This window comes from Pelecanus crispus, chromosome 3 (assembly GCF_030463565.1).
Source record: "Pelecanus crispus isolate bPelCri1 chromosome 3, bPelCri1.pri, whole genome shotgun sequence".
NCBI classification, from domain to species: domain Eukaryota; kingdom Metazoa; phylum Chordata; class Aves; order Pelecaniformes; family Pelecanidae; genus Pelecanus; species Pelecanus crispus.
The window spans coordinates 69,014,863-69,159,041 of NC_134645.1; the positions used below are offsets into that span (position 1 = coordinate 69,014,863).

At 40.9% G+C, this 144,179-nt stretch overlaps 1 protein-coding gene across 1 annotated transcript; it reads left to right on the forward strand.

The window, feature by feature from the left end:
* The first annotated feature begins 20,581 nt into the window (after positions 1–20,581).
* On the forward strand, positions 20,582–71,341 carry MOXD1 (monooxygenase DBH like 1). Its single transcript, XM_075708339.1, has 12 exons — positions 20,582–20,848; positions 32,637–32,783; positions 34,220–34,387; positions 34,513–34,596; positions 53,699–53,878; positions 56,174–56,276; positions 58,031–58,197; positions 59,641–59,832; positions 62,609–62,668; positions 64,626–64,768; positions 68,274–68,442; positions 71,177–71,341. Exons 1-12 carry the CDS (start codon positions 20,582–20,584, stop codon positions 71,339–71,341), a joined length of 1,845 nt encoding a protein of 614 aa, XP_075564454.1.
* The last annotated feature ends 72,838 nt before the right edge of the window (positions 71,342–144,179 follow it).

Sequence of the window (144,179 nt, forward strand, 5' to 3'; positions counted from 1 at the left end):
ATGTTTTTAGAACAAAGATTTTGGCTGTTCCAAATTATCCATCGATATCTGTCAGATTAGCAAGGCCAAAAACTGCAATCAAAGCACCCTTCATTTTACTGAAGGAACCTGGTAAGAATAGTTCCTTTGTAGTTATCTTAACCACACACCGGGGGTGCTTTTCTGTTCTTTCTTGTTTTTTCAAAGAACTGCAAATCACAGAGGCAGACAGCTTTTTAAAAGGCCCTTTTTTTCCCCCTGCACCTCCCCCCTTGGAAATTGTTTGTGATAATCAGCAGGGTATACAATATCCCCAAACTAACTTCATACCTAAGAGCCTTCTTAAGTCACCCACATGCACACTGTGTGCATATAGTTGGCAATATGTTTGATGTCAGAGGTGTGGGCTAGATTTTGGGCACCAAAAGTAGTTTGAAACCATGAAAAAAAAATTAATCTTGGGAAGTAGGAGGCCAAAAGGTGTGGGAGAAGGAGATAATGACATAATCTGTTAGTAAAGTTCGAAAGATCATATAGCCTTGTAGCTGATCACTGTTTTGGGATGTTTCAAGGACTGTTTGTGTTACCGGGTATAACACTTGGAAGAGGTGACTTGCTTTGCTTTTGTTTAGTTCTGGTCGAACCTGCTTGATGCTTTCAGGAACAGAAAGGTTAGTGAGAGAGGAAAGATCTCCTTGCTGCTGGATATCAACATGTGATGAATTTCTTTCTGTTTCTTATGAAACCTACGGTGCAAAGTGGTGCTTAAGTGCATAGCATGCAGCTTTCCTTTTCAGTTTGCAATTAAGTCCAAATCTCTCACCCAGAGCTGTTGAGTGAGGAGTAATTATTCTCTGATGAGGTACCCACCTGCAGAGCCATTCTAGATGCTACTGCAACATAGAGTTGCAAGAAGAAATATCTGAAAGCAATTGGCTTTCAGACATCTTTGTCCTTGTACATGTCTCTGATGGTGCCCCTGATGCTGCAGAAGTTTCTGTAGCTTAAGCATGTAAATAGTAAGACATTTGTTTAGTTTTCTGTGTGTCCTAAATGCGTTTGGTGATAAAGGAAGCCAAGTGTTTGCACAACAGTAAGGAACTCTACAAACCCAGAAATAACCAGAAAAAGTAACAAAATGTTCATTTTTGAAAGGCATGCTGTATTCCCTCTAGTAGAACATCATAAGAGCACCAAACAATGTTGTAATCTGCTATTTATACAATTGATTCTCTACTTTCCCTGTTGGCTATTTTGAATGTCTAGGCTTCAATGCAGCTGCAATGATTCTTTTTGCTCCTGTTCCAAATATCAGAAACTATTCTAAATACCGGTAAGGGAATGTATCACACTTGTTGATATCCGCAAGAATATTCTGAAGAAGAAATACTCACTATACGTGTCTGCTTGTTAATAGTCATCCGTCAGTCCACAACACAGCACTTTTCTGCTACTGCTGAGAAAATAGATTTTTCTAAGACAAAAAATAACCCAGATTAAAAGGCTTGTTAGCACAAGAAAAGTAATTATATTGCAGCTTTGATTTTATTAATGTAACATTTTAAAATATGTCTTGTAAAAAGTGGGGGGGGGAAAGTAAAAATAACAAAAAATTTGGAGGTTACTAGCAGCATTATTCACACACACACACACACACACACCCCCCAACAGAGTTCTTCAAGATTCATCCTGGACTGAGTTATGATCATGTTTTTCCTTTATTTAATGTTTATGCAGAAAATGTTTGGTCTTTGGCAGTGCAGATTGAAGTCTGAAGAGGTAATAAGGGTGGGAAGGAGCAGGCAAACTGCATAATCCAGGCAGTATAAATGATAATATACCTTCCCACCTTTACTCAAAAAAGGAAAAGCTGCTGGAACTATTGCTGTCACTGCCAAGCCTGCGGTTTAGGAGGGAGGACTTGACTATGCTCAAGACCCACAGCGAGTGCATCAGCAACAGCTCCAGCTGCTCACTGGGTGGACCTTTATGTAAAGGAGGTAAGCGGGGACAAGGGGAGGATCTTTTCTTCTCTAAAGGAGAACACCAGCCAGCAATTTGCAGAGAGGGTAGATAAATATATTCCCTGCCATCTGTGCCATGTTTGCTCCCTCACACCCACCCTCACATATGCCTGGATGTTCTCTCTGCAGAGGGAACTGAAAACCCAATACTGGGTTCCCAAGGCCCAGCACAAGGGAAGAATTAGACCTTCGTGTTTCGTGCTCTTCAAGAACTTCTCTGCCACAGAGTGTCACTGAAAGAGCGAGAAACCTCATTGTCTGATAGGCTGTTCCCTGACAGCTCTTCTTCAACCAGATAAAGAATAAATAAAACCTCGAAGACTAGCCACTGTGTTGCCAGGGAGAATTAGGCTGAAGAAGCTTGGAGGATTAGAAATGCTTATTAAAAAGTAGATTTAAACTGTCTTTGTAAGATGACAAAACAAGTTGAGGCTTTCTCATCCTGTGTCAGCCTCAGTTTTGATGTCTTCGGCAAATCATTGTTTAAAATAAGAAGAAGAGAACTTTAAATGGAGAAGGAAACTACAGCATTTGTCCCTGATCTGCATTGTTTCTATTAGTTTATAAACTAGTTTGTAAATTCCCGAGCAGGGAATTGCAAACCTTGAAGCTGTAGGGGGAGAGGGGCTGTCTCTGCAGCAGTGAGCCACTCTCCTTCCACTGCAGACCCACGGTGGTGCCCCTGGAAGAGGGCAGTCTGGCACCTGAGCGGCCAGACAAAAGCACAGGCCATCATTAATTTTCAAGTCTGGAGGCAAAAGCAGGCTTTTCGTTTAAAGGATGAAATACCAGCTGCCACAAGAGGAATAGATGCGTGCCTCTCTCCCTGATGCCTGACTTGAGTTGGGGAAAGGGCTCTTCTGCAGCCTGGTCCGCTGTCACCTGCTGGGGCGGGATGTGGTAGTTACTCAAGCTCATCCGGTTGCAAATAGGAATAGAGTCAGGTGTTTGAACACCTGAAGAATCTGAAATTACAGTGAGAAAATGCAGCTGGGTTATTGGTGAGAGCCACTTGGTTATCTCTTAACAGCTGCTTTGCAGATGAGTGTTGGACTGGCTCTTGTTAAAGTCTGTGGTGCCTTGAGATGAGTGAAGAATTTCTTTGTTATTCTTTTTGTGGAAGTTTCTTTCACAGTTTTGGTATCTGGATGTTTCAATAAAGGGTAGAAATTACCTGCTCCTAATCTGTTTTGGGGAGGAAGGGTTTTGTTAAATATATTCAGAATATAAAATATATTTTGAAATATACAGATTTGCTTTCAGTGCTGTATAAACTAAGGGCAGTGGTTTGTATGATATTTGAGATTTTTCAGGAAAAATATCAGTATGATACTGTAAGATGTGTAAGACATTTTCTTGGTTGCTCATTATGCTAAACTAAACGAGCGGCTACCTGGAAAGATGGGCTGTTTCAACAGGATTTCCTTAACCCTTGGTTTGCGGCAGGTCGTGACTGTCTGCGTGGACTGAGACCCTGCCAGCCTAACCACATAGCGTCCCTGTCCTTTGAAACTGTCTCTGTGAGGCACTGCTTACCGTTCGTCCTTGCAGAAACTTAACAGGAGAAGCAAACGCTGTTTTTTGCAAGGGGGGGGGGAGTTGTATCTGATTCACAGAGTGTGGGAGGTGCACAAACCAGCACAGAGAAGGCAACCAGCGCTACACTTCACCTCTCGGGATTTGCCACCCTGGGAGTGGTGCCTTCAGAAACTGAGGTCCTTCTCCAGGACTCAGACTCACCTCCTTCAGCATCTTCCCTATGCTCCCCATGCCAGCTCACCCAGACAGGAGGCAATTTTTTTTAAAAAGCAACTCTTTGCACAATTTCTCCCGGTCTTGCCTTTCCTACCGGCAGCTTTTCCCCTGTTCCAGCCTTCACCTGGCAGCCCCTGTGGGCAGAACCAGCTCTGCTTTAAGGTTCTGCCTACCCCATTGTGCTGACTTTCTTTTTGCAAATAAGGTCATGTAGGTTGGCTACATGATTGCTGTGGAAGTCAGTAGTTCTAGGCTGGGAACAAACATTTTATTCACTTGGTGTCAAAGGCATTCAGTGATGGAGCAATTTGACATCATCAATTCAGTAACTTCCATGAACTTCTCAACCAGTTGTAGCGTTGATCTCACTGCAGCTCCTCCCAGTGAAGAGGAAAATTCAGTTTGTTTCTTCTGTCAGACACTGGAGAGAGATTTTTTTTTTTTTTTTAATCCCTACAGTTCTAATTTTATGATGGAACTGTGCCTGAAAACAGGCAAGTACACAGTAAGCCAAGCATTTCCTTGCAAGTCAACCCTCCTGTCATCTCCTCTGCCCCTCTCCCAATTTACATGTGAACATTGCTAGGACAGTGAAAGTTTGACCTCAAGTTTCTCTTTTCCCCCAGACCGGAGATAACCATAAACTCTCTAGCTAAACTGCAACTCTTCTGGATTTTCAGTAGAATCTATTTCTCAAAAAAAAAAAAAAAAAAAAAAAAAAAAAAAAAAAAAAAGTATGAGGTTTGTGATTCATCCATTTGCAAACACAGCTCTGCATAAAAAGGCTGAAGGGAAATTTTGTAAACCATGCACATAGACTAGAAGAGCTCTGAAACCCCAGAAATATTACATAAAGACCACAAGACTAAATGAAAGTAGGAAAAATATTTGAGGGGAGAGGATGAGGTAGGGGAGACAGAAATGGATCTTTCTATAGCTTGTGCTACAGAGAAGGGCAGAAACAAATATAACAACCGTAGGTCTGAGAAACTGGACATGACTGTGGAGGGTTGTACTGAATAACACTATGCAACATTGTTCTGGGCAATAAATGGTGGCTGACTGTCACCCAGTACAGATGACTCAAATTTTGGAAATTGCTCTTCTATGAATAGCCTTCTAAAGCTGACCTTTTCTACAGCCAGAAAATCCATCTTTGCTGTTGCTGTTTTACAGCTTTGGGAGGGGAAAAACCCAGGAGCTTTTCTGCATGTTGTGTTTCATTTGTATCCTAAGGCTTCAATAGTCTGGTGGAGTCATTTTTGTTACAAGTCTAGGGAAGCACTCAGATCCCTGAACTTTTCTTGACTTCCTGTTATGTTCTTGTTTTCTGGGTGGGGTGTGTGCAGAGCAAAAAAACGTAAGGAGGCCTGGAGCAGAGGCAGAATGTTTTAGGAAGGCTCGTAAAAGTATTAAGAAGGCCAAAGTAATGGCATCATAGTAACATCAAGAAATTGAGATATACGGGCATAATTCAGTTCGGCTATGCATGAGTTGTTATAAGACAAAATATATACCAGTCTCAAAAACTTAGACACTTAGCAAGTCAGACATTTTATTAAATCCTATTTGAAATTTCAGGAAGGCATAAATATATTTGCCTTGACAGCATCCTCAAGGTTGCAAAGGGTCCAAGGGTGTTGGTGTGTTAATTACTTTTGGTTTCTAATTGCTTTTGTGCCTCTTCATCACTGCTGTTCTATCGGGAAGGTGCTGGTGAAGGAAATGGGCCGTTCCCAATGCATGTTTGTTCATTTGTGCTTTTCACCATGATTCCCCTGCGCGAAAATCATATCTGCAATACTCCTATGCTATCCTGTTGGGATGTTTCTAGCAAGAGCCCTGCCCCAAGCTGTGTTCTCCACTTGGATGCAACAACTCCAATCCCCAAAGGAACACAAGGGCAAGACTGATCAAGACTGGTTTTTTTGAAAGGTGTGTTTGAAATACCACTTCAGGTACTGAAGATGTAGTAAAATCTTATGTTTATCTGACATGGTGTTCTTTGATGCCAAGGATACCTTGAATATTTTAGTCTGGCAACTAAACTTTTTTTCTGGGAGTCCCAAATTTGGGCTGGCCTTCAGTAGTCATTCCTAAAGGGAGAAGGGAGGAGTTTCCTCAGTTTGATTCCTCAGTTTTTCCTGATTAGGCTTTGCCATGTAGATACACAGAGGATCTTTTGATGAGGTCCTTAACAAAATCAGCCCAGAAGCATTTAAGGAAGTCAAAAAGTACAATATTATCAAATGCATTATCAGGAAACCATTTGTCTGATCAAAAATTCCTGAGCGCTAAAGAAAAAAACATATGGGGTTTGTAAATCAAAATGTGAAAGGAGAATGCAAATTTAACAAGGTTTAACCCAGCCTCTAACACAAGCCCTTTTTAGGAGCTGTTTGTTGTTTTGTTTTTTCTATTTATCCAGGCTTGTAAAATTTTCCGTGGATATGCATTACAGAATACTTCCCACTGTGCTGAGTAGTGCTTAATGACTATTAGTCATTATGGTGCTAATAGTACTGATTGGCTTTTAATGGGTGCCAAAGCACCTTGAGTGTTAGCTTTGTTAAAGATGCTGTCGGCAAGGGGATGAAGTAGACTTAAGAGGATGGCATAAGACTGGGGCTGGTCTGGGCTGTGCACACGTGTCATCTCAGATGAGAACAAGTAGGTGACAACTGCACCTCAGAACCGTGCTGTTTCTGAGGTAGTGACAGGGAAATAATTTATTAAAAAAAAAAAAAAAAAAAGCAAGCCAAACCAACAAGCCCTAACTGTCTGCTTCAAACTCAGGCAACAGCCTAGTGGTACAGTCTGAAGCCTGAGATGCTGTGGCATACCTACCTAGGCTGTATTTTCCCTTGGAGAGGATCAGAGCAACCTGGACAACCTGCACACCAGTCACCCTATTGGTGACATTTTTCCACCAGCTGTAGGAGCCCAGATTGGTTATACACAGGGCAAGATCTGCCCCAAGATCTGCACCCCAAGATCTGCAGATGCTGTCTGGAAAACCCTTGAGGGTGTTGTCATGGTTTAGCCCCAGCCAGCAACTAAGCACCACGCAGCCGCTCACTCACTCCCCCTACCCCGGTGGGATGGGGGAGAGAATCGGAGGAGTAAGAGTGAGGAAAACTCCTGGGTTGAGATAAGAACAGTTTAATAATTGAAATAAAGTAAAATAGTAATGCTAATAGTAACAGTATAATAATGATAATAATGATAATGATACACGAAGCAAGTGATGCACAATGCAATTGCTCACCACACGCTGACCGATACCCAGCCAGTTCCCAAGCAGCGATCGCTGCCCCCCGGCCAACCCCCCTCCCCCAGTTTATATACTGAGCATGATGTCATATGGTATGGAACAGCCCTTTAGTCAGTTTGGATCAACTATCTTGGCTGTGTCCCCTCCCAGTTTTCTTGTTTACCTGGCGGAGCATGGGAAGCTGAAAAGTCCTTGACTAGCATAAACACTACCTAGCAACAACTAAAACATCAGTGTGTTATCAGCATTATTCTCATGCTAAATCCAAAACACAGCACTATGCCTGCTACTAGGAAGAAAATTAACTCTATTCAGCTGAAACCAGGACAGGTGTTTTTTAGATCATTAGTCCAGATGAAGATTTGCTAGAAGAATAAACAGGTGGCTGTGGATGTCTCGAACTAGCGGTGATGTACTTCACAGAGAAATCTCTGACAAGAGGCTGTGAGCACGTAAACTAGCAATTTGCAGGGAAGTCTGGGTTTGGACTGTAACCTCTCATCCTACCAGGGATAACAAGAGTATGGTGTTAAAATAATACAGAAGCTCCTGAAAAATGCTGAGGAGTCAGAATCTGATCTATACTTAGCACTGTGAAATTACAGTACAGCACTAACAAAACGAAGTTCATTATTTGTAGACCATCTTTTTAATGGAAAACTCAAGAGTTTTGGCTGTTGCAATGTCAGGCTTGTAGGAACAGAGAGAGATGAATGAAACAAAACAAAAAAAGACGTTATGATTTAAAGTCCATGAAATGCCACTACTTACTGAAAATGACGCATTGTGCAACTAGGTTGGAAAGAAGTGGTCCACAACAGCATTGGTATCACATGGGTCTTCTGAGGTTGTGACCACAGATAGATGTCTACTGTGAGCTCTTTCTCCAGCTGCCACAGAGGGTTTGGGAGAGCACACTGAATTCACTGCTTCCTCAAGGACCTCTGCTTCAGAAGCAGAGCTATTATGGGCCCAGATGTACGAGCTCCAGAGTGTTATGCTGCCAGAACACATCATTGTCTGCTGGCAATAGCGGTATTAGTACTTTAAAGCAGATCTGTAAAACACTAACGGGGCAAGAGGCCATCAGAAAGCAAACACTGTTGGCAAGTTGTGCTGATAAGTGCTAGTAGTGTGTTGGCTGGGAAAGCAAGATGTGGTGTTGGGAACTGGTGTCTTTAAAGGCCTTAGCTTCAGAGATGGGAAGTCTGCAAAGTGGTGATGGAAGTGCAAGTTCCCCAGGCAGAGCCGCTGGGACTGGTCCCTGAAGAAGGAGAGCTTCTCTGTGCCCAGAGCGATTCCCCAACGCTGCCATGTCGGTGGCCTGTCTTACTTTGTTGTATATCCCTTTCCAAAAGAGAAATGGAGATCCTCTCTAATGGAATTGCCCCTCCCAGCAGGGACTGTAATTCCCTGTAGATTTCCCTGCTGAGAAATTTCTGTATCCGGTTGGCCTCAGTAAGGTGATTTTTCTCTTACTGGAGGAAGGAAAAGGGGCGGGGGGGGGGGGGGGGGGGGGGGGCGGAAAGCTGCTTTTCCTGCTCTGAGCCACAGTAGAGTATGAAAACATTACTTGTCTTCAAAATGCTGTAGCATAAAGAAATCATGGACTGTGGAAGAATTTTCTGTTTGCAAGGTGCTTCACAGGCCATATCATCACACAGCATTACCCAAGTCAGCTGCTTGAAATCTTGGCACCAGCATGGGGCATTTAAGGCAAAAAAGCCCAATCCTTTACAAAAATGCAGTTTGGGGATGCCTCTGACCTCCACTGGGAGGGAGGTTTGAGAAGATTGTTTTGTACACACGTATTCCCATATCCAGATTGCACAAAAGCCACTGCTTTTTTATTTGCGCTGTCGATAGTTTCCTTGTGCAATTGCTGCAGAATTCTTGCTTGCCCAGCCCCCAACGCAGCCCCAGAGCCCCTGGCTTTGCAAAAGGAGCACTCCTGTTGATTTACAGCTTGTAGACTGTCCAACTCTAACCCCTGAGCCTGCAGGAAGGGGGATCAGAGCAGTTTTCCTATCTTTATGTCATTTTCTCATTGAAATTTTTTTTCTTTGGGTGCGTGGAAAGGAGAGCCCTTGCTTTGGTGCTCCTCTGGGAGACTAAGAGCTGGGGTGGGGGGCTCCCTGTCTTCTTGTGCATCCTCTTCGTCCACCCCAACCATGAGGTGACCACACAACCTGACCTGAAGCAAATTCAGGAATCAAGCAATCAGTCTTGATCCTTATATTTAAAAGTAATTGTTTTCCTAAATTAAAATAAATATTTAAGGTACTTTTTTACACTTGTCAGCTTTTCATATTAAAGAACTGCTGCTTCTGGAAGTTCAAAGCAAGCTCAGCTTTGGGAAGAGGTAGTTTCTTTTTCCCACAGTCCAGCAATGTTTTGTCAAAATGGGATTACCTATGTATTTTGTTAATATCATGACTTGTGACTAATACAAAAAGAATTAAAGCCTTGGTTAAAATGAAAGCCAGCAAATAGGCAGTCGCATCCGCATGATCTTTGTTCTCCCCTCACACCCATGCAACTTAGCACACCTGGAGCAATCTCATGGCTTACAAAGCAAACAAGGACCCAAATTCATATCATCAGCAGACAGTGTTAAATACCGCTGCAGCCAGAGTCCCCACAAATAGCCTGTGGCTATTGAGCTCAGCTGGTACAGTCACATGTAGAAAGGTTGCTTATATAGGTATGGGTTTCAGGCTTCAGCCTTGTGGGTATATCAACAAACCTGTCATTGCCAAAAATTGAAATAACATGTACTCATGCTTTGGATTGGTATTGTGTGCTCCAAGCAATGATTTGTTTAGTTTTGTTTGGAAGACTCCAGCTTTGGTGAAGTAAGCCCTAATTTGAAAATGTTTGTGTCTATGAACGTTAAGACAGCTGCAAATCTGTACAGCAGTGCCCATATGGGAACATCTGACAGCTGGTTTTCTCCTGATGTTTACAAGAAATGTCTGTGATCTGCTGTGGTCTGGACTTAAACTTTCTCAAAAAGTCTAGAAATGATTCCATCATACTTACTGTTTCTTCTGCAACACTTGCATAATGTCTTTGAAAAAATGTCAGTGATTTATAACATAATATGTACTGATGACACCGTATCCTCAACATAGCTGTATTATAAAAGAATAAGAAAGCAAAAGTGTAAACAGTTCTATTAGAGCAACTCTTAAATGACCAAACTGAGCATGGGAGAATATTTTATCAGATATGGCATTCTCATATGGTCATAAACCATCCGTGCAGACCCCTCTCTACACAGCCAGCTACTGAGAAGGTGAATGGCATTGTTGCACAGAGATTACAAGACTTCCTTGTACAAATACGGGGCAGGGCTGTATAACAAACCTGAGAAAAAAGTGGTTTATTGTCAAAACTATAATGAGCTAGGCTAGTTTAAAAGCTTTAAAAGCATGATTTTGGGTCCTCTCATTTGGAAAACACTGGGTTAGGGAGTGGTTAGGGCAGTAAATGGAGGAGCAGAAGCAGTGTAGTGAAGGAAGGGAGAAATGGGGGAGAAGTAGTAACTCCCGACTGGGAAAGCGATGGTGAATATCTGGGACTTGGCTGCGACAGCAATCTGTTTACCCAGTTCAGATGCAGTAAGAACAGGGCATGTATGGCAGTGCAAACACACTTCAGATTGCATTACATCAATTAAAATCTCTTACAATGGTAACTTGCCATTAGCATTGGAATTTAGCTTTCCCATGATGATTATTTTTATTTAAAATTTATGTCCTGCTATCCCCTGCCTATGTAAGGGCCAGAACAGCTACTGTGACTCTGATGTCTGATCACCATGGAGTATTGTCCAGAAATTTCTCCACCCAGTTCACAGCTCTGGGTTGAGCTGGCACGTACCTGCATATAGGACCACAGGTCCTGCCTTGAAGACTGCAGGGCCTGAGTACTCACCACATCTTTTGGGAAGCAGCTCAGGCATTTATGGTTATCATTTAACTTTTCTGTACAGTTGTCCTTCTTGTTTTGAATTTGAATGGCATTTGTTTTCAGTGTTGCAGCTGGGTAATATCTTTATTTACAGATTATCTTTTTTACTGTAATTTTATCTATTGGTGTTTACAGGCCATGATCAACTCATGTCTTACCTTTGACTCAGAGCTAAGAAATGGAAGCAGGTTTTCGAGGCCTTCAGTGACTCTTTCAGTCATTTTCTGTATATTTTCAGTTTCTTAGCTATCTTTTCAGTGTGTGGACCCTGGAACAGGGGAAATAGCACAGCAACGCTTGCCTCCTTCCCTGGAGACACAGCCAGCTCTCCACTCTCTCATTGTTTCACACTGGGGGTTCCTGCTCAGTAGATTATTTAGCATGAAGCCTTGGTCTCTTTCAGCATCACTGCTTCCAGGGCACTTTTTCTATCACATACCTGTGACTTTATTTTTTTTCTACACTTGATGTTATGGTCTTGCATTTTTGTGTTCCTTCTTCAGGTCTGCTTTGTGTACCCTGAAGTTAGCGATCATTGCTGACATCACAGATGTCAAGAGATTATGTCATTTGTTGATACGAAGGATTTTAATTTCATTGCTTTCTGTCATATTCCTTTTGACTTCATACTAACAGTGTTTGTTATTCTAAGTTTGAAACTTGATAAAAGCATCTATGACCATGATAAGGAGCTCAACATATCCAGGAGAAAAATACAGACCTTTTAATGATGACCATGTTAAACACCATGTTTTGGAAATCTTGTAGTAAACTTGCCTTCAAATCAGCAGGCAAGAATCTCGTTCCTCAACCTGTGTACACTTTATACGCATACACCTTATATATAAATTCTACATTTCAACAAAACTTTTTTCTTTGCTTAAATACAAGCCATCTTGTGTGTGCGTTAAGTGTTTGGGGGTGTGTGTTATATATATAGGAGCAAAATGTATTGCATCAGTTCTGAGTAAAAAAACTCACCTCGAAAGTTTGAGAGATGGTTTTTTTTTTCCACCAGGGAATGTTTTCCTTCTCAAAAGCAAGGTTACTTCTCCTGTTTGCATTGGGAATTTACCACTGACTTCTGTGGAAAAAGCACTAGGTTCAATAGTTTGCTGTGTTGAAAAATTCTGGAAACTTTAATGTGATGGTGTAATTGCGAGCTAATCTTCATAATTTGTTGGGAAGACAGATGCTACTGTTGTTGTCCAAAGGACGCAGTACATTTGGCACCCTCTTTCTGCTACATTTTTGTTTCTTGTGTGTATTTATAGCTGTGACTGGCTATGCAGGCTGTTTGCACAGGGGGTAGGGCATGGGGATGCTCTCCACTTCTGCAGAACAACACATTGCCCCAAAGGCATCAAGTCACACCTTCTGCTCTCCTTCTGTTTTGTGTTTGTTCTGCTAATTTTGACATAAATAAGAGAGGGAAATTAAACTCAGATGTAAGTTATGCTCTCTGAATCCATCTGTCCAATTAGGAAAAAAGTAGAAATTGTTCATTTAGATTTAGAAAACTGGGTGCCTATTGAGCTTCGTGAAGGCTGCACAGCTTCTTATGAAAGTTATACAGGTTGAAAACCTATATCCACCAGTTGGTTTCTGAACTATACGAAGACAGAGAACAAGGTAGCGAGGGGTAGGGACCAGGAAGTGCCTTCCTCCCCTCCAAGAGCAGATGTGTTGTCTTCCGGTCAGTCAAATCAATCTGTAAGGTGCAGAACAGCAGTTACGGGCTTAAACTGCTGCTACAAAGATTAGCCACCTAACAGCTTTCTATTGGGAAGAAAATTGATGGATGGGAGTTGATTTTATGCAAAGGGAGAAGGAAAGAGGAGAAGAGAAAAAAATCCACACTGATGGACATCCTAACGGGGAGGCTGGACGGACATCTCCTGGGTCTGACACAGGTAAAAGCGATGGAGTCAGCGCTTAGCTTAGATTGTGTCAGGAAGTTAATTCTCACCTGGGAACTGCATTACTCTGATGAAGACTCTAATTTTGATTTTAGACAGTCTGTCTTAAGAAAAAAAAAAAATCCACAGGTCTACTCTCAATCTGACAACTATTTGGCAACCTGCATTATTCATTTTTTTAGTAAAAGAGATATTAATATTAAATCGTTATCAACCCATTAGCGTATACTCTGTCTCTCAGAAATGTAGTATTATGTGGAGATAACAACAGACAATATTTAATTAACCAATAAAATCCTAGATAATCTCTCTACAATCTTGTCACAACCAGTAAAAAAATGAGTTGACTAACCTTGGTTTTCTAGATTTCTACTCATGTTTGAAATTACAAAGACACAGCAGGGGGAAGCAGTTTGATTCCATTTTTTCACTGGTGTCATTGTGGTGAAAGTCCACCTGGGACCAGTTTGTTGTTCTTCCTGGGGCTGGCTGGCTTCCTGCACTCTGCCTTTGCTCCAAATAAACAGATTTATCTGGCCATATGAGAGGAGGAGTATAGGAGGTACTTTTTAGGTGAAGAAATATTAGAAAAGAGGAACTATTTTATAGTGTTTAATCCTTCCAGATGTTTTGTGTAATCACCAAAATCTTTGAAATATTACTGAAAAATATGGATGGAATTTTTAATGGGACTATGAGAAACCAATTTAGCTGCATACCATAAACCACCCAAAACCAGAAGCCTCAGACTCCTCATTTGTTTTGAAAAATTAATGTATGCAACTCTCAGTTTTGTTGTTTTAATTTTTCAGCTATAGTTTTTGTGCACTTAAAGTTAGAAAGACTTCCCTCCAAAATATACTCTGTTTTCGAATTCATTATACGTAATGAATTACTCATTAATTCAGGCCTACATGTTACTTCTGTAACACCTGTACATAAACTAAATGTGGCATGTTTTAGTGCTGTGTGGAATACCCAGGTTTAGCAGCTGGTAGCGAGTTCTGGGAAATAAGAGGTGCACTTTGCCTCCTGCTGCTACCCTGCTGAGGATGCTCCTAGGTGTTGATAGGAGCTGGGGAGCAAAGGGCAAAGAGATGATGCCTCTCTATTGTTCCTAATGGGCCAATTAATTATGAAGATTTAGCCTGATGATGGGTAGTGACCTAACACCTAATTTACCCTTGCTGGTGTGCAGTGGCATTGAGGCGTTCTTGCTAGAGAGCAGCCCAGCAGAGCTGTCTGTTCTATTTGCAGGCAACAGGATATCCCAGAGACATAAAAAAGGTTTGGTTTCAGCCTGTTTTTAATGTATCCTATGCTCTGTGGCACACTTTGGGTTAGACAGCTGCTGACTGTTCTCTTATGCAATTCAGCTTACATGCAGGAAATCTGTGAAGACTGAACATTGATTATACAGTACTAACTAATGCAAAGTCTTTTATAAACATTTTATAGACTACCTAGCCAATAGCAGCACCATCTTGCTAACAGGGGGCAAGAAGAAGTCTGTTCTCACCCGTGAAAATGAAATTAAGCACCTTTTATTTACCCTTTTAATTTAATTATTTCTATCCCTGTTGGAATGACCTACATAAATCCAGATTTTGACATCAACGTGATGCAAGAGGGTTGGAGAAGTAACCTGCAGATCCAGCTGGAAGCTTTTTACAGTGGGAGAATTCCTACGCAGAATGAACCCAACTTCACTGACAATCCTGTTTGTGGTCAACGTAGGTGAGGGACTGGGAGAGGGAAGGTTCATGGGTTGAACTTGATGTTGTCTCCGAAATGCTGAGCCAGCAGGATGGGCTCCTAGGGAACATTGCTACCAGCACAAGTAAGAGGAGCTGAAAAACTCTTCTGTCTTGATCCAAGGCCAAGATTACTTCAAGAAGAGGAAGGTGGAAATGTTCCACCTGTGCCTCCGCCAGCGCCAAACATTTCCTCAGGCACACGCAATGATCTGGCTGCTCTTAAACATTTGTTTAAACTATTTAACTTACAGAAAAAAACCCTTCAAGTTGAGAACAACTGTTCTGTCTTAACCTAGCATCGTGCTTATTGATGTTTATTGAAGCTGCACTTAGGTGAACAGCAAGATGGCCATCTAAATACACCAGAAGTTGTGTATCTATTGTTTCTGTGCACTCCTGTGTTTTTCTGAAAAGATATCAAAGGCATTGACTATCTCTGAGAGGGGAAGTGTATGGCTCCATTATGTCTTCTGAAAATGGAAGCCCTCTGAAAGCAAGATATCAAAGTAGGGTTACAAGCTCTCCAGCATTTCAGTTTATATTTTTTTCTGGAATTTGCTCTATTACTTCATCTTTTGTAGAAAGTCTTTAAAGTTTTATTTTGCCTCTTCTCCTTTGTCCACCCCATTTCCCAAATACTTGAAAATAATTTTTACATTGTAAAGTGGAAAATGCCTACAGTTTAATTGATTACTGCAAACAGAGTAACTGCATGAAGGCTTTCATAAGTCTTTTTAATTCTCTTTCTATGCATTTTATGTACTTGTTTTGCATTTCTCTTTTGCTGGGGGTAGTAGAGAAGAAGACAGTTGGTTTTGCTTTCAGGTTGGCATTCCGAGGAGATACAAATTCTTCTTATGAAGGAACATATATTAGTCACTGGAACTGGAAGCAATGTTTGGCACCAGTGGGTACAGAGGTGAAGCATTTGTACCTTTCTGTTTTTGAAGCAGCCTGGCCTTGGCTCAAGTTAGCATAGTTTTGGAGCTCTCCTGTGTTAGCTACAACCTATATTTAAACGCTCGGTTAATCTCAAACTAGTATAAATAAAGACTAGTATACTTTCAGCTATTCTTATGATGAGTTTGGACTCATGTCGGTTGATGTTTTAAATTACTTGCCTGAGGACAGAAAACTAAAATCAATGTTAGAAAAAAATTATTTTCCCGATCCTGTGCTCGGGGCACTAGCAGAATGATTTAGCTTTCTTTTCCACACTGGCAGGCTGGTTTCTGCAGACATTGCCAAATTTCCAAATACCTTGACTCAAGTTCATAAAAACTTCTTACTTCTCTTGGGAGAGAAAATTGGAGGGCAAGAGTTTTATTAGACCAGTTGGAAAAGCCGACAGGCTTTACAGTAAAGTGTCTCTCATTTCTCTTGGTTGTGGTTGTTGTCTTTTCCCTTCTTTTACGAGTACCTCTGCAAAAGGAGGCACTTAGCTGCAGTCAGTCTTGCAGTGTAAAGCTGGGAGCTGATTCACAGCAAGTGCCTCAAGGGGATACCTCAGCAATGGCATTTCTACACGGGCGGTTGTATCTCCTCAGGTGTGGGGAAGAATTCATTCCCTTTCATCTGAATTTAACCCAGTCTCAATTTTTTTACTTTTTACTGAGAGTATCTGTTCTGGTGCTGATATTCTCTAAAGAGGAACACCTTTGAACATATGTACCTTTAAGTATAAGTGCCATTTTAAAATGGTTATTTATGCTTCATATATACTTTACTAAGTTAACACACATGTAATTACAGTTCTACCTGTCTGTCCATCTATCTGTCACACAGGGCATACACAGTTTAAATGCTTTTTGCATAGGTTTCATAGCGGATTTTTTTTACAGTAATTGCTATGTACTCTTCTTCACAGCATTACTCACAGGTACTTGGTGCCACGCTTGCATGTAATGCATTTGCATGCATTTCTTGCAGGACTGAGAAGGTCCTTACACAGACGGTTTCAAATGTTTCTATACTAATTAGATGAGGCGCATCTGTCTGGCGCAGGAGTGGGTTTTAGGTTTTTGAGTAAGCTAAGTTATTCATGTTGTTGTTGTTCTGGATGAAACCCAGTGTCACTGCCAGCTCCAAGTGATTTTTAAGATTTTTCTGACACAGCTAGGTCAGCTCACTGGCTGAGGGCCAGCTTTCTTCTGGATAGTCACAGGTTGTTGTTTCAGCTCTGCCATGTTCTTTCTTTCCTTACAGTTTTGGGAATTGATGCGTAGAGCGTCGCCTACAGCAAAGTGCACTAGTTTGCATCAAAAGATATCTACGTTTTTAGTAAGTTTTTAATGCTTTATAGATCTTGTGCTTTGTTTCTCAAGTATTTGTGATATGAACAAAAAAGGGCCATTTTAAAATCAGTACTTTAGTATATGGACGATGCTGTGTAATGGTGCGAGGGAGCAATTGGCAAGATCATCTTCAGCAATGGTAGTAAGAGATTTTAAAAAGAAAGCCACTCACTTAATCTTTCTGTGCTTGGTTAAGTGACTGTCTTCCTCTAGAAGAGAAGCGGTGCGACTGAATTCAGCCAGGAGAAGGTGGTAATGTGATGTCGCCCTGTGCTCCTGCCAGCAGCATTACTTCTAGGCCAGGGCTCAGATTTAGACTGTGTTTTCTTCATATGAGTTTGGTCTCTTAATGATGCAAAACATTTTCGGTGAAGTCACCAAAGTCTCTTAATGTGAGTTTTGGGAATTGTACTACTCTGCCCACAAAGTGCCTCTTTTAACTCTACTAGGAAAGTTTTATTACATGGGTATTGTTCTTAGGATTATAAATAGCAGCAAGTTGAAAAAGGTTGGTTTCATCACAGTATTTGTAGATCAAGTGTGCAGCTCTACAAAACCATTTGGATGGTTTATTTTAATGGAAAAATATCTGCTGGAGATTGGAAAGCAATAGGACTGCTATTCCTGTGCTTCTACTAGTCTAAACATAGCCAGCATGACGGGGTGAGCAGGGCTGCTGAGCACGGTTCCATTGCTGGAAAACAGGTTACCAGCAACTCCAGGTAAAGGGTCACAAGGGCTTTGGGAATAAAGGTTTCAGAGCTGCTGAGAAGCAGCAGAGTGACCCTCGAGCTGCGCGGAGAGAAGATCATTCGATCCCATGGAAGATTTCAAGAACTCAAGTATTGTTTCCATTCCAGCTCTCAGCCTCCAAAATGTCATTTTTCTCCACAAAAGAAAATAAATGCTGGGAACAATCTGGGGTTAGTTCCAGAGCCATGGAACAGGGACATCCTGGCCACAGGCTTTGCCAGCACAAGACACTCGCATGCCGGGCTGCGCAGGGGTTGTCCACCCTCCAAGGCCCCTGCAGCTCCCCAGAAACACCAGGCTGTTTCCTCTGAGTGTTACCACTTTTACCAGACCCACTACAGCAAACCTCTGGCTTTTCTGAGATACTGCAGTTTGTCCAAGTCACTAGATGATCCTGCTGTCTTGGCTTTTGGCTGAATTGCTGGAATGATCTCAGCCGACCCCAAGTTTGAGTTCATTAGAGCCTGTTTTTCAGTTTTCTGTCTGTGCCTGTTTGCTGTAAGAGGGGCAGGGAGTTGGCCGGAGGGGCAGGGAGTGGAGGCCAGGCTTTCGGTACGGGGAGGTGTGTGGCTGTTACTGACAGCGGTCTCTGTGGTGCACACCTGCCTCCGGCTCTGCTTCCCTCACGGCACCCGCATCCAGGCTGGCTGGGGAACCCTATTTCTGCTTGCTGTGCTGTACAGCATAGTGCGCTGTAGGGGATGTTCCGTCATCCTTCCCTATGTAACAACATCCCGTGTTGTGTACGGGCTTCTAAAATGTCGTCAGTACCATCCTTACCAAACTGAGACATCACGGAGTACTTTGAAGTGAGTATTTTCCATTATTTTGTACAAACACTTATACAACACATGCTATAGAAAGCACTAGTTAGACTTTGGTGCCCACTGTTGTGGTTGAAAGGCAGCGATCTCCTACCAGATGTGTAATTCAATTGTTCTTTCTGAGAGTAAAGTTGCTGTATGAGCTTGTCATGTCCACATGACTGAAGCTTTATCTCAGGGTTTCTGTTATGTAAGAACATAATACACAGTCTTATAAGAAAATGAAGAAAAAAGCTAATTTTAAGAAACATCCTTCACTCCTTTGCCCCTGCCCCCAGAAAACATAAGCATACTTTTTTTGTAACTGTCCTAAGGATCCCTTCTTTAACACACAGCTTTAAAATGGGTGCATCTCCCCATTTGAGTGCTGAGGTCACACCTTTGGCCTTGAGAGGTACCGTGCACTTGCAATTTCTTCTTAAATTAATCCACATCCACTTGTAGGTGTTAGCAATTTTTTAGAAGAGAATCTGAATACTCACCATTTTCTATTTTGTCAGTCATCCAGGTCTGTACCTTTGAAGTTACTGCTGCCATTGGAAGAAAGGTCACACCAGTTCTATTCCTTTAACTGTTATTTTCATTTCAAGTTATTTTCATTTCACCAGTATCTAATTATTTTTTTCTCTCATTTCTTACAGTGTTTTAGGTAAAAGTAATTTTTGGTGCTTGTCATTTTTTAAGCATTATCTTTTTTAGCAATTGTTTTGTAGTTTGAGGTATTCCTCACATCACAGTAGGTGGTGATATTCTGGAAGCCCCAGTGATATTTGTGAAATATTTTCATGCAAAAGCCTAAAAAGGAAGCATTGCTAATTTCCCTCACGTTCTAGTTTGATTGGTTTTCATAGAATTAATGTTTAATTACTGTTGAGTGCCAGGCTCTTTCTCTTCAGTTTAAACATGAACAAAACACGATTCAAACAGCGTAACTTCATCTTAAAACTGATTTCATATTGCTCGGAGCTTTCAAGGGCCAATATGACTTCTTGTGGACCATGACCTTCCCTTTTTGGGTGCTATGCTACTTTTTCTTTCCATCCAGGTTTGCAGGGGGCCTGGGGAGCATTCCTGCAAAAGCATCTTTCTGATCTTTACTTTCCTACCGAAATGGCGGTGGCGGGGCGCGGAGGGAAAGCGGATGCAGCTTCTCTTACTGCTGCGTCGGGGACGGCCTGGCCGGGCTGGCCGAGTGATGGTGGCACCGGGGACGGGTGCGGGGGAGTCAAGAGACACGGGTGGGGTTTTGAGCTGTGCTTTTGGAGCCGTCTCGGTATAAATCACTCTGCGGATCCTCGTTCTCCACTTACGGAGCAAAAAATAACTCTCCCGACGGGGGATCTCCTCCTTAGCCATCCATCCGCGGCACCGTGCTCCGCTCACACTGAGTGAAGAAGGGGCTGAGAGCTGGAAAGCGCTCGTTTGATCCCAGGCTTCCTCCCGCGGACTTCTTCCACTGGAATTAAAGCTCCCGTGGGGCCGGGGGGGGTGGTGGTGGTGGTCCCCAGCGAGCAGCGGGGGGCCGGGGGGGGGGGTCCCCAGCGAGCAGCGGGGGGCCGCGGGTGTCCCCAGCGAGCAGCGGGGGGCCGGGGGGGGGCTCCAGCGAGCAGCGGGGGGCCGGGGGGGGGTCCCCAGCGAGCAGCGGGAGAGCCCCGTCCGCCGCCTCCTCTCCGCTGCCCCCGTCGGGAGGAGGATTTTCCCTCGCCAAGGCGAACTGCGGGCGCCTCCCCGCGAAGCCCCCGCCGGAGCCCGGCAGCCGCGGCGAGCGCACGGCAGGTGCTGCCGGCGCGGCGGGGGCTCGGCCCTGCCCCGACGGGCGGTGCGGGGGAAGCGGGGGCGGCCGGCAGCGCCGGGCCGGGGCGGGGAGCGAACAAAGCGGCTGCCGAGGGCGCGCTGCCCCGACGGGGCCGGCCGGCACGGTGCCGCCCGCAGCGGGGGCGGGGTGACCGGGCCACCCCCCCCCCCCCCCCTTCTCCGCACACGCACCCACGCAGAGGCACAGGCGGCCGCCGGTGCGCGGCGGGAGGATGCGGCGGCTGCGGCCCTGGGCGCTGGTGCTGGGCGGGCTGCTGTGCGCCGCGGCCGCCGGGCCGCCGCGGAGCTACCCGCACAGCGCGGTGCTGGACGGCGCGGCCGCCTACCGCCTGCGCTGGGGCCGGCGCGGCAGCGGCCTCGCCTTCCGCCTGGAGGTGCGCACCCGCGGCTACGTGGGCTTCGGGCTCTCGGCCGGCGGCGGCATGGCCTCGGCCGACATCGTGGTGGGGGGCGTGGAGAGGGGCCAGCCCTACCTGCAGGTAAGGCCCGGCTCCTTCCCCTGCCCGCCGGCCGCCCGCGGCTGCCGGGGGAGAGCGCTCCCGGCACCCCGCTCCCCGCCCCGCACCCTTTTGTCCGGGACCTTCCCCTGCTGCTTCTCTCTCGGGACGCCCCTCTTTCCCTGCCCCGCTTTCTTTTGCACCCTCCTCGCCCTCCCCCCCCCCCCATCTCCGTACCTCTTTGCCTCTTCCTTCCAGCTTTTTGGTTATTCCTATTGTTCTGCCTTCCTCTCCCCCCGGAGCGGCTCTTCCTTCTCGGTCCGCTCCCTGCCAACCTTCCCTCTAAACTTCTACATGGGTTTCGCCAAAGGTGTCAGGTTTCCTCCCTCTTTATCCAGAAAATGCAACAGCCCTTTTCTCTCTCCTTGGGTACCGTCTCCCTGCCGGCCCCCCGAGCCGAGACGCGGGGAGGAGAGGGGAGGGATGGCAGGGTCTCTCCCAGCGAGGTGCGGCACCTCGCCCCTCACCCTGCCAACGAGCCTGGATGTCCTGGTGCCGCCTGAGCTCCCTCTTTGGAAGCCCACTGGCATGAGGGCACGATCCCACCAGCTTCCCAGCCTGCTGATGTACTCGTCGGCTGGGGCACAGCCGGTGCTGCTCCTGTCCTTGGTCTTCCTCCTCTCCTCACTTGGAGGTGTTTTGACCCAGATATTGAGAAGGACTTACAGAGCAACCACTGAGGCTCCTGGTACTTGTCCTTGGTCTGCTAAAACAACTTCAGAGGAGCCCAACGGTATTGGCGTAAATCTCTAGGTGTGTTTCTGTAGTTGTCTAGATACTGCCAGGGCTACGGCTGGGAACAGGAATGCGGGACATAGGCTCCACTGGTGCTTCCAGCAATGCATCCCTTCCAACAGGCACCGGTGGCTGGTGGGGCAGGAGCCTTGAGAGGGGAAGGAACCCACACCTTCCGTCCCCTCTCAGCAACCTGGGATCCAGCCTGGAGGAGTTGCTCTGGGGCTGGGGGAGCAGGGACACCTCGTCCCACGGGTGACTGAAAAGGGGACTCAGGCTCGGCGTGACAACTTGGCACCCCCAGTTGCCTGAATAACAACTTTTAGAGAGGCAATTCAAGAGCAGAGCAACACCCAGTTGCTAGAGCAGGGTCTAGGAGAAGTTATCTGTCTTTTCTTCATCGTGTTAGAACTAGTTGATCTTTGAAGCTGCTGCTTAAATTTTGTGAGATTTTGCTTTAAGAGTATGGATTTTTACCAACATTTCATCATAAGAAAACTAAATGCTTACTGTGCCCCCCCTACTATTTGTCAAGATTTTATAAAATCAAACCTTTTCCAGAAAAAGGACTCCAGGGAGTTTTTAGCATAAATATTTCCTTTTTTTTTTTTTTTTTTTTTTTTCCCCTATTAGTTCACTATGTAAAGTTTAGGCAAATATTTGTTTTATCTAATTTCAGACTGATGATTTTTAGAATATTTTTTTCTCCGTATTTCAAAATGAAGATATTTTTTCCAAAAACCTCAGTCTCAATAAATCACTGATAATAATTAAAAAAACCCCTTATTCTGGTTATCAAGCAATGAGCTCTTAGCTCGCAGAATGTAAGGCTTGCTGGAGCCTTACATTTCAGGAGATACACCTATCAACCATTAAAAGAAACACAAGCTTTGTGCTTGGTTACTTCATAGATCCTGTTAGGGGAAAGCAAGCCTTTTAGAAAGGTATCAAAGCTTGTGTAAGGACATCCAGTGATAGAGGATCCATCACTTCCCTTGGTAGTTTGTGGCAATGGTGAGTCTTTCCTACACCTGATTTCCAGTATTAGTTTGTCTGGGTTCAGAGTCCAGCTATATAAATTTTCTACATACAGTCTACATAAGTCTACTCCCCCCTCATCCCGCCTCCATAAAGTTATTTATATGCTGTAATCAAGTCACTCCTCAATTCTCTTTTGCACAAAATAAATAGATCGAGCTCTTTAAGCATCCCACTGCAGGACATTTTCCCCAGCACTCAAAGCACTTTTGTGGCTCTTTTCAGCACCTCTCACAGGTTTTCAGCATCATTTAAAAATGGCTCCATACGAATTCCATTCTTCTTCCAAAGATTTTATTCACTGGTATCCCATGACAAATACAGCTGAGATAGAAAAGGGAAGGACCGTAGCAAGTGCCTCCTGTTACAGAGCACCTGATATTTTTCCTGAAACACTAATTTAGCATGTGAACATCTGCTGCACTAAGTGCTATGAGTTATTTTGTTGCACTTTTGAGTAGGTAAGGCGAGGAAGAAACACTTCTGTCAAGCTTGTTTGAGGTTTTCTTCATTTTTTTCTTCAGTTCTAGGCAGCAAGGTTTCTTTTTAAACTTGAATGACGTCTTTTAGAAGAGTTGCTCTGTTTAAATATTTCTGTATTTGCACCAACAAGGAAAGGCTAGAAACAAAGATGATGGAGAAACAAAATTTGTGCAAAAGCTTCTTCCGGCCAGTCAGCAGGGATTGCTATAAAGTGAATAACTTGTTCTAGAATGCTATGTCAAAAAAATCTAATTCTTCCCTTTACTGGACACACAAATACAGTTAATATTTTAAAAACACGTTCTGTGTTAAGTATATATCATCATCATTTACATTATTCACTACTAAAAAAGAATTTTTCATAGATAGTACCCTTGAAAGTATGTGGTTTTATGCCTAGCTGCACTCTATAAAATATGTACACCCTATAATGAAAGAACTTACTTTTCTTTTTGGTTTTGGAAATATGTTTTTATTCCATGATCATCAGTCGGAAAATGTGCATCGTGGTCTAAACTCTTAGAAGGGTCATTTTTTGGTTTCTTTGAAAGTTTTGAGATGCTTGTTCATGGCCTGATTTTCAGAAGATGTTCTGAAACACCTTTATAGCCTTTCAAGTGGGCATTGAAATTGCTAGTCTCTTGGGAGAATTTAGCCCTCCCCCCTCCCCTTAAATTCTCTCTCCTTTAAAAATAGAAAATGTTCTCAGAGGAAGGAGTCCTCTTCTGGGAGCAAACATGTAAATGTAGTTAGACTACAGCCATCAGTAAAGGTAAAAGTGGATACTCCTTAGTCTGTGGAAGAAGATGGGTGTATTGAGGTAGAGGAAAACTTCCAGATAGTTTTCAGAGAAGAGAGAAAACATTTCCTCTGGCATTTATTCTTCATCGTCTCAGGGCAAGTAGATGCTATTCCCACCATCAGCAGGCAGTGCTTTCCTTGAAAAAATCTGGTGACTCAAGGTTCTGGATATCCAAGATTGGGTTTTACTTTCTCAGCTTGTAGGTGTATCCTGAACTTGGGTGTAATGAATTATTTGTTTTGGCTTGCTTTTCCATGTTTGAGCTGTATTTAAGCTAAAGGGGTGCCTGGCATAATAAGTAAAGGCTAAAATGATTTGAAAGTCTGAGGTTTAGTTCTCTCTAAATATATCAAGGTGAAAAATGTTTCAGTGTCATGAGAGAAGAAGAACAAACCTTCATGGTGTACTAGGGTAGTTTTTTGGAGAGCACTGAACGATCAGAGAATTACACATTTACTATCCTAATGTTTTGGAAGTTTGGTATTTGGAATGGGAACCTAGACATATTTTGGGAGCATGTAGAGGACATAGCATGAATACATGTATACATACATGCATAGCTTTACTGTATTGTTGTGAGGGACACACCTCTACCAAGCAGAAGGAGGAAAAGAGGGCGATCAGTGAACAAATTATTCTAGCATGTTACTGAGAGCCCTGTGGTGGTGACAGAGGGGCAGATTATGTGAGGTTTGGGTGAGCGTGTTTGAGAACAAGTAGAAGATACCAATGGGGGCTGGTGTTGGAAAGATGGGAGCTGCCTTTGTCTCTATAGGGATGGGGTGGACTTGGAAGGCGAGATCATGCTTAGCAAAATGTTACCTTGAAATATTGCCATGGCCACTTGCAGCATGTGGTACTCTTCATAAAAGTTCTTGGGGCAGCCTTAATTTTTGCACCTAGTTTTCTTTCCTCCTTTTTTCTTTCTTTTTCTTTCTTTCTTTCTTTCTTTCTTTCTTTTTTTTTTTTTTAAATGCATCTCTTTTGTGCTTATGAATTGACACAGCATGCATTTTCATGCTAGACCCATGCCTTTTCCTTGGTCTCCACCCCTGTCTGGAATTGTGCATCCCCACCCACAGCACGTAGCTGCTGAGAGCCCCATTTTGGGGAGAGTAATCCTCCTTGATGAATGCCTATTTTGTGCAAGTTATACAAGAGGGTTGCATTGTTGGAATCTTCTGTTGAACTTGCACAAAAATAGTCCCTACTCAGGGTGAATAGGGACTGTGTGTCACTAAAAAGTACTTTATTATTCATTACAGCCTTGCTTGTTAACTGTCACCCAAACTAAAGAATATCTGTTATCAAATGTATCCCATAGAGTTAGCTTAATTGCTCATAGGGAAGTACTCGGAAGAGATTTTAAAGGACAGAAAACAGTGAGCATTCTCTGTACTTAATGATATGCTGCTTTTAAGTGCACTCATGCCAACAGCAACAAAAGAAGTGTTTAGAAAACAACTTGAAAGGCACCGAGAGAGATGCAAAGTGAGTGCCACAGTGACATTTCTCGGTGCTTTGTTGGAGGTATTTCATGCCTTTGGGCATTGGGGCAAAATCTCCAGATGAGTAATGAGTCCCTCTTGGCTTCTATGTGGGGCATAAAGAGACACTCCAGTGTACATCTCCACTGGCTGGGTGCTTTGTAGTTCCCTTTCAGAAGTACAATAGTTAGGACAAGGAAGCAACAGTTGGTGAACAAAAGGTGAGAAGAATTCTGTAGCTCTTGTATTTTGCAGGCTTTAGAGTGCTGTTTTGCAAGGGGTTTTTTTTGTTCTTTATGATATCTTTTCTTGTCCTTTGGATATTGGGAACACCACGAAAATGAAATTTTCTTACCACTCCCCGAAAATGAGTACCTGGGGCAGGATGGAAATGTAGCCACCATGAGTGACATAAAGGCTTAAAATAACGGGGGAATGATTTAATTCTCAATATAAACAAGTATCTTAGAAGTAGGAGGGGGAGGAGGGGAGATTTTTGAAGGCACATACAGATATTTTGGGAACAAGTATCACTAATAGTTGTGCTCAAAAATCCCTTAAGTGTTTTTAAAACTTCCTCATAATTGAAGTAATTAAAGTAATTAAACCAAGAAAACTTGTACTGGTTAAATGTGGCTTCTGTGTAAGGAACGTTCCTTGTGATAAAGTATAGTTGTGATATTGGATCATGCAGTATCTCCTACTTAGGGGTATTCTTCACCTTAAAACACATTGCTACATGTTTTGTCTAGTCTGTTTGTGTTAGGACAGCCTTTAATCTAGCTTTATAGCTTCTGATAATACTGGAATATAACCTCTTAAATCAACATTTACTCCTGACGTAAAGACTCGGATAGGTCCTTGGGACTCTGCTGCAAAGTCAAATTATCCATGCCAATATGCAATGTCGTATTTCAACTTCTAACCGCTTGTGCTTCTTACACCTTTGTGTGGTAAGTTAGAGACCTCTCCACATTTCAGTGTTTTCCATTTGCGTGTGGAGAAAGCGATATTTTTATATCTCCCAGGAATGCCACAGAAACCAAGGGGTGTCACTGCCGGCTGTAGGCTACTGGGAAGCCGCCCCGTGCAGCATTAAACTAGATACAAGAAATATACTGAAGTGTATTCAAATGACTTACAGTTTGAATGAGGAAAGATGTGTCTCTAAATAAATTATGTTTCATGTGTAAAAAATACACACCCTCTTCTTGCAAAGAAAATATATGTACATGTACACACACATTACATGCATTATCTGTTTCTGTAAATACACAAGTGGAAAATGTGTGTCTCTATATATGTGTATGTCTGCATTTAAAATACAGACACACCCACAATTATTTGTTATAGATAAAAATTTTCTGTCCTTGCTAAAGTTGGTAGTACACCTGAAATAAGTCACATCTACTCCAGTGTAATTCAGTTTAATTGGAATTGTACCGGGAATTTTGTACAGCTTCTCAGAGCTGCCTGCGCATGAATGAGATCCAGGCTTCCTAGCAAGAAGTGAATCACTCTTCATACCAATCTGCTGTGTAGGTAAAAATAAATAAATCAGTCAATTAATTGCAAACAGACTGCTCGCAGGGCAGTGGCTGAACTTACTGATCCCAGTTACTTTAGAAACTTCTTGCAACTGCTTGATTGCTGTTGCTGTACCCTTTCTGTGGATATTTTTTCATTTGGGGCCAATCCCAAAATTGGATCAGTCAACTGGAATGCTCACAAGGTATTCTTATACGGAGCAGCGATGCTTTCAGACTCCTGCTTCGTGTTAGTGTTCTGTGGGTGGGCTCTGTTTTTCTCTAACATAAGAGCATAGTAAGATCTTTGCCTGAAACTCAAGTTGAAATTTATTTGAGGTTGCAAAGAGGTTTGGTTTGCTTGTTTGTAAACTCATGCTCTGTTTGCTTCTTGCCAAATACAATGTAAAAACAGCTTCTTTTTGGTGGTAACATCCAGTGTGTGCTGGAACCATGACCAGCAGGATTCCATCGAAGTTGAATGCGACAATAAAAAAGAGAAATGTTAACCACAGTTATTTTTTTGGAAACCCAGAAAGGCATAGCTTGGTGCTTATTTCAAACAAACATTTTGGTCAGTTCTTTTGTGTACTGTAGCAATTTATCCATCCTATTTATACTCAGATAGGTCTCCTCCTGCGCCAACTTTCGTCTTGGTTACAGCTTCCCGATTCCTTTTGCCAAACTTGTCTTCAGCCCTGGTCTTAGACATCAGTTTGGTAGTTTGGGGATGTTCAAAACTCCATGGGTTGCCTATAGACCATAGGTGCGGACTAGTTGCAACACAGCTTGGTTTTCCCTCATTTCTTATTCCTGGCTTGTCCCTTACTCGCTTGTAAGTGTTAAATTGCTGCTGAAATGGAAGCGATCGCCTGGTTAGAGAGGGGCAGAGTGTATAAATCCCGGCGGCAGAGCTGCTCGCAAGCTGAGCCCGCAAGGCGATTGCTGGACGGGGCCACAGTTTGAGAGTTATTTTATGCTTCTTGAGGTTGAAAGGTGCTGTGTATAATTTAGGATGGGAAATGGATATCATAAACAAAACAATCTTGTACATTGTAAAGGTCTGGGGAGGGAGTCCCATAAACACCTGTTCAAGTCTGTGATGACAGCTGGTGGTGCTTTCAGGGTCAGGCTTCCCTCTGCAGCTGTGCTTACATTCTCGAAGGAGAAACCAGCCTCTTTTCACATCCTTAAGAAATTATTCTCCCTGACTGTTTGTGTAGCAGCAATCAGAAACCATATATGCCACAAACCATTTTTTTTTTAAGAAAGAGAGAGGTCGATGGGATCTGAAAAACAGTATAACACAATCAGCTTCACATCTGGAAAAGAACATAAAATAACTTGTACTGTCAGGAAGATTTTTCATTTTCCATATGTTGTTTCAACTTCTAGGTAATGCGAGGAAGGAAATACCTAATTATTTGACTGACTGCACAGCTTAGTCCAGAGTTTAAAATGCCATTTTATGCAATATTATCAAAAGGAGTACAGAAACTTCAAATGTTTCACATGTAAACAGTTTACGTAAGCAAAATCTGAAATAAAAATAATATCTTTGTCACCATGTAGCTTGACAAATAACACTTCTGAAACTTTGTTTTAAACACTTACTATTTAAATAACCAAAATAAGACATTCATACTAGAAAAATACAGTTGTTCCACCCTTATCTTCTCTTTCTGTAATGCTTAACACTTCTGTAAAGTTGATGTGAAACTTGAAAACTTTATCTTCATTTAACATATGATACATATTTTTGTGTGTATAAGAAACTGAAGAATCTGGATGCAAGTGCTGAGTTAGCACATAAATCCATGTTGTCAGGTTTGTGCTGTGAATATTTCAGAAATTCAATTTTAAGGACTTGATAATTATTGTAGATCTCTGCTGGGACTCCATGAAATTTGGGGGGACTTGTATCAGTATAAACCGTCCTACAAAAGACACAGGTTTTCTAGCTAACTGTATGGGGTGGCAAAACCAAATCTGTGTGAAAGAGGTCACCACATTAGAGTCTTTTCCTACGCAGTAGGAAGAATAAAGTGTTCCAACACGAGGCACGTTTCAGACCATCTGTGATAAATACCGAAGCACTGTAATTCTGTTCATGAAAATGTCACACTCCTTTCTCTACAGAATTAAATGAGTGAAACTTGTGAATTTAGATGAGATCTGTGTTACAGTAGTCTGGCCCTGAGAGACTTTCGAAGTGTGTTTAGACGTCCTCTGTTCAGGTGAAGCCCAGATGACTAACGTCCCCGCTCTGGCCTCTGGTGGATCCATCCTCTGTGCTGTCCTTTGGTCTTATAAGTCACTTTTCAAAGGCCTTCAGAGGTACCCAGCTTTCTCCTTTGACTAGACACAAGGACTTAAATGCAGTGTAGGCTGTCCAAATGTGGTGGGTTTGACTGCTTTTGTACCATAGGGGCAGGACTTTCATTTATTCTTATTTTTCTACCCTGAAAGGAAGCAGAGGAGATGTATAAAGATACAGACACGTATCCATATAGATATATCCACAACTAACTTTTTCTTACTTTTCCAAGTTGCTGCTGAAAAAGATGTGGCATTACAGTTTGTCAGTGTGACTTCATTTTTGATAACCTCCTTTTATTCATTATGTTTTGTACACAAACATGTGTCTTAAAGGCTTTTAACCTCTGATAAGTAAATTGAGCAAATTCTGTGTAGTTTGACTTGAAATCTTCTCAGTGAACAGAAAGAGATCAGTATGTTTCCTTGGCAATGTGGCCTTATTTTATTTCAAAACTGGTAAACAAACCATTATCATGTGAGAGGTTGAGCAATCGAATTCTGACCTGTTCAGAATTTTTTTTGTTACATTATTTGATTTTGGTTTTGTGATGAACATCTGGATAATTTTCCACAAAGAAAATAAAAATAGTAATTGAGGCAGTTCACTAACTTTTAAATAGCTCCTGGCAAGCATAGTCACACTTGATTGCTCTAGGGCAGTCCCACTGCCCTCAGTGGAGTTGTAGGATTTGGGGAATAAATAGACATCTCTGTCTTCCTGGGCACTACATAAATTTGCTTCCCAGGTATTCTCAGCACCCTGCTATTCACGGGCTGTTTCAAGGTGGTGTGTATCAGGCAGAGAAAGTAAGTAGAGGCAAGGAATTCATTACTTCACAGAAATTTTCACATGGGAAAGATTAACGTTAGTTGGTCAGATTAGCATCTACCCGCAAAATAATTTAAGGTGAGTCACTGAGAGAGGTGCTGTTCAGCGTTGACAGCAGGGGTAGGCAGCGAGCGCCCGGGCAGGCAGTGCTGCGAGCGCCCAGCACAGCTCTCCTCCCGCGGGGAGCAGCGTGGTCCTTGGGTCCCGGGGCTTTGGGACCACCTTCCCCAAAGCATTCACTGGCAGCCACAAAGTGAGCCAGAGCTGTGACCTGTCTTTGACTGTCAACCAGGCGAGGGAAATAATAACACAGACAATCATGTTATCAAGGCACATCTGAGCTAATACCTTAATTACACAACTTCTTTGAGTTATTTTTGCATTCTCCCCGCAGGCTCATTGAAGTCAGGGCTATGTTACAAGAGGTTTTTTTTGGTTACGGCTGTGTCCTCTAGACTTGTTAAGAAACGGTGAAGTTTCTAAACCACGACAAGTTTACCAGCAAAACATTTGAGTGTGCACACCTAACTTTGCTTCGCATTTCTGAGCTTTCCTTCACAGTGGTTTCAGGCAAAGGCTTTCAACCTGTCCACATAAGGAAAAGCTATTCTTGAATTTGTATTCCTCAATAATTCCATGTATGGGTGGTCATTCTAATACAAGGGTGCCTTCCTCCAATTTCGTGTAACATTTCAGCAAAGATACCACACTTTAATAAAAGCTGATGTTCACAAGGTTACATTTCTCGTCCAGACAAGCCCTTACTATTTTTAAGATGGAAGCGGAGATTTCACAGAGCAGTGTTTTCAGAGCAGGGATGGTATTGCGTATAGATGTACACTGCCTCTTTCCAAGCTCTGATGCAGGGTTAAAGTGGAACGTTTTCATCCCATAAAGTACCCAACTTCAAGTACCATCCCAGCACAAGCCCATTATTTCCCTCTGGAAAAGCAAACCCAAAATTCTTTCTCTAAACAAACACACTCATCAGTTTCCTTTCTTTCAGCATACAACTTCAGGTCCCAGACCCCTCTTTTGCTCTTTTTGGTGATTATTTTTCCATGTGTTTATTCTTTCACATGTGTACTTATTCATTTGTAGTCATGAGGAGTGCTGACAGGACAAGAAAGACTCTTTTTGGTAGCTTTCAAAATTTTTGAAATTTAGATTTGTTCCAGAACTGAAAAAACCCAAACTGTTTCAGTAGTTTTGGCAAGACAGAATTAGATCTGAGTATTTTCATACTGATAAAAAACGACCAGCTTTTTACCCTCTTTTTCCTTGAAACTGCATCGTGACTGAGATGATTTTATACAAATTTTCATCTAAATTAATATATGTTAATGAAATGTTTGGGCATGTGGTTATTTTTACATCTATAAAAGGCAGACCAGCTTGTGAACTCTGACTGGTGTGCGTGTCATCTCTTGCACACACACAGCTTTGTAGGGTGGGGTTAAGCTTAAGATTACAGCTCCTAAATGATCCTTTAGTTAGTTAGTAAGTATTAGTACAGATGAAGTATCAGCTACTGTCACCAGTATCAAAATACTTGGGCATAACATTTTACAATTTTTCAGCTTGGTTACCTCTGCTTTAACAAAGGGGAAAAGCTAGAAATCTCTCGAAAAGTGAATGGAGGGCCAAATAGCTACAGAAGTGAACGCCTTCCAGGAACAGCTGGCGCTGCATTATTCTGCAAGGATGCCGCACAATTAATGGTGTCTGCCTGTAGCTTGTTCGGCCTGAGAAATATATCTATTAGTTAAAAGCCCCCCTCCCCAACCCAAACCGGGCAGAAACAGCCAAAACCTCAAAGGAGGGTGACCGGAGGAGGTGCCTCCGAGGTGGTGGTGAGCCCTTTCCAGGTGGCTGGGGTGGGAGGCGAGGGAGGGCTGTGTCCCAGCTGCGTGGGGCCACAGGAATTCGGGGTGAGGAGGTTAATGGCCCAGCATCGCTGCAGCCGCTCCTCCATTGTACTGTGCCTCTGCTGAACCCCAGACGGGGAGCGTCTTTCTTACAAACAGCTCCCCCTGACCCCAAAACCCCAACCCAACCCCAACCCAGCACCTTTTGTATGAACTGAGCACTTCCCGTGCTGGTTAAGCCGTAGGGTTTCTGGTTCTAGTCGACGTTCATTCAAGAGGTTTGCTTTTTGTGGGGAAGAAAAAAGAAAGAAAAAGTTGTGTGGATGTGACTATTAAGTGAAATTCGTTCTCTCTGTAATTTGCCCCAAAGTTCATGACAGCCCAGCCATGATAAATTAGGCTTCTTAGTTGTTGGGTACAGCCTTTATTTCTGCAGTTACGTGCAGGCAGCATATTGTTAAAGTTGCTCAAGACATTCTTTAAGCTTCTTATCAAGGAGACTTGCTTTCTTGAAGATTTTTAATCAAAAAAATGTTCAGTGCTACCTCCAATTTATCATTTGATACAAAACTATGATATTTCAACATTTTACACAAAGATGTGTTTTAAGGTGCTTCAGTATTAGACATAAAGTTTAATTTAATATTAGATTTCAATAATGGCTCACCTTTTATTTTTGACAGGATTATTTTACAGATGAAAACAGAGTACTTAAAAAGGACCCTCAACAGGATTACCATCTGGAATATGCCATGGAAAACAGCACACACACAATATTGGCTTTTAGCAGAGAACTGCACACTTGTGATACAAATGACAAAAGCATAACGGTAAGAGGCTCTGCCTATATGTAGCAAGATGAAGTAATTAATACAGGCCAAATGTATATGTGGGTATGAAGCTGGTCATTAAAATCTCATCCTAGTAAAAGGACAGAATTAGAGAAATTCACTTTCTGAAACATCTGTTTGGCAAACTTAAATTAACCATGTAAAATACAGGTGTTAGTTTTATTAAACTCTTATAATTTCAGCTTTCTTTGTCCTTCTACTTTAATGCATTATGTTCTCTAATTTCTAACACACCAAGTGAACACAGGATTGAAACAGGTACCTCTGGGCCATCAAGTCCCATATCCCACACTTACAATCATTCAAGAGATGCCAACTTGAGAAAAAAATTTTAGGTCTTACACTGACTTGTAATTGATCTTAAAGATAGACTTTTTTAAAAGTTTGGAGCAAATATATTTAAAGTATATATTTGTTTTATTTCTTTATTCAAAATTAAGAAGTTGAAGAGCTTTATGATAAAACTCCTTCCATGGTAAAATACTTTTCATGGTAAATTCTTCTGTTGCCCTGGGGATTGTTGTACTGTTTCCTAAGCATAATTTTAAATTATATGAAGTCGATGACTTCTGTATTGGAAATGACAGATAGGTAAGAGAGTTTTGCAAGATTTTCTGTGCTTTGGCTTGTTTACTACTAATTTTGGAAGCATTGCTATAGTAGTTCAACACTATTTTCATTATCTGTATTTTCACAATATACACAATAATAACAACATGAGGTGCTGAAAGATGCAGGAAGCAAACCACAGCTGTATAAACTGCCAGATTTCCAGGCAGCCAATAGATCTATGGTTTTCGCACCTGCTCCAAATTCTCAGTGTAATTTAACATTCTGGGACACTTCAGGATTTATTAGAGTTCTTTGTCTCAAGGGTGATTATTGCAATCTGAGAATGGTTTACAGGGAATTGATCTGTCCTGTGGCTGTAGATTGATTTTTAAGATGTAAATCTGTTCTGTAATTGAATGTCTATCTTCCCTAGTATGTAAGGACAGCAGTTCACAGAAGGTATTCACATCTTTACAGAGCTGAGCCTGGAAAATGTTTTTTGGGGAAACCTTCTGATTGCTGGCCAAATAAGTGACCTCTCCAGAAAAACCTTTTCCATGCATTTAGTTGGTTACCTCTTTATGAGTCTGTTCTGGGTTTTGCAGATATGATTTAAATTTGCAACATTAATGAAGGAATCTATCAGAGAGAGATTTAACTTCTGTCTATCTCCAATGAACCCTATGAGTATAAAACATTATTAATTTTAAAGGCAAAATTGCATCAGTAGGTGACTGCTCCGCTGGTATACATTGTCATTGCTCAAATACAGCAACGCCTACATGTGAACTATGTAAGGAAGATATTGTTCCTATTCCTTATGGACTTTTTGCGTATGGTGGTGTTTTTGGTTTTTTTTTCAGGAGAGCACAGTGCGGGTAATATGGGCCTACCACCACAAAGACATGGGAGAAGCAGGTCAAAATTACCACGGGTCTAATCGTGGTACAAAGAGTCTACGTCTACTGAATCCTGAGAAAGAAGAAGTCTCATCTGCCTCTTTGCCATACTTTGACTTGACAAACAAAGACGTAAGTTACTCCGGGTTTTGGGTTTATGTGGAGAAGGGGATAAGGTGGCAGCCAAAGCTTAGGCTTATGCAAGAGGGTAATGTGACTTTTATAATATTGTGTTCTTGCCCTTTTTATTAAGACAGGTGCCTGTACCAGACAAGGATACAACATATTGGTGCCAAATGTTTAAGATTCCTGTACAACATGAAAAGCATCATGTGACAAAGGTGAGTGATTCTGACTGAGCAAATTTAGAGGAGCTCAGATAACGATTACTCTTCAAATCAATTATTGCACTTTCAAAATTTGTTTCACTACTTACTGGAGTGAAAACAAGACCTCTTGTCTGTCTTCACAAACATGGGGCAAGTGTATGTGTGTGTGTGCCCAGGATCTGATTCTGGTGTGCCCTGACAACTGGCGTGCGCAGCGACAGAGCCCCTTTCTTCCTCTTCTCCTGCGGCCTCTCTCCCTTAGGAAAACAAGGTTGAAAATTATTTCTGTTTGTAAACATTTTTGGCAAAGACTACGTAAAATTGTCTAAAAGCTTGTTCCATCAAATTTCTGCTTTTATATAAGAATGTAATGAATTTCTTTTAACGGAGAGTAACTTTAGATTAAAAAATAAGTAAGTGGTGAAGTTTGTTTAAATAAAGGGCCAGGTTCTTATTTGATTCCAGTCGCCTCTCTTGCAATGACCACAGTGGAGTTATGCCACGTTACATCACGTGAGCACAGACTTCATTATCTTCAGGTGTGTAAAAGCCAAATATTACAAGAAAAGAGATAGATGTTGTAGATTATTTAAAAATTAATGAAAGCGTGTAAACATCTACACAAGGTTCAGCAGGATCCAAGGTGATTTCAAAACCCACACGCATAAACGTGTTTTCCTATAACACATTTTCTAACTTTTCTTTCAGTTTGGAACTGAAAGCTTAAGAGTGCTGGGGGAAAGATGGTTCTCACATTCCTTCCCAGAAGCAATATACTGAAGACCTCCTAAAAGAGCAACTTCTTATTGTTCTAGACTGCTTAAGAGAGCAGAGTGAGATAGCTCTGGCCCTCATTTTTATCTTTCTTTGAACCCATCAATTCTTTTAAGTATACAATTCTATCCCATTTTTTGGATTATTGTCAGTCATATTTCTCCAATGCATTCAGTAAGACTGAAATTCTAAATTAACTCAAATAACATAATGTGATCTCCAGTGTATGTCTGAGAAATACCTATAGTTATTCTGAAATATTGTGGGTTTCCACACTTTATCAGAATGAAGAATTGTAAGGTCCAAATTTCTTCCCTCAGGTACTTGATCTTTAATCACATTTGAAATTTCTGACAGCTACTTTCACAGATCTGTATGTAAAGCAGAATTTGCTTGTAATACAGTATATATGTCAGGATTCCTAGCTTTCTGCTTTCAGCTGAGAAAGCTTCAAAATGGTAGTATCAGAATCATGTTTTCCATGTTAAGTTTGGTGGAAGTTGTAGATACATGCTATTCTGCTAAAAAGTTCTCTGGAACTATTTGTTATTTACATTTTCTGAATTTATTTTTTAAATGTTTTGCTTGACTGCACATATGGTTACTCATTTTTTAAAAAAAATTGTAGTTGGTTGAAGCTAAAATATGATTTTAGCTCAGAAATACGTTGACTAATTCTTCAGAATAGTTTTATATTCTTTATTTTTACCATGATGTATAAAGAATATTATAATTTTAGAAATCATATTTTAAAATCAGCAAATTGTTTTTTAATACAATTAAAAATTAAAAGTAGAATCCTCAGCGATTTTCTACCTTCAGAGAAGCAAACAAATTTCATCTTGCTGCTTAAAAAATGTTTAGAGAGAGAAAAATGATTACAGAAAGAGAGAAGAATTATGTAGAAACACTTCCTTAGCATTTCTTTTCAGGGGCACAATTTATATTTTCATGTACTTGACTTTTGTAGATGACACACAGAGGGCTGTTGTGGAATTGTATCTATGCACTCTTGCAGACTGATTAAACATTTCCTAAAGCCTACTGATACACAAAGGATGGGGCTTATGGCTACTCAGGAGGATATTAGCTATGCAAACAAAGATTGAATTTCACAAAGGGGAGGACAGATGAATTATTGGCCTGATTAAACTGTCTGTGTTAGTTAAATACTTACATAGGTGTTGATTCTGGATTTCTTCTGTAGCACCATTTCCATACAAACCTGTACACCTCATTTTAACAGACAAAAAAAAAAGTACAAATTCGTCTCAGGTATAATTCAGTCTACTTAAGTAGTGTACATGTGAGCTGACTTTGGCCATTTCTGTCCGCCTGTATGGTTTTGTGGAGCACTGAAGTGCAGTTCAGCTCTTGTTGGACAATGTGTGCCATCAGCACAGTGGTGGAAGTGTGCACTTAGCTGTGCGTATGTGTAAATCTGCTGGTGATCTGGGTCTCAAGTAGGTGCAACAGCAACAATAAGAATATTTTTTGTACTGTTCAGCTGTTCTCTGTCATTCCTTTCTTCTTGAAAATTGCTCTGAGCCTTTTATAATAATGTATTTTTAAAAATATCAGTTTCATCAGGAAAGCATAATATTTTAATGAAGGAAACTGAGAAAAAATTAGACCTATGATTAAAACTGGAGGCCAAGACATTTAATCATCTCTGGTTAATGAATGCCAGATTCTGAATGCAGATTCTGAATTCAAACAGATTTTTTAACTTCTACTGACCATCCATTATTTTTAAAGAGTACCTATATCTGTCAGGCAGAACATATTCAAAGCATTTACAAATATATTTCGTAAATACAATCTATTAGTGCAACAGCTGGGTAAGTGAAAACACTTGCTTTTAGGCTGTGCTGGGTAAGTGGTAACACTTGGTCTTAGGGTGCATCTACAGTAGTGTTTTAGTTTGGATGAGAAGCACGCTGTTGAAGTGAATCTTCAAGGTATTCTTGCTTACTTTGGCATGGTTACTGCCTTGGAGCAGTCGTGCAGCTTGTGAACTGAATCCCTTTGCGTGAAACTCAACAGGAGGGTGTGCACCAGGAGCACAACAAAAGTCCCCCAAATAGAAATGGGCCATCGGTCCGTGGCACCAGACCAGCGCTTGTACAAGTAAACCATTTCTAATGCTGGATAGTGTGGATGTCAGGACCACATCCTTTTCCTCTTTTGTGCTTTTTTTTCTTGTGGAAAAAATGTCCCCCAAACTGAATGACTCCCTGGACGATGAGAAGCTGTTTTGCAGATGTCCCAATATGCTGCCTTTGCCTTCCGGGTAGCTCAGGCACAGTCCTCAACATAATTGTGTGAACAAGCTGTTGATTTTAAGTGAATCAAAGGGCTTGTTTGGGTAACTACTGGAAGGTCTGGGTTCTTCTGTTAGCACAAGGTAAAGAAATAACTAGCATAAGAGATCTCAAAATCAGTTGAAGGTAAATTATGTAAGATCTTGTCTTTTCTTTCTCTTTACATAATATTCACGCTACTTTCCAAGAACCTCAGGTAATGAGAAACAGCATGTTTTCATTGACTGTACTTGACCAAGCTGCACTACATGACTTGTGAAATTGTGCAAGAGATAAGACTGTAATCTTGCATTTATCCCATAGGTAGAATAAGGACACGGATAACTAATTTCTCCTTATGCTGCATTTACCAGTTGAGAACAGAGCTTCACTGCAACAACGGGGCACCCAGCCAGGGTTAGGACTTCTCTGCTTAATCTTCCTTTGTTTCATATCTCTTGCAACTACTTCCTTAGGGAAGAGATTGTGTCTTCCTACATGTCTCTACAATGCCTTCTCTTACAGTATCTTCTCTGATGCCTCCGGGAACTCCCGGAGAAATAACTCAGAATAACTTTATGCCTGCTAAGAAATAAACCAAAATAAGATGATTTCTCAATAGCTGGGCATAACAGTGATAGGAGTTACCTAGATTACAATCAACACCAGGCACTGAGCTGGTTTTGTGACTCTGAGAGGGTACGTCACTCCTCAACTTCAAGCTGCCTACCTGGCTGAGTGGTGGCTGCTTGAAAATTTGATATACTTCTACAGATATTCCTTCCCATGTGCTTTTTGTTAGCAGAACCAGTTATCAGGGTAATAGGTCAATTTTGAAAATAACAATACAGGGAAGAGATGAAGGAGATTGCTTGGAGGTAATCTCAGGCAACCGTCTGCCTTCAAGTCAGCTGTTTGCAGGATGGCTCCGCAGCGGTCCTGGAGCAGCGGACCCTGCCTGCTCTTTGCGTGGGAGAGTGCACATTGCCGCCTGGCTGCAAAATCCTCCTGCAGCTACATGTGCATTGGCCTGTTTTGCTGCTTTGAGCTTCAGGCTGTGGTATGTGCCTCGGGCTTAGTACCCTACAGGGATTTTTACTTTTCTCACATACGGAAGTTAGCCGGGAGCTTTCTCAGAAGTAGCTTTCTTAGGAAAAAAGCATTCCGCTTATTAGCCCAGACTTTCTGGAGATGGGTTTAAGGTTATTTCTTGCTAGCATTTTTGCAGTTCTCTGTAAATATCGTTATTCTGACTGCTCCTGAATGTGCCTTTTAATCGTGTCCCTAAAGAAAGTTCTCTGGTTTCACAGACTGCACCTGGGGAAGGACCTCCACTCTGGCAGGACCTCTCAGAGGGAGGGAGGGACCCACCGGTAGAGCAGACACACAGGCATGTCCATGCACCAACATCTGCATGAAAAGGTTTCTGTCTCCCTGCTGAAGCCACGCTGAGGGCAGCTCTTGGTGTGTGGAGAGCCCTTGCAGGCAGAGTCACTGCCCTGCCAGGGCGGGGAGCCGGGGCTTGCAGAGCAGGAGGCGCTTGCCCACAGGAGAACGCACAGAAAAGGGGAGTCTCTGCAGCACCCTGCCTCTTATAAATTGCCCACTTTAAAAGCCTCTTTCTTATTGCTCTTTCTATTTTAAAAAAAACATTGTTCAGTGACAGCACACTGGAGCTTCTGAGATTCTTTAATTTTGGTACCATCGAGATGTCTGGTTTTCATGATTTTCAATGTGCTCAGATATGTGTGCTGACACGTCCCTCTCTACTTTGAAAGTCTGTCATTTTTTATGATTTTTTTTTTCTGCCTATTTGCTGAATTTATTTTTTTCTTACCATGAGCTGGCATCATGCAGATGTTTACCAGCAGTATGAAAGTGAAAATTTGTTTCACATCCATGAGAAATACTTCCCAGTATTTTGGTAAACACCGCTTTTGCTGTATGTTCGAAGCTTGTTTTTACCGCTCTTTCTACTTGTGGTTCTGCGGATACAGCTTTTTTTTTTATTACTGTCTTTAGCTTGAGTTTCAATACTCCACATCTTCCATCTGTTTAATTTAATTGTATTGCTTATTATTGTAACTGCATCTGCTAAAGATTCATTACTTTGGCTTTCATTAACCATAGGTCTCCCATGGGCTCCACTGTTTTTTCCACTGCAATTAAAAAACCTTAAGATACAGTATTTCCTCTACTGTCTCTAGAATTTCTGTGAGTTCTCTATACCTGTTGTCTCCCACTACACCTGACAAATTGTTTAATGCAGTGTGTAAACTTCTGAAAATTTACAGTATTTACTGGTGAAGGAATAGTATGTATATTCTACATGTCAGATATGCCATAATGGATTTGCATGAAGCTTTTCAGCTTGAGTGTATAACATGTCCATGCTAATTTCAACATTGTAAATTTTCCCTCTTTATTTTCTTAATTTCTTTGAAATGTACTGTGTTTTCCTCAGGGAAAGTAGTTCCCTGGGCTTCAGTAGTAATAATCGCATAGACAAAAACATGTTGGACATTGAATTTCACTATTAAGAGTCGGAAAACCAGTTTATGTAAAATAACAAATACAGTTGGGTAATAGGGTCATTTAGCTGTATCTACCTGTCTTTTCTCTAAGAATTGCTCATTTTCCTATAGTTCCAAAGTTTCTGCGTATTTTTGAACTAACATAGTCAGAGAAATACTGACAGAAAGGCTGCGATGCAGCTGTGCTCAAGAGCATAAAATACTTCAGATTCTGTAAGAGAACTTTTTTAATGGGATGCCCAGTTTTAGAGGGCATTTGGGGTTGGAAAGGAGGATAGTAGTTTGCATTTTGTAAGCTCTTAAAATGTTTGGATGCCTGTATAAAGCACTCCTTTCGTGTGCATTATTTAAACCTGCTTATGAGAATGGAGTGAGCAGGTTTAGCGCTGCTGAAATGGGGAATAAGCTGCATGCTGGGGATTAGACTATGTGGTCAAAATTAAGTACACCTCATGCATATTAAATTAAACTCAAGCAACATATTAAAGATAGTAAATTTCCAACTGCGAAGATGGGCTTCCTCTCGTCTAACTTGACTTATCTGCAAGTCTGAACCAGCTGCTTAAATGACTTTACAGTGGCAAAAATAGTAATTTTTATCATCTGAGATGATGTGGCTGAAATACATCAGCTCAAGCATCCCCTGTATGGTTCAATCTCTCTCCCCATTGACTGAAGAGAGAACCCAGATATCCAGCCTGTGTTAGATATGTAGCTCTCAGATGGATGAATCAGGGGACCCGTGTCCCACTAAAATGGTCAGGGGACAGAAGAGATTGTGATAGGAGCAAAAATTGCAAAATAAAACTTTTTATTTTAAATTTTCCTTTAAGAAAAAAGGATTTTTCTCAACCATAACCCAATGTAATTTTTTGGCACTGAATTTAGGATGTGACTAGTAAAAACAGGCCAAGCTTATCACCAGAAAAAACTTAATTATTTAGCATTAACTGAGGAGTGTTACACTGAGTATATTTTTACATAATCACCAAAGTTTTCCATTGTTGATCTCCTTGGAAAAGGGAGCCTCTTTTCAGTTAAAGAAAGGCCTGTATTGGAGCACACCAGCAGCTGCTAGTTAATCTTCGTGTTCAGTTTCAGAGCAATCTCTGATAAGGAAGTAAAAACTCCAAAAAAACTTGTTGCCAAGGGTAACTCTGCTTTTTGACAGTGGAATGCTTTAGTAATACCAAAGACCCCAGTGTGAAAATACAAAGGGACTCCAGTTTAAGAGACTGATTGATTGAAAGCCAGAAGGGCAGCTTGTAGCCTCCAGTACCTAAATGAGGGCACTGATTTTTAACTTGAGTGATACCAGACAGTAACTGCTTGTTGTTCTCTGGCTTGAACTTTTACGTTTTGCTAAATGTGATAACTCTAGCAAATTGCATCATGCAGCCTGACATAAACAAATGTTCTGTATTTTCCTGTATGTTCCCCTCCAAAGCAATTTCAGCCTTGGTAAATTAGATTTGCAACCAAACGATCGTCTTACGCTGCAGAGCTTGCAAGCTATCTGCCCTTTAATCCAGAGGGCTGTCTCTTCAGTGCAAGCCTGAATTGGTCCATTAAGCTTTGCAGTGTTAAAGAATCATATAACTGAACTGGCTGAAAATTAAAAGTTTCCCAAGCAACTGTCTCGGGAAATAACAGAAATACTGTCTTCTCTCATATTCTGCTAAGTTATTTCATAAGTAAAATTATTTCATATATTATTTCATTCTGTGATCAAAGATGAAACTACATGTGACCACAGATTTTACTGTCACACCAAGCTTTATATTTCTTAGTGGAACATATTCTTATTCTGCGGTAGTCTTCTTTCATTTCACTTGTATATTTTTACAATAAGAATACTTAAACTATGCAGCTATTGCTGCATTATTTATTCCATACTTGGTATGCAAAAATAATCTACTTCATTTCTGTCATCAACAAACTTGAACATCTAGTTAATTTAATCCAGTTTCTTTGATTTTTCTTTTTTTTTAATTAAAACACCATCCATCCATTATGGCAATGTATTGACTATGCTAGCATGTGGTTGAAAAATATGTATTTTATGTGATTTTTCTCATTAAATGAAAGTCAGAAGTTACGTAATTTCTAGTTACATACAAGTGTTAGATGACAGAAATCTTAACTTAGAATATGACCAACGGTGAACATGGAGGAGGGGAGGGTACAATTTTTGTGAAGCTCTCTGACTTTTACCTCCCAATTCTGAGATGATTTGTGGGGTGATCTTCAGGAGGGGATTGCTATTGATTAACCCCATTTTGTCCTGTGTCATATCTTTGTTTCTTCTTCCTCATCCTTAGATTTGTGTATGGGTTTAGAGTAAGCCTGTGATTAGGTAATGCACCGAAAAAATAAGAAAATTGTGTCTAGGAATTGTCTGCAGTCAACTGATCAACACTTCTTATCATAGCAGGCAATAAAATATTTCAGAGTAGAACTGGGTCTTAGATGAGCAATATAAAGCATCTTCTGTGCAAGTACCAGAACAGCAGGTTCATAGGTAGTAAAATCTGACTTGATGGGGCTCGCACAGTGTAAGGTGAGTGTCTAGATGGATCACAGAACAGATCTACCTTGGCCCTCCTAGCATCTTGGCATTGCTTCTTAAGATCAACTTCCTAATTCAGACAAGTCGCAGAGTAGCAGCAAATTTTCTATAGGGCCACATTTAATTGCTCCAACGTCATTTAAATGGGGGAAAAAAATTATTTCTGATCTAACTGTTTAAAGTGTTTCTCTTCAGTACTGACCTCTCTGCAACCCCAGCATTAGTTACTGGGGGTAGTTTTCAGAGAATGATGTTATGATACGCTCTCCATCTCTGCTTCCATTTGCAATGCACAGTAGTCACAGCTATGTCCAGAGCATAGATTCATTGACTCCCAGGGTAAAATAGAAAGAAAGAACATTAATAACAGTGGAAAAATAGACAGACAGACAATAGTCAGACATTACCATTCTACCATGTCTACACATAGTATACATGACATCAAAATGACACATATGACAACTGAACCAGAGGTAGATGGTGAAAAGTTTCTCTTCGCACCAAGACTGAAGTGAAGTTTTACCTGGTATGAAAATAATTTACATCTTGGATCTAACTAAAATAAACAAAAAAACCCAAACCCAATACACCCTAACCTGAGAAAACGTAATTATCCAAGCAAATTACTATAAACTGCAAACTAATGCTCTTCAGTTTCCTTTCTCCATCCCCTCATTTCAGTGACCTTTCCATTACTATCTCTTAAGTTGCTTGGACTGGAACTGTGTCTTTCTGTTTTATGAAGTTCCAATTACTGTTTTGGTTTCTAGAGAACTAATACAGTATAATTTTAATACATTAGTCTCAAGTGACTTTAAAAGAACCATGTCATCTGAAAATGGCCCTTGTTGTGTGACTTCATGGGTGCCATTGAGGGGTGCTGGATCCCTACACAGGGGTAGCAGCATCTGTCTTGAGGTGAGAAAATGTGGAAGTCACAGTATTAATGTAGGCATTACCTAACCACACTTATTTTGTAAGCCATCTCATGTTTGTATGTTAACCTGTAAATATAAATTTTTACAGGGTTATGAGCAATAGTTCCTGAGATTTGTTCTGCTGACTCAGGAGGCTGTGTCATGTCAAAATCATGAGCCTTGTGCTTATTTTATCACATGCTTTTCCTTCAGCAAAACTTTAGGCGCCAGAGCATCCAGGTTGTTGACTCCTCTAGAAGCTCAGTGTCCGAATGTCTAAAGCCTTTCTTGTGTGTGTTCCCTTTTGGTAGCCCTTAACAGAAATCAGCATTTCCTTGTCAGAAAACACATTTTCTAACAGTATACCCCAGTATGTGTAAAACAAGAAACAGACATACTGTAAATTCTCACGCACTCCGTCTTCTGGCAAAGCTGCATGTTCACTCCCAAGGAGGAGGAGAAAAAGTATGCTATTAAGCTACGTGATCAAAGGGAATATTTTGCAGTTGTACAACAGAATCAAAACCTCTTCCATTGCCGTGGTGGTTTGACCCTGGCTGGATGCCAAGTGCCCACCAAAGCCACTCTATCACTCCCCTTCTCAACTGGACAGGGGAGAGAAAATATAACAAAAAGCTTGTGAGTCGAGATAAGGACAGGGAGATCACTCACCAATTACTATCACGGGCAAAACAGACTTGACTTGGGGAAAATCAGTTTAATTTATTGCCAATCAAATCAGAGTAGGGTAATGAGAAATAAAACCAAATCTTAAAACACCTTCCCCCCACCCCTCCCTTCTTCTCGGGCTCAGCTTCACTCCCGATTTTCTCTACCTCCTCCCCCTGCATGGGGACAGGGAATGGGGGTTGGGGTCAGTTCATCACGCATTATCTCTGCCGCTCCTTCCTCCTCAGGGGGAGGACTCCTTGCACTCTTCCCCTGCTCCAGTGTGGGGTCCCTCCCACGGGAGACAGTCCTCCACAAACTACTCCAGCGTGAGTCCTTCCCATGGACTACAGTTCTCCATGAACTGCTCCAGTGTGGGTCCCTTCCACGGGGTGCAGCCCTTCAGGAGCAGACTGCACCAGTGTGGGTCCCCAACGGGGTCACAAGCCCTCCCAGCAAACCTGCTCCAGCACGGGCTCCTCTCTCCATGGATCCATGGGTCCTGCCAGGAGCCTGCTCCAGCGTGGGCTTCCCATGGGGTCACAGCCTCCTTCAGCACATCCACCTGCTCCGGCGTGGGGTTCTCTATGGGTTGCAGGTGGATATCTGCTCCACCATGGACCTCCATGGCCTGCAGGGGCACAGCTGCCTCACCATGGGCTTCACCAGGGGCTGCAGGGGAATCTCTGCTCCGGTGCCTGGAGCACCTCCTCCCCTCCTTCTTCACCAACCTGGGTGTCTGCACAGTCGTTCCTCTCACATATTCTCAGTCCTCACTCCACCTGCAGTTTGGGTCTCGTTGTTTTTTGGTTTGGGTTCCCCCCCCCCCCCCCCTTCTTAAATATGTTATCCCAGAAGTGCTACCACTGTCGCTGATGGGCTCGGCCTTGGCCAGCGGCAGGTCCGTCTTGGAGCCAGCTGGCATTGGCTCTGTCGGACACAGGGGAAGCTTCTAGCAGCTTCTCACAGAAGCCACCCCTGTACCCCCCTGCTATCGAAACCTTGTCACACAAACCCAATACATTCCACCCCTCGACTCTGTGAATCACATATTTAAGAATTATCATTAAAATCCACATACATCACACAATCCACCCCTCATCCCTTCACCACAATTATAACAACCAAAATTCCCCATAATCATTCTGTTCTCTAACATTGTTCCGTCCATGTTTTGCCTGTTACCTCTGCCAGTTACTATCGTTATCTCAAATTGCTTGAGCCCCACATTGGGCGCCAAAAAAAGGACTGTTGTTGTTTAACCCCAGTTGGCACCACACAGCCACTCGCTCGGCCTCCCCTGCCCCGGTGAGACAGGGGAGAGAATCGGAAAAAAAAAGTAAAACCTGTGGGTTGGGATAAAGGCAGTTTAATAGGACAGCAGAAGAAGAGAAAATAATAATAATAATAATAATAATAATAATAATAATAATAATAATAATAGAATATACAAAGCAAGTGATGCACAATGAAACTGCTCCCCACCTGCTGACCGATGCCCAGCCAGTCCCCAAGCAGCAATTGCTGCCCCCCAGGCCAACCCCCCCCCAGTTTATATACTGAGCATGACGCCATATGGTATGGAATCCCCCTTTGGCCAGTTTGGGTCAGCTGCCCTGGCTGTGCCCCCTCCCAGTTTCTTGTGCACCCGGCAGAGCATGGGAAGCTGAAAAGTCCTTGACTAGCATAAGCAGTACTTAACAACTAAAACATCAGTGTGTTATCAACATTATTCTCCTACTAAATCCAAACCACAGCACTGTGCCTGCTACTAGGAAGAAAATTAACTCTATCCCAGCCAAAATCTGGACAATTGCCATCTCAAAGAAACAGATAGACATCACTGTACACGAATGGTGATTTCATGAACAAAAGGGAGTACCTTCATTGACTTTATTATTTATACTAATCAAATTATAGGTTCCTCTTGAATAAATATAAACTCTTTATAGACTACCCATTTTGGCTTTAGATCTGAAATGTATTTGGTTACATATTACTTTATTATTATATTGTTTTCACAAGAAAGTAATGATGTTGCTGATTAATTACCAATTAATTCTGCTTGGTGTGAGTCAACTGTGCTGAGAGTCTATGGCCATACCGAATACCACAGCCACTCTGCCGGTGTTTCTGCTCTTAGGAGTGCAATGAGTGTATTGCCAGGAAGTGTAACCAAATGAAACATGTTTTTTCTTGACCTGAGCTTTTTATCAGATTGCTCCTCAGGGTTATGCTTTTTAACTGTTACTAAATGCCTTATCTTAAATCTTCAGACATACCTCAGGCAGAAACAAAGTTTTATGAATATTTCTTTGAGGTATACTTCTTTTGGATTTAGTCTAAATTACTGCATGCCTTTAAAGTCTGAAACTCTTTATGAGTGGCGAAGTTCCAGGTGATTAATTAGGAATAAGAACTTAGGAATGGACTTAATGGCAGAGAGAATAAGAAGCTCTAAACCCATTTCTAGTTCTCATTTTTAAATGCTTGTTTTTATTGGTTATTGTGGTGTTTGAATCCTCTTTCCTAATTAAAATATTTAAGTTGTTCTGCACACTGACCTGTAGACATTCTGGGCATACAATGTAATCATTAGCAGTCGTATGTGGGGATGGAAGGATTTGTATGAATTTAAAGATACAGCCTCCTCTCCAAGCTAACAGCACAGCAACAGTAACTTTTACCTGGAAGTATGTATTCTTTTCCAATAAATATTCTGCAGCTTGAAATGGAGGTGTGGTAATTACTTCTTAATGCGGTATACTAATAAAACTATAATAAGAGCCTTCGTTGAACAACGCAGTCACTGAGTAAACAAATCCTTTCTTCTTTACACCAAGAACAGGAAATATCTGTGCTTTGAATAAGGTTTTCCATTCATGTGGTAAGAACTTTTTCTCCACAGTGATGTTAGAAGTTTTGTTCTGCATTCTAAAGTATACCCAAAACCAGTTAAACCCAAATGCCAACAACATAGCTTAAATAAGTAAGCAACTCAGCACTGTTATTTCAACTTGGGATTATGTCCAGTATTTGAATCTTGCTTTGGGAAAAAAACCCTCCACACATATTAAGGACGAATCATGCAAATTTAAATGCCTTAAGTTGTATGGAACCTCTATTTTTGGTCTGGAAAATTTCCATCCTCCAAGAAAACCTTACCTAATCACATTATGAGTCTGGGGGTGGTTCCTGTTGCCTTGACCTTTTCCTCATCTCCATCTCTTTTGTATTAAATATTGAGAAGCAAGATATGTCACTAACTACACAGGTTATATTTTCCTCCAACTGGAAGATGTGAAAAATGTGTATGAAAAAAATTTGGATGAACACTTTTGTGTTTGAAGGACAATTCAAGTTAAGCAGTAATGCTCCCTGTTGTACATAGATGACTATCAGTGAACCAGAAACAGTGGCTTAGCTCTGCCTCCTGCACTTCACTGACCAATAAATACACCTTTCTAAGTAAGCAGCACAGCATAAATTCAGAAGCACTTGGGAGAGAGAGCAATTTAAAAGGCTTGTTTAGTAATGAAGACTGAATTTAGGATCTGGACTGTACAATGAGAAAACCATAAATGAGCACTTAGCTGTGTACATGCAACCGATACGGCTGATCTCAGGGAAGATTATGGCAGCTAGTCCATGCTAGACTGCAACAAGTTCAGCGGTGGAGGTCTCTCTTTCAGCTCTAACTATTCTATGGCATTAATTTAATGCTTTCTGACAGACAGGGTGGGGTGGGGGCTCTGGGAGGGTGGTCCCTGCCTGACCCTTGGATGCCTGAACTCCAGGCTGAAAGTCTGCAGCAGATTAGTGTCCCAGACGGGACGATGGCCTAGGCAGGCTTTTCCCCTGACATGAGATACCTGTTGGGTTGTTAAGGTTAAAATCCTGGTCTGCCCTGGAGTCGTGGACTTAAACATCTACCCCAGCTCAGAGGCACATTTCCAGCTCTTGGGTTTTCGCTCAGCACACCTCTGGGTTGTATGCAAGAAGCAATGTTAGGCAGAAAGCAACTAGCATCATTTATATGAAAATAAAACCTTATTATTATTGAGTTTTTTTTCTGGAGTATGTGGATTTTTTTGCTGAAAAAGACCCAACTTTATTAAGCCAAGTATTCTAAGTATTTGCTTTTCTGAAGAAAAATATAAAACCTTAAAAGAGGTATTTTAGATAAATATTTGTTAATTCCACAACTGCACTTTTGAAAAGGAAAAAAAAAAAATCAGAAAAAAATCGTGATGATTCCTAATAAGAAGACATCATGTCTACCTTTGAAGAACTTTTCTAAGTTAGACAAATATTTCAATATATGTACATGGTACACACAGGAGAAGTACAGAAAACAGAGACCCTATAACTTGGTCTTCTGCTAGAAAAATTCTCTCAAGTAAACACGCCAGTACTCAGTTTCACAACCATCACTTTTTGGTCTGAGTTAATCAGGGGCATGGCAAACTCATACAAATAAAATAACCAAGCACAGGCTAGAAATTCTCTTAGATGCAGCAGTCCCAAGGCAAAATCTTGCATCAGATTTGTGCTCTCAATTTTGAGTTTTTTCCCTGTGTTATTGCCGGCTACATACACAAGGTGTTGTGTAAGGCTGTGGCCTTATTCAGAGTATTTATATGGCGATATACCATCGCATAGCATCTTTAAAATGTGAGATTAAGTTGAATCTACCTTTCAAGCTGGGAAAAATAAAATCATATTTTTCCCTGACATTTCAAAGTAGAAGCATCACTGCAATCAGATAAAAAACCTGTTGCCGCTTTCATATATAAAAATAAATCCAGCATTTTGTTATCTGTACAGTGGGCTATATTTTCTAACAGGGACACTATGGGGAGACTGTGGATACAGTTTACTAACTTTCATCTTTTGTACAAGCAAGCATGAAGAACAAACCACAGCTGTTAACATCAAAGCAAGCAAAGCAAATAAAAAGGAAGAAAAACAGGAATAAGTAAGAATTCCAGGTTTCTGGAGATATTTCTCCCTTGTAGGGAATCTAACTTCTTGGACCATTTGAGCTGTTTTCATTTTCATTTTGTTTAATACATCATACGTTAGTATCTTGACCCTGCTTATCAGCAGCTTGAGATGCAAGGCTCTATTATGTTACAAATTTGGCTTGTTTTTTTTAAGAAAAAGTGCTCAGTTAGAATGATCTTTTGCCCAAGCTTTCAAGAAAGGTAGAGAAGATGCAGAAAGTAAGTCATCATTAATAATAAAATAGGAGCTTCTTTCTGTGTGTTTCATGAAAAGCAGGGGGGATTGTGTCTTGTTGGACACACTTATTTTTTGCAGTCCCAAACGCTTTCGGCATTTTGATGTAGGGTGGATATAGGGCTTTTGTTATCTGAGCCTCTGGCAGTTAGGAAATGTCAAGCAGAAAATGCACTTTGCCTACAGGGGAAGAAGTCACTGAGGTGCCCACTGGTGCAGTATCTCTGCAGGCTTATTCACGACATGGCAAAGAGATGAACCCTGACAGCTGGGTCTTCCTTGCATGTCAGCAAGTGAAAGCGCCACAGATGAGCCTAAAAGAATGAGGCAAAATGGGGTAAATAGGTAGTTATATGCATATTCCCTTTCAGTCTTCTTTCAGCCTCTTTCTTGACTCCCTTGGTTAACAAGGAGTGGGTAGGAATTAACAAGGAAAGAGGAAGGAACTACGTTTCAAAGTCACAGGTTGCCTCATAATTATTGAAAGTGAAAGCAGTTTCCCATTTTCACTGCAACTTATCTAAATTACTCACGTTATTGGTAGCTGGAAGTGTCATTTGAGAGTCCCCTTATACTATGAGAACAGAGTAAACAAGGCTATGTATAAATAAGAATTAAAGAAATTAATTGTTCACTTAAATCTGCAGAGTTTATTGACTATTATGTACTCTGCCTAGTTTTATCACATTTTTTCTGTATTTCATTCCTTTGCCCTACTTTACCACAGTAAATTATTATCTTTTCATAAGTATTCTAAAAGTTGCACTATTTCCCGAGACAAATTAACACAACAGTCATGGTGACTTTTCAGGGTTGGTCCACTATTATTGTGACTAGAGGCCTGCAAAAGTAGACCTCAGCTTAGCTTAGCTTTCAGTTGGGTGATTTGGGCATTAAAGAATTAAAGACTATCAAAGAACCAAAAACTTTATGCTTAAAAATGCAAATAACTGGAAACTTTGAATGTGTGCATTAAACAGTCCATGTTTTGAAAATGAATGCCTATAGTTAGGGATCAAGGCTGTTAAAGGTCTGTTAAAATAGGAATAACCTTCTAGGAGATGAGCCCTTTCAAATTGTTTTATCATTCATTGGGGCTGCAAGTACTCTGGAAACCAGGCCACCCTGATCTAGATATTTAGTTGTAGATATCTGGTCTAGCAACTGATTTTACACCTGGGACTACTTATGTGCACCTTTAAATGCATTAGTGATTTGCTGAATTTGGCCCTGTATTTGAAGAACTCAGTCATTGTTCATCATTGTTCATAAGGGTGGCCAGAAAACAAGAATTTTGTTTATTTGGAAAAAAAAAAAAAAAAAAAGGAGGTTTTGGAATTTCTGTTCAGCTTGGAGCAAACTAAGCTGTACAGATGCTCTTTGTGGAAAGTGAGGGAGGAAGAGGGAGGCAGCCTAACCAACTGACTTACTCGATAAGCTAAAATAGCAGATGACTGAGTAGCAAGAGCAGTACTCACCTGGGATGTTGAAAGGCATGTTTAAATCCCTGCTCCAGCTAATCACTACAATAGAGAATCAAATCATATTTCTTAATTTTCTTTTCTGCTGAAGTTACTCTAGTAAGTAAATACAGTAGCTATTCACTGGATCAGAGAAAGGGAACCCAACATGTCTAGGGGGTCTGCTCCTGTTCCTTCTCTCATTTCAATCAGGAATGATGCTGTGATCCTTAGGGAGCTGGCCATTAAAATATTTCCATACATTTCTGGGAAATGAACTATTTGTGATTAATGAGATTTTCCTAAGATTTTTGTTAACAGATTATTTTTTTCTCTATTTGTTTTAAAGGGGAGGGAGAAAGGTGACACCTTTTTAAACAAGTTGTAATAAAAATGTGTAAAAAGTGTAACTTCACTGCTGCTTTTCATTATTTATTTTTGCACCTGAAGAATATAAATTGTCCCACAAGTTGCATTGGAAACATGCTTAAGGGTTTGTTCTATTTTTTTTCTTCTCCTTAGTAAAGAAAGCTGAACAAACCTACTTTTTGAAGTGCTGTTATGTTTAGGTAACTGACACTAAGAAAGTGATGACAGGATATGAGTTTCTAATTTTGGTGATGTCCCATTGTTTTGAGGGGAAGTTGGTTTTGAAGTAGCGATTGTAAGCACAGCAGGTGCTGGGATCTTGTATCAGCAGGCAGAACTATCACATGTTGGGACAAAAATACTCTTTTTTTCTTGGTAGATACAGGGATAATATTTCCATGACCATTTCCCTGACTAACCTATACATTATGTGGAGCTTCTGAATTCTTGAGATATATACCATCATTTAATATATAAGCTGCCATGATATGCGTGTGTTTTGGTTCTGCAGTATTTGGATAAAGATGCAGGTATTTGACGGAGCAGAGGGAAGAAGCAACATCAGGCTGAAATGGATTTCTGAATCTTTGTCAGTCAGTATGATTTATTTGGGAATAAAGACTTATCTGATGGGAAAACTGACTCTTATCTCCTTCAAAAATACCTTTTACTTCCATAGTACAGTAATAGATGATGATGGTAATGCTAACTGAAATAAGGGTTACTGGGAACAGTAGAGAAGATCTCTTGTGAAGTATTTCAGTCTTGCCACCAGAACACAGCTTTGGTGCATCCGTGTGAATTGGCATCCTTCCATTGACTTCTAAGTGCAGTGAAGTGGGTGGTTTTGGGTTGTGCACTTCTTGGACAGACATGCAGGTACTCAGCAGCAGCTGGACTCCCCAAGAGCCCAACTTCAATGGTATTTTGCAGATTCATATCAAGGAGGGTGGTCTTGATATGCACAGGCTCCGGTTGCTTCTTCTTGCCCTTCCTCTTTTGTAATTGGTTTAGTGGTTTGAACAAAGTGCAGAGAGATAAACTTCTGGTAACAATATTGTGCTGAAAATATTTTAATAATGTAATAAACTGTTCTTGCTTACCCTGTTCTGGTCTTCTGGTAGCTGGGATTCATGTGCTTGCAAAACAAATGGGTGCAAAGTTAGGATGTATATACATTTTTGCCTGTTTAAAATACCTTCTCTTTCCTGATATTAAAAGACAATACTGCATGGCACCCTACATATTAAGAGTTGCATTGCCAAAGCTATACTTTGCTTGTGAAAACATTCATGTTTATCATATTCAACTTGAAGGTAGATATAATAGAACAGGATGCAATCTTTGAAAGCAAAAGCAAGGGAAAAACTCCTTTAATTTAAAAACTGTTTTCTGTATGCTGATATTTTGTGGAATATGATCTTTCTGAAAAGCAAAATAATTTTTTTCAGAAGTATTCATGTTTGCCCCAGGGATGCATCTCTGACAGAGATGATTTAACTTCATCCATCCAAACAGAGAGTGAACAGTGTTATATGGGAATGAAATAATTTCAGCCTACCCTGAAGTTCGGTGGCCAAATTATACTGGGGGCATCCAGGCACCCCTGAGAGCCCTCCAGCTTATCACTGCCATAAACAGGCTGGAGCACCCAACCTCTCAGGAATGACTTCATGTTAATAAAGTCTTTACAACTGAACAGATTGTAAAATAATTCTAATTTCTTGTAGATGTCAAAAAAATTTGAAAGTCCATCTTGAGCTGCTGAGGAATGTGGGGTATACCTCCAGGCTCACCCTAGAAGTACAGAATCTATGGGCAGCTCTAGTTTGAAATAGTACAACAGAGGCAGAAACAGGGATGAAAAAGTTCTGAGTAGTTCAGATACCAAGCTGGTTTAGCTGAACAGACTTTGAGCTGGTTTATATCCCCTTCATGCTGGAACGTGGCTAAACAAGATTGGGCAGGGAGAAAGACAAGTGACAGTGCAAGACTGGAGTGGGAGAAGGGAGAATAAGACAGATGGCAACAGAGGTTTTGTCAAGACACAGAATTTTCTTCCTGTCCCCTCTTGATGCACTTGGGCAGTGACGTTTTTAATGCTTGGGGTTGCAGAGTGCCGAAGTAACATCTCAGCCTAACTATAATCTAACATCAAGTGTCCTCTTTTAAAATAAATGCAGCATATAATATTTTGTTCTGTCTCCATACCTGGATTGAAATAGTCACATCTGAGATGTGTTTTCTTTCTTTTTCTTTGTCATTTTAACATTGACAGGTTGAACCATTGATCCAGAAAGGCCATGAGAATCTGGTGCACCATATCCTGCTCTACCAGTGCAGCAGCAATTTGAATGACAGTGTGCTGGACTACGGGCATGAGTGCTACCACCCCAACATGCCAGACTCTTTTCTTACATGTGAGACGGTCATTTTTGCTTGGGCCATTGGAGGAGAGGTAGGATGAATGTCTGTCTAGCATGGTTCATCAATGAGGTTTTAGGAGGGTGTGTATTATAATGAAGCTTCTTCCTAGTATATTAGCGATAACTTAATCTGTCTATTTTTAAGGGTACACAATCACAACCCCTAAATGCTTCAGCAGTAAGTCCTCAACTTCTTGTTGGCCTCTTAAGTATGATATACAATGAATATCCTGAGTGACAAGCTAAAAGTAATGAAAATAGCATAGAGGCAGTTGATGCCTTGGGGGAAGAAAGATGACTTGGGAGCATGGAAGTCTGTTGCCATAGCAGCTTTGCCCATCTTATACGGAAATACACTGCCTCCAGCAATGACCAATGTCTGTTACCTGTGGAGAATGACAGAAAGAAAAGCAAGTCTCTGTAGGTGACTGCATAAAAGACATGGAGGCAAGATTTTCCAAATGAAGTTAGACACATTTAATTAATTTTGTGCCTCACCAGGACCTGGTTACAGTGTTGCCCCATTCAGGCATACCATTCTGAAGTTTCCTACCCAGCCCAAAGAGACATCATTTCAGCGCAGGAGTGGTCCTGTGTGAGTGCAGAGCCAGCACAAGGACCACTTTGCTCATGGCAATGGGGCATATCTACAGAAAACACTGTCTCTGATGCCATGTTGACCTCAGGCTGTGTTTTCAGCTTATTTCACGTTAATTTAGGCTGCAGTTAATGCTTTCAGCTGACATAAGGTAGCATTACTGCCAAAAAGAATCCCACCCCTTCTTTGCCCACTTGATTCACCGTGTGCCCACACAAATGATGGTGTGGGCCCAGAGAGGGACTGGGGTGAGGATAGTTTCTGAAGCCTTCATTTGCCATCCTGCAGTCCAAAACCCTCTTTGAGTGCTGCAGTGTGAGGAAGCCAGAGCTGCTACGCAGACCCATCAAAAGAAGTTTAATCCACTATGAGTATTACCCCTGTTGTATGCTTTGTTCATTTTTGCCATCAGCTATGCTCTGACCTAGTATTTGTACTTTCAACTGTCTTAATCTAAGTGAAATAAAAAACTCATATAAATAAGTTATCATTTGACAAGCATTATGGAGGCTTTTGCAAGGATGATCCTGTTGTTAAAGATCTGTAGAGAGGAATCTGGCAGATCTGGGTTACATTCAGGTTTACTGGAGTACTCACTTGACTAACCTCAGTTTACCCTTATGGTAGAACAGAGGTGATAATGTTTATTACTATATACTACGATTAATTAATTAATGTCCATCAAGCATAAGAAAGCTGGGATACCAAATTGCACATTTCAGAAAGTTAAAATCTCAAATTGCATATTAAAATATTAGCTATATACTATAAAATGGTGCATATTAATTCCTATAGAAGTGAATTTGGTAAATGGGTTCACTTAGAAGATACTGGTGTTTTAGTTTGAATCAGGAGTGAGCTTTTGAAGTAAATCTCCCCGTTATCCCCACTTACCAAGGTGTTTTTCACCACAAGTGGTCTGAGAACTTCCACAGCCCTTTGTGGGATGAAGTTAAATTGAACATGCAGGGAACCCAGCACCTCCCAGCAATAAAAGGGGTTCAGTGCATGGGGTCTGACCAGAGCTTGTCCAAAGGAGCATCTTTTGGGGACAGTGGGTCCAGCACAAGCTGTTGCACCATACAGAGCTATTTCTTTTGCACTACATGGCTTGCTAATGTAAATGTAGCCATGAAGATCATCTTTACTGTTCAAATAATTTTACTTAGAATGCAGTGATTCGTGCAGGAAAAACAATCTAATTACAGACAACCTCAGTATTCTCTGGAAATTACTGCTTTTAGAAACGGGAAACATTTAAAATGTAGAGTCACTTTTTCATAAGGGTTTTATTGTCAGACCAACTGCTTTATGATGCAATGTTTATAAATTTAAAATGGAATTTTCCTTTTCTGCTCAAGCAATAAATACAGGATAAATAATCATAAGATCACAGAGTAGTGCAGGTTGGAAAGGACTTCAAGAAGTCTCTAGTCCAGCCTCCTACACAAAGCAGGGTCAGCGGTGAGGTCAGACCAGTTTGCTCAGGGCTTTATCCTCTAGCAAGCATGGGATCTACTATTTTATATTGACATAGTTACTTAGTGCATTGAGTATATAGTAAATATATTATGCCACAATGCCATGTTCAGAAAGTTTTAAAAGAAGTTACCTTTGTAACTGCAATGATTGTGTCATTGCAAAAGAAAGTAGATGTATTTATAAAAATAAATTAACTCCTAACCATGGCAAAAATACCTTAACTCTGTATGCATGTGTTGATTTCCAGGGCTTCACCTACCCATCTCACGTTGGCTTATCCATTGGCACAGCAGCTGACCCTCAGTTCGTTCTTATGGAGGTGCATTATGACAATCCATCATATACAGAAGGTTTGTACCCTCACACTCTTTAAAACATGCAAGATTGGAAAATGTACTAGACACAAGTGCTTCTCATTGCATTGCATGGCAAACAGAGCAAATACAAAGCCGAGGCTTATTTTTCCCTGCTCAATACCAGTTCCCAGTGTTTTTCTCACTGCTCTTAAAAGCTTAACCTGAAGTCAGTGGGAGATTCAGATATACAAAGAATTGTGGACCAGGTGAATACATCTCCTTTTATCACTACATTCTTCATGTTATCTCTCTCTCCTTTCCTTTTGCTGGGAAATCCAACCAGACTGAAAGAGAGCAGCACAGCACCCAAGCTGTGAGACAGCAACACAGTGAATGAGCCTTTTATTAGTTTTTTTTAATCATTTTTTTAAGACATCTACCTGAACTGTGGGCAGTTTCTGAAGGTGAAGTATAGACTCAAGTTGCTGTAGACCATTCACTGGGTAAAAGCAGTTTGTCTTAAAAGATAAGATTTTAATTTATAAAGGTGTTTTTTTATCTTCTTTCTAAAATTAATTTCCATTTAGAAGAAGCAAAAGGAAAAAAACGAGGAAGCCCAGAAAATCTAGGCAACTTTAAAGCTAACTTTTGGAAAGATACTTTTTTGTTCTTAAACAAAAGTTTATTGAGCCACTGTACCTGAGAATATTCTGGTGATTGCTATATATAACTGAGTAAAATCCAGTGCTGCACAGTGTACTGGCCTTTCTTTACACCCCCACGTGTTTAAATAAAATCATCTGTGTGGGTTATGGTGTTTTGTCTTACTGTTATTCACCCTGTTGTTGTTGTTCTAGACAAACTATCTCAAAACTGTTTTGTTTAATGACAGACTATTGCCCTTCAGCATGCACATTTGTGCGGGATAGAGTAAACCTCGTTTGCATGCTTGGTGTTGCATGCTTTTCCATCAAATATTACCTGAAAGCCTGAGAAGTCACATGCAGAAAAACTTTGTGAATTGATTGTATCCCCAACCTTTTTACATCAGGCTTTGGTTCTTTAGACTACTTTTTGATATCAAGAGAAGTCCTTGAGTGAGTGCAGCATTAAATCCTATGTAGTTCTCTCATCTACTTTACTCAAGGTACTGGTATTATTGTCAAATTTGGGATTTAGGAATCCAATTTTCATATGTTTAGTTGATGCTTTCTTAATTGGAAAGATTGCAAAAGGTATGCATTTGGTCATCTGAGGTATGCTGTAATGTGACAGGCTATTCAAAACAAAGTAAAAATATAATTAATGCTAGGGCTCAAGGTGGAGGAATAGATTAATTCATAAGTAGAAGACACCACAGAGCTTGAAAATTTTAAAGAAAAAAACCATAACTTTGAGCTTTGCTTGAAATATTTCATTTGAAAATCATACATGGCACCTTTTTTAGGTCTTATTATTTCCTTGTATTGTTTGATTTGCCTGTGATCTACCTTCATTTCTCTGAAGTCCATGTTGAATAAATTAGTGGAAGGGACACAGGGGCTACGGGCAGCACATATTTTTCATTCAGATCTGAACACCACAGATATCAACATACCATGTTTAAAATCCCTCATGTGGGTTGCCCCTATTTATTGCTTCCTGCATATGGTTTGACTCATTTCCAGGTTATTGAGGTTAATTCCTCAATTTTCATGTAAAAAGCTTAGGATAAGCCTTGAAAAATGTGAAACAATTGGATTTTTAATATTCTTTTTTTTTTTAAATACTGGTTTACAGCCACAGCTGACTGTGTTCTTTTGTTGCAGGTTTGATAGATAACTCTGGTCTGAGGCTAATTTATACTCCAGTTTTAAGGAAATACGATGCTGGAGTTATTGAAGCCGGTCTTTGGGTCAGCCTCTTCCACAATATCCCACCGGGCATGCCTGAATTTGTGTCAGAGGGTCACTGCACACTGGAATGTCTGGAAGAGGTATGTCTCCTGCCTGAATCCATTGGTTTTCATTCTTAGAAATAGTTTTGGACAGCCTCTTTAACTTCTTGGGAAGATTGATAGTTACCGATTAAAGACATGTGAGCAAAGGCTTCTGCTACATGCTGCCCTCCAGATTGTTTCGAGTCTTTTTGATCTGGGTATTTGGGCTGCTCAGTATTCAGGTTGCTTTACTGATATGAGTAATATTGAGTGATTCAGTGCTTGTGATGATTTAATTGTGTGTTCAGTGTATAAGCATACATTGCTTTCCATGGCAAAGCTATTAATAGCCTGGAATAGCTAGCCCAGAAAAAATGTTGAGAGAGACTAATTAAGATCTGTGCATGTGCAAAAGGCTCCTTATAGTGAAGTGAAAGCCTGAAAGGTATTCTTAGACCAACCACAGAAACTAAAGACCTGAACAGGTTTTGTTGTATGGCCCAAAGTACAAAAAATATGCATTCATTAAACACTTGGTTTCATTAAGATAATTTAAATATCCCTACAGATAATGGAAGCATTGTCTAAAATCTGTGATTAAGATATCATGAGAGATTCTCATGTACTTTGTCATTTATAGAGAAAGGCTGAATCAATGCCTGCTTTTTATGATGTGGTTTGGAATGAAGGGCAAATTAGATACAGAATTTAGGTTTGTTCTTGGTGGTGTTAAATGGTTCATATTGTCATAGCATATTCCAGCCTGAAAGCACTTGAGTAGTCTATTATCGTGAGGTTTCTGACCTTAAGGATGTACTTGAAAAGTATTGCGATAACAGATTATTTCTAGTTTGGGCTCTGAACAAGAATTAAAGTTCAGCCTACCAAAAGTTCAGATCCGTAGATCTGAGCTGGAATGGGAGTGATGTCAGATTTGTTTCAATTTGGAAAAGTTAATTTTAAAATGTTTTTGACCTGGAAAAAGTTTCAGATGTAAACCTACAGTATTTCACTACCAGTTGACTTGAAGATGGGAAGTAGAGAATATTGTAATTACAGCCTCTTAATTTAAAGTGCTTTTCTTGGCACAATATTGATGATAACATCATTCATAACTGCATAGAAATTCTTTTCCACAACAAACACCCACATTCAGCAGTATCAGCTAATAACAGTAAAATAATTTGCAGGTTTTAGTATAATAACCTTGAAAGTCTTTATTGTGAATTATTGGCAGTCCAGTTGACTTCCATAAAAACTGTGTGCATTAGGAGTCAAAACACATTTTTATTTAAAAAAATAAAATCACAGAAAAAAACCTAGCGTTTTTTGTATATAAAACCTTAATTTCACATACAGATTTGGTTTTGCTCCAGACTGCTGTAAACTGATGGAATGTAAAATACCTTTATTAATATATTTTCACTCTGTTTGTACATTGCATTACATTACATTACATTGCATCTGGGCGCACTGATGGCGTTGCTTTCCCCTGGCCAGGCTCTAGGTGCTGAGAGACCTGCTGGGATTCATGTGTTTGCAGTTCTTCTTCACGCTCATCTTGCTGGCAGAGCTATCAGGATGCGCCACTTCCACAACGGCGAGGAGCAGAAGCTGCTTGCTTATGATGATGAGTTTGACTTCAACTTCCAGGAGTTTCAGTATCTGAAAGAAGAACGAACCATCTTGCCAGTATGACACTCTTAATTCTTTCCCTGAAAGTGTTTAAGAGATCATGTGCCTAACATTTACTCACATTTAGGATTAATTTTGCTACAGAATTTCTTGAATGTTTTGTTCATTTTTCCACTTATCGCAGAGTGGCTAATGCATTAAAGTTGCAGTGTTTCAGGAGTGTCCACCCAATTCACTACAGAAGTGGCTTGGCCCATCAATTCAGGCCAAGAATACTTTGGGTATGTTTGGTGTCCACAATTACTTGATTTGTTCTTTACTGTTATAAATGCTTGAACAAAGCAGATTATAAAATCACACCTGTGCCTGGTTACACTGTCTTTGTGCATCCAGCCAGCTGAAGAATAGAAACACCACTGCATGGCTTTATGGAGCTGTTGGAACAACAAGTAGCACATCCTGAGTATTTGCACACAGCAAGTATCCAGCCTTGCAAACATGTCTACAAATCAGCCAAGCCTTCTGTTTTTTTCACATTTTTATTTGTTGTTGAGAGTGAAACTCTATGCTCATGTTCCACATGAGGTTTCACTGAGTAAACAAAACCCTTTGGAAGAAGAAATCATGCATTTCCATTTACTGTTTTTGTGATAATAATGTAATATATCTTTTAGAAAAATCCCAACTGCAATTATATTATAAAGCAGTAGCTATCATAGGTATTGCATGAAAAAAGTCTATATTTTTTTGGATGAGTCACTCATTTAAAAATTATTCACTCAACCTTTGTTAGTTCCAGCCGGCATCTATTTTTGAAGCTTTGGCCTGAGGACAGAAAGTTTAATGCTGCAAAGGTTGGGTGTTCCAGATCTGGCCAGCAGAGCAGCTGGAAATGTGCTTGTCCTGGTGCATGTGAACAAGCCCATTACTTCATGGACTTGGTCAGATGCACAATATCAAACAAGTGGATATCGTTTATGATTGGAGCCAGCAAGGGAAAGGGAGCTGAAAAGACCATTGCAATGATGGAACTTCAAGTACGATCAGGAGCCCCATAGTTTAAATTTCTAGGCTTCTCTTCAAGCCTCTTCCTCTCTTATGTCTCTTCTCCCACACTGGCATACTTTGATATTTGTCCTTTAAAGCCAAGAAGCTAAAATGCTAACTTTCTAATTTGATTTCTACAGCAAAACCTGGATGTTCAGGTGCAGCATTTACTCTTTGAAGTCCAACTGCTCGTACTCCTCAGGAACTTCAAAGACAAACTGGTGTTACCTCCTCCAGGAAAGAAGTGTTGAAGGGTTTAGGAACAGGGCTGGCAGAAGATGACAGGTTTGCAGAGAAAACCTGTAATATTTTTAGGAAAATCCATGCAGATTATAGAGAAAAGCCTCTTAAATTCAAGAACAAAAGGGAGTAGACAGCAGAAAGACTAAAAGAGGTATTTGATAGTATCAGCAACTTAAAGAAGACAGCTCAAGTAGAATCTGGAATTCTTTCTCTGAAGTGAGCCTTTTTCATGCCTTTTATTGTTTTCATCTCATGCAAAACTACCAGTACAGCTTTACATACATCATTCTGGTGTAATTTGGACCACAGTCTAATCAATTACTAAAAATTTTTGTAGGAGTTCTTGTTACTCTCTCCTTCTGCCAACTCTTCCAGGGTGTATCCTTTCAGCCTGTGGAGTCCTGGTTATTTACTTTCTTCACATAATAGCACTCTCTTCTGAATTTGGAAGCAAAAGATCTAATGTCACATTCACTTTTAGTGAATGTTATCCAGTCTGTAAGCCATGAGAGCCAGAGACCTTACTGGTGGGAACCAGCATATTCCTGCTGGGAGCAGCGAAGCTGTTCCAGTACACACTGCTTCAGAAAGCTCTGTCTTCATTTGGCCAACACAAGGCTGACGCACCTTCTTCCAGCAGAACCGAGTATAGTTAGTACTAGCATTGATCTGGCAACAAGACAGCCTGCAGGAAAGAAGAAATTCTCAACGTTTGAAGGGTGATCTGTTTTTTTCAGGGAAGATTAATACAATGGGTGATAAGGGAAGATGATGATACAAAAAAATGAACAAAACCAAATAAATCTCTGACATCCTTGTGATGCGAAGTTGCCACAAAATACCAGATTTTTGATGTCTGGCTATGTTCTTCAATATTTTAATTTCCACTTGATTATCATGGTGATTTTGAGATTTGTATTTGATTAGGTACTGGGAATAAAGTTGCTACCAAACAGTAGATCAGTTTGTCAAGACAGCAAAAAGTTAATTATAGGTACTTGAGAAGGTAAGTATTCAGCCTTTCCCATACATATCTGTCAATGTAGTTGAGTCTTTGCCTGCCACTCCTCTACTCCCAGGCTTGGCAAATAAATAGTTGTTGTTGTGATGTGGAAGACCTTCTTTTCCTCATTTGGCAAGTATTTCTATTGAAGTTGGCAGGATAAATTAGCCTGGGGAAAGCTATCCAAAGTAGCAGTGGATGAGTTTTGGAGCAAGAATCATGTGTATACATCGTCTACATAAACAATTTTCCTGAAAATAGGATTATGATTGGGCACCTCCATTTCTATTTTAAAAAAGCAGACCAGACTCTTAATAAGACTCCTTTTAAATCCAGGGGGGATCCCTGAGGATCTGGGATAATATGAATGCTAAGTGCCAAAGCCTTAACGTATACCAATTACCTAATCCTTTGCTCTTTCAGAAAGTTGTATCCGCTGCTCTGATCTTTATTTCTTAAGTGTTTGCTGTCATCTGTGGTTACCTGAAGCTGGTGTTGATAAACTTCAGAACTGTGAAATTCCTAAATCTTGTGTTTCAGGGGGATAATTTAATCACAGAATGTCACTACAGTACTGTGGACCGAATTCGCATGACATGGGTAAGAAAAGTTTTAATGGATCAAAATAAGTACACAGATAATATTGGGGACTAAAATCCTTTTCATAAAACACTATTAAAAAGTGTGACCTTACTTACTAATGCCTGTGTGCATGTAATTATGTATTATATTTCCTTTCATAAATTCTTAGGTTTTAAAGTCATCAGGACTATTATGATAATAGTCTGATCTCTTGTGTAAGGCATTCATATGGCTAGTTTATAAAAATAAGCAAGCCAGCTCATAAAAGATCTTCGCTAGTATAAGGAGTGCTTTCTTCATAACATGTATTAACATGCATATTCTGCATATTCTAATGAATTATTTTTATGAATTTGTTACACATTTTTCCCTGAAGTTGTAACTGCCAGTTCTTGTGTTTTGATTTTTACTTATGCCGTGACCAAGATGGCACCACTTGCTTTTGTGCCTAACGTAGAATCCAGGCAGAGTGCAGGCCCTTCGGGCTGGGAGGAGGAGGCTGGGTGCAGTGAGCCTCTGCATGTTACCTTCCTCATGAGGTGGGTTTTCCAGAGACAGAGACCCTCCCAGACAGCTGCTGACCCCGGGGCAGCGCAGGAGAAGCCGTCTCTGTACCGTCCCACTCTTGCAGCCAAGGGTAGAGGAGCGGCTGTGCCACAGCCCTGGGTGCATGTCCATGGCAGTGGACAAGGCAGGGCCATGGCCAGGGGGTGAGCATCCCCTTCGGGGTCAAGGGGGTCTGGCTCAGGTTTGGCACATGGCAGTGCACGGTCTCCCAGGAACAGCTTTTTAGGTTAGCAGCGGCCAGGCACCGGCCATTGTGATGCGGCCACTTGGTTTTGGAGGTGAAGCAAATTTGGTTGTTGGGACATGAGTATGACTATGCCAGCTGGCTATGAAAATAGAGAGTGATGCCAGACCTGCTATGTTTATGGGAGGGATGTAGCTGCTGGCACCCAGCCTTTGCCAGGGGCTTATCCTGCTTCCTCAAGAGGGGCTGGATCCAGACCTCCGGGAGGTGATACCTGAGGGGTTTCTGTTCGGCAAGGAAGACCTGTTCCTGGCATCCAGAGAGCACAGGGATATCTCTCCCTGAATCATGGCTTGCATGTAGGCACATGCAGTAGGTATATAAAGAAAAGCAAAAGAGTGAGATTGAAGGCTTTTGAGTTTTTGTCCTATTTTCCTGTGTGGTGATCACACTAGCTCTTGGCCCTTGGTTCATGTGTTTTGTCTTCTCCATTCCTATTCCTGTGGTTCTGTGGGATTTGTGGAACCGTTCCCACACAGGATTTAGGAATGTGCAGTTCATAAGCTTGTCCATATTTACCAAGATTAATTTTAAATTAGTTGTTTGCCCCATGGCTCTCAATGGAAGACTGTTTAAAAGTCTGTTTCTTCTGCTAGCTAAAAATCTTACTCTAATTAATTATTTTATATTTAGTGCTCATTTGTTCTTGAGTAAACATTATCTGTTAACTCTTTTCTTTCTTACTCTTTATCTACATAAGTACTTACAAGGACAGTCCATATAGATACATATTCATCCCGGCCTCCATTTTAGTAGGCAAAGCTCATTTAATTTCTTATTGACTAACAGACTAATTATCTTACCAGATTTTTTCTATATTTGCTCCACTTTGAAGCCCTTTTTATGAAACATGGTAAATATAAGTGCCTTGGAGACAGCTGAAAATAAGCCTGAACTTCTCAGATAGTACTCTTCAACATAATAGGAGTCTTATTTTATTGATAGTTGTTCTTTCTGACATCTTTTAAGCTTGAGAGCTATTGCTTGAGCTTGCAGTGTGTTTTGTAATTAATTATGTAATAACTTCTTGCAACTCGACAACCTAATGTGCAAGACAAACCTGTTTAATTGGGCCTCCTGATACATGTTTCATTAGCATATAAATGCTAATCAGTGTTTTTATCTGTGGGATTCCAATGATTTAAAGAAAAATCACATTTTCAGGGTGGTCTGAGCACCAGGAATGAAATGTGCCTGTCGTATCTGCTCTATTACCCGAGAATCAACCTCACCCGATGTGCAAGTATTCCAGATATAATGGAACAGCTCCAGTTCATTGGTGTTAAGGAAATCTATAGACCAGTCAGGCAAGTAAAATGTTTATGAATATGTGTAGCACCTCTATTTCTGTCTGTGGGATTACAGGGTCATTTTTATATGACCTTTATTTCTTTCTGGTAGTGCAACATGTTGCAGGGTGGCTCATGCCACTTCTTTTTGGTCAATATGCTGTGCTGCTACTTATTTCTCCTGCCAAATTATTTAGCATCTCTCTTTTTTTTTTTTTTTTTTAAATAAAAAATCAGTTCCTTCTGTTAAGGAAATAACGTTTCTCACAGCAGGTTTTTTTCACCACAACCATCTGTAAAAAGACTATGTATCAATCTCATATCAATGCTTCAAATCTATCAATTTATTAAAACATATCAGTGTTTCACATATATAGAGATAATTTTGAGAAAGGAGTTTGGGAGCATGGGTGTTGTCAGTAATTCTGCTGAAGTCAGTCGGTACAACCAGATCCTAGAACTGTTGGTCAAATACAGAGCTTAATGCTGTCTTGGTGACACTAACAAAAATGCACAAAAGGGGAAGTTAGAAAGGAAATGGAGGGATTGAGAGAATAGTAAGTTGTTCATAGTAAAAGATAAATGGTAGATAAGCACCATGATGGAGAGAAATGAGAGAACTGGAGGCTCTGGGAGAATAAGTCAGAGGATGATATGCAAGGTAAGTAGAGAGAAAAACATGGAACCAATGGCAGGAATCTAGCCAAAAGGAAGAAAAGAGCTTTTCAGGTGAACTGTTGGCTGCGGGGGCTTGCAATGCTGTGCAAAGACGCTGAATCCCAAATCTTGGATTCTTGCTGTTCAGGGAAGAAGGACGCTGCACATTTTTGATGTAAATCCATGTCAGAAAGAAAAACCCCAAGCTCATTCATCAATTTTTCTTCCTAGTAAAAATAACCCACAAGAATCTGAATATTGGCCTGCTGCTCAGCTCAAAAGGAGTAATATCATTTTGTTGTAAGATCTGTCTACTTTAGTGCTCCACAAATATTAAATATCCCTTCTGTGAATGGCAAGGGGTGGGGGGCTGTTACCATTTAGGTGACTCAGGATCTGTAACAGCCACCATGAAGGTCTGTGCAATTCAGCTGGCATCTGACTGCTGGGGTAAACCACAGGCCGGTGAAATTTAAACAAGGTGTTACAGTTTCTCCAGTAAGTCAGCAGAAGTCTTGCTGTCCTTCATCATGAGAATCCTCGGCAAGAAAAAAATGCTTCCCAGTGTGTTGTTGGATCTGGCTTTTCTGCCCTTTAATGTCAGTGGGATGACCTGCACAACGATATTGCTCACTAAGAGCAAGAGTGATTTCCAGAATCTAACATAAAATTTAAATTTTGGTAGGAGATGGGAGGAAGCTCACTATAGACAGCATAAATGTGTGTGATTATATAAAAATCAATAAATAGCATATTTCAGTTTTTAAGTGTTCCTTACAGTGCTTAAAATTAAGGCATTTCAATAGCAGATCAGCAGTGGAAGTGTTTGTAAACAGAGTGAGAATAGTCTAAAGAGGAAATTTCCCAAATGAATGAAGTGCAGAAAAAAAAATCAAACAATAGAAAATAGAATGCATTATTAGTGGTGAAAGGGGAATTACATTTGTATTGTTAGCTGCACTAAAATAAGGTAATAGTAAGATTTTAAAATAAAATGGATAGACTAATAGTGTGTCATCACATTTAAATTTTAAGAGTTGTCTTTCCTTATACAGTTTATCTTAACAAAACCATTTAAAACTATTATTGCAAAGTAATTTGATGTACAGGCTTATGGGTCTTAGTTCTGAAATTTATATCCAAGACAGAAGAGTTTAAAGAAAGGCACAAAGCAATCAATGTCTACTTCATTTTCCACACTATTTCTACTTAAAATCTCTTGTAATACAGGGAGAACAGTTTCTAAATTAGTCGTAGCTAAAAGAGTCTTTCTGAGCTTAGAAAGAAAATATTCTAACAAATGTATGCTCTCTTGAGTGTTCATTCATGATAACTGTACTTAAAGAAAAAATGCACATTTGGCCTGGGGAAATAAAGATGTTTTGAATAGAGTAAGTATGCAGACTGTCTGCCACAAATGGAATAGTAATTAGAAGAAGAGATTATTAATGCCTCTAGTATTTATGACCTAATCCACAATTCTTGTTTCATTAAGCTCTGTCAGCCTAAGGATATGTGACCTGATACTCATCTCTCTTGTGTCAGTCTTACACTGCAATTGCCTCACTGACTCCTCTAAAGTCTTTCTTGACTTACACATGAAGGCAAACTGGAAGCAGGATCAAGGCACTGGGGCTTACATTAAAACTTTTTTTCCTCAGTCTGGCCGCATAGACAGTGGTATGAGTCATGGGGAGCTGAGATGAAAGCGATTGGGCCACAATAGTGTAAAATAGGTGCTTGATTAAAATTATGTCCTCTGTGCCTAGGTGTTGAGTAGAGCAGAACTTCGGCATAGGCAGCACTTTACCTAAAGCAAGTGGGAGACAGCCTACTGTAAGTTAACACAGATCTGTCTAAAGTGCTTTGAAAAGATAAGTAATGCTCCAACCAAAGTATTAATTAGTACTTAGATAAAATTTTAGCTACTTTCATTCTTCCACAAGCTCTGCTGGACTTTGTGTTTTTAAAAACCTGACCTGTCCGCCATGGTGTTTCCATTCATTGCAGTAGGGTCAACAAGGAGAAAGCAAGAACAATGGAAAAGGTTTTCTTTACCTGTTTGTTTGGGTTTTTTTTTAAATTTTCCTTCATTATTAATTTTGAGGTTTTGTTACTAAATGAAATACAAGAAATCTCATTCCTTCCCTTTCCACATCTTTGGCTGGTGGGGAATGGGATTGGCCTCACTTGTTCATGGGGAGGATTCCCACACGTGGGCAAATAGATCTCTCACAGCAGCACAGCAGGTCTCTATCCCACCCCTGACCAAAAGTCCCCTTGCAGCCAGCATTCAGGGACATGCCAGGAGGCAATGGCCTCAACACCAGTTAGTCTCATTTGTTCTTTTTACATTGCTGCCAACCAATGCGTGTTAGAGCAACTCCTGTGCTAGGCTGAGTTTTGACCTATTATCTGAGTTATGACCAGAGATTGGCAAAGCCATCTGGAAGCAGCTTTCTAATGGCAAATGTTTCTTTACAACACTGTCTGCCAAGCCTAGTAGAGGGTGTGGCTTTTTTCTGTTTTGAGAAGTTACAACAGAAGATCTGGTTTGTATTGCCTGTGTGTTCGGTTTGTAGATCAGAGAACAGCAATGTAAGTCTTCTTCTTAAAGACTTTCATTTCTAAAAGCATCTGGCAGCAAGTCCTAAACTGCTGACAAACTTTTGTAAGTCTGTTAAAATCAATGAAACTGCATCAGTTTTCAGTAGCAGAGAACTTAGCTGAGAATGTGAGTTAGGCATAATATACATGTTAATAGTACCTCTCTTTTTCTGGGTAGATTCTCCAAAAGCTTTTCCTCATCAGTTCCAACTTGATGGTATTTATCTATTTTTTAAAATCTTTTTTCTTTTTTTTCTAGGACTTGGCCTTTCATTATCAAGAGTCCTAAGCAATATAAAAACCTGTCTTTTATGGATGCAATGAACAAATTCAAATGGTCCAGATCGGAGGGTCTCTCCTATAATGAACTTGTGCTTAAACTACCAGTGAACGTGAGATGTTCAAAAACAGATAATGCAGAATGGTCGGTAAGTCTAAGTGTTGAAAAGGAGGCAACAATGCCATGAAACAAATGTGATTTACTGTGCTTCAGTGTGTATGAATAAGTACCTGGTTATATGCCTTCAGACTGTCTACATGGCTACATTGCATTTACATACAATAACAAATGAGGACAATGTTTCATCAATGCTTTCACCTCACTCAGGTTCTAGAAGCATTTAAAAAGAATAGAAAAGTTGGAGCTTTGATCAGCACTTGGGATCAGTAAGAAGAGTATGGAGTCTTTCAGTGTAGCTGGGACTGATCAGAGAGTAACCATATGTGTCCAGATTATGTGACCAAGTTAGCTGTTTTCCCTTGGCTGCCTCCATTGTCAGGGACTTATGTTAGGGTCTTGCAATGGATGGTTCAGAATCCCTAAATCAGGTTTCTTCTCTGAGTCAGTCCATAGGGGGAAGCTTACTGACTGCATAAAGGAGCCTCAAGAATCTAACTTCTTACCTCAGGCATCTAGACTACCTAAAGTTATACGAGGACTCTTCCAATATCTCTTGCTTTTTTGTTGGTCTTGTGTCTTAGAGATGTCTATAGTATCGGGCCAAAAAAGTACATTTGGATTGTCTGTTTCCTTTGTGCACCTTTGGAAGATTTTATTTTCTATAATTTTCCTTTCCCAATTCTTTTGATGAAAAAAACTGTAAGACAGAAAATAATTCCCCAGTAAGTTATTATTTATTCTAAATGTCTACTGGTATTTTAACAGGACTGCTGGAAAAGCTGTCATCTTTAGTGTTGCTGTGTGTTTATAAAGAAGTACTAGTGCATAGTATCATACCTGAAGGAGATGCTGAAAAATATGTATTGGTCCTTGAACTCCTTTACAGAGTCCGATTTCAAGACTCCATTTTACTTTTTTGAGCTTTTTTGCTCAGAAGGGGAGATTATCTCATTGTACTGGCTTATCTGCTACCATGATTTTAGGCCAGCCTAACAGAGCTGTACCAGCTGCTACTGATGAAATACTTCCTAGGAAAGGACTTTTGCCTCATTCTCCTCACCCTGCCAAAGAGCCCATGCTGCCTCGTAGTGGGTCACACAGTGCTTTCAGGTGGTGGAGAAATTGCCCTTCCTGCAGCAGCGTTCTCAGGTCTTTCCAACATCAATCAGACTGTTCTGCCCATGGGATGTCAATGAAATACAGTATGCTATAAGTAATCAAAGAAGTTCTGTTTTTTTCTAATATTTGTCCCACTGCAGACCTTCTGTGAAAAGTCATTATTGACAGTACATGTGACTATTCACCAGTTTTGGTTAAACTTCTTGACCTTTGCAACTGCTGGCCTGTAGCAGCTGCATAGCCACTCTCTCACTGATTTTTTGTCAGAGGACAAGTTCAGATGATAAAAAGCACACAGAAATTTTATCAGGAGGGGATAGGCTTTTTTTTTTTAAATGGTATGCTTTCTGGAAAATGCTGCTCCCCTTTATCTTACAGGATGAAGGAACAATACTTACGACTTAAAGAAAGTAGTCAAAGAGTGAGCTCACTGGAACTGGGAGTGCTTTGTTCTTCCTTTTAATCATAGTTTCCTATTTCAAATGACTAGGGCATACTCATCAAAGCTAAGATTAGGACTCTCTCCTTTCCCTTCCCTTATTAGTGATATTACATTAAATTGGCCATCCTCATCAAAATCAAGAACAGATTTAACCTGAATAGCCAAACAATCCGTGAGTTGTTACAAGAAGAAAAAAACTTGAAGCAGAGGAAGTGAGTTGAAAATACCTTCATCCTTCTGTAGGAATGGTCCCTTGATCAGTTTTAGCTTTGTGTTGTGTTTTCTAAGATTAAGTCAATATTTAGATTTTTTATTTTTTCTGCAGTGCAGGATAATTGCAACATGGAAAAAACCCAAAGCAAGTACATGCTGTGCAGGTTGGCATTCAAACTTCCAAAAATGTTTGTGTCCAGTGGCTCACTTTTTACATAGCTTCTTTTCTTTAACGTGTAGGGAGTACATTTAGGAAAAGCATAGCCAAGCAGTGTACCTAAATCTCTCCAATTTTATGTCAAAGCCAGGACAGGCAGGTAGTTATGTCTAACTCCGTGAAAAATTGCACTGAGTTGTAAGGGAAGAGTAAAACATGCTCAACATATAGAAAGAGGACACTGCGGTAGGTGACCCTGCTTAAGCAGGGACATTGGACCAGATGACCTCCAGAGGTCCCTTCCAACCTCAACCCCTCTGTGATTCTGTGAAATAAATGTGTGCACAATTAACTACCTTGTACATGCAAGTGTAAGCCTTGTATGTACAAATGAACACATTCAAATATCATCCAATATCCCTATAGCACTGTGTCGTGGTTTAGCCGAAACCAGGACACACTGTAACACTATAAACTTCCATTTTTATCTGGCAGGAAGATGAAAACAAAACCCAAACCAACCAAACAATCCCACAAAGCAAAATAAGGTCATACAAATCAACCAACAAAAGCCTAAACTTGCTTTACTGGAGAGGATGCCAGTGTGTACAGCTGTTCCCAAGCTGAGAACAATGGATGTGCACACTGGCTGATCATTTGGTGTGCAATATATTAATATTTTTACTATGCTTGAAGTCTCCACAGTGAGTCACAACCCCAGTACAAAACTAACAATAGATTCTCATGCAAGCTGCCAACTAGTTAGAGAGCAAAATACAGATTTCTAATCTTATGTGAGGAAGCTCTGATCAATTTTTATTTTAATTGCAGATCCAAGGCATGACAGCTTTACCCCCTGAAATAGAGAGACCATACAAGACAGAACCAGTAATATGCAGCTCATCTTCCTGTTTACGCTGCAGTTTATTCCTCACCCTGTTGTTTGTTGTACATGTCACAGCCAGTACCATAGGAAACATTGGGCCCTTTGTATAATAATTTTTATTCATTTGTGTTCTGTATGCCATGCAAGTTCTGATGTGTTTGCACTGTTGCTATTGTAGATTTATTTTTTTACATATTAATAAACTAAATTTGCCAGTTCAAAATAAAATGTGTACTTCCTCTGAAAACTGTGGGTTTTTTGGTTTTCAGTATAAAGTATGTACAAAACACAGTAGGTACACTGGCACGTTGCATATTGGAATCTTTTCCCGTACCATTTTGTTACACTTTGTCCTGGCTCTTTCACGTGGTGTTTTCAAAACCAACTATGTATATGGGTAAAATTAATAAACTAAAAGCAACTTAGTTAACCACATTCAAGCTGGTGTGTGCTGTATTATTTTGTCTTGGTTCTTGACATCTGCAGGTTAGGAAATTATTTCTGTATGGACAGGTCTTGCAAACATGTATTTGGGCGTGTCTGATTGACACCTGATGTAAAGCTACAGAAAGGATTCATTCAGGGAGGACATTTCTGGGAGCAACACATTGCAAGCCGTCTCTCCACCTTAAGAGAAGCGAGTGCTACGGGTGTGAAAGGGATGAACCCCAAATCTCTGCATAACGGTTGCTGTACAAGTCCTTCAGCTTGGCAGGGATTTCTCCCCCCTGCCTTTCTGTTCTTTATCTCTTGCCCAGTTCCCTGCCAATTCAGTGTCTTTCTTTTGTCTTAAGGTATTTGTACAGAGAGTAAAGCTTTGGAGAGGGGTAGGCACACCTTTAGTAGATTTGATCTGGATAGCTGTAGCAATAAAGATTTGTCTCACAACCAGGCTCTGGCACGCACAGAGAACAGGAGTACGAGCCTGGCAGGAGATATTGCTAACACATGCCAAGCATCACAGTAGGCCAAACTGTTGATTAAGAGGTTATTTCTGTGTCTCATGTGTAACATCATTTATTTATTTATTTATTTATTTGGAAATCTGCAACTTTTTTACTCAGGTGGTGTTGGGCGGGGAAGATTCCTGAAAGATACCTAATTTATTGTTCCCCAATGAAATTATGCAACACAGTAGAAAAGGACATTGAACATCCAAAAAACCCTTTATTTTTGTAGCCACACTGCAGTTGCAGTAAACTCTAATTTTTCCACAGTGCTGCATAAACTTTACGGGATTGTGGCTATAAAAATAAGTTGGTTTGGATGTTGAGAGTGCTTCCCTGACCTGACCACTGCAACACCTGCACTGCAACTAAGCTCTGTAGGCTTAGTCACATACGGACTTTGTTACATACATTTTATGTCATTGAGCACTCTTGTGCAGCATGGTGAGTCCAGAGCAGATCAAGAACCTGACAGAGCTGAGATAAACTGGTTTTCTGAACATTTTTGTTCATTGACTGTTAATGGCTGATACCTGTCCATGCAGTTGTACCTCTTAATGAGGGCAGGCTATTCTGATGCAAAGGAGTATCACATAAGAAGGAAAATAAGGAGAGGATTTGGGAACTGTCTTCTCTGTATTTGAGAAGTGAGAAGGAAAGCATCACAAAGCTGGTAAGGCTCCTTTCTGGGTAGCTAAAATGACAATTTGTGTGATAACACACAGGAGAGGCACTGAAGCAGCAAATGCCTCAAGTGGAGATGAGAGAGTTAATCAAGTATAGATTAATTTTCTAGGAGCTAAAACAATCTCATTACAAAATTTATGCATAAAGGGAGTTTAAAATGAGCCATGAAGATAGAGGTTCACAGGGCCTACTAAGTCTTCCTGATGCTGCAGTCTGCACTTGGAGTAAGAGCAACTCCCACCAAATCCTGGGAAATTTCTTTGCTGCTGTTGGGCAGCTGCTTGCTCTAAATATACCCAGGCAGTGTTATGTTCTGCCATCCTTCCCACTGGTGTTGGATAAGGTAAGGAAGAGGTGTATGCCAAATAGCATATGGATTTTTTGGGGTGAAACCCCTGAAGTGTCAATAAACAGATGTAAATATTTAGGTGTCTCCTTCCTGCCAGCAGAAGAACTATGCTTTTCTGTTTCGTGTTCCTGAATAGAACTGGTTGAAAACCAAAAAACAAATAACGGTCATGGTGAATTATAGGCAGAAAAATCTTCTGATTATTTGTACAGATCTGTTCTGAACGTGAAAAGCTAAGATCCTCCAGCTAAGATACCACAGAGTCCAGGGTGCACCTCATTGTAAAAGCACTCAGCGGGAGCCTTGGCCTTTCTTACACTCAAACACATCCCTAAAGTGGGCAAGTTTGAATAGCTTTTTGTCAGGGAGTGAGGGGAAAAATAATAGGGAATGAAATGAGAAAAGAGCATTTGTGTTGGACAGGGGAGCCCTTTCACATGCAATGTGGTCTCTCATTTGCTAATAGACAAGGGCTACTGGCATCAGTCCTATGTTGACTTGGTTTGCAACAAAGATAAAGCAGATCTAGGGTTATTTTCCATTCACTTGGCTGTTCTCTGAGTTGATGCAGTTTCTTATCTGCGGGGATTTCCTTTCCATGGGCACCCGTCCTAAGAACATGTGAACAGATGGGTGTTTGTTGTTGCCATCCAGTCGGCCACGAGATGATGTAAAGCAAAGCTGGCCCAGAAAGGATGTCTGTGAGAGATAACTGCCAGTATATCAGGAAGACCTGCCATATACACTAAAAATTCACTTCTGGAGGAATGGAAAGGAGAATTTTGCTTCACAGGTAAATAAAAAGAGAGACTGGTGATACAGTTCTGAGATACTTCCAACTAAGAGGATCCAAAACAATGTGCACATTACATTATGAAAGAAACTTAAAATAAGAAAATAAATAAAAGGTGAAAATCTGAAACTGTCAAAAATTTAAAGCAAGGACAAAGGTGAAAAATGCCACAAGCTAAGTCCATACCACTGAAGAAAAAACAGGTGGGGCAAAAAGATACCTAGTCACACTGCACATGAAAAAGCTCTCAGGCACAGATTTCTGTGGTTTTCTTTCAATATTGTACTATGCTAAAGCATATACTTTTGCATTGTATAGTTACCCAAATCTTTCATAATAGTTATAGCTAAAAGTATATACAGTAAACATTGTTTTCAAGCAAATCATGGTCAAGGAGAGGATATTGAGTATACACTGGAAGATCAATGAGTTAGAGATGATGAGCACAAAATGACTAAATGTAATACCTCCTTTTAACAGTTTTGCTATTCAGAGCTTTTCTGTGTGAAGAAATGTGTTAAGAGTTTCTAGTGAGAAGCTAAATATGTAACTATTTTAGTGGGATAAGGAGTTGCATTCTGGAATAGCAGTTGAAAATCCCATTCTCCTTAAATCAGATTCCCCACACAATGGTCCAGCTGCCTGTTACCTGTAGAGTATCTATAGGTATACTACTAATACTATTTAATACCTTTTGTTTTTGTTATTTGTTCATTATGAAGCTTCCATTTAATGAATGTATGGCTCTCCTGAAACATTCACATTATCTGAATCAACAACCATGTGGGATTTTGGCTGTTTGTTGTAAAACCAGAACACAGGAAGACTGAGAAGGGAACATTGGAGTTTATGTAGCTCTTTGATTGGCCCCTATGGGGGGGGTGTCATTCCCTGTTCGCGTATCCCATCCACGAAGCCCATCGTATGACCCCGTGTCAGCCCATCTGTGCCTGCATCGCAGTGACATTTAGGCTGGGTGCAAGTGTGGACCAATGCAAGGGTAAGAAGCAGAGCTGCAGCCAGTGGGAGTGTAACTGTGCTGGGCTTAAGCCCTTTCACTGCAGAGGTCTGGCTTGGTAACTGGACTGGCCGGTTAAAAAGAGGAGCTGTATGGCCATATTATCCCAGATGCTGAAGAGGCACAAATTTAATAAATAAAACCTAGCAGAAACACTGGCCTTATTCTCCTCTTTCCTCCCTTCATGCAGAAAGTGACTATTTTTAGACCAATTATTACTTCTGGAATGTTTAAGAATTTCCACTCCTTCCGCTCTCTGCCTCTTATTTCTCATTTTTGATACGTCTCTGCCTTGCATGAGAGAGAGAGATAGCAAACTTATCCAGAACCTTTTAGCAGAGGGGAAAGCTGGGAGAAGAAAATGACAGCTGTGCCACAGAGAGCTCTTCTGGGCTGCTTCCTCCATCCCCACGGAGGTTTCCCTAGCCCACGGGTACCCCCAGGAGCATGAGCCCCCCAGACACCAGTGTCCTGCGGGTGCACTGAGCCTGGCATAGGTGGAACAAATAGGTGGGGGCAGCCATGAAGTTTCCCTTCTTCAGCCCCTGCAAAGTGTTTGCGGTGCAGGCGCCCACTCCCAGCTACCAAAACCTAAAGCCTGGTGCTTAGCGCACTCACCTAGGATAAAGGTATGAGCACAATTTATGTTTGTACATCAAAACTAGCAAAGTAGAATATTTTCCCAGACTGAATTTTTAGTTTTGTGGTAACTCTAGTTTGCAGGAAAACTCTAAGATATCAGAGAAAATAAGATGATTTAAGATGTCTAAAAATGTGACTTATAGTCTCCTTCCGAGAGCTGGCCATTTTAGGATGCAGAATTGCATCCTGCTCAAAAGAATACATGTTAAAATTCAGTACATTGAACAAGAATCACACCTATCACCACTTGAATGATCCCATGCGATCAGATGTGGATCTTCCTATTACCCACTTGGTTTGCATTCTATCCACAGACTTCGATGTTGAAAAGCATTTTCAACAGGTACAGTTACACTGCAAATTTTCTACAGGTACAAATATGTTTCTCTGCTAAATTTGTGATTGTTTCTTCTACTCATCCTGCTCTTCTTCAAGGTAAGATAATGTGAGCATTACTTATATGAGGTAATGCTTGTGGAGGACCATTTTCTTCTGCATAGTGTTTAAGTGCCAACATTAAATGGTGCAAAATGATTTTTAAATGCCATCATTAACATAATTGTTCTAAAATCTACTTTGCCCTGGTTTATGTAACTGCAGAAGGCAGCGGAGAATAGTAACTCCTGCTTCCAGTACCTATGCTAAACATGACTACCTTCAAGACAACCTGTAAAAACTTTCAAGGCTACAAGTACCACAGATGTAAAAATATGGAGAGAACAGGAAGCTTTTCCCAGACATCTGTGGAGAGTGAACCATTGACTCCAGCAACATTTGTTTGGTCCATGTCCTCCTGCCTTTCCAGTCTTTGCAGCACAGAATTTATGACTTCAGTGGTGACTTCTGTGCTTGCTGAGCATGGGGAAGTTCAGAGGCTCTGCTGCTGCTCTTTGCCCCTTGGCTGTGGTGAGGAGGGCTGGAACTGATGGTGGCCACCAGCTTTTTCATGGCTACCCTGCAAATTGCCTTCGGTGTCAATGAAACTAATAAGGAGTAGGTGAAATATGTTTCCTTGTTTTTAAAATACACTCATAAAATTGGGTAAAACTGTATTTTAATATGTGACGGGAACTCTGAACTGAAGAAACCGCATAGTTGGATTGTACATATACTACATGGATTTTAAATATGCATGGCTGCTGGATATGAATGTATAAAGAAAGTGGGACTTTTTAACAGTGTAAAGGAGGATAGTTGCTCTGATATACAGGGAAAACATTCAGTATCCTGTGAATACCCACCTTAGAAGATCATGTCCAGATCATACTGCAGAGATCAACTTTTATTGTGTCATAGGCAGCATATAGATAACTAACTAAATAGATATATATTGCATCAGTTCTTAGCTTGCAGAGCATGCTTTTTGGGAGAGGGCTGACCATCTGTCTTGAAATATCACAACCTTTTAACCATTGAAAAGATACAGAATATGCAGTGGGACATATTTTTCATTCAACTTCTATATTTTGCTCGTATTTTAAGCCTCAGATACTAAAAGCATATGTGGTTTGGTTTTTGGTTTAGGGTTTTTGGGGTTTGTTTTTTTTTTTTTGTACTTATTGTACAAAAGGCATCCCTTTTTCCCTAGCTGCCATGCATCCCTACATACTTTTGATTTTACCCGGGCTATGCCAGAGCTCCTTAAATGACACCAAGTGTTATTCCCTCTACCTAGCTTCAAACCAGCTGAGGCCTCTATCTGCTCTTTGTGGCAGAGGAGGATGGTGCAGAACACAGGTCCTCCTGGAGGGACAATCCTCCCCTGATAGTATTTCATGTGAAAGATCACCTCGCACAAGATCATACTAACAAAATATTTACTTTAGGCGAATGTCTGTTTGCGCTTGCTACTCTGTGTGCCACAGAGTCATGTAACAGCAAATCTGGGGCATCACCTCTGATCTAGGACAACATATTGCAATTTCACTACCAATGACAACTAACACTGTGCTGTTGAGGTGAGCTCTGAGAGACAGAAAACTCTTATTGTAAAACACAAGCAGATTGTATAAATACTCCTGGAGACTCAGAGAGTTACTGGCAAAGTAAATTGCCTTTTGTGAGGCTGTTGTCTCCTCCCACAGGTTACACATACATCACCTTGCAAATGCTTCCAGCTTCTTCCATCCTAAGCGAGCAAGAAACCAGCTGGGAGCTGAATGTGGTTCTCTTACTAATTAACCACCAGGCAGCCTCATTACAGGTGGTTTACAACTCCCCTACGAAATAGTGGCAAAGCAAAAAAAAAAATTACTCTGTCTTCTAGTTTTATAGGCCTGAGCAACCATTTCCTCAGCACATTGTCATTATTTAGTCAGGATTTAAATTCCCTGTTTGCAGTGATTTTTAAGAAAGATAACAGTATTTTTTCACTGGGAATTTCTAATCTCTTGAAAGCAAATGGCAAAATCCAAGCTGCTGACTCCTTGCGCTTCTCTAACCTAGGGATGAGGAATAAAAAGTTCTTGCAGCTTGACATAATACTGTGAAGAGTCTTGCTTTATGAAGCAGCAAAAATAATGTGATGATCTCAAATCCCTTTCAGGTTTATTTAAGCATAGATCATCAGTACAAGAGAAAATACATTAAAAATGCCTACTTCATCAAGACAAATAGCATTTCTGTGGGTGTCCTGCTGGTTTTGCTGAGAATTTCTGTTCTCAGGTCTAAAAGAGCATGTTGTGCAGCATATTTTCCTTTTTCACTGGTTGTCTTAAGATTGTGTGACTGGCTTGTCATCAGAGGATGTGTTGAGATATTTAAGGGGATAGGGTTTGAAAACTTCTTCATAACCTGTGCAAAACCTTGCAAGGCATTTCTGGGGAATACAGCAAACTTCTATAAATATCTATGTCTTTTAGACATCAAGTTACAAGTCTGCAATATGCTGTGAAAGCCATAAAAGCTGCTCAGGTGTTGGCCATTATTTGTGGCATCCTGTAATAAATCTGGGAGAAGCTATTCCCAGATTGTGCCTCTCCTGGGAGACTGTAATTGAAATACTGAACCTGGACACATTTTTAGACTTAACAGGTTGGATTCACTGCTGATGTAAGGTGACACAAATCCATTATAGAACTATACAAGTCTACCTCACCCTTCAACAGCAGAGTTGGCCCTTCAAGGCTGGCAAGATGCAGGTAAGCAGGTCAGAAAGTTGAGAAAGGTACCACAGGAACCAGACAGCAGGAAAAAAACTAAAGATAAATATATCCAGCTGAACACACCTCCAGAGGTTAGTGCTTTTTAGCTAGGGTGGGAAAGAACTGAGCTGTAGAGAGAAGAGATCCCTATATATGAAACCTGTGGATATTTTTGAAAGGCATGATGGAAAGAACAACTGGCTTCATACCTAATGCACTGAACCAAACTTAGAAGTCCTGAGTTCAGTAGCCTACCCATGCCATTACCAGAAGTGTGTCTGCAGTTAAACTAATACACACTCCAAACCACTCCAAACAAGGTGATGGTGGATAAATCTGTGAAAATGTGTGTGTGGGAGCTGCATACCACAGAGACAGAGCACTGCCAGAAATGTGCAGGGAGTGTATTGGTGCAGAAGTGGAGAAGGAATTATTAAAGGGATTTTTTGGGCAATTAGGCAAACTAAAATTATGGAAGGCTGGAAAAGACAATTAGCCAAGACTTCCTGATTATGAAATCTGTCCAACTGCCTGTTCATCTCCATTTGAGTCCTGGGCCTTTATTGTCTGGGAAAGGTAATCTTAGATTTGACAAAAACTGTCTACTTCACAGAACATTCCTGTATTGGCAGAAGATAGTCTGGTAAACAGATAAGAACTTCCCTTTGTAAATAGAAAGATAAAACATGCCTTTTCCAAGCACCTCTTTTTTCTGTAGGTATGTTTTTGCATGCATCATGTTCATAACCAAAACTGTGTTAAAGGACTAGTATCTGTTTGCCAAAATTGATACTCAGAAATGGTTCTTTTCTGGTTTGGATTTTTTTTTGGTGGGGGGAGGGTTGTTTTTTGTGTTTGGTTTTTTTTTAAATACGGGTTCACAGTGAGTGTCTCTTTTTTTTAAAATTGTTTGTATGACATTAGAAGAGGTTAGAAATTTTGGAAATTGCAAGTTAAGGAAAAGATTTCATATCGGAAAAATATACATATTAAATTTGCTAGTCAGCCTCAACGCCAGCATGGACAGTAAAATAAATCCATCTATACAGTTTCCTCTTCAAAGGTTAATTTTCACTGAAAACTCTCAGTTTTCAAATTCTGCACGAACAGGAAACGTAGGGCTGTTCCCTTTCAAACAGTACTTGCTGGTCTAGCGGTCATCTTCATTTATTTGGGTTTAGTTCCCAGCTGGTTTACTACTATAACTTCCTTTCTCTGGCTTCCCTCCCTTTATTCCTATTCCACAGCCCTAGCTAGAATTTTCCTATTCCTCTGCTACCTCATCACGTGTGACACGAGATCCTTGTTGATCTTGCTTTTACTATGAAGGTTTTCGTTTTTCTTTTGTCTCCTAAGAAGAAAAGCCACTTGCTTTACTGTGGCTGGCATAAAGAAATAGTTATTTTGCTTGTTCAGCCCTGATGACTACCAGAACAAGGGTTCTACTCCTGCCTGCAGAGCAAGGTAACAGCAGAGGAGGAATTTTAAAGGGCTGAACTCTAGACTTGGTAGCAGGTAATTGCCACCTTCCCTATGCTACACTATGGATCTTCCCCCCTATGGCCACCTGCTAGCCTTTAAACCATGTGCAGCTGAGATACCCAGGCAGGAAAAATGGACTTGCCAAGCGCACAGTGAGATGTAGATCTTGTACAAGACAGGCTCTTAGTGTCTTTTTTTGGTCCCATACCAGCTGATATTCAGTACACCACTTAATTTGCAGAGGGCAGAGGACTCTTTCCTACGAGCAGTCAAGTACTTGGTTTTTCTCCTTTCATGTTTTCCTCATCGATTTTGCATTAAAACTTGAAAAAAAAAGGAGAACCAGACTGAAAAAATAACTGCTTATTGAACAGCACTCTCTGCTGCCTCCTGAGAGGTTTGCATGTGGTATCTGCTCTAAGCTTTTCAAGGCCAAAACGGACACTTCATAGGATGGGAGAAATGCCCTCTTCTGACAAGGAGCTAGAGGGGGTGGTGCTAAACAGTCTTTGATGCCAGTCCTAAACCCTGCCGTTTGCCCTCCCAAGCAAGGGGAAGAGCTCAATAGTAATGAAGCAAGGGAAGGTGGGAAGCTCAGTGAACATACGTGTATTAAAACCCATCCTCCGTCCCCACCTGGTTAATCTCCTGCTGATGGAGCATCCTGTGCAGGTGTAGGAGTGGAGGAGCTGACATGAGGCAACACCAGCAACGGGCTCTGTCAGCACACTTGAGAAAATACCTTTACAACAGCAAAAAAACCCCACAATCCTAACATCTGCCTTCTTCAAATAAAAATCTTTTTACTAAGGTCTTGTCCAGGGATAAAAACAGAGGCATTTTATCCATAAACTATTACATCTTCTGTAATTTATACTAGTATAAAAATATTTGCAGTGGCTGGCCTACTCCCAGAAGGAAAAAGAAATAAATGGTACCAAAAAGAAGCCAAAAAATTGCACGCACACCAAGTTACACTGGTAAAGCTGTGTTATTCTATAAAGTGTTTAAACCACCCCAGAGCTAAAGCAAAACTGCTTTGCAGACAAAACCTCATGACTAAAAAAGCATCATTTAAACACCTCATTTAAGCTTAATAACATAAACAGCAGTAGCTGAGAGTGTCAGAAAGCCCCCAAATGAAAGGAAATTGAAAAAAGCAGGATAAACAAAATAGAAGTATGAAACAGAGATTTAAAATTAAGGCCCTGCCATCTTGTGGTACCAAGGGAGAATAACTCCAGTGCTGTAGCAGTCACTGGTGGCCCCCACCTCAGCTGGCTGGAAGAGCCCAGCAGAGAGGGATGCTTTCTTGGGGTGCTGCTCCTGCTGCGGGAAGATCCCTGTCAGCCTGGACTGCTGTGTTTGAACGCACCAACAACAACCGGTGTTTAAAAAAATGACAGGCTGTGGGAGAGGCAGGGGTTTAAATACTCTAGCATTTCAGTACTCACCTAATGGGAACTATTAAAAGACTTTTATCAGTTTTATCTGCCTATTTTATTTGTCCATTTCATCTTCATCTTTCCTAAGTGGACCAGGTGCTTACTCTGTATTTAGAAATACCATATCTATCTGAATCCAGCATCCCAACAGAGGTGAGGCTGTTGCTGCTGCATGTCCCTAGGTCCAGCTAGTAGCAAGGCTGAGTGTGTATCCCCTACAGGCACACACACACAAACATGATGTACACATATATGCAAATATACATGTACACGTGGCTGGCCCCATAAAGCAGCACCAACAGTGACACTTACAGACGCAAGGACAGCGCAAACAGCCTAATCCTGTTCCCTTCTCTGGCAGTTCATGATGAAGGTCCATCGGTGGGAAATACATATGTATATGTAACGTGAATCCCTCCAGTAGCTGGCCCCTGGACTTACGAGCCCCCAAGGCCCAGTGCCCTGCTCCATTTGCTGGTGCTCAGATACATACACACACACACGCATGTGCGCACACACACACACACACACACACACACAGACACACACACACACCCCCCCCCCAACTCCCAAGCCCCTTGGCCTGCTCGCCAGCCAGTCCAGTGAGATGTGGGCTGATGGTCACACACTCACACATACCCCCTCATCCACTCCAGGTGCTGGCACCCGGACACGTGGCCCTGTGACCCATGGTCCTGCTCCAGCTGTTGGCAATAAGACCCCCTATATGCACACACGCAGAGGAAAATAATTAGAAACTGAGTTGAGAGAGAAACCAGGACAGGCTGTGCTGATGTGGCACAGGGCATGGCCAGACAAACACACTGACCAGCAGCCTGCCTGTGTGCAGCCGGCCCCTTTTATCCCCTTAGCCCTGTGTTTTCCCACCCTTGTTCTACCCAACCACCTCGATCACTCCTCCTCCCTGCCTTTGGTTCTTCCCCTAAACTTCCTATAATAAAGCCCAAAATGCTCTTCTCCTGAATCCCATAATGAGTCCCATACCCCTAGGCACAGCCCCCCTCAGTCTGTGAGGCGCTCCAGAGAGCCTCTCCCCTTAATTCTTGTGGTGGCTGTCACCCCCAGTCACTCTCCATGGGGACGATTGCTCCCCTTGTGATGCACTGGAAGGGTCCAAGCAGTGCCCCCTTTTCTCTGATGGATTATTGGGGCTCCCCTGCCTGCACCGTGCCTCTGTGCTCCCCCTGTGCACAGGCATGAGCGACATAATGTACCTTTTCCTAGGCTGAATAAGCAGTTGCTGTATTACTTAAAAACTGCTAGCCAGTTCTTAACACTATTCACTATTTCCCACCATTTATTCTCTACAACTGGTGAGGCAGAGATCTTGTAGAAACCACAGCACACAATGATAAGGCATACATGGGGGAGAGCCAATCTGTCACTGTCTGACTTTGCAACCTGGGAGATGTTCTTCAAAACCTCTTTTTTGTAATGCACTTTCATCTTTAAAAATAACAAGAGAAGAAAATCAGAAAGATGCCACTAGGTGCTACCCACGGAAATGCCAACAGCTCTTCCCAGATGTCGACAATTCAACAGCCAAATGCCTATGGCTCAATTCCTTCCAGGCAAGGAGAAAGAAGCATCTGCAATTTTTGGCCACGATGGTTTGCACCAGCCAAGGAGTGGTCCAGGCAGACAGCCTGAAGCTCCCTGATTCCTGCAGACTGATGCAGCCGGGGGCTGGAGCAGCAGGCAGGACACGACACATGGCACCCCGCAGAGGGTGCAAGTGTGGATTTGTGCTGTGCTCACATGCTCAGAGATTGCATTTCCAAAACAAGAGCTTGAGAAAGACCCGGTAACTGATTGCGGCTGGAGGCAGGCAGCTCCCACAGGAGAGGCAAAGAGGGGCAAAGAGGGAAGAGGAGAAAAAGAGGCATCACCCAACAACAGGTTTCACGGACATCTGCAGCCCAGTGAGGAGACACTGTCGGACTTGCTGATTTACTGCACATACATCAGAGTGTGCTCTAAGCCCACTCATACTGTCTGAGCAAGTCTCTCCCCCAGACTTCATGCCAAGCCCAATTTCTACTCCATGTTTCAAATAAGAGGGGTGCTTCAGTGCCTCCTGGGAAAAGTGATCAGAACATTTTTACTGTGTGAAAAACAATGTATTTTTAACTAACCTCTTACTTGGAAACCAGTGAATCATTTTGGCTGAATTTTTCCGCAAATAAAGCAGCCTAAGGCAGACACTAGACATGGAAAATTTTGTCCAAACGAAGAGTTCAGAAAAATTATACAGAACTGAGAATAGGACTTGCAAAAGGGAAGTGATGGGGAAACCTTCGTAGTAACTGATGTTGTTAAGCAGTTTTACAATAACCCTACAGGAAAGCTGAATAATTCAACAAAGATCTTTATTTTTTTTTCACCTTTTTTCTTCAGTGGTGATTTTTACCCCCCTTCTAACTCATCTCCTATGGAGATATCTATAGTATCTGAGACAGATTAGTACACTTTTACATCTTCTTTCATAAGCTAACATAAAATATTACCACTCACTATGATCATCCTTTTCTTCAGTATTTTTATCACGTGTGGAAGAATTAGCAAGATTTTTCTGAATTGTGATTATTAAAACTGAGAACTACTAAAAACTTGAAATGCAATATTTTTCTCAGCTATCTTTCAGACTTAGCCAGACTTTACCACACATGTTAATTCTTAATTCAGTTGTGAGTTTTACGGTCAGTAAGTCCTATGCTGGTTTTGTGTTATGAAAAAGCAGACTCTGAAATATAAATCACCTGGAAAATGACGTGTCACTAGCAGTTATAGTTTGCCTCCCTTTCTTTGCTGCTCTATTCCCAAGTAACTTTATTATGGAACAGCATAAATGCTGATAATCTATTATCAACTTCTTTTTTAAGATAGTAGGTGAGAGAAAATTCACTTGGAAAATATGGCATATTGTTTCTACTGGATCATCCCTTCCTTGGAAAAGGTTCCTGTTTGCCCAAATAACATCAAAGTAGTGGAAAATGAAGACATTTTGAGGTGTGCACAATACACCTAAATCAACCTCCCCACTGCCTGTCCTGGAGAGCGCGTCCCCCAGCTCCCCTGCCAGCATGGGGCAAGGGCAGCTGGCTGCCAGCCTTGTTCCACAAACCAGAGGCTGGATCATGAAAACAAAGCCAGCTTGTTATTGCCTCCAGAGCTGAGACAGCAGGTCCGAAGGTAAGAGGGACTGTTTTATCCAGTTCTGTAACTTTATTCAGCTCTTTTGGACTGGGATTTCAACTGATTTCTATTCATCTTCCTTTTCTGTTCTCAGCCCCATGCCCCGGTGGGTAGATGACTGGACAAACAGGCTCCTGCATATCCCTGTGCCTGTTACTGTGCCGCAGGCAGCCAGGGAAGAAGTGCAAGTGGGCATTGCATCAAGGGTAAAATCGAGCTCATGACATCAGAGGTATCATCATAGGAACAAAATCCCTATTCAGGGTGAAAAACAGGGTCAGTGCATAGCCTTGACTTTCACACAGATCCCAGCTGAGAACTATTTTAATCAAATACAATAAAACTAATAAAGATTTACACTACAGCTGTCAGTAGTGAAAAGAGTCCATTCTCCTTCCTCCCACAACAGATCTGTGGTAGTAACTGGAGTTCACTGACCAGCACCCATCAAACTAACTCTCCTCTTCCAGGGCTTGTTTAGCAGAGTTTTAATGCTCCAGCACAGAGAATCTGGGAAAGCATTTAGCCAGTTGTATTGTTTAAAAGATAAATGTAAAGGAGACAGAGTACTTCAGTGCGGCGACAGACAGTTGAACAGCAGACAGACCAGGCAACAGCACATAATCATTTTGCTCACTGTTTTGACTCTCTGATTCTCAATATTTTCTTTTGGTAAATGTGAGCTTAATGTACGTCTGCCTACCCCAGAGCTGCTGCAGATGAGAAGCAGACGAGAGGCATCACTACAGTGGTAAGGGGCTGCCAGGATGATCTCTTCCCTGCAGCAGCTCTCCCAAATACCAGCAAATGTATCAGTTGCTAGCACTCATCCTTTCTGTAACTGCAGCCTCGATGCAAGAAATCCTTGCATCTTTAAGCTGAAAGCAGAACTGACAAGTGTGGCAAAAGTTACGTTCAAGGGAATTTGTTATGAACTGGTCTTAGGTGCTTACTAAACATTTATACATCGGCTTTCAGACCATGTAATTCTCAGGCAATTAATCACCCTCCATGAAGATAATTATGCCCTTTTGGCTGTAATATTTTCCCCTCTTTAAACTCACATTCTTTCCTTTCTTTGGGCGGGCCAAGAAATGTCATTTTCCGTTGGAACCAGTGAATTAATTAAGCTCATGTCTGTTAATTCATGCTTTCTTCAGTCAATCCGGAAAAGGTTGTTTCCTAGGAGTTGTAGAGGCCCACAGGGCTTGTTTTGGAGCCTTGTGTTTGCGCACTTCTCGCTTACCGACACCACGTCCTTCTCCAGAGCTCTGTGGAGATAGTCACCCTCCAAGTCAATAACACAGTTGCGCCCCATGACTAGAGTTTGTCAGGAAAAATAGCTGAGTAAGGTACGCTGGCTGCTGCTGATCAGCTGTGTTTATCTAGACTGAGTTAATAAATATGACCGAGTCAAGATGGTGAGTCTACTGTCTGTGGCAGCTGGCCAGGAGCTCCTGGGCAAAGAGAGAAGCTCAGTGACACAGGAAGGCAAAAGGCGAATGTTTGCTGTTGGTACACAACTGCTAAAACAACTTACGCAGATCGCAGTGGGCTGAACAATCAGCAAGGCTGATATGATGACCTAGGAAAAGGCTGGCGTCCTGGTATGATAGCTGGAAAATAGAGGGATTTTTTTTTCTTCCTGTTTTCTTCAAGCTGCAGTTTGGAAAAAAACTGCAAAAGCAGCCTGACGGGGAAAATATTTTCTCTGTACAGGGGCTGTCCTGATAGTGAATTTTAGTCAACAGCAAATTCTATCTTTCCTCTCTGTCTCTCTTTCTCTTTTCCCATCTTTTCATAGCACCCACACTCTATTTTTCTCTATGCACGCACACACACATATACATGCGCATGCACACGCGCACACACACACGTGTTGAAGAACCAATAATCTTCATTATCTGCAGGATGCTGTTTCCCTCACCACACATCACAATGCAGTACCAAATCACTGGCTTACTGTAAACAGAACAGCAGCACGCAGGTAGTGCTGCCAGCTAAGGCCCGGGGCTGGAAGCTAGAGTTTTGCTGAGAGATGGAGAAAAGAGAGAACGGGATATCCGACAGCCTCTGAGTAGCAGTCAGCCTGAATCACTCATTGCTTCCTTGAAGTTTCTTGGCCTTTTCTTTTGCACCTGGATGCAGACCTAGTCAAGATGTTCTGTCTGCATCTGAGCTTACCCAGACAGTCTGTGATCCTCAAATTGGTTTAAACCGATTTTAAATTAGAGCTTTAACCACCCTCCTCTCTTTGTCTATACGAGCTTCTCTTTTAATCACAAGTATTGTAGAACAATTTATTTTAAAATATGTGAAAATGCACTCCACTTAACCTCACTGAAATTAATTTATGACCACATCTGTAGTAAGATCTAGAAGTTTTGCAAAGAAAAATCTTAATACAAGAAGCATTTATAGTATCTTATACTGTGTCTAAGGTGTGTATTTAAAAGGTAAATTTTGATCCTCTGCAAGATGAATAATCTGAGGCATCAACAATTAACAACAAAAACAACAATTAAAAACAGCAACAAAAACATCTCAAGATTTTGGCTTTCTGAATTTTCACATGAAAATTTCAGGTGATCTTCCTACTGATTGTCTAATGAAATGAGTAACTGGTCATTTATTCATTCCATTTCCTTGAGGGGAAGTTTGATGCCCTGGACTTCTGACAGGCATGCATTACTTGTCCCAAACTGGGTGCTCAAAAGCACTGGCAAGGAGAAACAGTAATATTTTTTGAAAAATTTCTCATATCTTCATATATATTCACAACTATTCTGCTTCCATCTCATGAGGACTACTGACACATACAACCTTTAAAGAACGCCTACAGGATCTAAATATAATTTCTTATTCACATTTATTGCACCATTCATGACTTTATAAATCTCTATCATTCTCTCACTCCACCTATCTAGCCTGTCTACTCACTCACTTCTCATTTGGCAGCCCCTGCATATCTCTGATCACCTATAACAGCCTGATGATTCTCAGTTCTTCAAAGAAGTCCCATGTATTTTGAAGCATGTCCTCTCCTGCCATTATATCATAGTCATGCACAAGTTTACTAGGTCCATTCTCTACCATTCTCTTCTAGTTCATGGCAACCGGACATCTTGGCCTGTACCTTCCTGGCTTGCTCATGGAAACTTAAAATTTCTGATTTTAAAGATTCAGAGAAACCTATTTGAAAACCTTATTTCCATTCTTCTGGTTGTGAGGCTTTTTAAAATGGTACATCATGTACTATAGGCAATAATTCAGCAAGTCCACAGCTGAATTCCCTTTAACCAATACCATCTGGCCTCAGCCTTGTAGTGAAGGGAGTAGTAATATCTCTGAAACTTAAGGCAGAGAACAGGCTGCAGAGTAAAATTATTTGGAGTGATCACAGAAAATGACTTTGTATATGTTTATCTAGAATGCTAGTTGAACTGTACCTTTTCAGTAGTTAGATTTTTAACAGACAACAAGTTTGCATTTTAAGGACACAAAATCACCTTGTCTTCTATCCCATCGCCCAGCTTGCAAGACCTTGCAAGGTGCCTGAGCAAGCCTGTAGGAAATGTTGGCAAGGACTCTACAGCTGTGGTCCTTGTGTGTACCATTCCTATGGCAAAGGCAGGAAAGAAGTTATGGACCTAAAGCGTTAGGCTTTTGAAAGCAAGAACTTCTACAGTAGCATCCTTTGAACAACATCTGAGAGAAAAAAAAAGGTGCAAAACAGAAGGCAGGGAGATTACTAGAAGCACAATGATTTCCAATTCATCACGTGTTTGATACAGTCTAAATATAAGGGGAACCTGTAAAAAAGAAGAACTTCATCCAACCAACCTCAGGTGCTAAAAACCAAGGCTGTAGATGAGCTTTTAAGCTGATGAGCATGGGAAAACCAACAGGTGTGGGAGAGCACGTGGTTCAGGATGGTGTTTCCCCTGCTGTAGACATATGAATGGTCTGTCCTCAGATGAAGGATGTGTAAGAGGACGAAACCCATCAAACATGAAGTGGAAACCACAGTGCTCTTGAAATAGAGTGTCAAAATGAGAACCAGATCAATGGTACTCATACTCCTACACAAGTGTAAGAACAGTAAGAAATGGCATGGAGTATTTGTTATGTTTAGCGCTCAGTGAAGACACTGTTTTAGTGAGAGCTCTGTGGTAGGAAGACAATTGATTAGGCATTGTAATACAAACACAGAATACACAGAAAATATAGAACAAAACATGCTAGCAGTAGAATTTTCACAGACAACCTAGAATCAAATCAAATGAACAAACTAACCCTATCAGCAAATGCCAAATAACTAATTTGATCTGTGTGGATTGGAATTCTGGACCAATAGCAAGGCTATAGTCCAGGGCCTATACTACTGCCCTCATGACCTGGGAGGTAGTTGGAGATCAGAGAAACAGTGAGAGCACAGCACACATTTGTAGTGGGATACTGCAGTTACCATACAGGTCAGGCAAATGTTGCACTGGGACATGAAGCAGGACACACATTTTTAGATATTATTGGCGATTACTTCATGGCAGAGTGGAATAGCCACTCCTACGAGCCATGGCTGTGTACTCAGCTTCAGCATCTCTACAGGACAAAAAAGAGTATAATACCCAGAGAGCTGTGCTAACTTTTCACAACATAAGATGTCATTACTGGAGTTCTGCAAGCATCTGTGCTCAACCCTGTGCTTTTCAGTATATCTAGGAATGCTCTGGAAAGTGGCTGGGAAGTGAAGTGCCAAAATTTGCTGATAATGCCAAGTTATTTAAGGCAGTAAAGATGAGAGTGGACAGTGAAGAGCTGCAGAAGTCTATTAGATTTCCTCTGTAGTCAATAGGAAGAGGGTTTCTAAAAGTTATCTCACATCCCAGATGCGCTGAATGGTCTTCTGAGCTTACTACCTCCCTTTATCACTGGTAGACTAAGGAAGCCAGCTCCTGACTCATCCTTATATTAGTGGGAATTAATCCAAGTTTTAATATTGATGTCTCATAAAAGATCTCATCTCATCATGCCATTCCTCTCATTCAGGAACGACACTTTTTTTTTTTTTTTTATTCTGTCAATCCACAGGGTCTTAAGGGTGTAAGCAATGGGTAGGAGTTTGATTAATTCCGGTTTTGGGCTTTTAGCGCCATTAGGGGAATAAATAGCCAAGATCTGGTCCTCAGTCAAGGCCTCTCATGCCTGCATAAACACCAAAAGTCTTCAATTTTCCCCTAATATTCCCTCTGGGAACTTCCCTCATGCATTATAGAGTGAACACAATTGGTCTTTTAGCATCTTTACCTTTCCTGAGATTCATGACATGCAGATGAGAAAGGGTGGTTTGTTCCTGGCCAATTCTAGGTAATATAAAAGTTTAGTATCATGAATGGGAGACTGCAAGTTGGAGCAGCTCATAAATTTGCCCTAATTAGTGCTGTGGGTATCACCAGTGCAGCCAGGAATGAAAATGGCTCACAAATAGGATTGAGCCAGATAGTGATCTGGTGAGCCATGGCAGACCATAAAAAACTGCAAAATTTGTACATGGCTGGTTCAGAAGAGGTGAGGGGAACTTGATCTGTGGAAAACAAAATCATAAACAGTTCCTCTGTTATGCTGTATCATAACACAAAGAGCAATTCCTGTGCAATAATTTAAGAACAAAAAAATTTTTTTTAGTCAGTTTATGCAATTCATACCATATGTTTTTAAAGAGTCCAAGGCACACTTGGGCTTAAAGTGGACTGAATAACGTTTTTCTAAGACCAAGGGGTATTTTGTTTCAGCTTATAAAATAGATAATTCTTGCAGTCACAGAGTGAATGTTTTTTCAGTTACCTGATACTGCAAAGGGTTGGTTCAAAGTGTTGTGCTGTGGGTGGAGAAGCATTGCCGCTAATTTTGAGAAAAAAGAGTAAATGAATTAGGGTTAGTGTGGCACTATATGTGGTGCAGTCCTATGCATCTCAAATTTCTTTAGAGATCGCACTTGATGTTGTCCCCCAGTGTGGAACTATCTCTGGAGACATGCAAGACTACAAATCCCTCATGCCTGTCAGTTGAGACCTCCAGTTTTCAGTGGAGAAACAAGTGTGGTCCTTGCCAAGATTTCTGTCTTTTCCTCCCTGAAAGACATGTGCGTATAATTCTTCCTCCACTGACGGCTTCCCACTGACCAGGAGTTACCTCCTCCCAGCAGCAGCAACCTGTCCAGTTCTCCTCCCATTCACGAGTACCCACTTGAGTCCTTCCTGTCCCAGCTGTGGAAAAACACCCGCTCCTCAGCCAAGAACACCCAGCTCTCTTGGACTGTCCAGACGGAGCCGACTCCAGCGCTGGCTGTGAATGTGAGGAACGGACCGTAAACAGTACAATACTGATGGGATTGGCCTGTGGTCAAGATACTCAGAGCTCTCTAGCAGGCTGCTAGGGGATACACCTATACTTACATCTGGATTATCGTCGAAATACAGAGCCTTATTATTCCTTGCCTACTCTGGATCTCACTACAAAGTGCACCCTAGGTGATTTCTGAGAAATGTAACATTGGATCTGTGATAATGAACTACGGGCAACATACAAAGTGCTTATGTTCCACCGCAGGGTCCAAATTTGTGAAATAAATATTTGCTCTCTTGTATGTCTGTGGGATCCTGCCATAGAGAACACTATGTGCTATAATGTGTTTCAGAGCCACCCATGGCAGGACAGACCTTTCATTGTTTGTTTAGCATGGCATTTTCTTTAGACTCTCTTCCCATTTTCTCTGCCACTTTGGAAAAACACTTTATAATGTGTTTCTGTTAATGTATCATGTATTATATAAACTATAAATTGTATATTGAATAAGGTATAGTGTATTTCTTTCAAAGATTGGAATCCTATTGTGCTGAAATGTACTCAGACACAGCAGACAGGATCTCAGCCCACAGCCAATAAAATTCAAGCAATATTTAGGAACTGAGGTGATGGAGAGAAGAGAGATTGGAGCACGGACAGGAATGTACCACATCGACCAACCAGGTGCCCATTTAGAAAGTTTTACATCATGGAGAAAATACATTATAAGTGTTGTTTGGTTAGATACGTAATCCCTACTGTTTGTCATTAAAAGATATCGAAGAAGTACATGTCCCCAGATTACCTCATATCAAACAATCAGTGTATGTTCACTAATGGCATTTTAAAAGTTAGAGACGGAGTGTTCTTGCAAAAAATCCATTGTGTTCTTGTTTAAACATGACCGTATTTTTACTTTTATGAAATTTAGGCTGCTGAGTGTGAAAATTTACTAGGGAAACTTATTAAGAAGCAATTCAGACCATGGGAAATGTACAGGGAGGAAGACCATAGCTTTAAGAAGTATTGGTCCCAGCTTGAATTTTTTATGTACCTCCTCACTTGAAAATGTCATCCTCCTGTTTGGCCTTCGGACAGCTATAAGCTTTCTTTCTGAAATGTATGAAAACACCCATCCTACCAAAAGGTTTCTACCTAGGGTAAACAATTTCTCACATAATTCCTCAGACTGCTGATACAAAACTGGAGTTTCACGCTATTATTTGTTTGAAATTTACCATTTACCATTTGTAATGGTAAGTAACAATGGTAAAAATAATCTTTTATCAAGGGTGAACATTAAATGAAGTTTTGCTGCTCAATTAATATTTCATCCTTTTGATTTTTTTTTCATTTTAATATACCGACTTGTTCCTGAAATCAGTCTATGTATCTGTATCTGTAAAATAATCTAATTTTGCTATGTTGAGGATTTTGAACAACATTACAGTGAAAGGTTAGGAGATAGATCTTTATACCACAAGAATTTTAAATAAGGCATCCTTTAGGTTTGGTTTAGTTCTTTTTTAGGACTTTGACTTAACACAGAAAGAGGCAGGCTGAAATGGGACAGACAATAACATCAACAGACCAAAGACATAAAAAGAGATAGTAAGAAAAGCAGCATCCTTTTCACTACATGTTGAGTGTTCAGCCCAGAGCAATGTACGTGCAAGAAGTAGATACAGGGCTCTGTCTTACCTGTTATTTATTGATCTTCTTTGGGGACACTGTAGTGCTGTGTCCCCAGAGGCATCATCTTCGATCACCTGATAGAGGATCACAGAACAGAGCAATCAGAAGATAGATCTGCTCCCTTGCAATGAGGAAATAAATGTTTTAGGGGGGCAAAGGAAGAGGAACCATCTCCCAGGCTTGCATATTACAGTAAGGTAGCCCTTGTGTTGGGTATTGGGGAAAGCCTAAACACTGGCCCAGCTCAAGCGCCTCTTGCCAGGCACGGCTGGCTCGCTGACAGCCCTCACCAGGATCCTGACCTCCACAAGTTACAGGTGCTAAGGAACAGGGAATGAACCTTTTAGCCATCTTCTGACAAACAGAAAGCTGCAAAGTTTGCTTCCCCATGTATTTCAGCTAGTCAGATGCTCTCTGCAAAATGACTTGATTCTGCAGTTGTATTGATGCTGCCTTGCTTGTGCTGCTTGCTGCCTGCTGAGGGTTGGGGGAGGAGGAAAACCTGATTTAGATTCCACCATGGGCACCAAAATGCCTTGCTTTGGCTCTGCTTGCAGTGTTTTTTCTTTTCTCTCTCTGCTTCTGCACATTTAAATTTTGAGATTTGAGGATGTATCTCATAGATGATAGCTCTTTGCTAGAGACACTCAGTCTCATTGACAGTGACTGTGACCAAGACTTGTAATTCTCAGAGGTGCTTCTGAAAATTTCCTTTGTATAAATTATCCCTCAAACTTTATTCCATGTCTTACACTATGCATACATACACATATGCAAAACAAACCATTTTAATCCCTGAAATAATTTGTAAACTGTATGTGAGAATAGTCTTTGAATTTATTTGGAAAAAAATTCATACGCTTGAATTATTATTCCTTAATATTTTTTTTTTTTGGAAGTATTTAACAATTTGAAATGTGTTATTCTTGGTGGTTTATTATTTGCTAGATTACCTTGTTACTGACTAAACTGCATCAAGACATGAGGAGAATGGGGTATCAGTAACGAGGGCAAAATTTATAGCTAGTAATAAGGATGATTTTAAGTCCAACAGCATGGCTTTTGCTATGTCGAACCTCAAACCTTTGCTCTCTTTTAGCATCTCCTGAGTTAACTATGATGGCTTTACTATTTGTGAAAATTCTGGAAAATGCCCATCTTCCTCAGCGTGAGTTTCTGACTAAGCCGGTACAAGCAATGAAAATAGCCATTTACATACTTTCCAAATGAAATTCAGATCAGAAAAGCATGGAAATTCTTGTAACTGCTACCGGGAAATGGTGAAACCACAGCAAGACCTGACCTTGACTTGTGTGATCTGTGTTCTCAGCTGATTTATATTCATATTTTCCACGTTTTCAGTAAAGAATACATGCTCCGAGTGAAAGTTTCTGCCTTGGCCCAGCCCCTCTTCACACCCTGAAAAGAAAGGTCCTGTAAGGGACCAGGGCTGCCATGCAAGTACTTCTCCGCCGGAGGAACAGCTGGGGAGAGGCAACTCTCCCCTGCCCTCTGGCTATCAGCAGGGCCCTGCTGCCAGCTCCCTTCATCCGGATGCTGGGAGGAGAAAGGTGCCCAGCTACTCATGTTAGCATGGAAGATACACAATGAGGTCTTCTAAGGCGTGACACTAAGTGATATTAATAGGAGCACAGACACTAGATTATGCGATCTCTCAGCCCAGCACTCCTCAGACTCTGTGTAGATGCTGCCTCCGGCTGGGATGCCTGCATGGGAAAGAGATGGACACACTGAAGGGAGCTCACTGGGGGTCCCCGAGCTGCCTGGGCTGAAGCACCCCTCCCATGTGGGGCAGCTGAGGGGTGGCTGAGGGACGGGGCGGGCTCAGCCTGGGGCGGAGATGGCGATGGGGGGCTAACAGCAATCCCCAGGCACCCGTGGGGAGGTCAAGAAGATGCAGCCAGGCTCTGCATGGTGGGAGGCTGAGGGACAACGGGCGGGAGCTGAAATGAGAGGTTCAGGTGCGGTGTAAGGAAAAGCTTTTTCATGCTGAGGACTGACGGACAATGGAGGGGTTTCCTCAGGGGTTTTCCACACCCAAGTGGACACAGCCCTGAGCAGCCTGGTCTGACCATGCAGCTGGCCCTGCTGTGAGCAGGAGGTTGGACTGGAGACCTCCTGAGCTCCTGCTCAGCCTGAATGACACTCTGACTCAATCCTGTGATTCTATTATATGCAAATACATACTTATGTGATAAATGGGAATCATTCTTTAGAAGTGACTGCATGTTCTAATGAGCATTTGTCTTGTAAAATTGTCAGTCTCTCCCTCTACTTGTCGGACTGGAAAAAAGTCCATAAACAGTGCATGCTATATCTTTGAATATCTTTTTCTTTCTGTGAAAGAAATTACCAAACTTTACCATTGGAGGGAGATAGCGATGAAGCTTTTGCTCTCAGAGAAGCTATAACAGTCCATGCAGAGAGAAAACACAGAAGCAGCAAATGCTTCTAGGCCAGGTGGTAAACTTCATATTTAAATTGATAGTAAGTTGCTGAATGCCATTGCATCTACTATTACTGTAAACTCTAGGAATAGGTACTGCTCTGCAGCCAGATGAAATAGCTGATTCCTGCCCTGGAAAGACTGTGACCTAAGACTGCAGGGTTAAACTTTTAAAAAGCACCTAGACTCATCTGAATCAATGGGAAGTAGACTCCTAGAAGACTGATGCTCAGGGTGGAATTTTCTGTGTTGTACTTCAACTTTACTCTTTTAGATGTCTTAATGAACTCCATTGCCTGAAAGGTAAGCATCCTACCCTACTTTCACAATATGCAGAGAGGTCTAAATCCTTATCAGCTGGATCCACAAAAGCCAGTGTGGTTAGAAATAAATGAGAGGAAATATTATCTGAAATTCCACTTCTTCCCAGACTCCAAACTGCAGGCAATTGGTGAGTTTTTTATCAGAATTCACTACCCTGAGCTCTATTCCACCTCCAGCTGCCTGTACTGTGCTAAATTCACACAGATTACAGCCATGGTGACCTTTCCACAGCAATATGGGGGCTAGCAGAAACAGGACCAGTGAAGAGAACAATGTGAGATTTAATTCCTTTCTTTTGCCTTTAAGAACTGGAAGCAGTATTTCTTACCTTCTGGATAACCATTAAACTACATGAGTATTAGGTGTTCTGAGACAGCCTATGGCAAAAACAGTATTTTACAGGGCAGAGCCTGGAAAAGCTGTGAGCCAAGGAAGAGACATTCCTCTTCCAGAGGTGAACCCTCCATGCGACATAGTCATGCAGTCAAGAACTACAGTAGGTGAGATGCTTCCCCGGCCATGGGAACACTCAACCCAGGAGTCTTGTAAAATCATTCATTCTCTCTCTCTGACCTAATGAACATGTGGTTATTCACTGCAGTTTGTTATTCAAATCATCAAAGAGGATCTCAGAGTACTCTATTGCCTGGGATTTATGGCGTTCACCTCTAAATGCATTAGACATGCAAAGGCTTTTCAGAAGAGGATGGAATTGAGCCTGATCCTCTCATATTGCAGATCAGAACTTTTCTTGCAGTTCAGCAGGAAGGGGAGAATGGAGGTGAATATGATCTGAGACAAAAAGGTGGAAGCACTTCTTCTGTGGCCATACTTCATTAGTAGAAGTACTACAAAACCACCTAGCAGATCAGATGGAAGAAGCAGACCAGTACTAGATTAAGACATGTTGCGTTAAGGTTCAGAAATATGATGGACAGAAAATCAAGTGCTTGCAGGGTCTGAAAGCAGCTGAGTAAAGGCCAAGAGGGACCACATTTGGAAATTAGGCACTTTCAAAGCAATTAAGATGGAGTTATGTTCTTAAATCCACCTGTGAACCCAGCTTAAATGCTCACATAGTCAGAAATTGAGTGATAATTTTTTAAGAAGATGCCAAAAGTCAGCTGAGATATGGTCACTAGCCAGGTATGCATGCCTAATGCATTGCAAATATGAAGTAAAATTAGATGTTTTGTCTCACCCTCCAGACAGCATCTTTGTAGCACATTAGGTCGGGACACTAATGACTGATGATTGTGTCTCAGCTGAGGAGGAGATCTCTTACTGAATCAAGGTCCTAGACTTCAGCCTAGCAAGTACTAATATATGTGTTTAATTTAATTCATGCTGACCCCACTGGTTGCTTGAATCAGGCAACTTCCAGTTCTAACAAGTAGATAAATATTTGCAGCATAGAGTTAAGCCATAATATATTTTGGTTCAAATTTATCCATAACTGACTTTCCACTCAGGGCCTTAATTGTCTGATTCACTGATGCTGAATTGATTTGAGCCAGTTTATACTAAAAAAGAAAATACTTAAAAGTGGGAAGACTTTCCATTCCAGCTCCTCTCTCTCCATCTGAACTTCATGGATCCAGCACAGCCTGGGTGTTTGCTTTTCAAACACAGACACTGGCAGGTGGCAAGTCAGGCCACTGTCCTCCTATTCATGTAACTACACCTGCTTTTCTAGCAAGGGAGAACACTACCAAATACATGGTCAGATTCCTCAGCTAGGAAGAGCTGACTTAATGCTGGTCCAAAAGTGTCCACTTTAAACATCATCACTTTAACCATGGTCTGCATGGACCTGTGCAGTATCCCAGCACAGCTTTAGTGTGCTGAAACACTGGATAACAATGGTGAGTAAGGTATGAGGGAGAGATGGGGTGGAAGGCTGGCAAGAACATCACGCTGCTGTCATATATTTCCACATGCAAGCAGTCCCTGAGATGACAGGTTCCTGATAACAGATATCACTTTGGTTGATCTACAATGACAGTAACTGATTGTTGCATTTATGTATGTGTGCATGCAGATGTGTATATGTACATACACATATACACACACAATGCAAATATATATAGATACGTACACATAAAAATAAATTGGTGGAGGGGGATCCAATGAAATGAAAGTTTCAAACCAATGTTTAGGTTAAATCCTGGATTGAATAAAAGTATGTTGGCTTGAACAGACTTTCAGATGGGGTTTGACTGCCTGATGACATCATATGGCAAGTGGAGAGAGAACAACAGGTTTGGGCATAGGGGCCAGGAGGACCTGGCCAATGTCAGGGCACTATTTGTCCAGGCAAGGCACACAGTATCTTAGTTCCTTCCAGATTTCAGCCAGCACAGCTTTCCCCATGAGGCCTCTGCAAGAAGCATAAATGAGGAAAGACAGGTTACTGCTCCCTCATCTCTCCAGACACTTTGAGGCACTGGCTGATCTGGGTCTGGGGAAGCACTAAAAGCGGTTCACAGCTGCCTTTCCCTCCTATTATACCCAGGTGCTTGATGTATGAACTTTGTGCATAGCGGATCTGTTTCTTCACCACTGACTTCCCTAACATATGGGAAAGAGATTAGGAGAGGAGGGCTGGAAAGTGAGATACTGTAATATCTACAACTTTGCCTGTAAAAATGAGTATGCCATGGTATATTGCACATAGTTTTAATGTAATGGAAAAGGTACATGCAGAGAGTTTACTTATTTTTTTGTGTATCTTCTACTATTCAGAGCTTCATCCTCCCCATTCCCCGTCTCTTTTCCTCTCTGTTCCTTGCAAGGTCAAGAGCCCCCACTACACTGAAGCATGCACTGGTTGCATCGTACTCACTGCACTGTGCTCCACAACTTTTACAGCTGCCACACCGGTCACACACTGAGCTTGGACAAGTTGACTGATACAGCTAAACACAGTTGGGTCTCCATTACCAAGTACGTTCAAATCTAGACACCACCAAGTTTTAAGAGTAATTGCTCTGCCTCACTCTCATGAAACTTCTGAGTAGAAAGCACAAAACCACCATAAAGATTTCCACCCCTGACAGTGGGGCAGTTCCGCCTCTAAACACAGTGTCAAATATACAGTAAAATCAATGAAGAGGCAAAATGTCATTGCATTATTCAGAGATTGCTGTTGGCTATTGAAGTAGTTTCTTTTATGACTAAAAATAAAGGCTGAAAGATCTTCTTACATGTATCTGAAAGATAACAGCTGCTGAAGTGACTGACACACCTTTTAGATTTAGAAGTTAGAGACTGATTTGCATTTGATGGGAATAACAGGTTTCTGTTCTGAAGAAAAAAATTATGTACCTAGAAGAAATTTAGCCATGACTATACTAGGCTAAGATCTTGCCACAGTCATACAAAACACTGTAATTGTGCTGCTGTAAAATGTAGTCTGCTTGAGTATTCTTAGTTTTTGTAGTATTTTAAAATAAGTGAGGCAATATTTAAAATTTGCCTTTGCAAATGGGCTTTATTTCCTTGCATTCAGTTGCACAGACTGAAAGATTAACACAAATGTACTTAAAAGTAGGTTCCTTGGCCCTCATACAAGGATATAAATGGTTTTATTTTCCCCAAATTTGGGTACCTTACAGTTGCCTTTGGAATGACTAAATCAACAGGAGATGCCTGGATTCCCAGTGCTTATGAAATTCAATCTATTTCTTTAGGTGCATAAGTAAGAATTTAGGGCTCAGACACATGATCTAACTATGTGGTTTAGCAAGTTGACACTCATCTTATGATGTGTGATAAACTGTCCTTTGATTTAATGCAATTCAAGTCCCGAGTCCTGAGAACCCAGAATTATTTCTGTCACAGATGTAAATGGCAAAGGTCCCACTGTCTTGAGTGGAATAAGTTCACTGTAAGCCCAAGATGTTTTGCTTCAAACTGCATGCACACTGACATGCCTATATGGCACTTCTTCTGGGTTTCTCATCTCTTCTCTTGCAGCTGGCATTTGTGCAAGTCTATGGATGCATGCTCTTTTCCAGCTGCAGCTGTGCCAACAAAAAGGTGAGTGCCCCAGACTCCTCCCCACTCTGCTGCTGGAAGTTATCATCCCCTCTGATCTGCTGGCCAGCCTCGTCATGTGAATTCCCATAACTTGTTTCAGTCAAAATAAGCTGCTGTAACAGTGGCCCCTTCTTTAAATTCTTAAAATTGAATTTTTTTTTTTTTTTTTGATGGATATTGGTTATGGGCCACAGAGAGAAAGTGATGAGCACATGGGGATGAGGTTCTGCTTCAGTAACCTCTTCAGCTGGTGCAGCTACAGCCCAAGAGGCTGTGTGTCCACAGCCTATGTGCAATCATTAATTGAGTTCCCTGTTGCCAAGAATCCCTATATTCTGGGAACAAGCTGTCTGAAACAAAACTGTTTATAAGGCCCAAGGGATTCCTGCAGGCAAAATGAATGATCAGACTGATGAACATGGTAATACTGGTCCATTTGGATTTCTAAAAAAGTAAAAGAATGCCATTAAATAAATAACTTATATTAAAGAAAATTAAATGAAAGAAAGCCAGGATGCCATTTGGGATGGTGAAGCAGAACAGAACAGGAACAGAAAAAGAAAGGGTTGCTGTAGAGTGAGAGGTGGCTACTGGACAAACAGATGTGTTTATCTTTCAGGCATTTTTTCATTTTCGTGTTGTTTTATTTACACTTATATGAAGTCAGCATCAGTCATACTTGTCTTGGTTTCCAGTGACTATTATTTCAAACTAACTGTGTACATTGTTGGAACATACAAAGAGGACTTAGTACAGACAGCTTTACCAGGCTGATGACTAATTTTACTTCCGTTTCCTTTCTGGATGACTTTTTGTGACTGGTTTCAATGAAAATTCAGTTTATACCTACAGTAGTCAAGAGAATGTTTTCCATTTCATGCACTGTTTCTTCCTTCACTTCCCATTAGCCTGTGAGACGGACGTCTTGGAATTGTAAACTTGGTGAAATTCATTGTATCAATAAATCCCAGCACTAGCAAGCAACCCATGCTAATCTTGGATTCACAGCAAGGCATGAAGCAGAAAGTCAATAGGCTACTTTGCACACCGCAGCTTGGTGAGAATAAGATTCAAGAAAATATGGAAAGCATCCTTCCACATGAAAAATCTCTCCTAGGAAGGAAAAGAGGCCCAAAACACCTGAGTCTGCAGAGAGGGTGAAGATTTGGTCTCTCATGGGACCAGCAGACAGGAGAGTGTCCCATCAGTAAAGCTGCTTTCTATCATTCTTTTCTACCTAATACAACAAGACAGAGTCCACAACCATGCAGGGTGGATAAGGGGTGGAATAGGGAGGTTACTGCCATAGATCGCTGTTACACCTTATTATATTATGGGTACTTATTATTCTATATGAGTATATTATATTATGGGTATGTATTTTTATATATGTACCCTTTCCACACTTTGCAGTCAGGGATAGTCTGAGGCTAGAAACAGGATTCCTCTCTAGGTGATAAATTATGCTAATTAGAGATCAGCTAAGGCATAGAGACCCAAAAGGCAGTGCAGAAACAGAGGAATGTCAACGTATTCGGCAGTCCTGGTGCAAAGAACATTACACAGCAGAGCTGACAAATCAAAACACTGAGAAAGTTTTTGTTGTTTTTCAGACTGAGTCATAATTATGGATGGTACACTTTCCAGTAAGATATTATCTTTCAGACAGTTTGTACATGGATTGCCATTCATCAAGGAATTTGAGGTTATTGTGAACAAAGATAAACTAAAAGTCAATATACCAAAGTAATTTGTGGCATGGGTTTAGTGGGGAAAACAATGGCTGACTGCTGAAGCAGTTAGCCCTGATAAATTCAAAGAAATGGATCAAAATGAATATTGGAAGTAATTTCTGAGTCAAAGGCTATAATCTCATTGCTGAAACTGATGTAGAAAATATGATCCACTTAGTTCTCTTTCACCAGCTGAAGCAAGACTAACAGTGCTGTTTCCCAGCAGTCAAAAGTACACAGAACCTGGCTCAAGATACTGGCCATTTTTGCTGAAGTGGTGCAATTTTCTCAAATCCCATTGCCACAGGGGGACAAAGACTGAGCCACTGTGGCTGAACTCTGCCTTTATGTCAGCAGATGGTTGACATGGTGGGAGAAAAATTTGCCACTGATTCTTTTGGGCTTTGCGCATTTATTTTGCTCTAAAAATAGCTCAAAACATTGGTTTCTTTTTTTCTACTATATGACTTTTTTACCTTTGTCATGGGCTCATTAAGTTAAGTTTTCTTTATCTGGGGAGAGGTTTAAGCTGAAGCCTAAATGAGCTAGCCTCCCTGAGCTCGCTAGAGAGCCACTGCGGAGAGAAGGGATCTTCCCTGGCTTGCTCTGTAGAAGGCATCCTAGGGAGACTAGCTTTCCTAGATTAACATTAACAATTGCATAAAAATATCTGTTGGACTGAGGATGCCCCAGAGAACACCCCTCTCCGTTCCCAATTGTGTCTTTTTTGGACCTATTTTGCTTTACTTTGTCTAATCCTGTTTTGAACCTGGAGGTTTGCTCTGACTCCTCACCACGTCTCCTGTGGCAGCATGTTTCAGAAGCGCACTGCCTGCTCTGTAAAGTGACTTTTACCTGTTTTAAACTGAGCCCTGTTCTACTAGTGGAGAATTTGGGTGAACACCTTCTCCCTCACCTTCTCCACTGCCTCCCTTGTACAAACCTTAGCCATACCCTCTCTCTGCTCCCAGATGAGCTGTCCCAGCCGAGCTGTCCCAGCCTTCTGTACCTCATAGGTGTCTCATCCCCTAAAACAACTTGAAGATATCCTCAGCTGATCCCTTAGGGTCTTAATGCATCAAGTACAAAACTCTTATGCAGTGTAAAGCAGAGGTTTTGGAGAAAAAGTTCATGTCACAGTAACAGCCTGGAGACCAATGGGTACCTAAGGCTACTGTGCCTGGTCTGTAATACTGAGCTGGCTGAAAGTCACCATGGAAAGCCAATCTACAGCCTGTCACAGCAGTGCATAAATGCACACCTTGTTGCCCACTGGATGTTTTGAGGTATTTTGTTTTGGAAGAATTTAGATCTGGTGGTGAAATCAGGCAGCTCAAGTCCATGACTCTCCATGGTATTATTAAGTTTCCCCTTTTTCAGGAAAAAATGGGTGCTCTAAACAGCCAGCTGAAAACAGCCTCCCCCACACAGCTAAGTAAACCATCATTGTCAGGAATGTGGGCACGCTCCGTTTTGTGCCAGGCTGTGTGTGCGCTCCCTGCTGAAGCATTTCCTTTAGCAAAAACAAATAAGCACCACAACGGCAAACACTACAACAATCAGTCGATTGATGGACTGAAACTCTCCTTTGCCATCATGCAGTGAATCTCTGCATGAAAAACACAGGGCCTGGAGAATTGCTTTTCCTGCATCTTATATCAGCACTGTATTTTTTCCATGATCCTGACCTGACATGCATTGCTTCTTAAAACTCAGAGAACAGAAAGATTATTATGGTAACTCAGTATAATACTATGTTTAAAACTGCTCTCACTTATCCTCTGTTGCATGACATGACATACCATTGGTTTGTCCTGGTAGAAGTATGGTCCCATCTGAAGAAGGCAGCAGGGTATGTGCTCTGATGGTCCTTCTAACACTTCACAGAATAGGAGCATCTCAAACAGAGCTGGCTGTCTTGGAATAAACCAGATTTCAGGCTGTGAACCATTGCCACACAGTTCATATCACTTACTTTAAATTCACACTGAAAGTGTCACAAAGCCCAGGGATATTTTGGCTCTCTCAAAAATAACACATAGAGTAATAGTACTTTCCCTAAGAGTGCACAAATGCAAGCAAAAGTACATTTTTCTTTTTTTCCCTCTAAACTAGCAACAGCGGCTGTGTGGTCATTTGGTCGTCTTCTGTTTAAAAAATACAGTACATTCCTTACTCCCAGCCACCTTGACCACTAGCTGTTGTGTTTCCTACGTCAGAGGAGATGAGGTCATTAATACCACCAAGTAATGATGTCTGCAGAAGCTCCTCTATTTGCCAGCTCATAGGACTGGTGTGGATGAATTATGAAAAGGATCTACGATCCATTTAAGCTCCTCACTGTTTAAATTGGCTGTTAGAAATATGCCTTCACTGTCATTCCTTGGCTTCTTCCTGATAAAAGAAAAGATGACTCTGCTGAACTATCTTGGTTGAGGAAAAGTTCATGAAAGCAGAATTTTGCAAAATGTTGTTGAAGAGGGAGGCAAGGAGAGAACTTGTAATAGAGCAAGAAGAAAGAAAATGAGGAAAAATAAAATAGAAATCTGAAGGAAGAGGAAGAAAATGGTAGAACTGCAAACATAAGGCCAGTGGAACACAATTGTGGTCTGTTTATATCTTGTCATGTCTTCATCATCTTCAACAGAGGCATGACCATGTCCAAATCTTGCTGAAATAAAAGGGAGTGATAAGGCCATTATGTCATTTAAGTGTTGGAAACTGGTTTTGCTATAAAGGTATACACCGATAAATCAGGTTTGTTCATATTTTACTGACCTTTATCCATAGGAAATAAAGAAACCAGAGAACACAGACAAAACCGCCAATTTATAGATAGCACAAGAAATACCTAGCTCATTCTACTGTGCAGTGCAGGAGTTGTTTACTTTAAAATGAGTAATGACGTGGCTGTCTTTGAAAAGCAGCATTCAAGGCTGATATTTAACTCTTCTCCCCGGGAACGTCTGAAAGAGGCAATTCAGATCGCAGAACAAGAGAACTGGCCGAATCCCAAGGGGATGGCTCCATCTTCTGCAGGTGCTCTACTGGAGTTTGTGGGCATGATTCTTCAGATGACCCACGGTCTCCTGAAAAGAGCTGCTGCATCCTTTTGAGGTAAAAAATAGTATAGGAGACAAAGGATGAATTATTCTTTTGCTTGCTGATGCCAGAGAGCAGAGTGTCGCAGCCAGCAAGCCTCTACAAAGTAGACTGCGTAATGGGAGACTCGACATTTTAATTACCCCTGACCTCAGTCCTCTAGCTCAAAGAAGGATGAGTGTGTTTAGGAATAACTGACAAAACTTTTGCTGCTGAGCGTGTCTGCAAGGAAGCTGCCTGGCAGAGTGAGGGCCTGTTGCTGCCCGTGTCCAGCAGGCCTGAAGAGGGTCTGCAAACATTGCAGGACTAGGCATAATGAGAAATCATTTGAAGCAGACTGCAGTATGGATTTGTTTCTGTTGTTGTTTTCATTAACATGCTGTTTCTTCATTTGCTGTTCAGGTACCTCACAGGCTGCGACATCCAAGAGGAAATTCAGTGATGCTTTGGGAGCTGATACCAGCACTCTAGATCTAGTGCATGGTGTTTTGACACAATGTTCCAGAAGGACACACGGAAAAAAGTGGGCAACAAAATGGTATTTTCTGAACTTAACCTTCCCACCTTCTACATTCACCAACACCCAATAGACTGGTGAAGGCTAGCTGTAATCTAGCCAGGAACCAAGTACTTCAACAGATTCAGTTGCAAGACTTCACTTACCATCCAAACACATGGGTTGTTTGAAACTTTCTTTTCCTTACACACTTCCTATAAAATAAAACCTACAGCAGCAATAGTTGGTTGGATATTCTTACAAGCTTTTCATAGAGTTGAAATTATTCTTTTGTTGATTCTGCAATGCATTGACTTCTGATACTAATGTGATTTTTTTTAAAGGAAGGTAACATCATCTACACCTCTGAAGTGCTGAGTGTTTTAAGGTGCCATTGAAACCTCTGAAGTTTTACTTATCTGATTGTACAGCTTTGCTTCTGTGATGTGGCCAGCTGTCTTTAGTTCAGGGTCCAAAATACCACTCAAAATTTCATTCATAATGAACAATTTGTTTTGTTGATAGCTGTGTTGTTTTTAAATGATGCTACACTTCTGTCTCTTGTACAGCTTTTAAAACAGCAAAGTGCTTAAAAAGTACAACTTGCTCGCTCTTTTTGATGTAGATTTGCCAAGACCATCTGACTGGGGAGCCTAGGAACAAAGCACAGTGATAATGGAGTGATACTGAGAATGATGAACAACAGTAATACAAAAATCCCTATACTGCTCAGGTGTCAGCCAACGCACAACTAATAATCTGACATCTGGGCACTAAGTCCTCTGTGGACTGCTTTGTCATTTCCCAGCATGGAAACAGTGGTTCACAGGGAACTATACACCACTAAATTAGTCATGTGCTCCTACCATTAATTTCAAAAGTACATGAATGCAAGCAAAATTTGGTCTGAAATGTATATAATAAAAGCTGAAATATACCAAACCAAGGATGTTTCTAGGATACTTACTCCAGTAATTGCTTTTTGAATTGCAGAGGTGATTAGGTTTTTTGCGAGATACCTATAAAAGCAAGAGTTTGCTGGCTTCACAGAAAGCTATAAATCCCAATGGATTACCAAGTGGAAGTGGTTCAGTCTGCCACTGGGTTGATGGTGATGAACAGGACTGCATTTACTGGTAAAAGTCTGCTACTACCCAAAGCTCAGTCAAAATGATTTCTTGACAGAAAATTGTTCTTCAGACAATGGGAAACTGTATTTGATGTAACCAGCACAAAAGCACATTGCCCTCTTTCTTGTAATCATAAAATGCTTTGGTTTCTTAACTTGGAAATAAACAAGCCTCAAGGAATTTGAGGTTTTATATATCTCACATATTGTTTTGGGTTTTTTTTCAAACCTAGATAAATTTGCAAATATTTTAAAACTTGTGAAGTAACTTTCCACTCTGGTAAAGAAGGATGAAAAGAAAATTCCTTTTTTCATAGACTTTAAACAGCTCTTCAGCTCATATTTAAGTACTTGGGTGCAAACAGCTGCCACTTCTGCTTTGGCGGAACACAGTACTTTTCAAAAGGATTTTGTTGCCTTCAGAATGTAACAATAGAGAAAGAATTTTAAGGCTTGCAGAGATTATTTAAACTTCTTATTTTGCCCACCTTTAATCTCACTGAAACTATCTGATTTTCTGCTTTGCAAATTGTAATCTATGATTCAGTTGTGTCACTGTTTGCTGTACAATGTTACCCAGCTACCCTTGTGTGTCTGGAGGGATAACCTGGCCCTCTGTTAAGGACGGAGATTGTGTGACCAGCTGTTTGTGCTACTGTGCTGTGGCAATTTTCCCCCTAACTGCAGACAGGCCCTGGTGTGGATTTTTTCCTGAGTGCAGGAAACGGCAGCCCCTTCACTTGGCTTCTGCCGCATGGGAGTTGCACAAGGACCTGAAGTGCAGTTCCAATGGGACTTAATGATAATGCAGGCAGGCTGTAGATATACAAGATTTTCCATGTGCTAGAGGAGTAGTTTAGAATAACAGGGCTCTAAATTCCACTTCCATGGAGCCAACTGCATGAGACTGATAGTGTGGTGAGAAGTATGCTGAAACCTACAGGAATATGCCTGGAAGTGTCCTGGTAATTTAGGAGATGTCTCTCAACATCTCCACTGAGGATAAGAAACCAAGATGCAGTAATACACCACAGCCCAATTTTAAGTGTGCTTCTTCCCCTTTGCAATGATCTTCTGAAGCTGTTTGGTGGAGTACTGTGGATGGATTTTACAGTTCACCAGCTAAACACAGTGGAACTTCTCCAAATGCTAGGAAATCCTGTTGAAAAAACTTGATTGAAATGTTAAGATGTCAGTATTTGCATATCCATCATTAGAAAATAACAAAATTAATCTCAGCCTGCCAACCCTGGGGACATCCTGCAAGGGTAGTCTGGGGGGCTTTGATGTAAAGGTTGGACTGGGATGCATGAGCTGCTATGGGAGAGTACCAGTACAGGTTGATCTTGTTTTCGTCAATAGCTGAGAAAGAGAGCTAGAGCGCTAGGTACTTTTTTGGTAAAGACTGTATACAAGTTTACAGTTCTGCAGTGCACTCTGACTGTATTGACAACCACAGATACTAACCTCTAAGGTGCTTTTCTGTATCTATATGAACAATGTACTGGCATCTTTGCAGTCCCATCTGGCTATTACCTAAGCTGGAAGATGTATAGACTAATGTCAAATCAGTTTATAAAACTCTGTTGTGGTTTGGGTCCCAAAAACCATCAGGACTCATCATTCTATGTGCCACCTTATTTTCTGAACTGCTTTTGCTAACAGTGTTCAGTGTTAAGTTCTGGAAGGAGGGGGTTACGTTACTTCCAGCAGGGACATTTCAGTTTGGTCATCAGTTTCATCATTTAAATGAACCCCAAATCTGTTGACTTGAAAAGTATGCTGAAGAGGCTTCATATCCCCAGGAACTTTTCTTGGGCATGTTGGGTGTCACACAGCAGGGTGACTTTTGTAGCAAGATTTTGGCATTGACTTCTACTACCTTTGGTGTATATAGTTCTGTGTATTGATTGTAGATGGTCCCTAGAGACTAAAAAAGTCATATTGTCTGATAATCCGTGACAGCAATGTTTAACCACAGGTATGAGCTAAACTAGTGTTACTGACAGATTTTTTAAGAGGTAGGTGGTATTATTGTTCATCTGCTTTAAAAAATCTGATTTTAACTGTGTTAGTAATGATAACTGCTTGGTAGTAGCTGTGACTTTAAATAAGAATTATATGAATGAAACTATCTCTCTTCCTGAGTGTTTTGTCCTTACTACCCTTCTCTGAAACATATTGGTAGAGGATATATTTAAACATAATTCAGCAAAAAAGTGTGCTGAAACACTCAATACAGCTGTATCAATTGCCTAATGAATGCATCCATCTTCCCATAATGGGATAGGTTTTCGATCTATCATAAATGGGTAGATTTTGAAATTACTGGTAGACAAAGGATAGTTTTGTTTTTAAGGCACAGGACTATTAAGTAAGTGTAAAATTTAGGCTTGAATAAATGTGCTTTCAGATTCTACTGGGAACTGTGCACTTTTATATTATGGTCTGTTTTGTTTTGACTCCTGGCTTTATCTTTGACTTCCTCTGAGACACTCGGACAAGTTACTTTACGTATACGAGCCCTGGTTTCCACACTGTAAATCGTGGACTGTGTAGAAAATTAGCCCACAAAGAGTTCAGATCCCAACTGAATTAAAGGTTGCAGAGGCAATTTTGTTCTTCAGAGAAGAGACTGGTTTTTACTACAAACTGTTATAATGGTAATTATAATTTACTATAGTTATTAGGGTCCATTTGCTTCCCCTAGTTTCATGCCAGTGTAAATCATGTAACACCCATGAAGCTTTCCTTCATTTTAAAGCAAGGCTGTTGCGCATATATCGATTGCTAAGTGTCCTGGACAAGCTGTCACTCAAGCACTTCTCAGCTTTTGAGAGGTATTGTGAGTCTCTAGTACTAGTTTTATTTCTGATCAGTTTGTGCAAGCTCCTTGTGTCCATTTAGAGAGGCCTGAGAGTAGTCTTGATAGCAATCGAGAGGATCGGCAAAAAATATGGTCCTCTTGATGAGCACTTATGGGAAACACAAGACTTGCAACTGGGAAACATGAGATATTTCACTGTGCGGGAATGTGAGTAACAGAAGAGAAAGAGCCTCTGTGTTTTACCTTCCTCCTGGGCCTAAACAATATGTCCCCTCAGTAAAAGATATCAAAGGCAGCTGAAGGATATCTTATTAGAGCTCAATTGCCAAGGAAGGTGGGCAGGAGTGACCAGAGAGAGCTGCGGGTTTGGATTCCTGCAGAATAACAAACTCCTGACTTCCTGTGCTGCTCTTTCTCTTGGGGATGTTTTGGTAACCTGCCAGCCCCAGCCTGGTGGCAGCTTAAAGGAGGGTGGCCAAGTGAATAGCCCTGGTGATATGAATAATGATTAAAAAGTTAAAAAAAACCCCATGTGACTAGCTGGAATCACAGGAGCTTGAGTAGACCTGGTACTCTAATAAGCAAACAGCAGCACATTTACTTCAGTAATTGGATATATACACTGTGTATAGGCATTTTTCCTATTTACTGCTGCAGTGTGCTGATCCCTAACTGCTGAGACATTCTTTCGTCAACATAAGTAAAAACGCTATTTGCTTGAACTGGGCGAAATAAAATAAAACCCGATCCCAGACTAGGAAGTTTTTCTCCAGATTCTTTCCACCTTCCTTGGCACCTTTGATGTGTGACCCTTGCCACCCACCACCCTCCCTTTCAGCCGTCCCTCCCTGGAATAGCCTCCGAATGAAACGATGGTCCCGAGGACTAAAGAGGAGGCTGTGGTTTCCATAGATGACTGCCCGCTGCAGGCACTGCTTACTTGTGGTGTTTCAGTCCCTCCTAGCTACGGTGCCTGGAGTTGGAAGGGTCAGTCCGCAGTTTGAATTGGCATATTTTTAAGGTCTTTTCTATTATGAAATATTTATGAGAGGAAACAAGGTTGGACATTCCTGTAGCCAGTCCAGTGTAGGAACGTTATGTGCCTTCCTCCCCTGAACATGTAAATGCAGTCAATTATTTAATGGAAGACTCACATACCTTGTTCCTTTACATTTCAAGTGAGCTGTCAGAGGAATGTAAACATTTATTTGGAGCAAGCCCTCAGGTAAAGGATTACCATATGCCGCAGAAGGAAATTCCAGCATGCCCACCAAAATTTATGCTGCGGAGAGAGCTATGAATAGAAAGTTTGTACACTGTTATGAATATGGATAAAATACATCACTCATGGCTGAGCTATGGCACGCAAAATTGAAAAACACATATTTTGGATCACACAATATTTTCAAAAATATATTTAAAAGAAAATAAACACGGGATCTTGTGTGTTCGTTTACTGTTTGAAGTACCTTCGGGGAAGAGAGACATCAACAATTTTTCTTCCAGACCACTCACTTCTCTTGATAACAGGGGGTTCTTTGGGAGAAAGGCAGCAGTCTTATTCCTGGGATCTCTTTGTTTCCATAGCCAGTGCCCATTTATTGGGAGTTTATGTTGTGTTCAGAGCTAGCAAAAGCAAATGCATTGAGGGCTACGTTCAGTCTTAAAGGTCAGAATTCCTCATTCTCAGCCACCTCACAAGATGACCTTTTCATGAGTGTTACATGACCCTTGTTCACCTTGCAAATCAGTGTAATTAGCATTTTTATTTTTATTATTCAACAGCCAGCCAGTCATCACTGATGTTTTGGTGTGGTCAACATTAGTTTCTTTTGAAGTGAAAGGACTTCTGCTAACTGTGTTCAAAAAAGATGTTAAAACTCGTGTCTGTGAGAAGGACAGCCCCATCGTGCAAACCAATGGCCTCTGGACACCTCAGCAACACTGGGCCATGCAACACAACGGTCCTGTCTGTGCTCCAGAGCTTGCTACTATGACCCAAGGCCACGTAGAGCTTTTGCACTGCAAACCCCTCCATCAGCCCCCTCTAACTGTATTTACAGTAGTTCTGCACAAGCTCCTTTAGGTGGGAGGGACTCATGAGGGGTGGTCTGCCCTTCCTCTGGATGTATGTATTTGGGCCAACTCATGAATTTGTTCTCAGGACCCTCCTGCTACCTTTTCCTCTCTGCTTTCCTCCCGCAGCATCTCTTCCCATTTCAGAGATTCTTTTTGCATATGTGTGGAAGTGACAGGAGAGCAATACTATGCTTAAATGAGATCAAGTAAAACAGGAGTGAAAGAGGAGTGTGAGACAGTGAAAGAAAACCATATTTGGCAGCAGAAACACTTAGAGCGGCATCAGGCCCAAGCTGTCCAGAGTGTGTTCATGCAGGGGAAGGGAGGAGTTTGATGTGGGATAGTGAGCTGCTTTGATTATCTTTAACTGTTACCCCAAAGCCAAGTTTATTTTAACTGGAAATTGCACCTGACAATTGAATGATAAACTTATTGAAAGAAAAAGTAACTGATTTAAAGTCTTAAGATTCCTCCTGCCTAAGGAATGACAGCCCAAACATTGCTCAGGGTTAGCTGTGGCACCCATGTTCAAGCTGAATATCAATGAGATCTCCAGGAACACCCCCCCACCCCCCCATACCCTTCTCTCCAGGTTGTTCATACCCAGGGCATTTTAAGCCACAAGTTTCCTACACCCACCTGCACCTGTTGTTCTCCAGGGCCCAATCCAGCACAGTGCTCAGTTCTGATTGCAGGGGTATGGTACAGCTTTCCCCTCATGGGAGGCTCTGAGTCAAACTGGTAGCTAAAGTTATTACCAGTGAGAGACAAGGAGGAGGTGTGTTTAGTGGTGAAACAACAAGGTACAGCTAAAGAAGTATAGCTTCTCTCTTCCTACTTATTAAGAGGAAAATGGTAGCTTATTTAGTTAATTTAGAATCATCTAGCACTCGGTACTTAGAGAAACAACCATTGAGGAAGAGCTTTACTGCAATGTAGGTGAGTTTCCAGGTGAGTTTCCAGGTGAGGATGAAGGGAACAATCAATCTCAGTCTTTTTGCCTTCAATCATGTCTTTTAGAACAGGGGTAGGAATATAAATTCTGAAATTATGGTGATGATAAGATTATTGAGAGTAAATATTTGGAAGCTGGAGAGTGAATACATGGCCTTTGTGATTTTTGCAATAGACTGTTTCCTTTGAGCATCAAATGCCTTAGTTGTTACTTCTTAATCTGATGTAGCAGCTGTGTACTCTCTGACCTTACTGTAAAGGAAAAACAAAGTACTACTCACTTCACGCTACTAACACCAAGATTAAAAAATTCTGATGCTTGGGTGAGGATTGGTTCTTAACGCAGCAAACAGTGATGCTGGAATGAAATATAGCATCATAACAAGATAATGGCTTCAGACTACTCAGTGTCATGATACTGTGCATGTCACATTTGATACAATGAATGATCAAGGTGTTATTGCCATTTTCTAGCTAAGTGTCATGGTTTAGCCCCAGCCAGCAACTAAGCACCACGCAGCCGCTCGCTCACCCCTCCTGCCCCGGTGGGATGGGGGAGAGATTCGGAGGAGTAAGAGTGAGAAACACTCCTAGGTTGAGATAAGAACAGTTTAATAATTGAAATAAAGTAAAATAGTAATGATGATAATAACAATATAATAATGATAATAATAATAATAATAATATGCAAAGCAAGTGATGCACAATGCAATTGCTCACCACCCACTGACCAATACCCAGACAGTTCCCGAGCAGCAATAGCTGCTCCCTGGCCAACCCCCCCCACCCCCAGTTTCTATACTGAGCATGACGTCATATGGTATGGAATAGTCCTTTGGTCAGTTTTGATCAACTATTCTGGCTGTGCCCCCTCCCAGTTTCTTGTGTACCTGGCAGAGCATGGGAAGCTGAAAAGTCCTTGACTAGCATAAGCAGTACGTAGCAACAACGAAAACATCAGCATGTTATCAACATTCTTCTCATCCTAAATCCAAAACACAGCACTGTGCCTGCTACTATTCCAGCTGAAACCAGGACACTAAGGAAACTTAGACAAGAAGCTTTTAATGGTGGTGGTATAGAAAGAAATGAAAATCTAATGTACTCACTTGCAGGCTGCTTCTTGAGGTGCAGATCATTTGAAACCACTTTGAACTTTTAACATCCGATGAACTTTTAAACATGAGGCCTTACAAGAAATATCTCAGTCTGGCAAACAGGCTACCCAGTTTGATCCTGAAGTGCATCAATCACGTCATTGTAGGTGCTGAAAAGTGCCGTCAGAGTCCAGCACCCACATTTGAAGGCTGAGTGTGGGAGCAGGGGAGGGCAGGGAACAAAGAGACTTTCTATCCTTGTGCCCACTTGCACAAACATCGCAGTGGGTCTGAGCATCCACGCTCTTACTGTGTGCCTCTGTGGGTGTAAATCACATCAAAGAGATTCTTGGAAACACTACCCTGAGGAAGGCTGCAGCCTGCCGCGGTTCCTGGGTGGTGGGCCCCTGGGCAAGGCACGGCCCTTCTAATTACGTCCCGTTAGGATCCTCAGGGTGGACCCAAAGTTAAATACCACAGTTTGCATGGAAAACACACTAAGATGTAACTGAACCGGCACACTCGCTCTGTGGACTGAGGGCTGTAATTTGATAGGAGACGCAGTTTGTGGTGTGACAACCGACAAACACCCATGTCCCATTGCAGGCAACCTGCTCAGTGAGGGAGAAACAGAACAGACTGTCCTGAAGGGCTCCTGACCAAATGATGAACAGCAGACCAGCATCGCTGAACATGAATTTGGGCCCAGGTTTTTGTGAGAATTGTTTCTAGAAGAAACATGCGTTGTACAGTAATTTACTGGCAACCCTGAATCCCCCTGGACCATGGTTGTTTCACCTGCAGGAACGTTTATGGGCACAGTCTGAACTGTGCCCACTGCTGATTTTTACAAAAAGTTCTGATGTCCTTGAAGTTGACTAAGAGTAACAGGTACCTGTAAGTTTGCCTATGATCATCTGTCTCACAGTCAGCTGCTGTGTTTGTACATGGGGTTAAGTTCCCAACACATAAGTAACGACAGTAAGAGATAGGCAGCTCTGAGAAACAACCATGGTTTTAAAGGTGACTGATGTCTGGATCATATAATTTGCTATGGGATGCTTGCAGATATGAGGCACATGCATCCTGTTGATTGCTCTCTGTACATCTACATTTTACCTTGAAAATTAAAGCCCTCAGGAAGGATTTTCCATCAGTGCTGTCCAGCTTGTGGCCTGCGAATAACCTGAGCTCTTTTGAGGTCCATTAGAACAACTGCTGTAACAAGAAAACCTGTGTTTGATTAGCAACAAATAACTGGCAGTTCTGATTTGCAAGGTGGGAGGCTGGAAGCAGACCTACTTCTCTGAGTGGCAGGGGAAGGCAAGTGGCTGGGCGAGGGGTATGCTGAGGGGAATTGCCATGCTAGCTGAGGTCTTACAGGAGGTACAAAACTCTAGACAAAGTACCTAGAAGCCTCCCAGTGCAATACTTAAACTCCTTAAGGTTTTTTTTTTAAAAAAAAAAAAAGAAAACATTTAGATTTTTAAATCAATTTTGTGATTAGGTGGCAGGAATGGGATTTTCACTCACTATTTGGCAATGCTCACAATATCATATTTACTGTTATTTTATGGATTTGTTTTAATCCCTCAGCTGACAGTTCTCAATGGCAAATTCCAGGTACACCTGTAAATCACATGGCGTTGTTTCTTCTTGTTTGCATAAACACAGCTGTTCTTTCAAGCTGAAAAAAAATGGAGGTTAGAATAAATATGTGTGAAAGTTTGTGTGTGGGAATTTCAGATATTTCCAAGATCATGGAAACAGATGCCAATTAAGAAGTAGCATAAGTTTATACAACAAAACAATGATGAATTGGAGAGTAATAGATCAGGAGATTTACTTTCTCTGTTGTTCTCATTGATTGCTTTTAATTTTTCTTTTATTCTAGTTATAAGAACAAACACATTGATTAAACACAGGTTAGTTTAACGTGGTTCAGAGAATGAGCAGTGAGAGAAAGACGTCTTGCAGTAAGTAATTTTTAAGATAACAGTCTGTTTCTTTTATGGGAATACTGGTTCCTGTGGTGTTTCCAGCCCAGTTTTGTAAATGCATCGAGTTCCGATGGCTTTGTTACAGATGTCGGATAAACATCCAGATTTTACAGTTTTTCACACTATTTGACATCTTTAAAGCTTCATGTTATTACTGTGGATGTCCATGTTGATTATCACTGGATATATAAGAGACATATTTGGACATACAGCTCTTTCAATACTGAATTGAAGGCTTGACATCAGTTTATGAATAATGAGATTATAGATGCCATATGCTTTTGTCAAAAAAATTGAACTGCTTGCAGGTAACATCTTTATTGTGAATATGATGCAATTATCTGTAGCACTATTATGACTACCACTTTTCTGGGTTGCGAGTATGTTCAAATGTAAAATATTTTTTGTCACTACTGGTGACATGCATTTTTTGTGGGTTTTTTTTTTTCTCACAAGTGAAGGAACATTTTTCTTACTTTTGCTACTAATAGTGGCTGTACTGATTTCAAGGAATTGAGTTTGAAATATGTAATTGTATTTGAGTTGCTATCATTATATACATAATTTACATACACAAAAGTCAGATAAATGCCAAGAAGAAAAGACAATTTAAAAACACAAAAAAACTTTTTTTGGTATATGCTGCCGTGCTGATGACACAGATATTTTGTGATGAAATTCTTCTGCAAGGCCTGGCATGTGAGCCTGGTATGCTGTAACTAGAAAGGTGGCCTTTCCCTGTTGTTTGCAGTCATTGCATTTTAAATGGGGAGGCGAAGAATAGATCCTAGTTTGACACAAGCGAGGTACTGAGAGTGTATGTCTCCACAGGCATTTTGCTCTTCTCTGAACCTGGGTGTCTTCAAAAGGAGCTAAACATCTCAGGTACCTATGCACCCTCCAAGTTATAGTGTCCTTACTGGGGACTGGTCTCAGTGTGCCAGGGAGGGATTTGTTTGCTGACTTACCGCCTCAGTTCATTGGCGTGTGCCTGCCTTCCCTGCCTCACATTGCAGTGCAGACGGACGGCGGCACAGTTGCCCACAACATACCAGTTAAAAGCAGTGCTACTAGTGCTACTAATCTCATGAGTATTATTACATAAAAGAGCAGACAGTTCACAGGAAACCTGACAATCCTCTCGTTTTACTATAGAGGATAAAGCCCTGATTGTTACTTAACTCAGCATTTTCTCCGTTTCAGTTAATGAAATAACCAAGTTAATTGTTTGTGCATGTGTTGTTCTTTTGATTTCCAGACTCTTCTGATTTTAACCACTGAAGTAGACTGCTCAAAACATGGAAAGATTTATTTCCTATAAGGCGCATCATAAATTTCCTGGCAGAGCTGGTCTGGAGTTGCTCATAGAGTTTGTGGAATACAACTATGGTCACAGGCTCCAGCAGAAAAATTTTACAGAGGGTGAAGGTGTCAGGAGGGGCCTGGGATAAGCCCCCTGGATCATCACAGATCATTTACCACCTGAAATACTGAGCACAAAATATCATCAGCCAGCAGATGCCCCTAAGGAGAATTCATCTCATCTCCTGAAGTCATTGAGGAGATGCCAGCTCTGAGGAGAAGAGCTGAAAAGTATTCCTGATTTCTGTAGATGTTCCATACTTATTCAATGGCTCACTATACTGTTTACTAGCCAGGAAATTCTGACAAAGGTAAAGTTTACCATTTTTTCCAAATAGATTTCTAGCTTCCCTTTGAGTTCAGAATTGGTTATCTGGAAATAAAGAAGGAAATGCATAAATTTAGCTTCATAGGTCTGCATCACCTCAGAGGAAGGAACCAGTAATTGAACTCCATTTGCTCCTTTGCCATAAAGAAGATGTGACATTGTTGGTCTCCTAAAAAAAAAAGTCCATGTAAGAATGAACAGCACATTTAAACCAAAATTACATTCTGCAGGAAGTCTCGCATGATCTTATTCCCAGGCTAAGAAATCAGATAATCTTTGCACAGGTAGTCTTCCAGGTTGCAGGGTGTGATTTTTGTTTTTGTTGTTATTGCTGGCTTTTAGTCTAATGTAGTCATCACTGATGTCACTTCTCCCCGAAGTGTAGCAAGACTTTTAGTACATGGGAATGTCTGGTAGGCCAGAAAACCATCCCTAAATAATAAAATGTTGTGATAAAAAGCAGACTGCGTTTTACACAGATTTGCATAACTAGTAGCTTTCTCTGTCATACAGGAAATAATGCTGTTGTCTAGATGAGAACTTTGCTTCCACTTTGATACTAAGATTGTATAGAGCTTTGTGTTTGAAAATGTTCTATTCAGAAATGTGCATTGAATCAGGAAGGTGAATTATAGAAGATGACAAATATGAAGTTTTCCAACTTTTCTTAGTTTTTATGAAAAAGCAGAGACCTGGGTCATCCTACAGGTTCTTGCCACCTGCCTGTGGGGATTATGCCAGGACCACGGTTTCCTTGCAGTGAGTACAGACAGATGGTCTTATCCAGAAGATGGCTCCTGGGTGGCCTGAGTCACTTTCTCAAGCCACCTGCTTTCATGTTCTATAGATGTAACCAGTGGCAACCATGCTCCGACCCGAGGAGTCCCAGCTGGGTGCTGGAAGCCAGAGGGGTGACTCTGAGCCACAGGCCTGGCTGGTTGGCTGGCTGGCTGCACAGATGGAGGTTTACAATGACCTGACAGAACAGTCAGATTAAGCTAGAAAACATTTGCAGAGGGAAGTGAGGTACTGCAAAGTTTAATACTTGCAAGTCCTGTACAGGTGGGAGTCCCCCTAAAGCACTATAATGTCCTTTACAGCAGTATATATTGTCATGAAGTAAATGTCACCTGCTTAAACCGAACAAGGACAGCCATGACTCCCTTGCAGACAGCTCTGAGGAAGGCATGAGGACCACAGAGCCCAAAACTGAAACTGACTCTGAACTCAACATTATAGGAATCCCGTTTACCTTGATTATCTGCCCCTGCACAACTTTTCTTTTGTCTCCCAGGGTGATAAATTTTATATTCCTTAGATATTTGGAAGAGAAAGAGAGACAACGAAAAAGAGAAATGGAGATAAGGCAGAAAGTCTCAGCATCCGCTAGGATCAGAATATCACCAGATGGTCCATGCTTAGGTAGATCATAATTCAGTCTACTGCTCATCCTTTATGCAGCTTCTAGAGACAGGTATGACAAACTTTTGTAACGTGGACTGTATTTATATAAACTTGCTCTCAATTTGCTTATTAGCACTGGACTGATATACTCCTTTTTTGGTCGAATTCTGTGCTCCTCCTTCCTGTAAAAACCATCTTCAGCTCTGTGTGAAATTTCTCCTTGATGGATCCACTTTCACAGGGATCAGACTAGAAGGGTACCAGCAAAGCAAATGTGGGCAGCAGGCAGAGATAAGCAGTGTGAAAAGGTTTTTTGACATAGCCACAGACTTTCTACTATGGTTATGTCTTGAACTCTGTAAGTCTATTGCTCCCAAATTCTTAAACTATCATTCACTGAAGCATTGTGGCACACCAAAATTGTTTGTTACATAGAATAATGCATTAGCTTAAGTCTTCTGCAGGATTGGAATTTGTTCCATTTAGTCCAAGTTAAATTACAACCTTGCCCATACTTTCTACACATTTGCAAAACATGTTTGCATGTACATTCCTATCACTTTATAAATATTATGTTCCGTGTGTGATAGAAAATTTCCAGGGAAAGCACCAGGATTATTATTGAAAAAATCTTGGAAAGGATTAAGAATAAATTAATTGGGTCTGATTTACAAATATTTGCTTGTATTTTTATAAGCTCTGTGGAGGCATAGGGAGTATGCTAGGTATGTCTAGTACTGCAAATACAGAGTGCTTTCACTGTATTATTTTTGCCACTTAGTGGTGAGAGGTGACATTAAAATGATTTAGTAAAATTTAGAAACTTGCAGAATCTCAGTTAATGAGATCTCTGTTCATTATTCTTGGCCCCAGCTCAGTTTACTATATGATGTGCCTTGTATCATGAGACTATGATCTAATTATTGAAGTCACCGGGCATCAATTTCAATTTGGCTGATCTCTTGTTTTTTCAGGAAGATGGACTCTGAATTAATAGATCTTTGCTTAACCTGTTTGCTATCCTAACCTCTACACCTATAGCAGAAGACCTGTGTTGTACCTAACCTAATATTCTAATGAGCATTTCCTCTGCAATAGACCCCATTCCTTAGTCCTTTTTTATGTTTTTCTACTTGCAAATGTAATTATTAGTTAATCTTAATAGTGACTGATTTATTTACAGATCCTGCAGTAAGCCTTACAAAAGCTCTACCAGCCTTTTGCTTTTCCCCTTGAAGTCATGCCACAACTTCAAAGAGAGATGAAAATGGGATTTTATGCATTTGGAATAGCTAATACCACAGCACTGGATCAGCACAAAAGCTGGTGCAGATATCTGAAAAATACAGAGAGATCCTCTTTCTATGAATATGCATTAGATCACTGATCTCTTAGCTATTCATTTCTACTTCTATCAACTGTATTACCTCTATACTTTCTATTTCTCTCCTTTATGAAATTATTCATCCAGTAGACCTCTGCTGCAAGAAGTGGGCAAGGACAAAAGTGGGCCACTGGCTATTAACCACGATGCTCTACTTCAAAAGATGTCAAGATGGTGTTGTAAATTGCAAAACTTGTAGGTCCAGCTGCCTTATGAAAAACCAGATCCTCCCAAATATTATTAATTCTGTGATATTTTCACAACACTGTTTAATTTATTACTAAAGGAAGGAATGTGATATTTTACTAGCATTTACTTAAAGCAGCATGGGTTTTTTATGACAACAGCTGGAATACAGTAAGTAACAGCCTTCTATCATGCTTTTCAACAACCCAGTGCTGGCTTTGCACAAAAGAGAGTTTTGAAAGTACACTGTGTATATCATACTTATGCACCTAGCTTTGGCTCTTCCTGCTATGTTATGCTGCACAGGTTGAAGAGGAGGTGGGGTATGAAAGCTGACACTGAGATCAAACAAAGGTGAGCCAGATCCTATATATAAAATAGATCAGTGTCTGTGGTTAATTTATGTACAGTTTCTGAGAGGCACAATGGACCTCTCAATTTTACCCAAACTCAGAGTTACTTTTGGGCACAATGCCTGTCCCGGGGAGTGGAAGGATCTGGTATGTATGGTATGGTATGGTATGGTATGGTATGGTATGGTATGGTATGGTATGGTATGGTACAATATAGTAGTTCTGCCATTCTCCAGTGTTTAAATCCTCCAGAGTAAATCTTCTACAGGTTAAATCCTGCTTTCTGGATACTTTATGTCAAACGTAACATAACCAGAGCTGACTATTGAAGATAAATAAATAGCATCAATGTGCTTCAGTGAAAATCTGCTCAACTGAGCATAAGAGCTTTACAGTAGTTTTACTTTAAACCAGCTCCAAATAACCTGCAGTGGTTACACCAAGCAGATGAAAAGTCTCTAATGAGGCAGCTCAAAGACACTGCAGGAATATTCTCCAGTACCTAATGAAAATATGCAGGAAACATAGGAATGTGATTTTTTTCCCTGTTCCTTGCTCTAGGGAATTAGAAGATGATGTAACAGAGGTTTTGACACACACACACACACCCCTGCCCCCACCAAAAGGAGGAATTCTGAAAATAGATCAGCAATCAGTTTATCAAAGACTGAGAAAATGGGCTCCTCTGATTTTTTTGGTTTTTTTGTTTATGCTTCCCATGAGAGGAAGATGGTGGTGCATCTGGCAAATTACCAAGCTACCTGTCTACCCTATGGCGAGTCATCAGTACCATACAGATCTGTGTTGCTTTGAGTTGCATGTGTCACTATGCTTGTGCATGGCTCTAGAGCAATTCTGGGAAAGCAGTAGCTATTCAGATAAAATAATCTAAACATCACATGTTTTTTCAAGTCATTCTCCAAAGACAGAATATTTTCAAAATGAGGATTTGCTCTTGCTTTTCTCAATATCCCAGGAAAACATGAGCTATTCCCAGCAATGATGAATATATACCCATTCAGCTAAGAGGAACTCAAAACAGGTTCCTCCCTGAACAAAAAGTGAAAATACTCATATAAATGTGATATATCAGTGATACAAGAAAACACATCAAGAGCTCATGAATATCCTGTAAACACCAGAAAAACCACATCAAGCATGTGTACATAGCATGAGAGAAGTCAGAGAACTGGGGGGGCGGGGGCGCGTTGCACCACAGTTACACAGTGTCAGTGTTTAAAGCAATGTTTCAAAACTACCCTCAGCACATTTATTTGTCTTAATATTTGGAAAAGCTTTTGTTGACTACTGATAAGAAAAGTATGGATTTCCAAGAAAAACACAACAGAAATAGTGATTAATTTTTAAACACATTTACTACTGGAAGTTAATTCAGGAAATAACTTAAATGAATTACCCACATGCATGCTTGTTATCTGTGCTTCAGCTGCTGAGGGATGTCACAGTAAGTTAACACCATAAAACCTATGAAATGCTTGAGACTAGAGTCAAAAGCTCTTTAGTAGAGAAAAGAGGAGTATTAATGCAGCATTAGGTACGATTCTCACTTTAGGGAACTGTACCTAACAACAGTGCTTTCTGTGCTTATAACACAAATACCATTACCCATCCCTGCCCTGCTGGAATCTAATAGCATGCCTGCAGTCCTAACACATGCTATCCAGCAGGATTTGCCTTGGCATTTCTACCATGATATTCAGGGAAAACCATAATAACAGTTGGTGTGTTGAAACCCCTGCTTCAAATATTGGCTTCTTGTTTCCTTGTGTGCTATTATCTGTCTATTTCCTTAGAATATAAACAAGGGCAGGAACAGTCTTTTCACTCTCTATTTGCATTGCACTTACCACAGGGACACAATGCTCCAGGCAGGTAAATGTTCTTACTATTTTTATTCTTTTTCATTTGTCTTGTTGTTGCTTATCAGAACAATTATTATCAAGTAGAAATGGCTGCATTTTTATTTTTTCCTATACAGAAAAGACTGGAAGACAAATCTTCCATTTCTCCTATTGACAGAGCCCATATGTAGTTGCTGTGATAGTCCATTATCAACCAGAGAAATGCCAGCTCTATTTGTTAAAATACTAAAAGGTTTCTTTGATGTAGGACTTCTTTGATTGATTGGTGGCCTAGCAACTCTCTTAGTTTTTCCATTAAATTATTTATACTCATATTTATACTCATATAAAATCATTTATACCCATATTTATACATAGGGATGGCTGGAAAGCTCTTGCTACATATGTGTGACTACATTTGCTATCCTCCTCCTCCCATTTAACAAAAATAGAAGCATTATAAATGTCATATCAAATATAAACTTTGTTCTACTTCATGAGGAGTTGACCATTAATGTGGGGAAACGTAATCATGCAACAGAGTGGGCTTGGTAGGCTTAAACATGAGCTGAGACCCCAGGAAACTGCTATGCCTGAGTTTGCAAGGTCAGGAGCCCTGGAGGCTGCTAGCTTGACCATAGGGATGGAATAGGGCCATTTCTGTGCTCCTCAGCATCTGGACAACATTACTTTGACACAGTACCACAGGATCATGTGGGCATTTTGTCAGTGCTGGGCCAGAACAACAGGAAGGTGAGAGGGCAACTGAGGAGCGGGTCATCTACTTTGTGGTGGGCAAGTGAAGATAGAAACCAGGGCAAGGGCAGATGGAGCAGGAAGGGAAGGTGTGGGTGAGGGAGAGAATTGTTCCTTCTCACTGGGCTTAAAATTCCAGCTTGGTTTTAGCAACCACAGGGATTTACTGCCCTTTCAGTTGGTGGGATGAAGCCCAGTGGGTGTCCTCTGGTGACCCACTTTTGGGTCATGCCCCAGTGCTTGTAAGCTGTTGGTCTGACAGATCTCAGCAATAGGAAGTTTATTCTGATGTGGTTCTTGAATGGTTTAGGAGATGTTTTGGAGGGAGGTTTGATGTAGGTCATGGAGCACTGATGTGGTCTGTCTGTGTTTTTCCATCTGTTTTTGTTCAGGGAGGGACCTAGTTTGAGTTCCTTTCACCACATGGCAAGTTCCTCATTGCACAGATTTTTGCATGATCCCCTTGCATTTTAGGAATGCCTAAAAGCCAGACCTGACAACGTGTAGGAAGTGTCTGATCCTGAAGAGCTGCTGGAAAAATCTCGCCCAAGATTGCATACCACCACCACCAGCATTGGCACACCAGCGGCTAGATTTCAGAAGGTTTTGTGTAACCAAACTTTTCCTCGGGTTTTCAGAAGTACTTAAGCATTTGACCTGTTTCAGTATGTTTGAAATTTCTGTTGGTTGCTTTTTGGGCACCACTGAAGTGAGATTCAGTGCACTGAAGCTGGGACCCCGGTCCATTAGCTTGGAGCAGGCATAGCTGGGCAGCTGGATGCCGGGTGGTCAGAAGGACCTACCATTTTCTTGTGGAAGAGGTAGACACCCTCTGGAAGCAGACTGGCTTCCTGAACAGGGAATGGGGGAGGAGCACTGAAAGGAGGCCGTGTGGGTCCTCTAAATACCTGCAAATGTATCTGTTTCTTTCCACCGACTGAATAAAGAGAATGAGCATCTTGATTCAATCTCCCCAAATCCTTTTGAAAATCTGATCTTAGTTCACTAAGGGACAATTGAACTTTCTATCTATTTCCTTCAGTCTAAGATTCATTGATCTCTGCAGAAGAAACATTTTTAAAGGATTTGTTTTTAATTTTTCTCCTAGTTTTCCATCTTCTATTTGTGTTCCTGAATGAAAAAACACAGTCCATCCTAACATAGAAAATTTCACATTAGCGTAAAATACAGCACAAAAGCCACTTCTGATGAACTGACAGGAAACCCATTTGTCAGGTTGGCTTTAGAGATGAAGTCTACAAAATGTTGTGTCCTGTAATAACAAACAGAAGACAAAAATAAAGTTACAAGGTACAGACAGTAAGCCTTTCTTAACTTTTTGGACAGCAGCTGCTATCCTCATAGTGGGGCTGTGAAACTGGGAGAGGAGGTTGATAGGGTAGTATGTGGTAGCAGAAGAAAGAGATGAAGTAACTAAGATAATTATGATATCCCATTTCCTTGGTGGGTGACTCAAGAACTCATGACTCATGCTTTCCACGATGAACCAAACAGCATGTACTGACTTTTCCTAAAGTTACGTGTAGGCACACAGAGCAAAATGATGGGATTCTAGTGTTTCTTTTTTATTTCCATTTGTACCTGTGTATACAATCACACTACCTACTGTTCCATAGACCACGTAATTGACCTGTGGCTAACACCGGCTGTGGTAGATCTCCCATAGATTGACCGGTAGCAGAGTAAAGAGCTGGAGAGGAAAGACAATAGATCTAATGATAGCTTGCTGACCAAATCAGTAGTTCAAATAGTAATTCAGCCTCTTTCTTGTAGCACATCAGTGACTTTTCAGTGGCAAGGAAAAATGATTGTACCAAGAAGAAATATTAGCAGACAGGCAGGGACTTTCTTTTCCAAGGTCTGGAGATCTTAAAACCATGTTGGAGTTTCATGACAGCTTAGTGTGTTTGGGGATGGAGGACTGAGCAGGGTAACTGAGGAGTTCTTTGATCTATGTGGATAAAAAGCATTATGATGCTGTGGCAGTGACAACATATAGGTTAGTGTAGATGGTATAAATTTAAGACTAACATTATTATTTCTCTATTGTGCATTACCATTTCTCTCGTAGAAATGACTAGGTTCATGCAGCACAAAAAATAAATAAATCCCTAAATACAGAAAAAATCCAAGAAACTCTTGGGCATTTTGGCATGTTTGTGCAGAAAGCTTTTGGCCCATTTGTAGTGTCATCAGTCTTAAAGACCTTGTAGACTTGCAACACAAAAGAAAAAGATTTAACAGGAGAGCCTTGAGGTTTTGCAGGTAACTGCTCTTGTAAACCACCAAAGGGACAATGGTTGCTTGCTGAGCCAGAATGAACTGTTGCTAAGCTGTACTTACCTGGATGTTGTTGTTGTACACTGGCACAATAACAGTAAACAGAAAGCAGTACTCAGAAGCCATTTACCTGGCTGCAGTATCAGTACAATGTGTGACAGAAAAGAATGGTTTGGCAACCAGACATGAACCATGTTTCAAGAGCAAAATTGACACCAACCATGCTTCCAAATGATGACTGTATAGAGGCTTTTTTTGAAAACAAAGGATATGTATTACAAATAACTTTCTACTGATCCCTCTTCTCTTATGCAAGATGATGTTTAAAATTGAATCTAAAAGGGAAAAAAAAAAAGCATGTTCACAAAAACAAACTGAGAAAAAAAGTGTTCTTGATTTTGTTAAACACTGCTTAGAATGGTCCTTGTCATGACACACAGTGTATTTGCTACTATAGGTAGTAGTACCAAGGTCTTCATTTCACAAACTATTTTTGAGAGAGGTAGAGAACTAGATTTAACAAAAATTTTCACACATTTTCAGATGTTTTCTGCATTAGTCTGGGAGAAAAACCCATCAAGAATGATATATATACAAAGACAGCATTTTTGATTCAAGAGGTGCCTGACCACAAACTGTCATAGGGAGGCAGATTTTTCTGGGAAAATACCTCTATTTTCTTCCTCTGCTTTTGTACTTTTCTCTATTTATCTGCATTGACCACTGTTGGAGAAGGACACTGGCTGTGTGGACCTTTGGTCTGACTCATACCTGTCTCCTTATGTTCTGTCCTGGTTCTGATACAAGAAGTGCAGTAGTAAGAGGCATGATTGCTTTAGTTTTCACAAACTGAAATACTGGTAGTACTTATATCTTTTCAAGCATATAGAAAAATTGAACTTTTCTAACCTCAGAGAAATACAAAATGTGTATCACAGCTGTGGAAAGCAAGGCCAAATGACAAATGGTGAAGTGATACCTCCTTAACAATAGAAGATGTTCACATCTGACCAGAACAATGGGGCTTTCCTTTTGTAAAGAATCAAAAAGAGAGATTGTTATTAGTTACCCAGTAATCTTATTAAGCAGGTAGTATTTCTTACCAGCATCTGACAAGAGAGAGGGCTTGCCTGGTGGCCCTATTGTTTGGATTTGGGCTAAAATGTGGGAAAGCAGCATGTAGAAATAAAGTTTAGCATTCTGTACTGTGACAGTTTCATCTTTGTTATCATATAAACTTCATCTAGTTTATGAGCATTTTTAGTCTATGAGAAAAAGGGGTCGGTAGTGAACTTTCCTCCTTAAAGGAACCACAGTTACTCTTTCCCTAAGTGGCTACTAAGTTCATATACACTTGGTGAAGGTACTTTTTTAAGACTACATGTTGTCTTGTCATTATTCATATTCTATTTATCCTCCAGCAGGATGCAGAGGTCTCAGTCATGTGCACTGGCCTAAAGCCCACCTGTGGAGGTGAAGCACAAACATTGAAACTGCCCTTCCCTGAAAAGCTATGGTCATTTTTAGTGGGATTCTCTTGAACAGAAGGAGGGAGAAATGCTAGTTTAAACCCAGGTGCAACAACTGTGTATGGTGAGCATTGTGCTCACACTGTGTTAAAGTGTGTAAGCCTCAAATGTTGAACAGTATGCATTTGAAGTGATTGCAACTCCCCTGCCTACGCTACCTTTTCAAAATTTTTTTGCCAATTTTTCTTCCTTCTTAAGAAAAAATCTACCTTTTTTTTTTTTTTCTTCCTATATATTATTTCATGATTCCTGGGCAAGTAGCATTGATAGAACTTTGTAGAAAAGGTAGAGAAAGGAGAAGGAGCAAGATGACTAGTATAGGACAAAATGGGGAAAGAAGTATTGTGAACAAGGCAATGAAGCTGGTGAAGGGTCTGGAGCACAGGTCTTATGAGGAGCGGCTGAGGGAACTGGGGTTGTTTAGCCTGGAGAAGAGGAGGCTGAGGGGAGACCTTATCGTTCTCTACAGCTACCTGAAAGGAAGATGTAGTGAGGTGGGTGTTGGTCTCTTCTCCCAAGTAGCCAGTGATAGGACGAGAGGAAATGGCCTCAAGCTGCATCAGGGGAGTCTTAGATTAGATATTAGGAAAAATTTCTTCACAGAAAGGGTAGTCAAGCATTGGAACAGGCTGCCCAGAGAGGTGGTGGAGTCACCATCCCTGGAAGTGTTCAGAAAACATGTACATGTGGCACTATGGGACATGGTTTAGTGGGCATGGTGGTGTTGGGCTGATGGTTGGACTGATGATCTTAGAGGTCCTTTCCAATCTTAATGATTCCTAGTTTTTACTTTCATTATAAATAATCCAGCCACCAAGCCAGGAAACATGAAATTGCTACTCTACCCTTAATTGGTTTAGTGGTGGACTTGCTAATGTTAGGTTAATGGTTGGACTGGATGATCTTAAAGGTCTTTTCCAACCTAAACGATTCTATGATTCTACGATTCTATGAACTGAGATGAGGAGAGTAAGTAATATCTGAGAACTTCAGAAAAAATATTTCCTAGCCACAGTGGGAGGTCTCAGAGAGGGCTGAGAGCCTTGCATGTTTGATGGATGTTGCAGGAAAGACGTATTTTCACTCCAAAAAGAGAATTTAAATCCTGTAGGTTGAAACAATGCTGAGCTGCACATGCTAACAGACTATCTAAATCTCAGGGCAGTGGAAAAGCCAAGAGAAACATCAGGGAGTCTGTACCTTTTTAGGGAAAAGCCTTTAGAATTTAATGAAGTACTACAAGAATGATGTAGGGATTTCCATAATTCACAATTAAATCCTGGAAGGACAGTTTGAATATCTGGTAGAGATGGTATTATTTTTCAGTTACATTCTGAAGTCTTTAAGCTCAGAGGCAGGGTGGATCCGAGAAAACTCTCCGTGAGAGACAATGCAGCAAGAAATTAAACTCCTATGGACATTTCCAAGCTGACATGGTGTGTGCTCCATTGCAATGTATTTCCATCCATTTGATTAGGCTGCTCAAGGCAAACATACAATATCTTGAACAAGTTTCTGCTTCCTCCATCAGCACTTAATGGGTAAATCAAATTTAGGCTAATAGGAATACAATTAACAACATCTGAGGTACTACTCCAGCTAGGATTTGATTATGACTGATTATGTTGCACACGTCAAGATCACTGCTAATCTTTGGCATGAGGAACTGATTAAAAGGGATTTTTTTTTTTTTACATCAATTATATTTTTCTTTTAAAACTTCCCACAAGCAATCTGTTGGCATCACAAATGTTTTCTAATCATTGATGGAGGTTGGGCTGAAGCAAATATTTTGAGTGAAAAGATGCCAGAAGTTTTCCTAAGTATGATGACATTCAGATAATTATATGCAATCTTCTTTTCCAGTTTGTAAGAAGGATAGGAAATGCCCTGTCAAAACACTCACCCATATGCTCTTTGCACTTTTCTGGGAAGATGATCATACACACACTTGCTCTCACAGTCCCAAAGATGCTGAATTTATTTCAAAGGCAAAAAAAATTAAGAGAAAAATTGGCAACTCCTCTGCTGCTGCTTGTTTTCCAAGTGGATTGTCATAAGGCAGATCCAGATTTGTTGTAAGGCAACCTTGCTTTTCCTTGTGCCTTGGTCACCCTTGGAGCTATCATTTTACAGCTCACAGATGGAGCATGGCCCAGGAGTCAGGGATAGTTTTGCAAGCCACTGTGCCACTCACCTTATGTAGATTTAACACTGGTAGATGGAAGCTCTTAGGCTTCAGAGATAGACTTTTGTACTACTTTTGCATAACAGAGAAAAGAGCATCCATGGTCTGACCCTCATGGCAAGAAAGGAACACAGAGATGTCCCGAAGGCTCAGGCACAGCTCCAGATAGGTCCTATCATTTTTTGGTTGATTCTTGCCACTAAAAGGAATTATTCTGAAGTGAAAACTCTAAGTGAAATTTGTTGGCTTAGCTGCTGTCTTTGAGGTTTTTGACCACCTTTGTAGGCTTCCTCCCTCTTCTTTGTCTAAGCCACCTGCTGTAGTCTGAATAAATTGTTGGCAAGTCTATGTCTCAGACTTGCTTGGGAGACCCCCTGCCACAACATGTGATGAGTCCAATGTTTCTTTTTTGGCAAGTGTTTTTTTCGTTGAATCAAATGGTCATCACTGAGCTACAGTGATGAATATGAGTGTGAACATTGTCATACATATGCATGTTCATTTCTAATTTCGTTATTTAGGGACAGCCATTTCACAAGTTTCTCCAGCTCCAATATGCTAGAGTTGATCAAACTTCTCATCTTTGAAAACAATGCGGATTTGATGCCACAGCTCAGTTTTGCACAGTTACCTTTCTTTTGCCAATTTATTCCTGCTAGGGAAGAAAAAAAGTCTTCCTAAAAAAGTTTCTTTAAAAAAATTAATTTCATTAAGAAACTAAACAAGTCTTAAAAGTACTCAAATGATTAAACATGGAGTAGTTTTTTCTTTACAAAATATTGGAAATATTATATTTGACTTAACATGAAAGTAATTTACATTATTTTTGTCAAATATTTGACATTGATATTTTTTCATTTAGGTTTTACTCAAAAAAAAGATTTTTGTTTATACTTAATTCCAAGGGATGGACAAATAAATTGTGCATGATGTATTGGAAATAATAAATCAGACAATCTTTTAGTACCTTCACTGCTAAAATAAACACAGCTAATTAGATACAGATGATAACAGCAACTCTTCTAAAGCTAAATACTAATCCATTGAAAAGGATAATTTTGTGATATCACCACTTGGTCGGGGCTTGGGAAATCTGAGTTTGATTCCCAGTTTTGCACAGCATCTCATTTAAGTTATTTCATCCCACTTAAGCTCATCACCCCAGCACAAACAGACACCTCCAAAGTTGAGTCACCTTTTTTGTGTCATATGCCTGTCTAGGATAAGACCCCAGGGGGTGGCTGTTTCTCTGTACTGAGTACAAAACTGCTGAGATGAATCCCTCTTTTTCTGGCTCAGGCAAATCCTTTATACTTGAGAGAAGGGACTCTTTAGACAAAGATCTATTTTTCTTCATCACCTTCCAAAGTTCTCTAAGGTAGTCTGCTCCCTGTCAGAAACTATACCAGAATTTGCACAGGGCAATGGTTTGGGTAAGTGCCAAAGGGTATCAGTGTCATTATGATGGAATGGCCTATCCATCTAAAGAATGAAGTCTCTCAAAAAATTTGTCTAGCAAAGATAGAAAGCACCATTCTTAATATGTTCCTTGCTGTTTCCCCTTCTATCCTGAAAATGTGGCTGCTGTGGATAGAACCATGCCTGCCTAGGCTGTAGGACTCAACTTCCCTGTCCATTTTATTCATATGCCTCAGTTCAATCCTTATATGGCCCAGGCAGTTAACACGAGCAATTCTAATTGACAGGAAGAGCTACACTTAAGGTATGGAAGAAGACATGGGTCTTTGGGAGCTATACGCACAGTAACAATGAAACAGCACAAAAAAATATCGTATGCAGATAACTACAGTGCCAATAATGGGGTTTCCAGCACTGATAAGCACTGATATTTTGGGGGGTTCGTCCTATGGGGATATTGTACAGGTGACTAAAGACCTGTGGTCTCTCATGAGAAGGAGGCAGGCAACATCTTGTGGGACTGGAAGGGACCACAGCCTCGTTTTGCTAGATACAGCTCACCTCCACAACCCATCTCAGGGGCAAGGGCCAAATATCAGCAAGAAGCAAGTCAGTACTTCTGGATTATAACCTTCAGGGCCACAGCATATAAAAGCAATTATTCTTCCACCAATGAAAGCCAAAGGATTTAACACAGACAGAAATAAAACTGCAGTCTATGCACAAGTTCTGCGGTGAATACTCAGTATCCTTTCCTGGCAGATGGAGAAGGAGAATTTGTCTCCCCTAACTTTAGTCAGCATACTTAAAAGATAAGTATCCTGTCTAATCTAGTTGTCTAGGTGCTATTGAGTGGAGAATGATTGACACCTACAAGGATAATGCTTCATATCCTAAAATAGGTGTCACCAAGAAGTCTTTCATACAGGCTAAATATAGACTTGTCTCTCTCCACTGATGACAGAGGAAATATAAATGACCAGTTTAGACTAAATATGTTCCTTGAAGACGGCTGAAGTTAGGTGAGATGCATCCTACTTCCAACAGTCTCAACCTACACACAAAGTCTCCACTTTATTCTCTGCAATTACAAAATGCAGTTTCAAGACATTCTTCTAGAATGTCCTCCCTCAAAAATGCCCTTGGTTTCAACATTTCACACTGTTGTTGCCCAGGGCTCATTAGTCTGGGAAAAGTGATCCCAGCAGTTCTCATAGATCTGGGCAGAATTCCCACAGATCATTGTTCTTTCCAGTCATTATTTCATGAGCTGCTCTTGAGTCAGAGTTTGCCTTCGTATATCACACATAAGCTTATTCAGAGTCTCATGCCTGCATTACAGGCCAGAAGAGTTACCATGAAAGTAGTAAAAGCCATATGCAACATACTTAAGTTCTAAACAGATTACTGATTTGTGGCATCATTACTGATTAAAAAAAAAATTTGGATTTGGGGAGAGGTTTGTAATTTGGCATTTCCCTACTTAAGTCCTAAAATCCTAGCTGACCCATGACAGTTACATGGTACCCATGCTACTCAAGCAATTGGAACTTCATTTTATTCAAAATGGCAGCTGTCTGAAGATGGTCTGCATAAATTGGCACAATATTGAATTAGTAAGCTGAATGTAGGTGCGATTGAAGGAAGAGGCATTGTGAAATTCCTAGTACCCAAACTGCTCAAAACTAACTGCTACCATTGTTACCATTTTTGATGTTTTCATTGTTCACATCCAAAACCAAATCAGGCATCTCTTCCTCTATAACAACTTTCTTGGCAGCTTCAGCAAAGAAGCTGAGAGTTGAATTGCCACAGAAACTGGACTGTCTTCTCATGGCTAAGCATGTTTCCACAAGAACAGACTGGAGGTATGTTGGTAGTATGAGAAAGCATTGCCACTGCAAGTGCTTTTACTATTCTGGGAATTTATACAGGACTTAATGCCTACTACTTCAGTCCTATTCCTGAGCACAACATTCACTTTAAATTATGCGTATAGCCACAAGTATGTCTTTGCCTGCTCAACAGAACTATTGCTATTGCTTAGAAAGGGCTAATGTAGTTCAGCAAAAATAAGAATTGCTCTAGAGCTCAAATATTTTGAAGTTTGGAAGATGTATATAAATACACAACTAATACCAGTTGTAGTAGTAATAACAATAATGATGATGATAATAAAAAACATTATATGTTGCACCCATCTGTCGGTTGTCAACTAGTTACGTGAATATTGAATCACTCCAGTAACTCTTTTTGTACCACTTCTGAGCTGGCTGAGACAGAGGATCCCTGGAATACAGTCAGGAAATCCAGATCTGATGAAAATATCTGCCTATTTCCAAACCAGGGAGGCTTGTAAACACATCCAAACTTTTGAATACTTAACCAAAACAGAACTTCTTTTGCAGTATGCCCGTTAATGATTCGTACCATGTGAAACTCTCATTGTGAAATTCAGAACTATGAAAAACTCATCTGATTTTACTATAAAGTTTAAACTCAGCCCTTGTACACTGAAAAACTTATGTTCATATTCTTGTTCACCCCTAACACCCAGGGGAAGTTATACCTCCTGACATAAGTAACGCCAACTAGAAGAGTTCCTCATCAAGGTGAAACTGTTCCACCAAAGTCTGTTTCAAAATCTAAACACAAAGTCCCTTTTTTTTCAGAGCAATGGCAAGGTAGACAGATGGGAGCAGTGGAATACGAAACCAAGATTTACTTGAAATGCCGAATTCTGAATATTGCTATCCCAGTGCCTCTCTTCTTTCTACAGACAGCTTTAACCTATTTTCACTTGCTGACATTTTCAACATCAGCAGCGCTTGCAGTATTTGCATGAGTCAGATCATGGGTGGTCTTCGTCTTGTTCTTATTAACTAGAGGTCAGCAAGAACTCAGTGGTGGAGCTTATAATTGAGATGAGTCCTCAGAATAAGGGAGAAGCTGTCAAGCATTAGAAAAGAGAGTACGAACAAAAGAAAGCAAGTTCTCAAATAAAACAAGGAATGTGAAATAGTGTTGCTTCCTGGAGTCTCACATTGGTGCTGCTTCTAAGCTGGAGTTGGAATTCCTTGCACTCCCACACCTCTTCCAGGAGCATCCCATGCACCACTTCCCCATACCCCAGCACTTCAGGAACTCCCTGAAGGTCTGATAGGTTCCCACAGATCAGACAGTCTGTTGGTCTTAAATTTCTTCTTCCTGCTGAGGTCCTCTCTGCTTCCTTCTTCTCTGGTCCCCACCATGAGAGGCAGCCTGGGTCCCTCATACTTTTATACCCCTCAGCATCCTCTGTGTGTCGATGGGTTAACATGTTTTAGGAAGACAGTCAGATGTGAGATGGGAAAACTGAAATGCGTGAACAGCATGTAGTTAATAGCTGCTGTAAATCTGTTTTGCCTAGAGACAATACTAAGCCATTGGAAGATGGTACCAGTACTAACTGCATGCTGGAGCTCCATGACTTCCTTACTTGTTTCTCTTGGCTTTCACCAAACTCATTTGGGTTCATCCCACTGACATTCAGATTATTCTCTGAGATTTTGGAATTGGTTCTGCTTACTGAAATATAGAAGTGTTAAGAAATGGAGGTTAGGGCTTAACTGCCTTCAGCCAGTGATTATTTCAGCATTTATAGAACTAACAGAGACCTCACAAAGACTGAATAAGACCTTGGCTCCCAAAAAGGCTCTTAATATTCTCTGCTATATATCAAGCTTGCGGGATCTTTCTTTTACCTCTTATTCTAAACCTAAGAATTTATATTTATACCCATTCTGAGTTTCTCAAGACACTGTCTCTGTGGCTGACAGCTCAGCTTAGCCTCAGCAGTACCTCTTCAGTAGTGGCTCCAGATTGGGCCCCATTCTAGCTGGGCACCCTGAAGGTCCCTCAGGCCCTAAAAATATTTTGAAGGGACTCTTTTCCCAAAAGTGCCTGTGTGGCCTACCACCCCCTTCATGTTCTGCTTCTACCAGCACAAAATTGTTATCCTGCATTTTGTACACAGGTTTCATTTCTTATAAATGATCAGGCAACACGCACAGCAAAAAGCTGGGCCTCTGGAGCGAATGGTTACCTTGGTGGTAGTCTGTCCCGGCTTTCACTTCAAATGCCCTTAAATCACCCAGAATATTTGGGGGAAATGTTCTCTTGGTTTCACAACCCACGGAGAGTGCAACATTTCTCTTCTTCACAGTCACGTTTTGAGGTGAGTTGAGTAACTCTTATCCAGTACTTTGGGAGTTACAGTGGAAAGTATTCCTATAAATGTTTCCACGATATTTTTCCTTAATTAAACATTTCACCTCATACTAAGAAATTCCCTTGGCATGAACAATAGAAAGAACTTGAATGTAACTTTGGTCATGGGCAGAAGAATACTGTAAAAAAGAGAAGATTTTCTAACCATTTTTTTGTCTCTTCCCACTCCTTTAGCACAAGACGAAGGTGAGAGTGCTGAATGCCCTGGCAGCTCACCAGCAGGTTCGTATGTCAGCTTCTACCTCTGACTGTGGCAAACACGTAATTCTGACATCTCATAGGTGAGAACGATGATGTTTTAGTGAGCAAGTGTTTCCCCTGCTTTCCCTTCTCGGTTTGCGATTTCCTTGGAGGGGCAGCCAAGTACAAATGCAGAATGGATGAACACTAGATGGAGACAGATGCTCCTGCCATTGGGTGTAGGAGATTTCCTGTGGTGAGCTGACATTTCCTATCAAACAAGGAGCTAAAGCTAATGAGGTGCTGACTGTTCTGAAGCAGCAGGAGGATTTAAGCATTAGAGAGGTTTTACTCCCCTCACGTCATCTCAGACCTCAGCAAGCAGCTTTTTAAGGGCTAAATTTGAGCTTTGCTGTCATGTGAATGTCGTATTAGTTCATAGCAGAGATGCAGGGTATATGGGACATTGCATAAATCATGTGGTTTCAAAGGGGTGAGTCCAAAGAAAGGGAAACTTTCATTAATCTCTTTCTACTTTGTCTATGCCCGCAATCAGAGGTCTTTGCTAAAACCAGAATTGTATTTGTCTTTTGTAACCTACCTTCACTTTTTCATAATATATCCTGAAGACACATACTCACTGCAGCACTGGAAACAAACTACATAGAATAAGACGTGGGTGAAAGGTTTGGAGCTGGGGTGAGATAAACATCTGGAAGCTTAGTGCTTTCTCAGAATGTATCAAACTATCCAACTACCTGAAGCTTTCAGCAGTTTTGTGGTAAAGACCCCATGGTAAAAACCCCATTCTGGGTTAGAGATAAACTTGTCCTCCAGACAAGCATCCATGAACTTTTTGTTTTGAAATTCAGATCTGGTTTGGAATACAATAGTAAGTACTTGATAAAAAAAAAAAAAAAGAAACTAATTACTATTAGAAACTAACAACCAAGCACTTCTAATCTCAAGGGAATGTCCAGTTTCCAGAATAGTCCCAAAGGTTGTGCTTGCTTTTTTTTTTTTTTTTTAACTCATCTCTGATTTTGATCATTGACAAAAAACTGTGAAAGAGAAAATGGTCTCATCTGGAATTGCACAAGAGCTGGCCCGTGGGAGGCAGCAGAGCCTGGTAAGGGAAAAGAGGGATGCTGCAGGGCGTGAGCCTCCAGCTGAGCAAGTGTGAGTGACTCACCACCACATCGGCACCCCCGGCTGCAGTCTTTCACCCTGAGGTCACTGGGAGGTAGCTGACACCTACAAGAAAAAGAGGGAGATATGTGGCTGGGCAAGGATGTAAAGTGAATAGGTGTCCTCTGCCAGCTGACACCCTCTCTCACCCAACAAAGTCTGTGTGCCCATACCTGAGACTCAGCTCTGAGCTGTGCTCCTGCCTTGACCAACAATATGACTTTGAGGAAATCTTTTCATCAAGGTGGGCCTTCACTTGCCCAGAACAAGAAAAAAATAGTAAAAAAAAGTCAGTTCTGCCTGAATCCAAGTGAAATAAAAACAGCATGGGGATTTCTCCTGAGGTAAATGAAATCTCATGAAATGTGGTAGACAATGATGTACCCCACGATGACAGGTAAGAAAAGGGTGTACAACAGAGGGGAAGAATTCACAAAGTTGAAACTTTCTTTTTTAAATTATTTCTTTTTCCAGACACATATTATTTAATTTTTTAATTTTTATTTCTTTTTTTCAGGAGGAAGGTAATGGCATGAGTATGCATTTATGTAAGCATACCTGAGCCACGAGATTTTGGAAGTCTGTCTTTACATCACAGACAAGTATAGATACAATAATCACCAGCTAAGAAGAAAATGGTGCAATGGGGAACAGCTGGAGTTAGAACTGGTCACATCATTGAAACCAGTACATTTCATGGAAACAAGACCAATGAAGAAAACCACAGCCTGGTGGTAAATACATTAGCCACATATGTTGGGGTTAAAGTCCATTCTCCACCTGACTTGAAAGCACTTGGGATGAAAAACTAAACTGAGGTCCGATTCAAACAAAATCAAAGACTGGAACAACTCAGTTTTGTGAGAAATACGGGGAAGATTTTGCTATCTTTCCACTGTGGAATGAAACTCAGTTTCTGCTATATAATTAAACATTATATCTTCTGAACAGCTCTGCATGTTTTTGACTCACTTACCCCTTACCTCCCCTGTTCCCTGGCTTTACAAGCAAACAAAGCATGGGGAAGCTGTCAAGAAAATATATTTATTCTTTGGAAGGAACACTCCAGTCCATACAAACAACTGCAGCTCAGCTCTGAATTTCATTCATGCACTCGGTAAATAACTTCTCTAGCACTTGTGTAGTGAGGTAGGTTTCTTTGACAAAGAAGCAACATAAGGGAACTGCACTGGATGTAGAAGTAAAGGTTGAATCAGATGAGGTAAAATCCTTCACCGTTGATTAGTACCAGCAGAATAAAAGTAAATAGAGCATTGACATTCTCAAAAAGGCATTATGTTTGCCTCCCTTTGGCTTTTTAGGCACTGAGAAAGATGTGACTTCTCCTGAGAAAAGGCTCCAAGAGAAAGTAGAAAGAAATCATTATTTTTGCCTATGTTATATAATTTTAGATAAGGTGCAGTGGGAGTTGAGGCCTTCACTTCTGATTCAGAAAGGACAGGCTCATGTATGGGCAGCCTGTTAGTCTAATACTTAACCCCATAGAACATAGTGTTTGTTATGACCATAGCTTCGAAAGTAGGGACTTGTTCTATTAAACAAGGCATCTTATCTTTTTTTCTTAAAAGTGTAAAAAACCTTTTATTTTTTATGTAATAATTCTCTTCCTTGGAAAATTGCATAAACCCAGCTGCACTGGCTTTAGCTCAAGGGATTAATTAGTTCCAATAGAGGCAGTTGAAAGTTTTCCGAAGTTTGTCTTAGATAAGTATTCAAAAGACTGATGCTTATTCAAAAGTTGTCCAAACTATGTGAACCTGTTTGGCACAGAAATACAGAAAGATTAAACCTGAGAGCCTTTCACTTCATCTTGGAATGACTGCCCTTCTTGTAGTGAGAGATGCTTGATTGCTGCAAACACAAAGCTGGAGAACATTTGTTCACATTCCAGCATTCACTTTGTCTGTAATTCTCTCCCTTGACCATATTCACACAGAGAATCTTTTTTTTTTTTCCTTTTTCATGTCACTATTTGAGAAATATCAGTTCTTCGCTTATATCTATAACTGAAAAAGGGTGCTTAAGCACAAATAATTAATTTGCTCAGAAAATTTCAGCAGTCTGGTCAGAGACCAAAATGTAGAGAACAGATCCCACCCCCTGAACAATGAATGCTGAACAGGCAAAACCAGTATTCATGAAAATCCAAATAATACAAACAAGACTACCAGCATTTGAATTACTATTGCTAAATACTTACGCAGAAACTGAGCTTGCTGCAATAGATTTTTGGCCCAAAAGTTTAAATATACCAGATAATTTTTCTTATGTTTTTGCTATCTTTAATAATTCGGACCTACTTTAGCTCTTCTCTGAACCTGAGAGTGTGAAGAGTTACTGACGATGGAGTTTTAAAGGGTGACTGTCACAGAAGTATAGTTTCCCTAGCTTTTAGATCATGTTGCAGAACCCCATTCTTTGCTCTTACGCTTTATTTTGGGTTCTCAAAGTAAATTCATATTTTGAAAACTGGCTATCTCTGCCAGTTTTACTGTGTCAGGAAGGGCCTTCTCTGATGCTGCTATATCAAATCCTTACAGAACCACCAGGGAAAAGAGTTGAGCCACAGCTCATCAGCTTAATACCAGCACAGAAAGACAGGGACCAGTTGTAAAGTTTCTTCGCAGCACCTCAAAAGGAAAATAAGCCAGTGACCATGGCAAAAACACTCAAACTTCCACAAATTCAACTTATACTAGAAATTTGGACCACTTAATGAGCCAGTTGTCGGAGTCTTGAGGAAACCTTGTATGATGTTGCTGTTTAGGAAAGAAGATAGTGTTAGGGAATACCAGCTCTCAAAAGACCAGCCCCTCCACGGGCCAGGCATACTCTGTTGTCACAGAGGATACAGTGCTACCTGCGTAAGGATGGCCCCACCACGACACTCTGCTTGTTCGCAGAAGGACTAAGGAAACCACTGTCTCCCTGAATCCCCATGCCTTTTAGGGCCAGTCCCGGGGTGATACACACAGTCCCCTGCCTGGGACAGTAGCTAAACACAAGGACAGACAAAAGACAAATACATGGGCTCTGTAAGCTACAATCAACACTTATTCATAAGTAAGTTTGTTTTTTCTTACAGTTTGCCCCCTTTTTAAGGTGCAATTAGACACTCAAGTTATTTGGCAGAGAAGATGGGGAGCATGGTTTGTAAATCAGAGAACCTGCTTCCTCTCTCAAGCCGTGCGTCATTGCCTTGGGGGACTGTTACTGTAACCAAGCTCCGAGCGAGTCAGTCCTGCTGTCTAGCCACAAAAGCTTTTAATACAAACACTGCTGAATGCTGTTCCTGAGCACAGCAGATGTCTGCAATCAGCTATTGACTGACTACTGTGTTTGTCTCATGGGCTGGCCAGTACTTTTGGTTGACAGTAGATATCTAGGCTATGAAGTAATGCTGCTGAGAAGCAGCGTATAGACATGGAGATTGGTACGGTCCCACAGGAGTTTACTAATCCTTTTATAAGCACAGAGACAGCAGACATGAAATCAGCAGTAGGAGCAAGCTCTGGAAGATTTGGTTATGATTAATCTTTCATGGGGGATGAGTATCTTCCTGTATCTCCTTTGCTTCTGTGTAGTTTTGATAAAAACTTCATAGATGTGTTGTAGTGTTCCCCAACAACCTGATAGGCTATTTCCAGCTCTAATAGCTTTATGCAAAATACCAGGCACCTTATCCAGTTTCCACTCAAACTTCCTTTGGAGCCAAGAGAAGTTCGTCTGAATGAGAACAAAGAATCTGAGTATCTTGCTCTCCTTATCCCGGGGCTGTCACCACCAGCACCTGTGAGTGACTGTAATGTCACTTACGGCAGACAGCTTAAGTTCAAAACCCCTCTCCCCTTCCAACTCAACTGCTTTTCCCATTAGCCCCTGCTTTCTTTAACATACTGAGCTTTGTATTGCAAGGACATTGTGCAAACAGTGGCAGAGCAAACACATGTTGACCTGGTGGCAGGTGGGGGATTTTTGCAGCACCCACCTCACATCAGCAGCCCTCAGGCAGACATCACCTAGTGCTTTTTCAGCATTGCTCATTAGTACCAAGCCAGATTTCTCTGTGTCCTCTGCGTCTTACATGTATTTTAGTAGTTCCTGAAGGTCCCAGCTGGGGTCCAGGCCCTGCTGTGCTGCAGCGAGGCACGTGGCCCTAGTCTTTATACTGCAGAGATTACTCTAATTTGTGGTTACTATCCATGTTCCCGCTCACCATATTTTTCTCAGTGACTGACTGAGTAGCTTAGTGCCTTTACTTTGTGTTGGAGTAGTTCAAGTTATATAAAACTTTGACCAATGGAAACTGTCACTGCTTCATAAAAGGTGTACTTCTGTAACTTTTTATAAGGAATGAAAGCCTTGTAACTAAGGTACAGCTATATTTCCATGCAAAGGCTTGTGTTCCATTTTGTGAAAAAATTAAAGCTGTCTGACTTACTCCAGTTTCATCATGTTTCTAAAATTAAGTTACTCACTGTGGCAACTGAAGTAATATCACAGGATTTAGCTAACCAAGAGGAGATTTATGAATAACAAATGCTGAAAGCAATGTATTTCCAGGGAACTTATTGTGTAACCTATGAATTCATCTTGCAGGTTAAATAATGAACTTGCTGATGAAATGGAAGCCTGCCTTAGGCAACTTGTGAGCAGACAATGGTGTTAGATCAAATAGATCAATAATATGCCCAGCCACTCACTGAAGAAATTATTAGAGACACATGAAAGGGACAATACTGTTTTCAGCTGGTTATGTTTGTCTAACTTAGTCATTACACAATTATACTACTATTATACATTTTTATACTACTATTATACAATTATACCACTATACCACTATTACACTTCAACAAGAACAGAGTGTGCTCTTCCAACTACCCACTGAGGCAATCGTAATCCTGAGTACTTTGTGCAACCAGCTGACTGTGGATGCAGAGACAGCACAGACCCTCTTGCTCCAAATAGAGGTTGTCCCTTTAATATGCTTACTGATGCAAATCCACAGGTCACAGCTGACTACAACATATGCAGCCCATATACATGTATCCCACAAAACCAGTGAAAGTGTTGAGAGGAAGCTGTAAGGCTATTGATACAATTGCACCTGTGAAGATTTTGCAGCTTGGTGTTGACACAGTTTGCTTTAAAAAAAATTGATGATGTGGAATTATTCATTAAAATGACTAATGCTGATATTAGAAATAAAAAGCAGAGGATACTTGTTTAACCCAGTGTTGTGGTTTAGCCCCAGCCAGCAACTAAGCACCATGCAGCTGCTCACTCACTCCCCCTACCCCAATGGCATGGGGGAGAGATTCAGAGGAGTAAGAGTGAGAAACACTCCTGGGTTGAGATAAGAACAATTTAATAATTGAAATAAAGTAAAATTGTAATGATAATAATAACAATATAATAATGATAATAATAATAATGTAATACAAAGCAAGTGATGCACAATGCAATTGCTCACCGCCCGCCGACCAATACTCAGACAGTTCCCGAACAGCGATCGCTGCTCCCCAGCCAACCCGCCCCCCCCCCGCCCCAGTTTATATACTGAGCATGACGCCATATGGTATGGAACAGCCCTTTGGTCAGTTTGGATCAACTATCCTGGCTGTGCCCCCTCCCAGTTTCTTGTGCACCTGGCAGAGCATGGGAAGCTGAAAAGTCCTTGACTAGCATAAACAGCACTTAGTAACAACTAAAACATCAGTGTGTTATCAGCATTATTCTCATGCTAAATCCAAACCACAGCACTATGCCTGCTACTAGGAAGAAAATTAACTCTATTCCAGCTGAAACCAGGACACCCAGCTATTCCTAGTTATCACTTTGATCCCCTACAGTCAATCTCACCTACCTAAAATCTACTCCTTTTTATGTTTTAGTTGTCATTTTTTGATTAGTGTAGAAGTGCACAGCTATCACCACAATGCTGTACAGGCATCTCATTTGATGTGTGGAGTACATAGGAACAAGAAGCCTCTTCTTGCCAGGTATGACAGGGAAAAAATTATATATGTGAATTGCCTCATAGGTTAAACACTGTGCATTATATATCCAGCCGCTCCTTCAGGGTCTTGCCACTTGCACAGCACGCTGTGTAGGAAATGGTAAGAGTGAGGAAGAAAACAATGAAGGTGGCCAAATGTACGTAGAGTGAAGTATCAAAATTAGGGGTAACATTAAGAAGGAGGAAAACTGAGAACAGAGGGAAAGGAAAAGAGTATTTTTTCAGGCAAAATGATGTTGGGAAAGAAGCTTTTGAACAGTGAGCAAATACTGGTTTATCCTGCTTTGCCCATCTCCACAGTAAAATCTTCCTTCTGCTGGATCCATCCGCAAGTTAGGAGGAACTTCAGAGTGAGGCTAACTTTTCAAGTCAGGAGAGGTAACAGTATGTTCTCAGCATGCCACATCCTTTTCTGCCTTTTGCCTCATTAGCAACCAAATCTGTTAGAGCACACCGTTTAGGAGACCTTTTAACTTCTTAACGTATCCATTGCCTTTCACATAGATATTTCCTATGCTGAAACTGTGCCAGAGAGATTTCTGAGAAACCTCCATCTGTCGTATGACATACTGAACACCACAAGGTAGCTAAATCCCTTATCCAGTCTGACTTGCCAGTGAGATGACTCTGCAGACAAGATGTGAAATTGTGTGGGTTGGATTTCTCCTGCAGGCACGTTTCCACTGAAAGGCAGCAGCTTTTAGATAAACACGGGTCCATGGGATGGCAGAGAGTCTGTTCCTCCTTGAATCCTTGTCTTTGCGCTGTCGGTGACCTAGCTTGGCACTGGGCAGTCTGGTAGCAGATGGCTTTTTCCCCTCAGGGAAAAGTTTTACAAAATGAACGGGAAGAGTTAAAGGTAGTGAGCCAGATTTCCCTGGATAGGAATAATTATTTTTCTTCAGGAGAAAACTGCCTCTCAATATTTGCTTGCCCATCAGCTGGTAAAAGAGGACTCTGAGCCAGATCAAGGACTTCAGAGTGCTACTACTAGTAATCAGTAGTCATATCATCTCCAGATTATGAAGACAGTGAGGCACAGCTGCCCTGTATCTTTGAAAGGTCAGTAAGATGTTATCTTTGAAAGGTGGTACCAAGAAGATGTTAACATGGGTCTATCAGATGATATGCTCTCTGAAAAAGCACAGCACTGAGACAATTTAAACCAGATTTTTGCTTGCCTAACTACAGGTAGACAGGTTTGAAAATGTTGGCCTGAATACTGTCATGTTCTGCATATGAAAGACTATGGGAGATACAAAGAACACTCAAGATCTGCTGCTATAGTGCAGATGATTTCCAGAAAACCCAAGTAAAAATATAGCCTTGTATCACACATTTTAATATGTCTTTTTCTTTCCTTCTCCAGCTGGGTGGCTGTCTCACACAAATGCCAAGAAATGAAGTACAGTACGTACTGTACCTGTAGTTTATGCATCTATTATTTGTGCAGATTTTTTCCAGGAGTAGATCATTTCGGGCAGGAATTGGTTGCCAGCTAGGAAAAGAGAGGAGGAAAAACAAAATAATGTCCCTTAGGGTGGGTGGAACTAGTAAGCAGAACATTATTGGTCTGTGCAGGCAGCAGGATCTGGGTTTGGTGGTGTCACTGACTTCTTCTCTGAGCATGGCAATAGAGGAGAACTATTATGGGAGCCACAAGTCCAGCATGCAATTAGGGTTAGGTAAGGGGATTGAGTAATCCTGCAATGGTTGCTGTTATATAACTTGTAAGACCGTGCCCAGAGAACAGAGATGTAACTTAATACTACAGCAGCAATTCTTAACACTGTGACTGCCAAGGGTCAATTGCTATTCCCATTAAAAACCTTGTTTTGCAGCTAATTTAGAACCCAGACACTTTAATTCACAGCAGGCTAGAGCTTGGCATACACGCTATTTTTTTTTCCACTTTGAAAACTTAAATTAATTAGATAACAATAAAAATAGAACATAATTATAACTATTGTTATCATTAATTTAGACCCAGACCATTCAAAACAGTGAAAGGAGTTTGGTGGTTTTAGCCTTGTATTTTCTTCACTCTGCACAGGTTCAATTTATATGTGAAAGCATACATTAAGCCAGTGACTGTACTGGAAGCCTTTTCCTTTCCAGTCTGTCTACTGCTCTGCTTAATATACATTTAATTTACATCCCATTAATTTGTATTTAATCTGATACATTA

What these genes read in the sequence shown, in the direction of transcription:
- MOXD1 (XM_075708339.1), top strand. Translation starts at nt 20,582, where the DNA reads ATGCGGCGGCTGCGGCCCTGGGCGCTGGTGCTGGGCGGGCTGCTGTGC. An exon ending in GGGGCCAGCCCTACCTGCAG is followed by an intron (nt 20,849 to 32,636) that starts GTAAGGCCCGGC and finishes TATTTTTGACAG; the next exon opens with GATTATTTTACAGATGAAAA. An exon ending in CTTGGGCCATTGGAGGAGAG is followed by an intron (nt 53,879 to 56,173) that starts GTAGGATGAATG and finishes GTTGATTTCCAG; the next exon opens with GGCTTCACCTACCCATCTCA.